Raw genomic sequence first — 124,770 nt, forward strand, 5'->3', positions numbered from 1 at the left:
TGAGCCCAGGAGTTTGAGGTTGCTGAGAGCTAGGCTGACACCATGGCACTCTAGCCCGGGCAACAGAGCGAGACTCTGTCTCCAAAAAGAAAAATTTTGGTGCTCAAAAAGTGTTAGGGCCAATTTATGTCATATGTATTTTTCCCCGATATCTGAATAGAAGCTTGCTATGTATAGAGGTTTGTGGGGCGCGGTGACAACGCCATTACAAGATGGCGCCGATTTCCGGTGGCCCGCCTGTAGTAAACAAGTTCAGCGCATGCGCAGAGTAAGTCCTGGCCCGTTCTATAAGTATGCATATGAAGGATCTTAGCTTGGCCTATCAGTAATAACCCTCGAGCGCTTTTAACCTATCCCCATCACTTCCCCCCTTCCTTAGAGTATATAAGTGTGTGAGAGCTTGTGCTCAGGGTCTTCCGCATCATGTAAGTTTAAAGGGAACCCCATTAAAGCACGATCAGAAGAACTCCAGTTGCCGCGTCTTCCTTGCTGGCGAGGCGGGCGCGACAGAGGTTTCTGGTATTAGAAGGAAAAAGAAAAAATAATGATCTCAACTATCAGTGTGTTGTATTGAAAGATTTGGTTTCATAAATCTGAAATTATATATATATATGTATATATATATTTAGGCAAGCATGAAAATGAGGTTTATTGAGGAGAGAAAGATAGGATTATAGGGCAAGAGCAAAATATAGGTTTACAGAGCATGGTACATACGCTACAGAGGACGACTGGACCTATTTGGCAAAGGGAGAGCCAAAGGAAGGGCAAAGAAAGGAAATTATGCTTTATAACAGGATTTTTTTTTTTTACTAGTCAGTCACATGAAAGATAAGCTCTGCAGTGGCTGCCAAAGTGAATACTAGTAAACATAATTCTGCAAAACCTTCTCCCCCAAAAGAGCCTGGGGTCAAATAGAAGTAGGATACCCCAAGTAGTCTATATTATTCCTAGAGCTTCACAGTACACTTAGCCTAGCAAAGCCTCTGGACAGTGTTAAAGCATGGAAACTTACTTCGTTTTGTTTGGCACATTGTTTCCAAATGGATTTTCTTTTTTTCCTGTCATAACCACAAGTGATGATCCTGCTCAATCAGACTCTGAAAATTTGAGAAACGCTAATCCAGAGAGTGATCAGGAATTCTGAGGATGTCTGAGAAGTGAAAGAACTAGGACTGGGGGAAGAATGTGGAGTGTGGACAGTATTAGATCTGTTTTCTAATACCAGCTCAGCCCCTTGGAGCTAAATTTCATGATCTTTATTGCCTTTAAAATGGGTATGAAAACATTGATCTCATAATGATTTTGTAAAGATTAGCAACAGTATGCACAAACCATCCAGCCTACTGTCTGGTTCATAGTGGGTCCATAAAATATTATGAACATCTCTTTATTATTATTATTAATTACTTCACCAGGATAAAAGAAAGATGGAAGAAAGAAGGAGAATATTTGCAGGGTCTTTTATATAGAAGAGGGAACAGACTACCATAAAGCCTACCCAAATGGCAGAAAAGAGAATCAATGGGGTTCAGGACACACTAATCCCAAAATACAGCATCTTGACATATGAGAAAATAGCAGAAGCAGGAAGGTCTTTATGATCTTCTTCTTGTCTTCTTCCCTGAAGCAAATCGTAAAATCTTCATTCCGGAGGTACCCTCCCTATATCCATAGGAAAAAACATCCTTATTCTCAAAGACTCAAAGATGTTGAGAAGAATCTGAACAAATAGGCCTTGCTAAATTCCTCTTAGTTTATTACTGTTAGATCATACTCTCTTTGTCTAATCATACTCCTACATGACTGTCCCTATTTATCTATTAATAAAACAAACCTAAGCATTAAAATACAGATTTTTCTGTTTCTTTGGGTCTTCATTTCTGAAGGCCCCCACATCACATAAAACTTTTTTTTTTTAGTAACGTTTTAGTTATTTATTTATTTTTATTTATTTTACAAGGGCGGTAAGGGTGGGAGAAGCTATTTTTTGTTTTTAAGAAACAGAATCTTGCTCTGTCGCCTAGGCTGGAGTGCAGTGGCTCTGTCATTGCTCACTATGGCCTTAAATTCCTGGGCTCAAGCGATCCTCCTACCTCAGCCTTCCACACAGCTGGGACTACAGGTCTGCACCACCATGCCTGGCTAATTTTTTTTTTTTTTTTCTTAGAGAAGGAACTCTCTATGTTGCCCAGGTGGGTCTCAAACTCCCGGCCTCAAGTGATCCTCCTGCCTTGGCCTCCCAAAGTGCTGGGATTACAGGTGTGAGCCACCACACCTGGCCCACATAAAACTTTCGTTAAACAAATTATATGTTTTCCTGTTACTGATCTGTCTTTTGTTATATGTGCCTCAGGTATGAACCTGGACAGTGGGTTAGGAAAACTATTATAATACTTTTTCTCTTCTACAGAACCCATGGGCAGAAGCTGTAAAAATTGAAGAAATACTGAATACTAAACTTTTACCCAGAAAGCCCCTGCTGACCTCCTAAGCTGGGGAAGAGAGGGACATCTACTGCTCATGCTTAGTAGCTATAAAGATTTGTTTCTCATACTCAAAAACATTTGGAAGTGCACCTCAAGCCATTTGCCTTCTCTGCTCCTCCTGTTCCATTCTTTCCTTCCACTCACCTTAAGCCTATGTGCTCAGGACCACTCATTCCAGATGTCCCACTTGTACCTCTGAACCTTCATCTTCCCCTAACTTTGCTACCTACTCACAAATACTTCTTTTGACAGCTCTTTTTCTCTACTACTTTTGATTAAAATCACCAAGAAGATAGAGTTTCATATTAAAATAGGATAAATATGTTGGCACTCTGCTGAAAAATATATAGCCTGGAAAAGGATATGGGCTATAACATTCATGATCTTGAAGGTTTCAACAGAGCCAACAAGTATTTGTCAAATTCTCCATTTCTTCTATCCTTTTTGGGGGGCGTGGAAGGACAGAGTCTCACTCTGTTGCCCTGAGTAGAGTGCTGTGGCATCAGCCTAGCTTACTGCAACCTCAAGCTCCTGGGCTCAAGTGATCCTCTTGCCTCAGCCTCCTGAGTATATGGGACTATAGGCCCATGCCACCATGCCTGGATAATTTTTTCTATATTTAGTAGAGATGGGGTCTTGCTCTTGCTTAGGTTGGTCTCGAACTCCTGAGCTCAAGTGATCCTCCCACCTTGGCCTCCCAGAGTGCTAGGATTACAGACATGAGCCACCATTCCTGACCCTTGCTTTCCTATAATTGCTTACTACTCAGGAGTCACATAGCTGATGGTCGTAAAGATTCTTAGCTTTCTTCTTTGCTCCCATAGATAGTATCACCCTTGTTAAACCTAAGGCTGGTCTTTGAGATGTCTTCTAGACCCTATATTCTGGTGGATCGACTAACCCAACCAGACCAGCGGCCCAAGGAACCAACTCAACTCATCTTGGGACCTGGGAACTGACTCAACACAAGAAGACAATTTCTGTTTCCTGATCCTATGAGTTCATCTCCAGCCAATCAGCAGACCCAATTGCCTAGCCCTTTGCCTGCCAAACTATCTTTAAAAACTTTTTCTCCCAAATTCTCAGGGAGACAGATTTGAGAACTTACTCCAGTCTCCTCACATGGTGCCTGCAATATTAAGCTCTTTCTCTGCTGTAACCCTGTCATGTCAATGTATTGGCTTCCTCTTGAAAAGTGGGCAACGAACCAATGAACCAATGAATTTAAACAAACAAAAAAACGATAAAAAAGCATCTCAGAGAATTTTGAATTAGGTAACTTTTAATAATCATTATATGTTTATTACATTTTGAAAAATACATGAAAATAAGCAAACCCAATATTGTTGGGTGAATTGATGCAATGTTGGAACATAGACTTAAAGTCCTAAAACTATTCATACCCTTTGGCCTACTAATTTCACTTGAGGATTATAGCTCAAGGAAATGGCCAGAAAGAAAAGAAGTACTTTGTACAAAGATGGTCATAGAAATGCTATTTATAATACTGGAAAATTGGAGACATCTCAAAAGTTCGACAATAGAAGTAAGGCTCAGTAAAGGGGTATATTATCAAGATAGAAAACTGTGGAACACTTACTAGTGTGAGGCCCAGGTGGACACATGAAAGTGGTAACTGAGATCCAGTAAAAACACAACAAAATCTGCTTGTAGGTGATACGGCTCAGAAAGTGATACCCCAAAGACTGATGCTTTGCAATACTGAGAGGCCTTAACAGCTGTCTCAGAATCAAGGTCCCTCTATAACCTTGTGTTGTCTCCTCACCCCAGTGCAGGGAGGGACTCTCTGGAATTTCCTTGTCTGACCAAGACAGCTTCTTTGCAAAAGAAATACAATTGCCATCCTCCCCTTCCTGAAATCTCATTATCTAACTCAAAAAAGAAGACTGAGGAATTCAACCACACCTGGAGGGAATTTTTCACAAGATAATGGCTGCCTCTTGGGCTTATTCAAATTCCAAAGATAATTATTTACAAGTTAATTTCTCTCTTTTCATTTTTTTAGGGAATGGGGTCTGGCCATGTTGGGCAAGCTAGTCTCAAACTCTTGGTCTCAAGTGACCTTCCCATCTCAGCCTCCCAAATCACTGGGATTACTGTCATGGGCCACTGTGTCCCCTTCCCCCAAGCACACAGAGGTTAATTTCTGTCCTTTTTTTCTCATAATAATCATTTGCTGCCACTGAAAACAATTGCCATCTACCTCCTCCTCTATTAAAAAGGGTATATAAACCTCTGTACTCTATTGGATTATTGGGTAATTATTATTCTCCTGCAACTCTGTGCTATGCACATTAAAATAAAATGTTGTATACCTTTTCTCCTATTCATCTGACTTTTGTCAAATGATTTTCTGCAAATCTTTAGAGGGTGAAGGGGAAGTTTACCCTTAGCTCCTACATGGGGATGGCAGCTATGCAAAACAGAGATATGTGAATTAACAAAGATCATAGAACAGTATGTAGAAATACAATTATAAGCCTAATATGCTTTCTCCATGGAGTTTTTAAAAATCTGGAATATTTTTAATCATGGAAAAAATCTAAGACTTGCCTGTAGCAGAATCAACTACCAAGCTGATTCTTTCACCATCCTGTGCCTAAGTACTCCATATAAGGGTTTTCGGCAGAGGCGAAAAGACAGAGAGAAAGAGTGGGGGCCAAACCACGTGGCTTTATTATACATTCCTGGACAAGGTTCTGGGGGCCTAAGAAGGGCCCCAGAAGTTGTCCCCGTTTGAAGGAGAGATGGCCTTTTATACTGTTTGGGCTGAGCTAGGGACTTTTAGTGGGAAGAGCTGAGGCAGCCTTTGGTGGTCATTGAGAAATAGTGGGGGGGCTGGCGGCATTTGCAGAATCCAGGAACCAAAACTTTCTTATCCAGGTGGACATCTGGGTGTGGCTCCTCTCAGCAGAGCCTGGCAGTTTTGTCTTTGGCCGGTCTGGTCTCATGAGCCTTTTTTTTTTTTTGAGACAGAGTCTGGCTTTGTTGCCCAGGCTAGAGTGAGTGCTGTGGCGTCAGCCTAGCTCACAGCAACCTCAAACTCCTGGGCTCCAGTGATCCTCCTGCCTCAGCCTCCCGAGTAGCTGGGACTACAGGCATGCGCCACCATGCCCGGCTAATTTTTTATATATATATCAGTTGGCCAATTAATTTCTTTCTATTTATAGTAGAGATGGGGTCTCGCTCTTGCTCAGGCTGGTTTCAAACTCCTGACCTTGAGCAATCCTCCTGCCTCAGCCTCCCAGAGTGCTAGGATTACAGGCGTGAGCCACTGTGCCCGCCAAGCCTTTTCTTTTTTGATCTAGGGAAAGGAGGGGCCTGCCACCAGCCTTACACTCCAGTGTTCTCCCACTGCAGCAATTCAGTTTCTCACACACACAAATAACTGAGAGCATAAGCATTGCGGGAGTAGCTTTTAATCAATGACATCAAGTCACTGTTTTGAAAAAATGAGTGCAGCAAAGGGTGTACCGGAACACCGGTGACAGAGCAAAGATCCTGTCTTTCAAAAAAGAAGAAAGAATAAAAGAAAAGAAAAAGAAAGAAAAAAATTTGTAGAACTACTCTCATGAACATCAAAAAGAAGACTAACACTCACGCCTATAATCCTAACACTCTGGGAGGCTGAGGCAGGTGGATAGTTGAGCTCAGGAGTTTAAGACCAGCCTGACCAAGAGCGAGACTTCGTCCCTACTGAAAAAATAGAAAAAGTTAGCCGGGCATGGTGGCACATGCCTGTAGTCCCAGCTACTTGAGAGGCTGAGGCAGGAGGATCGCCTGGGCCCAGGAGTTTGAGGTTGCTGTGAGCTAGGCTGATGCCACCGCACTCTAACCCCAGGCAACAGAGTGAGACTCTGTTTCAAAAAAAAAAAAGAGAGAGAGAGAGAAGACTAACAAACACCAGAACGGTTTCTAATCAACATTGTAACATTGTATTGGAAGCCTTGGCTATAAGCCCTGTGTTAGGCAGAATAATGCCCCCTACCAAAGATGTGCACATACTACCCCTTGAAACTTGAGTATGTGAAGCTACCTAGCAAAAGGCAAAAGGGAGAATGAAGGTTACAGATGACACTGAAGTTGCTAATCAGCTGACTTTAAAATAGCCCCAATGTAATCACAAGGGTCCTTAAAAATGAAAGAGGAAGGCAGAAGTCAAGAGTCAGAGATGTGATAACAGAAGCAGGAACTGTCCTTGTGAGAAACTGGTGCTAAGAAAAGAATTTGACCCACTCTCGCTGGCTTAGAAGATGCAGGAAAGGAGGCCACAAGCCTGGGAATGTGGGCAGCATCTAGGAGCTAGAAGGGCATGGAAATGCATTTTGCTCCGGAGCCTCCAGAGGAATGCAGCCCAGCAGACATTGTGGTTTTTATATGGCTGGTGACGGGGCCCTCTCCCTTCCCTAGATCAAAAAAGAAAAGGCTCACGAGACCAGACCCACCAAGGACAAAACTGCCAGGCCCCTCTGAGAGGAACCACACCCAGATGTCCACCCAGATAAGAAAGTTTTGGCTTGGGGGTTCCACAGATACCTCCAGCCCCTCCTATTTCTCAATGACCACCCAAGGTCACAATGGAAAATCCCCAGCTCTTCCCGCCAGAAGTCCCTAGCCAGGCCCAAAGCATATAAAAGGCCTCATACCTTCAAACGGTGCTGACTTCTGGGCCTCCTCCTCTCTTGGGTCCCTAGAACCTTACCCAAGAGTGCATAATAAAGCCACGTGTTTTTATTATTATTATTATTATTTTTTTTTTATTTTCCTATTTTTTCTCTAAAAGCCATGTGTTTTGTCCCCCACTGTTTCTCTCTCTCTCTGTCTGTTTCTTTCACCACCTTCGAAAAACCCTACAGTTTTAGCCCAGTGAAGCTCACTTCAGACTTCTGACCTCTAGAACTTCAATACATTTGTGTTTCAAGTCACCAAATTTGTGATAATTTATTACAGTAGGCATAGAGAGCTAATACAAAACCATATATATAATATAAGGGATATAATGATCAGAAAGTAAGGAAAAATGGGTACTTGGGAAGTATATATTAGTCTCTCCCTCAAAGATATTTTCTGGAAAGGCAGTTATTGTTCAGAATATAATTTATTCCAGACTATAATTTATTAAGTGTAGGAAAGCCAAGGGGAAACCTTCCCTTCACCTTCTGAAGGTTTGCTGAAAAATCAACTCACAAATAGCAGAGTTGGAGAAAAGGCATACAAATGTATCTAATGTGTATAAATAAGGAGAGGCACAGAGTAACTGCCCCCTCCCTCCCCAGGGGGGTTCAGAAGTTCATATACCATCCTAGAAAAACAGGCTATGGGACTGGGGAGGGGAGAAGAAGAATTCTGTTGACAGGATTACTAGGGAGGGTGAATGGAGAATGAATGGATCAGGGAACAGTACATTACCTTGTGAAAGGGGCTGCTCCAGTGTGGTTACATTCATGGTCTTATAGGGAGGGGAAGAAAAAAACAATTATTCCTTTTGGTGGATCTGGATCTTAGGCAGATAAAGAAATTCAATTTCATCCCATGCTTTGGTGGCTGGGGGCAGGAGGAAGATCAGAGAGACCTTGAGGTAGCCTCTTCAACACTCCATGTTTTGGTGTTTTGGTTTCTGAGCCCTGACATAAGTTAAACTCATATTCAGATTTTTTTGCATCAGGTAAGGTGAGTAGAGGAATGGGTACTACTAAATGAGGAAGAACCCCAACTCCATTTAGTATTTAGCTTGAAAAAATCCTTTCAAACAAAATAATGAAGCTATGCCCTGAAAATCTGCTTAGGAGGTTCTGGAACTCTATTTCTAATTTCTGAAAAATTATTCCTGTTAATCCACCCAAACTGAAGTCAGTTAATGAATAGTGAACCAGTGAATGAATAATACCAAGTTTTGTTTTTTTTTTGAAACAGAGTCTCGCTTTGTTGCCTAGGCTAGAGTGAGTGCCGTGGCGTCAGCCTAGCTCACAGCAACCTCAAACTCCAGGGCTCAAGCAATCCTTCTGCCTCAGCCTCCTGAGTAGCTGGGACTAAAGGCATGTGCCACCATGCCCGGCTACTTTTTTCTATATATATTAGTTGGCCAATTAATTTCTTTCTATTTATAGTAAAGATGGGGTCTCGCTCTTGCTCAGGCTGGTTTCGAACTCCTGACCTCGAGCACTCCGCCCGCCTCGGCCTCCCAGAGAGCTAGGATTACAGGCGTGAGCCATCGCGCCCGGCCATGCCAAGTTTTTTTGAAGCACAGATGGTGTTTGTGGCAGCCAAGAGAATGTGCCTCTCAAATCTCCAAGCATAATGGACTGAGGGCCCTGCTGCTGCCTTCTGAACCCACTACACTTTCCCAGTCTACTCCCAGCTGATGATGGAGCATGGCAGAAAGACTGAGGCAGGCCTGTCTGTGAGGCATGAAACTCCTCAGACAGGTAACTTTGGATTGAGGACGCTCACGCTGGGCTAGGTGTTGCTGAACGCAGGTTCTGCTGCCTGCCACCCAAGAGCCAAACACGAGAGGCAAGTGTTGGTAAAGGAAAAGTGGTTTCATTCAAGTGCCAGCCGCCTGAGGAGATGGTGGCCTGTTGTCTCAAAGACCATCTCATCTTTCTTTGCTCACTGAGCATCTTATGCAGGGAAGGGGTAAAGGAGGTGGATGGCAGAAAGCAAGCTTTATGCAAGTCATCATGACTGGCTCGACGGGTATCAGCAAACTATAGGTTGTCTGATGGATCCTATCATCAGCAGTCTGGGGTCGGCCGGTTCCAGACTGTTGATTTGTTTTTCCTCAAGGTCATTTTCTAATCTTGTGCCTGGCAGCTGTGTAAACATAAAGCAGATTAATTCTAAACTTTTGAGACAGAACAAACTGAAAGCATACTGGAAGCAAAATGGCTTCCCTTTAGCTAGCCTAGTGTTATAGTCTGAATGGCCCCCGAGATGCGCTAACATAGGGAAAACTTCCTGCATTGCACTCTAAAATGCTTTCTGCTGAAACTTCCTTCCTTCCCCGACTGTCACATGGGTCAGACCTGCGTCACAATCTACCAGCTCTCCCCTTGCTCTGGCTTCTTTCTCACTTGCCCTCGTAGGCATTTTCCCCCAAAAATCTCTTGTGTGTATAATCCTATCTTGGCATCTGCTTCTGGAAGCATCTTAACTAACAAGTGGTTAAGTTTATGGGTTTCAAAGGATTCCCAAGATAGGACATTAAGAGACAGATAAGGATGTACTCAAAGATTTAGCTACCAGGATGCAGTGATGACAACTTAAACGCTCTCCTGAAGGAATTGATAAAATAAATTATTGTGTAACTATACAATGGAATTTTTAATAATATTATTAAAGACGAATATTTACTAATGTGTTCAAGACACATTAAGCAAAACAATAGTTTACAGAATATATTTACAGTGTGATCTCATTTTTTGTAAATGAGCATAGAAAAAGGTCTAAAAGATGTAAGGTTTTTTGGCGGTGGCAAAAAGAAAAGACAGACGGAGACAGAGAAAGAGTGGGGCCAAACCACGTGGCTTTATTATATACTGGACGAGGTTCTGGGGCCCCAAGAGAGGGGGGCCCCAGAAGCCGCTGCCGTTTGAAGGGGTTGAGGCCTTGCTTTGGGCCTGGCTAGGGACTTTTGGCGGGAAGAGCTGGGGATTTTCCATTGTGACCTTGGGTGGTCATTGAGAAATAGGAGTGGCTGGAGGTATCTGTGGAACCCAGGAGCAGAAACTTTCTTATCCGGGTGGACGTCTTGTGAAGCCTCAGGCTAATTGCTTTCTTTTAGTTTATGTATATTGCTTGTTTTGGAAGTTGGGTTGAGCCGGCCAATCGCAGTAAATTTGGGGGATGAAACAAAAGGGCAAGTGCATAAGGGGCCAACCAATCAATGTAAAGGTCAAGCGCGTGGACAGGTTATGCACCTAGGGTATAAAGGGCTCTGTCCCACAGTGCGCCGGGTCTTTGTCCCAATAGAGGCCACTGTATCAGTGCTCTGGGACTTAGACCCTAGCTTGAGCTAGTCAATAAAACTCCTTTTGATGATTTCAGCCTCAGTGACCCTATCTCTTTGTTCTGTGGTCCTATGGTTTCCCGCTCTAACAATCTGGATGTGGTTCCTCTCAGCGGGGCTTGGCAGTTTTGTCCTTGGTGGGTCTGGTCTCGTGAGCCTTTTCTTTTTGGATCTAGGGAAGGGAGGGGGCCTGCCACCAGCCTTACTAAAGATATATACCAAGTGGTTATCTCTAGATAGTACTTAAAAGTTTCTTCTTTTGGTTTATTTAGAGTTTTAAATTTGCCTGCAGCGAGAATAAGGTCAGCTCAGTAGTCTGTTCTTGGTTCTTGTTGTGTTCTTGGCCAAAGAATGAATATACACACTAAAAGCAAGGTAAGCATGAAATGAAGTGTATTGAGGAAGAGCAACATAGGTTTATAGAGCAAGAACAAGACGAATAGGCTTCCTGTCATTGACAAGGGAAACCTCCATCTATTACATGGCGCATCTGGCACTGGAGACCCCCACCTCTCACAGAAGACCCACATCAGCATAATACTAACCAGTTATCTGGCCCATCAACTAGTCTATTGCCTGGCACCAGCATAACACTAAATCTATTGCCTGGCGCATCAACATAATACCTGACGCATCAACTAATCTACACCTGATACTCCACCCCTGGAACCACCCCAACTTAATAAAAGTGGGAAAAATTGGGTAGATGGTGCTCAGAATTTGGTGGTGAGGCCCCACTGAGCCTGCTGGGGAATAAACTTTGATCCGCCGACTCCGTGTGCCGCTTGGTTTGTCCTTGGGGCCACTCCCTGTAACACTTGCTGTAACATCATAACAAGAGGTCCTGGTTATGGTCTGGGGTCTTGTTTTACATTGTCTGGGGTGGGCTCTCTTTGTGGTTCAAACATTACCATTGAACCAAGAGAGTGATGCCTTGTCCTTCCTCCCCAGGTGTGGCAATTGCTCCAGACAGCACCACTTTTGTCCCTAGCAGAGCTGGAGATCCCTCACTATTTGTCTCACAATAACACTTAAGAAGAATTTTTTTCAGCTTTAAAGAAATAGTTAAGTCTTTAATTAAGCATGACACTCTTAGGCATTGTTTAGTTTTTGTTTTTCTGAGAAAGCATCTCACTCTGTTGCCTGGGCTAGAGTGTGGCGGCACCATCATAGCTCCCTGCAACTTCAAACTCCTAGGATCAGGTGATCTTCCTGTCTCAGCCTCTGGAGTAGCTGGGACTACAGTCATGTGCCATCATGCCCAGCTAATTTTTTAAATTTTTGTAAAGATGGCATCTCCCTGTTGCCTAGGCTGGTCTTGAACTCTTGGCATCAAAACAATCAAGATTTTTTGTTTTCTTTTCCCTGTGTTAGGCAGTGTTAAACTTTAAAATATGATTTTTTTAAAAAAAAGCAATCATATTTCAATAATCAATTATTTATTTATTTATTAGAGACAGGGTCTTTCTCTGTTGTCTGGGTGGGAGTGCAATTGCATGAGGCACAATCTAACTCATTACAAACTTGAATTCGTGGACTCAAGCAATCCTCCCATCACCTCAGCAGGCACACACCACCATGCCCAGCTAATTTTTAAATTTTTATTTCCTTTTTTTTGTAGAGATGGTGGGTCTCACTATGTTGCCCAGGCTGGCTTTGAACTCCTAGCCTCATGCGATCCTCCCATCTGGGCCTCCCAAAGTGCTGGGATTTTAGGTATGCGCCACCTTGCCTAGCCAAAAATAAGGATAATTGATCATAATTGATATAATATAAAATACCAAAAAGTTTAGTCATGGCAGGCATGGATATGTACCACTCAGATCCCGGATAAAGAAAATACTTGCTGCACAGCTGCAAGGAGTGAGCTAAGGGACAGACCCCAGCCTTTAGCACCTTCAGGACTCCCCTTAGCTTTTGAGCTGAAGCCGCATGCTCCTTGAGAGGGGCCCAGCCTTTTCTTTTTTTTTTTTTACCTTTAAAATGCTGAAGGTAGGCCAGGCGCTGTGGCTCATGCCTGTAATCCCAGCACTCTGGCCGAGGTGGGCTGGATTGTTTGAGCTTGGGAGTTTGAGACCAGCCTGAACAAGAGTGAGGCACTGTTTCTACCAAAAAAAATAGAAAGAAATTAGCTGGACAACTAAAAATATATACAGAAAAATTTAGCTAGGCATGGTGGCACATGCCTGTAGTCCCAGCTACTAGGGAGGCTGAGGCAGGAGGATTACCTTGAGCCCAGGAGTTTGAGGTTGCTGTGAGCTAGGCTGACACCAGGGCACTCACCTGGGGCAAAAAATAGCAATACGGATCAAAGGCCGTAACTGAGGTCAAGTGGTAGCACTTTACCATTAGAATCCAAAGGGTCACAATGTCCACAACTATGGGATGGTTAATAGAACACAGCACCCCTAGGGCAAATAGCTGGGCAGCCAACAGGCACTACTTAATATACATAAGCAAAATAGAGCAAGAGTGGATGAGCAAGAGGTTGAGGGCAGTTACCTGTAAAAGGTGTCTTGCCCAGTCTCTGGACTAAGCCAGTTTTCAGTTTTCAGACCTAGTGTCCATTGACTAAAGAGATGGCTGGATCCTAGTCCGAAGAACCCTGCAATACATAATGATTTCCCCAGTGCTTTCCCAAGGGGATCTGCAGCCATGTGCTGCGTGACTGTTCACTGGGATGAGGGGACTACTCAGACATCCCAAGGACTACTGGAGACAGGGTCCAAGTTGACACTGATGCCTAAGTACCCAAAACTTCATCATGGGCTCCATATGAGGGGGGGAATACAGGTGATATATAAAGTCCTGGCCAAAATATGAGCCCACGAGTCCAATGACTCTGTGAAATCACCTAGTGGACATTTCCCTAGTCCCCAAATATATAATTAGGATTGACACATGTGGCAATTAGAGTAATCCATATATCATACCTGTTGGTGAGGGGTATCATAGTAGAAAAAACCAAGTAGAAGTCTCCACAATTGCCCCTTCCCACTAAGACAGTGAATCAAAAACAGTATAACTCTGGAGAGGCCGGGTGTGGTGGCCCATGCCTGTAGTCCCAGCTACTCGGGAGGCTGAGGCAGTAGGATCGCTTGAGCCCAGGAGTTTGAGGTTGCTGTGAGCTAGGCTGATGCCATGGCACTTTAGCCTGGGCAACAGAGTGAGACTCTGTCTCAAATAATAAAAAATGGAAAAACAAAAACAAAAACAAAAAAAACCAGTATAACCCTGTAAAGGTATGGCAGAAATTAGGGCCACTCTTCAAGATGCAGGCCTGGTGGTTCCTGTCATATCTCTGTTTACTTTGCTAGTCTTGTCCTTGCAGAAACTAGATGGATCCTGGAGACAAATGCTAGTGCAACCAAGAAACAGCCCTGATCACAGCCAGAAGCGATGTCTTTGCTAGAACAGGTAATATAGTCTCTGGTCTGTAGTATGCAGCCATTGATTTGGCAAATGTGTTCTTTTCTATTTCAGTCTAGAAAGATGATCAGAAACAGTTTGCTCCAGGGTTGTGTTAACTTTTCAACCATTTGTCATAATACAGCCTGAAGACATCTGGGCCATCTGGACATATCGCAGAACATCATGTTGATTCATTACATTGATAACGCCATGCTGATCAGGCAGGATGAGTAAGAGGGTGCTAATATGCTAGAGACCTAGGTAAGGCACATGCACTCTAGAGGGAGGTAAACCCTACAAAAATTCAGGTGTTTGCCACCTCAGTAAAGTTTCTGGGCATCCTGTGGTCAGGTGCATGCCAGGACATTCCCTTAAAAGTAAAGGATCCCCGCCCGAGCCCAGGAGTTCAAGGCTACAGTGAGCTATGATCATGCCACTGCACTCCAGCCTGGGCAACAGAGCTTTGAGACCCTGTCTCTTAAAAAAAAAATTTTAAAGCAGACAGACTGGGTGAGGTGGCGTATGCTTGTGATCCTAGCACTTTGGGTCACCAAGGGGGGGGAGGATTGCTTGAGTCAAAGAGTTCAAGACCAGCCTGGGTGGCATAGTAAAACCCTGTCTCTACAAAAAATAATAATAATAAATAAATAAATTGGACATGGTGGTGCAAGCCTATAGTCCCAGAGACTGGGGAGACTGAGGCAGGAGGATCATTTGAACCCAGGGGTTCCAGGTTGCAGTAAGCTATGATCTGTGCCACTGTACTCCAGCCTGGGCAACAGAGTGAGATCTGTCTCTAAATAAATAAATAAATAAAATAGTGAAGGACAGATTGCTGCATCATGCATCTGCTACTATAATGAAGGAAGCACAATGACTACAATGACTATTAAGCCTCCTCAGGCTATGGAGGCAACACATTCCACACCTAGGAAAACTACTCCAGCCTATATCCCAGGTGATATGGCAGGTCGCCAGTTCTGAGTGGGGCCTAGAGTAGAATGGCTGTGCAGCGGGTCCCAGCTGCAAGCATGCAGCCCCGAAGAACACTCTATGTTATTCGAGATGTCAGTAGCAGGAAAAGATATGGTATGAAGTTTACGGCAAGCCCTAGTTGAAGAGTCCCAGTCCAGGCTTCTGGGGTTATGGAGCAAGGTCACACCATGTGCCGCAAAGGATTACAGTTTTGGTAAAACAGAATACTCCTGGGCCCTGATAGAGTTGGAATGCTCATCCTGGGGTACCAAGTGACTACAAGTCTAGGACTGCCCATCAAGAGTCAGGAATAAGTGGTAAAGTTAGGTGGGCTCAGTAGCAATCCATTATGAGATGGAAATAGTACATCTGGGACTAAACATGAGCAGAAAGAGATGACACAAGCATGTGGTGTGAACAGTGGGTCCAGACCCCATGATGTATCCGTGTCCCATTATAGCATCCACTATATAGCAGTATCCCTCTTCTGCTCACACCAGTAGCCATATGGGACTCCCATTTAGTCACTTGAAAGAGGAGGAAAAACCTCTAACTTGGTTTATGAGTGGATTGATTTCATATATGGGCAAAAACCAAAAAGTGCATGCAGTCTGCATGATAGCTGTATTCAGGAGTGACTGTGAAAGACAGTGAAGAGACACTGGGCGAAAGACACTTCTCAATGGGCAGAGATTCAGGAGGTGCCCCTGATCATCCACTTTGTGTCAAAGGAGAAATGGCCTGAAGTCAAAGTGCATATAGACTCATGGACAGTAGTGAATGGTCAGGGGTCTGAAAGCAGAAAAAATTAGAATATCAGAGACGAGGAGGTCTAGGGAAGAGACGTGTGGATGGGCATATGAGAGTGGGCACAGATGTAAAGATTTTTGTATCCTATGTTAATGCCCACCAGAAAGCACTCGCATGGTGTGGGCACCAAACAACCAGGTAGACAAAATAATTTGACCAGTTGATGTTCACTGGCATACTAGGCAAATAGATGACATGGCCACAGTGGCAGAGATGGAGGCTTTGCATGGGTTGAAAATCATCGACTCCACTTGCCAAAGCTGATCTGGTAGTGACTACCTGCTTTGAATGTTCAACCTGTCAGCAACAGACACCATTGCTGAGCCCTGTGTATGACAATATTCCTTGAAGAGAACAACAGTCACTTTGTAACAAATGAACTACACAGGGTCCTTTTCATCCTGGCAGAGTCAGTGCTTCTTCTCACAGGAATGGATACTTAATCTAGATATGGGTTTGCCTTTCTTGCCTGCAGGTCCCAGCCAGCACTACAATCATGCCACTTACAGAATGCTTTATCTACACACATGAAAAATAGCACAGTGTCCAGCCAAAGAACACATTTCACAGATTCACTAGTTATATCAGGTACTGCCACATCTAGAAGCTACTGGCTAAATAGAGTGTTGGCTTAGTGTGCTTAAGGTACAGCTGAGGCACCAGCTCAGAGGCCATACCCTGCAAGGGTGGAGATAACATCCTCCAGAACATGGTATAGACATTGAATTATAGACCTTTACATGGCACTGCGTGCCCAATAGGAGGAATGCACGGGGCCAGGAACCAAGAGGAGGAAGCAGGAGTGGCCTCACTTACCATAACTCTCAGGGTCCCCCAGGGGGTCCCCACAGCTCTGGATTCTGCAGGGTTAGAGGTCCAGATCCCCAACATGAGTGCATTCTAGCCAGGGGACATAGAAAAGATCCCATGGAACCACAAACTATAGCTTCTGTTTGGACACCTTGGGCTTTCTGTGGCCAGGGAACAGCAGGCAAGAAGGGAAGTCACCATCTTGTGAGGGGCAAGTGACTGTGATCGGCAGGAGGAAATAGGATTGCTGTTACATGATGAGAGCAGGAAGGAACATATATGGAATTCAAACAACCCCCATGGGTGCCTCTTAGGATGCTCTTAACTAATTGTGACAAATATAGGAATGTTGTGGCAGAGGCTATCCATGGATAAAGTTAACCAGGGTTCAGACACCACAGGAATGAAGGTTTGGCACACACCATGAGGGAAACCACTGAGGCCAGCAGTGGGTCAGGGGACTTTGGGATGGATAGTAGATGAGAGAGATGAGAGTACCAGTTGTGGCCATGAGATCAACTATAACCATGGAGGCTGTAGTTCTTTCCACTAACCTCTCACTTCTGCTTCCCCTCAGGAAGAGACGCCTACCAGAGCCCTAGAGGAGCTGCTCCCCAAATGTTTTTATGAAGTAGATCCACACGGCACACAAGGTAAACTGTGGCAGGTATGGAGACGTGTCAATCAGATCCTCTTTCAAGAAAAGAGTCACTCAGCTGCAAGGAGTGTGGTCAGCTGACAGTTCTCAGCTGTTAGTGTCCTCAGAGTCAGCTTCAGGTTTTCATCCTCTGCTTTTCTCTGGGTGGTCCCCAGCCAATGACTGAGCAAGGCCTAACCATATCCATCCACTGGGGAACTTCTTTAAGGGACCATCTGTGCCCTGGAACTCCCTGTTGGACTAGCCTGCCCAATCCTGCTTCTGCCCCTTCTCTTTCATAGGTGTTACCCACCATGAACTTTTATATTCCTAACTGTTCAGTGTCTGCTTCTGGGAAAATCTAACCTGGACACCAGTAGATTTGGAACCAGGCCCCTGAACCGAAGTTGTTTCCTGCTTCCAACCCTTGGATGTGTGACCTAACTAATCAGAACTGTTGTTTAGTCCTGTATAAAATTAAAGATATTTAGTTTTTTAAAAATATTTAAAATGAACATGTGCAGGAAAATGCTTTATAATTTGCAAATCTCTATGTAAACTATTATAGTTTTTGTTAACAGGCCTAGAGAGTTAGAGCATTTCCCAGATTACCTAACAATGCTCAATAGTTCTAAAAACTTCAAACAGATAATAGTTTCCAAGCCCTTTCAAAAGGCTGGTATGGTGTATGTGGTTTTTCTGTAGCTTTACTTATTCCCAGGGAGTAATTTATACACTTAGAGATCTTGCTTGACAATCAGATACAGACCTAAATAAAGAATTGTAGAGTACAACAGTAAACTGTCCTGGGAATTTTGGTTTGTTTCTTTTCATTTCTAGGCTAACAACTACTAAGAGGAAACAAAAAACAGTGAAGCATCTTTTTTGACAAAACATAGTAGCCAGAGTATAGGGGGGAAGTACTTAACACCTATATAACCACAAACCAATTGTGTATAGCACTATTGATAAGATGTAATTTTAAATGTGTATAAATATAATTTTTTATTTTATTAAAATTTAAATAAAAATTTTTTTCTTTTTTTTACATTACAGGAAACAGCTTTCAATTAAATGTGTATAAATATAATTTTAATATATATGCACACAAAATATTTCTTATAAACATATTCTTTTAGCACTCATTCTCCGTATGCATTGCTATATACAATGTGATCATGTCAGTAATGTTTGTTAGAAAACCTTTTAGCAGTTAATTTTTAGCAGAAAAGAAGGGAAATTTTTCTATATTGTGCTATCCTTTGCTTAGCTGGTTATTTCTCATTTGAAATCGGTTTTTTTAAAAAAGGAGAAAATCCTGTGGACACACGAACACATTTGGTCAAAAATAAATAAATAAAGATGAAATCGGTTTTATCTTTTTCTTTCTGCCTTTCAAAAGGTGTCTTTGATTTGCATTTTTGAGTTGACACAAAGTTCACAGTTAAAAGCTTGGAAAATTTGTGTTTGAATATAAAGGAGTGTAAAAAGGTTAAAAACCAAAGTCCTTTTTCCATTTTGCCCATCCTGGCCAAAGAGCCTTTTGTGAGAGGGGAGATGTGGGGTGTCAAAGCAGACCTATAATGTCTAGCTAGCTAAGTGACAGGGTTAAAATTTTTGGCTGTTAATTCAGAAGTCAGGACCATACTGAACTAAGTTTAGCTGACAATGCAAGGTTAATCCCAATGGTTTCGCATATATTTTAGAAATGTGAATAAAAGAACAAATAATTCCCATTGTATTTTTCCCATGGCGCACAATACCTGCACTGTGACTTGGACACTAATGGGAAAGAGAATGCTGATAACATAAACTAGATTGTAAAATCTACTAGGCAATTTTAAGAACGAGTTTCATCATAGTTTAGTAGGAATAGAAGAGTTCTTCACACTGACATGATTTTTTTTTTGTATGTGCATTCTGGGAACACTGATAATTGAATACAACTTCAAAAGGGCTAAAGCCCAGCGACCTCAAAACGAGGTTCACAGAACAGTACACAATGATGAAACTTGAAGCAATAAAATACCAATGAACTGAAATGTGAACATTCATACTCTCAGGACGTGACCGAATTTTTATTTCATTTTATTTTGTTTTGGAGTGTTAACTGGGTTGTCTCCGGACACCTTTCATATCTTAAGTTTTGTCTCAAGGGTGTTAGGGGAGAATCCAAGAGTTTGGGAAACCCAAAAAAGTTTAGCGCATAGTTGCCCCTCTGTTTCAGGGTACTTCTTTCTAAACTCAGAGCTTGTGCGTCCTGATTCCTCCAGAGCGCAAGGAAAGCAAATTTACATTTGAAAAGCTCTTTGAATGCCTAGAGTTCCAAAAGTCTCAGTTCCTCCGCCTTTGTTCCTCTTTCTCTGGGCTCGAAGGCCACCTGACCATCCTCGCACACCTGCCACTCTCACGGCGCTGGGAGCCGGGAGACGCAGCGGGCGGGCCGCGGCCTCCGGCCCGGGGAGAACGAGGCTGCGCGGCAGGAAGGCGACGGGAGCGCGGCCGCTCGCTGGCAGCCTTGGGGGACGCGGAGGGGCGGTGCCGGCGCGCGCCGAGGAGGCGGGTGCGCGCGCCGCCGCCGGAGCCGCGTCACCAGCGTGCGGCACGTGCCCGTGTTTACGTCCCTCGTGGAGCCGCCGACGTCAGCAGTCGAATGGCAACATTGTGGCGATGCTGAGGCTTAGAGTTTAGGAGACGAGTCCGTCCGTCAGGCCGGTCCCGGGCATTCGGCAGCAGGAAGGGTAGAGGCGGGGGAGATCGGCTGGGGCGAGCTGCGGGGACGCACACTTCGCCGGCCGGACCCCGCGGGACCGCGCGTCTCCGCCAGAGCGCCGCATACGCAGCCCCACGGCCTCGCGCGGGGGGCGGCGGGCGGCCGCGAGGCGCTGCGGCAGCGCGGGGCTTGTAAACAGATCCGGCCGCACGTGACCATGTGAACTACCTGCTCCCGGGACGCGTATTGTCCTTCCCGCGAGCAGCGCCACAAAGGAGCTCGGCGGTGCGAGTGCGGGGGACCGGCGAGCGAGCGGGGAGAGCCGGCCGGCGCGCTAAGATGGCTGAAGGCGCCCGGCGAGGGTGAGCGGGGGGCGCGGCGCAGCCAGCCGGGGCGTCCTCGGGCGGGCAGGGCCGGCGGCCCACCTCCGCGGCCCCAAGCCGGCGCCACCATGTCGTTCGCGCTGGAGGAGACGCTCGAGTCGGACTGGGTGGCTGTGCGGCCCCATGTGTTCGACGAGCGCGAGAAGCACAAGTTCGTGTTTATTGTGGCCTGGAACGAGATCGAGGGCAAGTTTGCCATAACCTGCCACAACCGGACGGCCCAGAGGCAGAGGAGCGGCTCCCGGGAGCAGGCGGGGGCGCGAGGGGGCGCCGAGGCCGGCGGACCTGCGTCGGACGCGAGCCGCGGGCCGGGCAGCCCGGCGGGCAAGGGCCGGCCCGAGGCCACCGCCTCTGCGACTCCGGTCAGGAGCCCCGGGCCCCGGCGGAACGCGGCCTGGGCAGAGGGCGGCTCTCCGCGGAGTACGCGAAGCCCTCGGGGAGACCCGCTGCTGCGGACTCCGGGCGGCAAAGGAGCGGAGAGTTCTCTCAGAAGCCCGGTGCGGGCCAAGCCTAGCCCGGTCCGGAGGGCATCCGAAGCCAGGGATGCAGCGGGGGCTGCCGCTGCGGCAGCCCGGCCGGCACCCAGAGAGGCTCCGGTGTCCTCCGTGCGGGTAGTGAGCGCCTCCGGGACCGTCTCCGAGGAGATCGAGGTGCTGGAAATGGTGAGGGAGGACGAGGCGCCCCTGGCGGGCGCGGAGCAGCCGCCGGCCGGCGCCGAGCTGGAGTCTCCCGCCGAAGAGTGCAGCTGGGCCGGACTCTTCTCCTTCCAGGACCTGCGCGCCGTGCACCAGCAGCTATGCTCCGTCAACTCGCAGCTGGAGCCGTGCCTGCCGGTGTTCCCAGAGGAACCCTCGGGCATGTGGACTGTGCTGTTCGGGGGCGCCCCCGAGATGACCGAGCAGGAGATCGACACCTTGTGTTACCAGCTCCAGGTCTACCTGGGCCACGGCCTGGACACCTGCGGCTGGAAGATCCTCTCCCAGGTGCTCTTTACTGAGACCGACGATCCCGAGGAGTATTATGAAAGCCTCAGCGAGCTGAGGCAGAAGGGCTACGAAGAAGTGCTTCAGCGGGCTAGGAAGCGCATCCAGGAGGTAAGATCCGAGTGTGAGCTCCAGTCGCTTTCTGTTACTACCAGAGGCTGGAGCTTTGGTCTGGCGTGTGCACAGGTGGGGCTCTTGTTTTTCTAGACAAGGGGAAACGAAAAAAGAAAAAAAAAAAGAGGTTCTTGCTATATCTCTCCCTTTATTCCTTCCTGTGGCTTTTTAAAATTTACTCTCTGGGCCGGGCGCGGTGGCTCACGCCTGTAATCCTAGCACTCTGGGAGGCCGAGGCGGGCGGATTGCTCAAGGTCAGGAGTTCAAAACCAGCCTGAGCGAGACCCCGTCTCTACCATAAAAATAGAAAGAAATTAATTGGCCAACTAATATATATAATATAAAAATCAGCCGGGCATGGTGGCTCGTGCCTGTAGTCCCAGCTACTCGGGAGGCTGAGGCAGGAGGATCGCTTGAGCCCAGGAGTTTGAGGTTGCTGTGAGCTAGGATGACGCCACGGCACTCACTCTAGCCTGGGCAAGAAAGCGAGACTGTCTCAAAAAAAAAAAAAAATTTACTCTCTGAAGGACTTTCATCATTAGATTTCTTTCCTCATTAATCAAATAGGTTCTGTGTATTAAGTGCGCTCTCTGTGCCACTCAGTACTGGTAATGCGCGATTAAAGTCACTCAGAAAAAGGTATCCAGTAAAACATAGGCTGAATGAGCGTTTTTATGCCCCTAAAGCTCTTTGTAGCAATAACTGCCCAGATATCAGCTCTTTCCCTGGTGTCACGTTTATTTATTCAGAATAGGGTGCCTTATGGAGCAAAGTTGATGTTCTGTTTTTATTCCCAGTACGCAGTCTGGCAGTGTACACAAATGTTAAATTGTTTTTAAGTGAGTGACCTGTCCAAGTGAAAAAGCGCCAACTGACAATTGGATGCAAATGTATTTTTAGAAGGTTTTATACACACTTGAGGAATATCTCAAGGAATATCTCTTCACAGGTGGCTCAGGTTTCACCCCTGTTTTAGGGAGAATAAAGGTCCTGGACAGGAATGTTCACTGTCCTTTTGTTTTTACTGTAGGAGTAAAAGGGGTGCAGAAGCTTTTCAAACTGTCTACTCCTTAAGCAAAGATAACGGAAAAAACCATCTACATGAGTATACATATGGAGCTCTACAGTATGTAAGAAGCATACAATTTTTTTTTTTTTTTTTGAGACAGAGTCTCACTTTGTTGCCCAGGCTAGAGTGAGTGCCGTGGCGTCAGCCTGGCTCACAGCAACCTCAATCTCCGGGGCTCAGCGATCCTACTGCCTCAGCCTCCCGAGTAGCTGGGACTACAGGCATGCGCCACCATGCCCGGCTAATTTTTTGTATATATATTTTTAGTTGGTCAATTAATTTATTTCTATTTTTTGGTAGAGACGGGGTCTCGCTCAGGCTGGTTTCGAACTCCTGACCTTGAGCAATCCGCCCGCCTCGGCCTCCCAAAGTGCTAGGATTACAGGCGTGAGCCACCACGCCCGGCCAAGAAGCATACAATTTAAAGTCATGCCTACTTAACTGCTTCTGCTTAAGAAACTTTACTAAAATTTTTTGAAATACATGTCGTTTTCTTTGATGGATACTACAGGTAGTTTCTCAAAGCAATTTATTTTTAGTATTAGTACAAATTGAGGTTGGAGTTTGGGTGGGGAAATGTCCCTTTTTGTGGTGTTGATATATTCCTGAGATTGCATTGTCACTGACTATTTATTAATACATGAATCCTGCCATTAGGCTAGGAAGCTGTAGCCTATTTTTTTTTTCTGTAGGATATTTGGTATTTTTCTTTGCTAGACTTGAGTATTTAAGAATTACTAATTCTTTTTCACCTATATCACAGTACTCTCATAACTTCCTGAATCCAGATTTTCACTCCTTCCTTTTTTACCTTATGCTAAATGGCACCCACTGTAATGTGATCTTAGAGTTCCAGGGATCTGTTTTTATTTCTCTTTTTTTGAGACAGAGTGTTGCTTTGTTGCCCAGACTAGAGTGAGTGCCATGGCGTCAGCCTAGCTCACAGCAACCTCAAGCTCCTGGGCTCAAGCGATCCTACTGCCTCAGCCTCCCAAGTAGCTGGGACTACAGGCATGCGCCACCGTGCCCGGCTAATTTTTTCTATGTATATTAGTTGGCCAATTAATTTCTTTCTATTTATAGTAGAGACGGGTCTCTCTCTTGCTCAGGGGTCTCTCTCTTGCTCAGCCTGATCTCGAACTCCTGACCTCAAGCAATCCTCCCGCCCTGGCCTCCCAGAGTGCTAGGATTATAGGCGTGAGCCACCTCGCCCAGCCTGTTTTTATTTCTCTTTATATCACCTCACTTCTGGATTCTTCTGTTCTGCCTTAATTTTTTTTTTTTGGAAGGAAGTGACAAATCTTTTTTTTTTTTTTTTTTTTTAGAGACAGGGTCTCACTCTTGCTCTGGCTGGTTTTGAACTCCTGACCTCGAGCAATCCGCCCGCCTCGGCCTCCCAGGGAGCTAGGATTACAGGCGTGAGCCACTGCTCCAGGCCTGGAAGTGACAAATCTTAAATGATCACATATATTCTCTTTAGTGTTTTGTTAATATTGACCTGCTTTTCTCTTAAATTGCAAGAACAAAGTTAATGCTTCTTTCCCCTATTAAATTTACAGATATAGATATTATACTGTTTTTTCAAACTTTTTTCTTTTTAAATCTTAGATGAGTAGGCCTTTATGATTATTTTAACTTTAGGGATACGCAGAAAGAAAAAGTGACTGTCTCTAGCTTTTAAATTCATATGGGTGAAAAATGAGCTCTCAAAATATAGTTTTCTAGAATTCGTTAAAAGGGGAGGTAGCATTTTTAACAAGAATATCTTTTCTGGCTCACGCCTGTAATCCTAGCACTCTGGGAGGCTGAGGCTGGAGGATTGCTTGAGCTCAGGAGTTTGAGACCAGCCTGAGCAAGTGCAAGACCCCATCTCTACTAAAAAAAAAAAAAAAAAGAAAGAAATTAGCTGGACAATTAAAAAATATATATATATATATTAGCCAGGCATGGTGGCGCGTGCCTGTAGTCCCAGCTACTTGGAGGCTGAGGCAGGAGAATCGCTTGAGCCTAGGAGTTTGAGTTTGCTGTGAGCCCAGGCAACGCAGTGAGACTCTGTGTCAAAAAAAAAAAAAATCTTTTCCTAATTAAGGTTCTGTTGACCATAATGCTTTGTTTTCTTTAACAGAAAATCAAAGTTTTAAAGATTATTTTGTGTTTTGGGAAGCCATTCAAAATAAACGAAGTTTGTTATAAATTTACCGAACAATAAATACGTAAAATTTTGGCTTTTCATTTAGTTAACCTGAACAGTATTTCAAAAATAGCTATCAAGGACAACAAATATGTTGACTAAAAAGGCCTGCCTGATATCTTCTTGAAGATTATGCTGAGAGATATTATGTAGTGTTCAGTAGGGGGAAAGGGTAGTGTGATTGATTAGTGATGTCTGTCATAGGCATGATAATGGAAGTGTATAGGACATTAGACATGTTTTTGTCTTCTTGAGCTGCCTTTTTTTTTTTTTGAGACTGAGTCTCACTTTGTTGCCCAGGCTAGAGTGAGTGCTGTGGTGTCAGCTTAGCTCACAGCAACCTCAAACTCCTGGGCTCAAGCAATCCTGCTGCCTCAGCCTCCCGAGTAGCTGGGACTACAGGCATGTGCCACCATGCCCGGCTAATTTTTTCTATATATATTAGTTGGCCAATTAATTTCTTTCTATTTATAGTAGAGATGGGGTCTTGCTCTTGCTCAGGCTGGTTTTGAACTCCTGACCTCGAGCAATCTGCCCGCCTCGGCCTCCTAGAGTGCTAGGATTACAGGCGTGAGACACCGCGCCCAGCCAAGCTGCCTTTTTTTAAAACATTTTTTTGAGACAGAGTCTTACTCTGTTGTCCAGGCTAGTGTGTTGTGGCGTCAGCCTAGCTCCCAGCAACCTCAAACTCCTGGGCTCAAGGGATCCTCCTGCCTCAGCCTCCCCAGTAGCTGGGACTACTGGCATGCACCACCACGCCCGGCTAATTTTTTCTATTTTAGTAGAGAAAAGATCTTCCTCTTGCTAAGGCTGGTCTTAAAACTCCTGAACTCAAGTGATCCACCTGCCTCTGCCTCCTAGTGTGCTAGGATTACAGGCATGACCTACCACACCTGGCCCTTGAGCTGCTTAAATTTAACAGTGTTATCTCTTTAAAAAATTTTTTTTAAAGATGGTCTCACTGTGCCACCCAGGCTGGAGAACAGTGGCAACATCATAGCTTACTGCAGTCTGAACTCCGGGGCTCAAGCAATCTTCTTGCTACCATGCCTGGCTTTTTTTTTTTTTTTTTTTGAGACAGTCTCGCTTTGTTGCCTAGGCTAGAGTGAGTGCCCTGGCGTCAGCCTAGCTCACAGCAACCTCAAACTCCTGGGCTCAAGCAATCCTGCCTCAGCCTCCAGAGTAGCTGGGACTACCTTGAGCAATCCGCCCGCCTCGGCCTCCCAGAGAGCTAGGATTACAGGCGTGAGCCACCGCGCCCGGCCATTTTTTTTTTTTAATTAAATTTTTTTTTTTGTAGAAATAGGGGTCTCTCTCTGTTGCCTAGGCTGGTCTTGAATTCCTAAGCTGAAGGGATCCATCTGCCCTGGCCTCCCAAGGCAGGGATTACAGGTGTGATTCACCACACCTAGCCTAATATTGTTATTTTAGTAGTTTGTAGTAAACCCCCTCCCCTTTTTTTTTAAGGTAAAATCTTTAGAGAAGTTGTTGTGTCTGTATTTTATTGACTTTAGTAAGTCCACCTAGTAAGTAGTTCAGTGTTGTCTTTCATGCCTAGTTCTCAGATTGACTTAGTTTGGGGAATTGGTGATAGCTTTTCAAGTTAAGTATGTCTGGTAAATCAAACACATTCTTGAGGATGTCATACTTAGAAAATTTAGTCCTTAGGTCATGTTTTTCTTTCTTTATTTCTATGGATCTATTTTTTGTTCTTTTTTCCTACCGTATTCCGTTTCCATTCCATTTAAAGGTTTCAGCTGAAAGACCACACCTGTTTTTGTTTAAAATGATTATTAAATTGTTGAAAGGAGTTGTGGTTTTCTTTTTCCTTTTTTTTTTTTTTTTTTTTTGAGACAGTCTCCATCTGGCCTGGGCTAGAGTGCAGTGGAGTGTAACCTCACACTCCTGAGCTCAAGTGATTCTCCTTCAAGTTAGCTTCCCAAGTAGCTGGGATTACAGGCACGTGCCACCTTGCCTAGCTAATTTTTTCTAATTTTTTTTTGTAGAGATGGGGTCTAGCTGGTCTTGAACTCCTGGCCTGGTTCAATCCTCCCCCCTCAGCCTCCCAGGCTGCTAGGATTACAGGGCCTGAGCCACTGGGCCGGCCTTTTCTTTATTTTAAAATAAGACTGATTGTGCAACTAACTTGTAAACTTCTCAAGGTCACTGGACTTGACAATATCTTGGAATTCTCTTTGTCTAGTTCTCTAGGCCACACATATGAGCACTTTTAATATTATTGGACAAAGTACACCAGAGTGTTTTGTTACTATTGCAAGAATTGAAAGGACTTGGAAGAAGTGTCCTTTTAATATGAAGTTGTGGGTAATTCAATTTTTATAAATTGATAAATATAAATTTCTCAAGGGACCCTGTTTTAAAAACTAGGAGAAAAAAATTGTTAAAATTGTAAATAGCTTCCTCAATAAGAAGTATTTAATTAGGTTGCTGAATTCCCTATAAAAGGGGCTATGGATGGGGTTTAATGGGTGTACCTTAAGTAGCATACAAAGTTTTAAATATGTGGGCATGTGTGCATTTTTTGAGAAAAGCTTTTATCAAACTTTGAAACGTGTTTCTCGGAGTTTGTTTTGCAATACCCTTATGATTTAGTATGGGGTCATAAGAAGTATTCCCATATCTTTGTGAAATATTGGAGAATTAATTGCATTGGGTTTTCTGCTAAAAGTTTTTGTTAATGATTTATAACTTTGATCAACTGACAGGAAATTGTTATACTTTGTGAGGACTTAAAATTCATACCTTACTATTGAGAAATTTTTAGGTGATAGTTGTAAGATTATACAGGCATACCTCAGATACTGCCGGTTTGATTCCAGACCACAATAAAGCAAATACAGCAGTAAAGCGAGTCAGCAGTTTTTTTTGGATTTCCAGTGCATATGAAAGTTATGCTTATCCTATAATGTATAGTATACTACTTAGGAGGTGAATTGAAATGAAATGTGAAATTTGTTACTGGTAGGTTAAGGGTTTATTGTAGGAATACTATTTATACAGCAGGCACTGAATTCCTAAATGAATGCAGATGCCACCAAGACCTCTTTGAACAGTTTCAGCAATAGCCTTGGTTGTTGGTCAGAGCTGAGATTTGTATTATGGTATGTGTACATTGGTGGCTTATACTGCAGCTTACCTTTGATGACATGGATTTTGTAAATAATGGTTTGTAAATAATGTATAAGGACAGCTACTATTGAGATTAATTGTGGTGTTTTAGATAGTAAACTTTTTTTTTTTTTTTTTGAGACAGTCTCACTTTGTCGCCCAGGCTAGAGTGAGTGCCGCGGCATCAGCCTAGCTCACAGCAACCTCAAAACCTCTGGGCTCAAGCGATCCTACTGCCTCAGCCTCCTGAGTAGCTGGAACTACAGGCATGTGCCACCATGCCCGGCTAATTTTTTCTATATATGTTTAGTTGGCCAATTAATTTCTTTCTATTTTATAGTAGAAATGGGGTCTCGCTCTTGCTCAGGCTGGTTTTGAACTCCTGACCTCGAGCAATCCGCCCACCTCAGCCTCCCAGAGTGCTAGGATTACAGGCGTGAGCCACCACGCTCAGCCTAGATAGTAAACTTTAATTATGATGGTAGGCTCGATTTAAAATCTAAAGATCAGTGTTCACTTTGGAATTTATGTTTATAAAAATGTGCTCAATTCTGACTTATTTTCAGTTGAAATCACTGTTTGAGAATAGCATGTGTTTTCAAAAGTAGCCATGTTAAGTTATGTAGTAGACAGCCTGCCTAATGTTTTGGAGTCAGAAATAGGACTCACCACTTAATGATGACCTGCTTAGTTGTTTAACCTCTTTTAAAAAAGGAAATGGGGGAGAGGGGGAGCATGGGCAATGTGCATAACCTTAACATTTGTATCCAGATAATATGCTGAAATAAAATAAATAAATAAATAAAAATAAAATAAAGGAAATGGGGGAAATGTTACTACTTAAAGGATATCTTAAGATTTAAGTAAGACGGTATGAAAAAGGGTCTAACAAAGTGCCTGTCACTTACAAAGGCATCCAGAAGTGTTATTTTCCTTTCTTTCTCCAGAGTTTTCCACTCAACGCTCTGTTTTTGCAGGGATTGTATCTAATACTTATTGGCACTACTTAGGCACTGCACCTTATGCCTATCTCCTTTTATCCTCTCCACTATCTTTTGAGGTAGGTGGGTGTTTTATGCCAATTTTACTGAAGCAGAAGTTGAGACTTAAAGAGGTTATGTGGGTTTGACCAAGGTTAAACAGCTACAGAGTAACCAAACTCAGATTCAAATCTAGACTTTCTTAATCCATACTTGTGCCTTTTCTGCCATGCCTTGTGGCCTGTTAGGTTGGTTTCTTGATCCAAGGGCCTACATCCTTTCCCTGAAGATGTTAGAAGGGATGCCATTTTCCACTTGAGAATGGGAGAATGGTGATATTTTAAAATTCTAGTCAGTTCAGTAATGACTTTTAAATTGATATATCTTATTTTATTTTATGTATGGAGACAGAGTCTTGCTCTGTCTGTCACCCGGGCTACAGTGCCATGGCATCAGCCTAGCTCACAGCAACCTCAGATTCCTGGCTTAAGCAATCCTCCTGCCTCAGCCTCTTAAGTACCTGGGACTATAGGCGTGTGCAACCACGCCCGACTAATTTATCCATTTTTAGTAGAGTCGGGGTCTTGCTCTTGCTCTTGCTCAGGCTGGTCTGGAACTCCTCCTGAGCTCAAGCAATCCTCCCACCTCAGCCTCCCAGAGTGCTGGGATTACAGGCATGAGCCACCATGCCCAGCCAAGATAACTCATTTTATTTCAAATTAATCACGACAGGTGCAAGGTAGGGCAGTCTGTGTTTTAGAAGAAAGAGATTACCTAGTTGTGCAAAGATTGGTTTATGATAGGGAAGAATGCCCAGTCATGGTTTTCTTTTGTATCTTAAAATGTGTGAACTAGAACAGCTCCTGACTTCTGAAGTTAACAGAAGTTTTTGCTTTCCAGCTGTCCACCCAATTGTGATTTCTCTAATTTCTTGAAAAACTAGGATTAGTTATAAAACTCTGGAGCCCTGCTGAAACCCCAACTATATATGTTAGAGAAATGACAGAATTGTAAGAATCCTAGGATGCTGTCTTTCATTCGGCCAGCAAGCCATGACCCAGGACATTAGAAGCAAGCTCAGGGAAGGATATAATATGATTACAATGGAAAGAACTATTCTGTCTGGCAATTCTTGATGGTATTGACTGTGGAGGTATTGAAAGATGATATATTGCATGTCAAGAACATAGGGGAGGCCGGAGGCCGGGTGCGGTGGCTCATGCCTGTAATCCTAGCACTCTTGGAGGCTGAGGCGGGAGGATTGCTCGAGGTCAGGAGTTAGAAACCAGCCTGAGCAAGAGCGAAACCCCATCTCTAGTATAAATAGAAAAAATTAATTGGCCAACTAATATATATAGAAAAAATTAGCCGGGCATCGGGAGGCTGAGGCAGTAGGATTGCTTGAGCCCAGGAGTTTGAGGTTGCTGTGAGCTAGGTTGACAGCACGGGACTCACTCTAGCCTGGGCAATAAAGCGACTCTGTCTCAAAAAAAAAAAAAAAAAAAAAAAAAAAGAGAACATAGGGGAGCTGCAGCCTTTTAGGACCTAAGGGGATATGTCAACATTGTAACTCAATGCTTAGTCTAATCATATTACAATCCCATGAAAATATTACAGACTGCTCTCTTCCTGTAAAACACAGTTAAAGAAAAATGAAGCTAAGTTAATTTGTGGGATTCTTAAAGTTCTGATGAAAGACTTGAAATCTGGAAGCCATTCAAAATAAAGATTTTGATGCTGATCATTTTCTTCAGTCCTATACCCAAAGAAAATTGGCCATTTTTCTTTTTTTTGATTGTTGACTTATTTATTGAATTAAAATTATACTATGTATAAAATAATCTATATGCAGAGGGATTTAAAGTGTCACAATATATACAATTATCTTTACAAAGTCAGGATGCAAGTTGCAATGTTTCTGACTACAAAATTTATATTAAAACATTTTCTATAAGTGATTTATTTTGCTGTTTTTGTTTGAAGTCGTTGTTTGAGAATCTTGTGATCACTCTCCTTCAGTTTTAGGTCCATTATTGGCCATTTTTCATATCACTGGAAAAAGAGATAAGTAAGTATAGGAAATAACATGAAAGTATGCTTATAGGTTAGTGCTTCTGTAAAGTGAAAACATGGTGGCTGGTGGCAGGATGTCAGCCTTCTTGATAATCAATTTGTGTAGTGGTTTTTCTGTTTGCCATTTGATGTCACAAGACGCCCAGTTCACAGATATTTCACAGACATGAAATCTGGACATGTTTCCTCCTTGCTAAAATAAAGCCAACTGGGACAATTTAGTAATGTAATTTACAAGTGTGTATGTGTGTGTGTGTGTGTGTGTGTGTGTATGTGTATGTGTGTGTGTGTGAGAGAGAGAGAGAGAGAGAGAGGGGGAAAAATGGGTGGATTGGTTTGTCAAACATAGCAGCTGTTATATTTGAAATTAGCCATATTCATTTCCCAAATCCCACATGTAACTTTAATTAATCAGTCTGTTACTTCTATTGCTGCTTTGTTTGACCTTTGGCAGTGGGACTTAAAAGCGCAAAGTGAGCTATCAGTTGATGGTAAAAGGTATGTGTGCTTATATTTTGATAATTGGAAGGTTCTTGCGGCTCTTGACACTCTCTGAAAGGCCAGGATCTGTTCCTCTGTCTCTGGCCAATTCTCTTACTTGTTGATAAGAGAAAAAATATTAAATTCCCAGGGTAAAAGACGTAGGCACTGAAGACTACCTAACAGTTCTTGGTGCTGATTGGCTTTTGGTACCGATGGTGCTCATTTGGATTTTTAGGCTTATAGGAAATGATAATACCAAGTAGCCTTAACACGGAGTATGTAAATTATTAAAACTGCATAGGGGCAGAGAAGGATTTGTTTAGCAAAAAGCCAAAAAATGTCCTGAGTTTTCTTAAATGTGGGGAATTGTCCTTTTATGCTTATCTTTGAATTTTAAGTTATATAAGGTTTTATTGAAATTTAAGTTATATAAGGTAGTAATTATATAGTAGACTTTTCAGATCATAGAGGAAGTTCTATAAAATAGGCTACAAAATAAAATCAGGCCTGATAGGTTAGACATTTTACAGAGGAGAATGGTTTTAAGGATAAATATAAGAAGTAACTTTAATGATTTGGGGTTTTATTTGTAATTTTAAGGTTTGAGGCTGGTGGCTGGGGTCGTAGTTTATTTAGCAAATATAATACATTCAAGTAATATAGGCACTGGAAGAATACATTAGTGAATGCTGTATTTCTTCGGAAGAAAATTTTTTTTTTTTTTTTTTTGAGTCAGAGTCTCACTCTGTTGTCCAGGCTAGAGTGCTGTGGCCTCATCCTAGCTCACAGCAACTTTAAACTCCAGGGCTCAAGCAATCCTTCTGCCTCAGCCTCTCGAGTAGCTGGGACTACAGGCATGTGCTACCATGCCCGGCTAATTTTTTCTATATATTTTTAGTTGGCCAATTAATTTCTTTCTGTTTTTAGTATAGACTGGGGTCTTGCTCCTGCTCAGACCTTGAGCAATCTTCCCGCCTCAGCCTCCCAGAGTGCTAGGATTACAGCCACCAGTGAGCCACCTCACTGTGCTGTGCCTTTCTTATACAGACTCATTTATAAAAATATGATTTTTCTATAAGCACAGGGAGAATGAATTTTATACTAATGTTTAAATATTCTATTATAAATTCTGTTCTATATTAAGCTGGTCAAGAGTGAGTTGGTATAGATGTTGTGATAGATGATGTTTTCTTTAAAAGTTGACAGATTTTTTAAGTGAAAGGAAATTTTTTGTCTCTTAACATTTCCTAGTACTTTTTTGTCCCCCACAGTAAGTAGAACTAGGAAATTTGGTATATTCTAAACTGAAGCCTGAAATCTACCCTCTCCCTTCTGCTATCACTTTTATTGTCATTTTAAATAATTAGTCCATAACATTGGATTTAATCTTGTACTTCTCTCATAACTATATTAAATAATTATCTTCCTTATTGGCAAAATTTTTCTAGCTAGGCCAGAAAAGGGGTGAGGGAGGGGGATGGACAACAGTATTTAAACATCCTTAACTTCTTGTTTTATTTCGTCCTTCCCCTCTTTTTAATATTAGGTGGTATGGATTTTGATATTGGGGTTGCTAAATGAAAATGAAAAGGTTATAACAAGTAGAATTAAAGAATTCAAGGATTAGGAGGAAAAAGAGGGGCCAGGAACAGTAGCTCATACTTGTAATCCCAGCACTCTGGGAAGCCAAGGCAGGAGGATCGCTTGAGGTCAGGATTTTGAGGTTGCTGTAAGCTAGGCTAATGCCTGGGCAACAGAGTGAGACTCTGTCTCCAAAAAAAGAAAAACAGGGTATGAATTAACTTTAGAGTAGCAGTATTTAAGCTTGAAATTTTCATGGGAATGAATGACATCCATTATTTTGCTAAAACAAAATGATATTTCACCTGCCTAGATGCTTGCTTTTGTAAACAGTCACTGGCTGCTCCCTGGAGGAACTTGGAATTAGCTCTTGAGCAGATTTTACTCTATATATTGAACTTTCTAAGACTTCAAACTTGAAGTAAGGATATTTTATTTATCTTGGTGGAAATTATTTTAAATGAGTCAGATAGAAGAATAAATATTTCTTATCTGAAGTATCAACATGTTTGTGGGTTTAGAAATTAAGAAGGAGGCCAGGTGCCGTGGCTCACACCTGTAATCCTAGCACTCTGGCTGATGTGCGTGGATTGTTTGAGCTCAGGAGTTCGAAACCAGCCTGAGCAAGAGTGAGACGCTGTCTCTACTAAAAAAAATAGAAAGAAATTAGCTGAACAACTAAAAATATATATAGAAAAAATTAGCCAGGCTTGGCGGCACATGCCTGTAGTCCCAGCTACTTGGGAGGCTGAGGCAGGAGGATTGCTTGAGCCCAGGAGTTTGAGTTTGCTATGAGTGAGGCTGACACCATGGCACTCTAGCACTCTAGGTCAGGCAACATAGCGAGACTCTGTCTCAAAAAAAATAACAAAAAAAAAACCCAAAAAAAACCAACTTGAAGGAATTCTAAAACTGAATTTTTTTTATTCTCTTTATTTTATCTACCTGTACTGTTCCCCAGTTACTGAATCAGTTTCTCTTTTTCCATGAAATTTCATATTTTCCATCTCCCTAGACTCAAAAGGTTGTTATCTTTCCCTTTGGGAGGCCAAGATGGGAGGATCGCTTGAGGCCAGGAGTTCAAGACCAGCCTTGGCCACATTTCTTCGAGACCCCTGTCTCTATAAAAAAGAAATATTAGCTGTGTTTGGTGGTACATGCTTTTAGTCCCAGGTTCTTGGGAGGCTGAGGCAGGATTGCTTTTGAGCCAAGAGTTGGAAGTTGCATGAGCTATAATTGTGCCACTATGCTCTAGCCTGAGCAATGATGGAAAACTTTCTCTCAAATTAATTAAAAAGAAAGAAAGAAAACAAACAGCCCTTTAAGCTTTATTACCAATTTCACTCATCTACGTATTCTTTCTAATTATACCTACTTACTTTCTTTTTTTTTTTTTTTTTTTTTTTGAGACAGAGTCTCGCTTGTTGCCCAGGCTAGAGTGAGTTGCCCAGGCTAGAGTGAGTGCCGTGGCGTCAGCCTAGCTCACAGCAACCTCAAACTCCTGGGCTCAAGCAATCCTGCTGCCTCAGCCTCCCGAGTAGCTGGGACTACAGGCATGCGCCACCATGCCTGGCTAATTTTCTATATATATTAGTTGGCCAATTAATTTCTTTCTATTTTATAGTAGAAATGGGGTCTCACTCTTGCTCAGGCTGGTTTTGAACTCCTGACCTCAAGCAATCCGCCCGCCTCAGCCTCCCAGAGTGCTAGGATTACAGGCGTGAGCCACCGCGCCCGGCTTCTACTTTCTTTCTTTAAGTGCTGGCATTTCTAATCAGTATTTTAATACTTTTACAAAATGTATTTATTTATTTTTTGAGACAGAGTCTAACTTTGTTGCCCAGGCTAGAGTGAGTGCTGTGGCATCAGCCTAGCTCACAGCAACCTCAAACTCCTGGGCTCAAGCCATCCTGCTGCCTCAGCCTCCCGTGTGGCTGGGACTACAGGCATGCACCACCATGCCTGGCTAATTTTTTTCTATGTATAAGTTGGCCAATTAATTCTTTCTATTTATAGTAGAGATGGGGTCTTGCTCTTGCTCAGGCTGGTTTTGAACTCCTGACCTTGAGCAATCTGCCTGCCTCGGCCTCCCAGAGTGCTAGGATTACAGGCGTGAGCCACCGCGCCCGGCCTACAAAATGTATTTTAATATTTTTCATTGCATTTGTATATATTTATCACTATTTGGAGTAGTTTAGGGTTGTGTTGTTGAACATCCAGATACCACTTATAATATTGTTTATGAGGAAAAACAAGTGTGCCTTTAGGATACAGTATATTTGATAATTGAGAACTGTCTATAATTGACTTCTCTACCTTTATTTCATTAATATGGATCCTTTTTCAAAGGATCCAGACTGGTATTTCTCATGAAGAATATTTAGGCATTTACATAGTATACTGATCTTTTTTTACAAGTCAGCTTATTTGAAAATGTCCATTCCTTTTTGGTTGGGAAAAAGTGAAAAGTTAATGTAGTTTGACAATTGGGCATATTTTCAGTTTCTTTATTATAAATATGTTTTACATATTGGATTTTGTAAGTGTTCATATTATAGGGAAGGTCAAGGACTTAGGGGTACAGCGTTACTAGATGGTTAATACAGATTTTGCTTCACCTCACCCCTGAGTTATATATATGTAAATATAAGTAAGCTGGCTAACTGAACCAATTTATGGTCACTCTGAAATGTGAAGCCATTATAGAAGAATATGTGCTAAGCTTAAGAGCCTCATTACCTTAGTCTTTAAAACCATCTTGGAAAGTATATGTACTGTATATAGATTCTCAGTTTTTAATAAGTTGATTTTATCAGTTTTCTATGTAACAGATTATTTTAAAAACTGATGTTTGATACCCATATATTTGTATTTGTGCCCCTAGAGTCTTAAGATATTTATTAAGTGAAATTTCATTCTCCTTCTGTTCTGTGGTCATCCTCCATCCCAGAGCACTTGTCCTGCATTTCCAACTTCCCTTTGCACCTGGATGTCCTGCCTTTCCTCCTAATCAGTCCATTTACCCAGAGCACATCTTTTACCTGCCATCCCTGGCTTGGTCTGTGTCTCTATCTGGAGTATCTGTCTTTAGTCTGAGTTTGCTATTTCCCTGGAATTGCCCCAGCCTGTCCATTCCCAGAATTATTTGGTTCTTCCAAATCTGGTGTTTGTTGATTCCAAGAAGCCATTGATTATGATGCATGATTGATTTTTCACTGCGAGGGGAAGAAACACTGTTATGGCCACATTGATAAGTGCATGGTGATTCAGAAATTTTAAATAGGAATTTCAGAATTGAACTGTGGAATCATTCATGCTTTTCTCTGTTCCTGTGTTACTGTTAATACTTCCCATGTTGCTTCTGCACCCAGCTTAGTCCAAAACCGTGACTGGTTTTCTCTCTCCTCCAGCATCTTCCTCACAAGTGTAGCTTTTCTATGTCTTGCTCCCAAACTATTTTAAAGCACTGGCTTGCACGTCTTGGTACCCACATCTCCAGCCCTAATACATACACACAACAGACTGGATCCTTCCATAACTTATCGTTGTCCTGTAGACAGCATCCGGATTCCTGGCATTCAGGATCATCCACATCTTGGTTAGCCTGCTAGTCTGAATCTTGCTGTCTTCTTTACATGGACCTTTTTATTCTAGCCAAGCTTTTTAATCCATTATTTGCTGAACTTACCATATACACTTCTGTTTTTACTCCATTGTGCAGAACACCATCCCCTTATGCCTGCCTTTTTTGGTTGTCTAAGTTCCACACTTCTAGGGCTAAATCAAGTGCCACTCCTTTAGAAAGTCATTTCTGACCACTGTTGGAAATTCAGAAATCAGAGAGGCCTTTACGTTGCAGCTGATATCATCCATAACTGCTGCCTTGGTTTTTCTCTTTACGCCCGTGCCCTCCCTTAGAATGCATTGTAAGCCCCTAAGAGACAAGACAGATTTTGTTGCCTTCTAACACCTCAAATCTGCTAGTGTATGCAGTTAGGTGCTCAGTAGATGTTCTTTGATATGTTTTCTTTTTTCTTTTCCTGTGCCCTTCTCCATGTTCAAAGTTTGCTTTATTTTTTATTATTTTTTTTTAAGAGACAGGGTCTTGCTCTTGCTCATGCTGATCTTGAACTCCAGAGCTCAAGCAGTCCTCCCGCCTCTGCCTCCCACAGTGCTAGGATTACAGGCGTGAGCCACTGTACCCAGCCTTAAGTTTGCATTTTAAAGTTGGTTTCTGTATATGACATGTATGTACAGAACATGTATGTACATTTTAATGAGAGGCATGTATTTCTCCAGGAGTAAAACGCAGTAAGATTTACCACTTATCTTTAAGAATCTGAAAATTACTTTTATTTTTATTTTTATTTTTTTTTTGAGACAGAGTCTCACTTTGTTGCCCAGGCTAGAGTGAGTGCTGTGGCGTCAGCCTAGCTCACAGCAACCTCAAACTCCTGGCTCAAGCAATCCTCCTGCCTCAGCCTCCCAAGTAGCTGGGACTACAGGCATTCGCCACCATGCCCGGCTAATTTTTTCTATATATATTAGTTGGCCAATTAATTTCTTTCTATTTATAGTAGAGACGGGGTCTCGCTCTTGCTCAGGCTGGTTTTGAACTCCTGACCTCGAGCAATCCGCCCGCCTCGGCCTCCCAGAGAGCTAGGATTACAGGCGTGAGCCACCGCGCCTGGCCTGAAAATTACTTTTAAATATCAGTTTGGGTCATTACTGTCAATAGCCTATATTTATACTTTCTACAGTTAGATTTCAATAGTAACAGTATTAAATAATTAACATGGATATAATATAAAAATGATTCAATGGTTTTACAGTCTAGGTGCAGTGGCCCACGCCTGTAATTCTAACACTCTGGGAGGCCGAGGTAGAAGGATTGCTTGAGCTCAGGAGTTCGAGACCAGTCTGAGCAAGAGTGAGACCCTGTCTCTACTAAAAATAGAAAAATTAGCTGGGCATGGTGGGAATGTTCTTGTGATCCCAGCTAGTCAGGAGGCTGAGGCAGGAATATTGCTTGAGCCCAGGATTTTTAGGTTGCTGTGAGCTATGCTTACACCATGGCACTCTAGCCCAGGTGACAGAGTGAGCCCTTTTTTTTTTTTTTTTTCTTGAGACAGAGTCTTGCTTTGTTGCCCAGGCTAGAGTGAATGCCGTGGCATCAGTCTAGCTCACAGCAACCTCACACTCCTGGGCTCAAGCGATCCTATTGCCTCAGCCTCCCCAGTAGCGGGGCTATAGGCATGTGGCACCATGCCTGGCTAAATTTTCTATATATATTAGTTGGCCAATTAATTTCTTTCTATTTATAGTAGAGACAGGGTCTTTCTTTTGCTCAGGCTGGTTTCAAACTCCTGACCTCGAGCAATCTGCCCGCCTCGGCCTCCTAGAGTGCTAGGATTACAGGCGTGAGCCACCACTCCCGGCCCAGAGTGAGACTCTGTCTCAAAAAAACAAGAAAAGTTTTACAAAACAAGACCAGATGGGCAGTGTGCTTTGTGAATGTGGAAAATATGTGGCATTGGTTCTTATTTGTCACCAGAGGAAATACACAATAGACCTAAAGGGAATTCCCACGGCTGCAGATTCAGTTTTATTGCTGAGCTAGGCCCCTTCCATTTGACTATCCTAAGTCACCCCTTTTCCTCAGCAGATAATTATTTGCATGTTTTAACAATTTATGGTGAAGATATTTGTAGATTTTATATTGTTCCTTAAACATCTTTTTAGTTAAGAAAAAGAAGATGAGCTTATTCTTGGGTTTGACACATCCAGTTAGGGAAAAGAGTTATACAACTATGTACAGGAGATTCTAGTTTTAATTTAGTATGTAGGACTTTAAAAGTCATCTCAAGATCTTCAAAGATGGTAAACTCTTACCCCAAAGTTAAAGAGATGACCCTAGCACTAACTCCGACTGCCAAAGTACAGGATGGGGACTCCATAATTAAGCACAGGAGGTATCTTCTCTCTTCCTGCATTTGTTATTGGCTACTGGGTTAGAAGACAAGTTGAATAGGATTGGGGAAAGGAGTAAGTGGCACAGCGTCATTTGATAGTTTTTTCTATTGCACAGATTTTTAGGGAGTCTGAAAAATGGTTTTAAGCTGTTATCATTGATTGCTATAGAACCTGATAAAAGTTGAGGGTCCTTGCCCTAATTTTTGCTTTAAGCAAAGTTTTGTTTCAAATATCAGGTAGTTGGCCAGGCGTGGTGGCTCATGCCTAGCACTCGGGGAGGCTGAGGCGGGTGGATTGCTCGAGGTCAGGAGTTCAAAACCAGCCAGAGCAAGTGCAAGATCCCATGTCTACTAAAAGTAGAAAGAAATTAGCTGGACAACTAAAAATATATAGAAAAAATTAGCCGGGCATGGTGGCGCATGCCTGTAGTCCCAAATGCTTGGGAGGCTGAGGCAGTAGGATTGCTTGAGCCCAGGAGATTGAGGTTGCTGTGAGCTAGGGTGATGCCATTGCACTCTAGTCCAGGCAACAGAGTGAGACTCTGACTCAAAAACACACACAAAAAAACAAATACCAGGTAGTTGCTACCTATGTTAAGAGTTTATTGTTGGCTGGCATGGTGGCTCATGCCTATAATCCTAGCACTATGGGAGGCCAAGGTTGGAGGATTGTTTGAGCTCAGGAGTTCGAGACCAGCCTGAGCAAGAGTGAGACCTGGTCTCTACTAAAAATAGAAAGAAATTAGCTGGACAACTAAAAATATATATATATAAAAAAATTAGCCGGGCATGGTGGTGCATGCATGTAGTCCCAGCAACTCGGGAGGCTGAGGCAGGAGGATTGCTTGAACCCAGGAGTTTGAGGTTGCTATGAGCTTGGCGGACGCCATGGCATTCTAGCCTGGGCAACAGAGTGAGACTCTGTCTCCAAAAAAAAAAAAGTTCATTGTTATGATTGTGGGGAGAGGGGAGCTAGAAAGAAGGGAAAGGAAGATGTTTTTTACTTATTAGGCTAATATATCTAATTAATGTTTTATAGCTGGGTGTAGTGGCATGTGCCTGTAGACCCAGGCAGGAGGATCATTTGAGCTCAAGAGTTTGAGACCAGCCTGGGCAACATAGCCAGACCCCTGTTTCTATAAAAAAATAAATTAAATTTTTTTTAATTAGCTGGGCGTGGTAGAAAGAGGATCATTTGATTCCAGGAGTCCACTGTATCATAGCTGCAGTGAGCTGTGATGATGCCACTGTTCTTTTTTTTTTTGAGACAGAGTCTCGCTTTGTTGCCCAGGCTAGAGTGAGTGCCATGGCGTCAGCCTAGCTCACAGCAACCTCAAACTCCTGGGCTCAAGGGATCCTCCTGCCTCAGCCTCCCAAGTAGCTGGGACTACAGGCATGCGCCACCATGCCCGGCTAATTTTTTCTATATATATTAGTTGGCCAATTAATTTCTTTCTATTTATAGTAGAGACGGGGTCTCGCTCTTGCTCAGGCTGGTTTTGAACTCCTGACCTCGAGCAATCCACCGGCCTCGGCCTCCCAGAGTGCTAGGATTACAGGCGTGAGCCACCGGGCCGGCCTCACTGTTTTTTGTTTGTTTGTTTGTTTTTTAGAGTAGTCAAGTGTAGCAGTGAGAAGGGGGGAAAGTAGTAGAACAAAGAGGTCAATCTGTAACTGACTGAGCAACCAAGTGAGATAACTCACTACCTTCAGATCAGCCAGATGACGCCACTGTACCACAGCCTAGGTTGACAGAGCTAGACCCTGTCTCTTAAAAGAAAAAAAATGCTTTATAAAATTCTGCTTCATGTCTTTTAAGTGAATCAAGAGAACAAAATTATTTTCTAAAAATTGCACAACAGGCCAGGTGTGGTGGCTCACCTGTAATCCCAGCACTTGGGAAGCCAGGGTGGGAGGATAGCTTGAGGCCAGAAGTTGTAGACCAGTTTGGGCAACATAGCCATCTCTAGAAAAATAAAAAATAGCTGGGCATAGGGGCACACTACTGTATGTCCTAGCTACTTGGGAGGTCGAGATAGAAGGATCACTTGAGTCAGGACTTCATGGTTACAGTGAGCACAGTGAGCTATGATTGAGCCACTGCACTCCAACCTGGGTGACAGAGTGAGACCCTGTCCGGTAGAAAAAAATTAATAAATTTAAAAAAATTGCACAGGAGATGTGTCAGACTTTTTTTAAAATATGAAGTCTCTGTGTTGCCCAGGCTGTTCCTTAACTCTTGGCCTCCCAGAACACTGAGATTATAGGTGTGAGCCACCATGCCTTACAAAAGATTTGTCAGATTTTGAAGCAGAATTAATTCAAAGCTTTACTTCCCATGTCGCTGTTCTTTGTCTTTCCTATCTGTTGAGTCCTGCTGTGACTGGTGTGTGTTTTTTAATTTTTAATTTTAATTTTTTTTTAATAAAGAAACCGTGATCTTGTTCTGTTTCCCAGGCTGGAGTGCAGTGTCGTGATCATAGCTCACTGCAACTCCTGGGCTTAAAGTGATCCTCCTGCCTCAGCCTATTGAGTAGTTGGGACTGCAGGTGTGAGCCACCACACCTGGCTTGTAACTATTCTTATGTTGTATTGATTGAGCTTCAGTGCTGCTTCTTAAATCCTTTGCAGGCACGTTAAATTTTTTTTTTTTTTTGGAGACAGAGTCTCGCTTTGTTGCCCAGGCTAGAGTGAGTGCTGTGGTGTCAGCCTAGCTCACAGAAACCTCAAACTCCTGGGCTCAAACAATCCTGCTGCCTCAGCCTCCCGAGTAGCTGGGACTCCAGGCGTGTGCCACCATGCCCGGCTAATTTTTTCTACATATTTTTAGTTGGCCAATTAATTTCTTTCTATTTATAGTAGAGACGGGGTCTCGCTCTTGCTCAGGCTGGTTTCGAACTCCTGACCTCAGAGCGATCCGACCGCCTTAGCCTCCCAGAGTGCTAGGATTACAGGTGTGAGCCACCGCGCCCAGCCTAAATTTTTATTTAGATTCATCTGCATTCTTATTTAGTATGTTTCTCAGTGAATCCTCTCAAATTTAGCAAGCATGCATTTTTCACATCTTCCACATTTTAAATTCAGGCCTCTTTCCCTCTCTATCCCAAACATGCTTAATTCTAAGTAATCCAACTTTCTTTACAGTTTCTTTCTACTCCTTTTTGTGTGTGTTATTTATAGTACCATGAGCATTTTGTAGTTTATAAGCTGCACATGCCTACAGTTCAGTTTATTCCCTGGATTTTGTCAGTTTTGTCAGTTAGCAAAGTAGAAAATTAAATTATGTAATTATAACAGGCTATTGATTGGTATTTTACTTGTTTTTTTTTTGGAGACAGAGTCTCACATTGTTGCCAGGCTAGAGTGAGTGCCCTGGTGTCAGCCTAGCTCACAGCAATCTCAATCTCCTGGGCTCAAGCAATCCTACTGCCTCAGCCTCCCGAGTAGCTGGGACTACAGGCATGCGCCACCATGCCCGGCTAATTTTTTCTATATATATATTAGTTGGCCAATTAATTTCTTTCTATTTTTAGTAGAGACAGGGTCTTGCTCAGGCTTGTTCTTTATCATGAGTTATAGGAAATGGTTTTGACTAAAGTATAATGTTTAGTAAGTTGCATCTTTTGAAATGAAGTGATAAAATGCATTTCCTTTAAAATTATTTGCAGGTATTTAGGTTCAAATAGATTGACCAATTGAAGTTATAAATGCTTTTAAGGTAATCTAGTATTGGAAAAACATGAAACTTTATAGCAGAGAAAGCAGATTAATAAATTAGCAGTGTTAGGTGAGATGCTCTGGGCTTTCTGCAAGAGTATCAAGTTCAGTTGCTGTGTAACAACTTTGTAAAGTACTATTCTGTTTGAGGAGAAGAGGCCTGTCGGAAATTATAAATACGTTAATATTTTAATAGAATAAGTGATTTTCTGCCCTCAGTTGTTGCACATGTTTGTGTAGAGTGGTATTGTGATTTAATTAATAAGCATTCAATAACTTGATGTTTTTGTGTTGGCAGACAGTAGTATCTAAACTGTATTACATTTACTTTAGTGTCTCTGTAAAAGCTTAGTGTCTGAAGGTTCTCTTGCTGTTGAATTGTGGCATTTGATCACTTTGTAAATAACTTGAGGGGAACTTCACTATTGAGAGATGTTGCTGCCATTTTTTCCCCTTATTCTTTTTCAGCTATTTCTGACACCTGGCAGAAAATCATTTTCTAAAAATGTTCCATTTTCAAGTTAAGATAGAGGGCTTCTGTGAATGTACGTTTTCTTGCAAGAGAGAATTTTTACCTTTAAAACTGTAAAAGAATAGTTTATAATTCATTATAAAGACTCATTTTTGTTATTACACTTCATTTAGTTTTCAGTTTTATTGTCCTATCATTTCTTAATGTGTTTATTCTGTTTCTAATATGCTACAGACTTGAGGTGGTGAACCTAGTGGAAGTGAGCGCCTTTGCCACCAGTTACACCTGATTTCTAGCACCTGAGAGAGCTCACGATTAGAAATTGATTATTCCATGACAGCTGCTTTTACTTTCATAATCCTATTTTTCAGTTGTAGCTTAAAATAGATAATTCCACAGGTGATTTAGCCACTTCTGAAAAATAGGAGGGCACAGTAAGAGAAGCATGTATTATTTTCAGACTTCTCATACTGCATCTTTTGGAATAGTTGTTTGTAGTTTTAGATATTATGGCAAAGGGGATACTTTAATATTTCCTTTTTGATGTATAAACCAGAATACCTTAGGGGTGGGGAAGTGGAAAATAATGGAATATAAAACTTAACTAAAAAGAAAATGTATTGACTAGATGAGTGATGATTCAAAAAGTATACATGAATATATAAAAAATATAAGTCTTCATCCCTCTCCTCCCATTCCCCTCTCTGCTGGTTCCCCTTCTCAGTGGCAGCTACCCATAAGAGTTTGTTATGTATCTTTCAGATAGTGTCACAAAAATGTATAGATATCAACTTTAAAATTTGTTTTATTTTATTTATTTATTTTTTGAGACAGTCTCACTCTGTTGCCTGGGTGAGTGCCATGGCATCAGCCTAGCTCACAGCAACCTCAAACTCCTGAGCTCAAGCTATCCTTCTGCCTCGGCCTCCCAGAGTGCTAGGATTACAGGCGTGAGCCACTGTGCCTGGCCTAAAATTTATTTTATTTTGACACGTAATAATTGTACATTTTATGGGGTACATAGTGATGTTCCTTTGCATATTAATCAGATCGGGATAATCAGCATATCCATTTCAAACATTTATTGTTTTGTGTTGGGAACATTCAGTATCCTCTGAGCTATTTGAAACTATATAATTTATTACTGTTAACTGTAGTCATCCTAAAATGGTATAGAACACTGGAATTTATTTCTTCTATCTAGACGTAATTTTTTATCATTTAACAAAAATAGAGCTTGTAAAAAACTCAAATGGTAGCATACTATTTATTTTATCTTTTATTTCTCTTAAGGGGCTATATATCTTTTAGTGGCTACATAATACTTCAGTTTAATTGCTATTAAAATAGCATATCTTTGCCTGTATGTGCAAGTATATCTTAGGATACCTTTCTGTAAGGAATTGCTGAGTCAAAGGAAAGTGCATTTTATTTAAGTTGCTTTCTGTAGAGGATATGCCAGTTTACACTCTCAGACAAAGGAAGTTGCATTTTGTTTCTGTATTCTCTTCAACAGTCATATATTTTCAAAAGCTTTTTGATCTTACCGGTGAAATTTTAGTTTGCAGTTTTGCATTTCTCTAATGAGTGAATATTCATTTCCTTAGAAACTGTTTCTATGATCCTTTTCCATTTTTTACCCATCTTTTTCACCCTTTAAAAAAATTTTTATTTTATTTTTTTTGAGGTTGAATTTTATTCTGTGACCCAGGCTGGAGTGCAGTGGTGTGATCATAGCTCACTGCAGCCTCAGATTCCTGGGCTCAAGAGAGAGCCTCCTGCTTTAGCCTTCCCCAGGGGTTGGGGACCCTAGTGATAGCTTACATTGTTTTTCAAACATAGACCAAACCTTGTATACCTGAAACAAAGCACATTTAGTTGTGGTACTATAATTCTTCTTACACATTGTTAGATTTAATTTGCTAATATTTTGAGGATTTTTGTGTCTGTGTTCATTTGAGCTGTTGGTCTATAGCTTTTCTTTATTGATTTTTTTGTAACAAGCATTTGTTGAGTGTCCATATGCCAGGTACTATTCTAGTTGCTGAGGGATACAGCAGTGAACAAAGCAAAGCTTGTACCCTAATGGAGCTTATATTTCAGTGTTGGTAAGAACATATATGCAATAAAGAAACAAGTAAATATATAGTATGTTAGATGGTGAGGAGTGCTACAGAGAAAAGTAGATGGAGGAAGAAGGAGAGGAGTAATGGTGGTGGTGAGAAGCTAGCTATTTTATATAGGATTGTCCAGGAGGTTCCCCAATGAGAAGATAGCATCTGAGCAGGGACCTAAAGGAAGTGGGGTAGTTATATCTGTGGATATCTAAGCAAACAGTGTCCACGCAGAGGAAAAAGCAAGTGTGAATGAAATCCCCAAGGAAGGAGCGTGCAAAGGAGATCTTGTGCCTGGGACTGAGTAATACGAAGGAGCTGTAGATTTTCTTTCTTGTCTTTGTCTGTTTTTGGTATTAGGCTAATGATGGCCTCGTAGAATGAGTTAGAAAGTTTTACCTCTGCTTCTGTTTTCTGGGAGAGACTGTAGAGTATTTGGTATTTCTTTCTTAAATATTTGGTAGAACTCACTGGTTAACCTGTCCGGGCCTGATGCTATTGGAAGGTTTTTAGTTATTGATTCAGTTTCTTGAATAGATACAGGCCAGTTCAGATTATCTTTGTTTTTACTGAATTTTTTCAGTTCTATCAATTGCTGAGAGAGATGTGTTAAAATCTCTAACTCAGATTGTCAATTTGCTTTTTTTCTTTTTTCTTTTAATTTTAAAGAGATTTATTCTGAGCCAAATTTGAGGACCATGACCTGGAGCCATGTCCAAGAAGCCTTGAGCAATTGGACTCTTTGCTTCCTTTTTTTTTTGCTTTTGCAACCCAGGAGCACATTCAAGTTGCTCTGAATGTGTACTCTGTCTTTGTTTCCTTTTTAAAATTCTTTCCATTTTTGCTTCATGTACTTTGAAGCTCTATTGATAGGTACATATGCATATGTTATATGTTCCCAGTGAATTGACTCTTGTCTTTATGGAATGTTCCACATTATCTCTAGTAATACTCTGTATTTTGCACTCTGTTTGATGTTAATACAGTTACTCCAGCCTTGTTAGGCTTCCCTGTTTGATTTCAACCTATTTGTGTCTTTGTACTACACTTAATCTTAGCCAAAAGGCTGAGAAGTGATTGTGTCTTTATGTTTAAAATTCATCTCTTATAGGCAGCACATACTTGGGGCTTGCTTTTTTATCTATTCTGATAATCTCTGCTTTTCAATTAGATAGTTAAATTCACTTACATTTGATGAAATTCTTGACAAGTTTGGATTTAGGACTATTTTCTGTTTGTATCCTCTGTTTTTTTTTTTTGTTTTTTTTTTTCAGGTATGTACATGAAAATAGCCTCAGGTTTTTATTTCTCTTCTCTTCCCTGCCTTTTGAGTTAATTTAATTTTTATTTTTTTTCCCTGAGACAGAGTCTCACTCTGTTGCCCAGGCTAGAGTGCTGTGGTGTCAGCCTAGCTCACAGCAACCTCAAACTCCTGGGCTCAAGCAATTCTCCTGCCTTAGCCTCCCAAGTAGCTGGGACTACAGGCATGTGCCACCATGCCCAGCTAATATTTTCTATATATTTTTACTTGGCCAATTAATTTCTTTCTATTTTTTATAGAAATGGGGTCTTGCTCTTGCTTAGGTTGATTTCTAACTCCTGATCTTGAGCGATTCTCCCACCTTGGCCTCCCAGAGTGCTAGGATTACAGGCGGGAGCCACCGCGCCCAGCCAATATTTTTAGAATATAACTTTAATCCATTGGGTTGATGGCTATAAATTTCCTGAAATATTTGTTCTTTTAGTATTTGTCATAGGCATTATACCATAAAGTTAATATTGCACTACTTCATTGTAAGTATAAGAACATGTATGTATCAGGGTAGATGCATCTCCATCCCTGTCCTTTGTGCTGTAGATGTCAATAATATAATACATAATATGTATTATAGTCATATACATTATAAACCTCACAATATAGTATTATAATTTTTGCCTTAAACACTCATGTATAGAAATTGAGAGGAAAAATAGTCTACTTGTTTATTTACTGTTTCCAATAGTCTTTTTTTTAATTATTTTATTTTATTTTTTTAGAGATGTGGTCTTGCTCTTGCTCAGGCTGGTATGGAACTCCTGAGCTCAAACGATCTGTCCACCTCGGCCTCCCAGAGTGCTAGGATTACAGGCTCCAATAGTCTTTATTCTTTTCTGAAGATCTAAGTTGCCATCTGTATCATTTCCCTTCAACCCTCATAACTTTTTTAAAAAAGGAAAACATTTCTTATAGTGTCTGTCTACTGGTGATGAGTTCTTTGTTTTCATTTATCTGGGAATATGTTTATTTTAATCACTGTTCTTGAAGTGTATTTTCTTGAATGGAATTCTGGGTTGACAGGTGTGTTCTGTTTTTTTTCCCTTCTGTTCTGTATTGATTTTTATTTGAAGTCAGCATTCATTGGTATGATTGTTCCTCTCATGTGGTGTTTTTGTCTCGCTGTTTTCAGAATATTTTCTTTTTGATTTCTAGTAGTTTGACTATGATAAGCTTAGTTGTGGGGAACTTTTTGCATTTATTGTCTCGGGGTTCTCAGCTTTTCATGAATATTTAAATTAGTGTTTCACCAAATCTCAAATCTGGCATTTTTTCTCCCTCCCCCCCCCCCCCACAGAGTCTTGCTGTGTTGCCTAGGCTAGAGTGAGTGCCCTGGCATCAGCCTAGCTCACGGCAACCTCAAACTCCCTGGGCTCAAGCGATCTTCCTGCCTCAGCCTCCCAAGTAGCTGGGACTACAGGCATGCGCCACCGTGCCCAGCTAATTTTTTCTATATATATTAATTGGCCAATTACTTTCTTTCTATTTATAGTAGAGACGGTCTCGCTCTTGCTCAGGCTGGTTTCGAACTCCTTACCTCGAGCAATCCGCCCACCTCGGCCTCCCAGAGTGCTAGGATTACAGGCGTGAGCCACCACACCCGGCCAATTTTTTTTCTTGAAATAATTTTTCTGATCCATTTTTTTCTTCTGGAACTCCAACTAAATGTATATTAATACCTATTAATACTGTCCCATGGGTCCCTGAGGCTTTATTTTTTCTGTTTCAGACTGGACACATTTTCTGAATTTATCTTCAAGGTCACTACCTGTCCAGTGAATTTTTTATTTTCAGTATTGTGTTTTTCATTGTAAGATGTCCTTTTATTTTTTTAGTTTCAGCTTCTACTTTGAGATTTTCAGTTTGTTTATTCTTTATGAGCATATTTCTTTTATGTCCATTGACATCATTGTAAATAACTGAAATGTTTGTCTGCTGTATCCAAATATGTTTAATCTTGAGATTGGTGTCCATTGATTGCTTTTTGAGTATTGTGTTTGTTTTCCTATAGGTCTGTTAATTTTGGATTATGTCCCAGACATTCTGAATGAGATGCATTATTAGAGTCTCTGGATTCTGTTATGTTTCCCCAAAGGTTATTGATTTTTATAGTTTTGTTTTTAGCAGGCAGTCAAGTTGATTGGATTCAAACTGCAAACTCCGCCTCTTTTATAGAAGACAGCAGCTGAAATATTAAGTTTTTATTCTTAAATTTTATCTAGATTGCTTAGAACTGTCCTGTGTGTGGATCCAGTGATCAGCCAGAGATTTGAGTAGAGTTTATATACAAATTTGGGGTTTCCACTTCTTAGACTGTCTCCTTCTCAGCCTTGCTTCCTCATTTTCTAGTTCCTGTGGTTGTCCTGCAATCTGTTGTCAAGCCAGCAAGACTGTGGGTTTCTATCTGAGTTTTAGCCATACCTCTTCCCTCTTTTAGGACCCACTGGGACATATCCTCAGGCTGAAAACCATGAATAAAAAATTACCCAGATCCTTCCTGCTTCCAAGGGATTGTTGATGACCCTTCTAGTTTCTGCCTACTTTAGTCACTCTGTAGCACCTCCAGGTAGTTGCTTTATAATATTTTGCCCCAGGGTTTGTGGTTATTCTTGGTGGGAAAGTTGATCTGATAGAACTACTCGGCCAATACCAGAAGGGGAAATACCAGAAGTGGAAATTCTGTATATTATCTTTGAAAGTTGGGATGACAGGGGCCTTATAAAAACAGAATGATAGCAAATATTTGTATAGCAATTGTTATGAAAGCACTTTAAATGTAGATTATGTGATTTATGATGATTGTTTTTGCCTACTGTATCATTAACAAAGGGTGTAGGCGCTGCTGCACATTGTGCCAAAAACTTGGACAGGAAATGAATCTGAAGTCTAAATTCAGCATAATTGTACATATAAAATGATGTGATAGCTAAAAGTAAGAAAGTAGGGAGGAAGATAATAATGGAAACTATAGGTATGAGAAAAAAATAGAAAAATTTTGTGCTTTTGGAAAGATAATATGTCACTTGGGAAAGCGGAGACAAAGTATGAATATGTGAAAGTATTGTCTTGCTACATAGTTCTTTCAGTTCTTTAAATAAAGCTTCTTTGGGTAGCCTTTTTCTTTATTTCTCTACCTACTCAAAGCTGGGCCATAGTTTACCAGTATCTCCCCACCTCTTCATAGGACCCTTGGTTTTATGGTATTGGTTTTGTTCTTTTTAAATGTTTATACTCATAATATTTCACAGTTTGAAATTTTTACAAAACATGTTTGGTTTCTCTTTATTCACTATAAGTTCTATGAGGACTAGGATCATGTTTTTGGATGCCCAGCTCCTAAGCCAATGCTTCACATGTATTATTAGATGCTCAGTCAACAGTTGAGGTTTAAATGAGTGAATGTACACACATGTACCCACACACATGCATACCATACATGGTTACCAAGGAATGCAAAGAGAGTTATAAACATACATCTATTATAGCCTGTCTTAAACTGTTCAGTAGAGGTGAGGGTGTTTTTTGTTGTTGACTTTGATTTTGAAGGAGGTGTTAGGCAGGAATCGAATAAAGTTGTTGAGGAAGTGTTGCAAATTGGGATGAGGAAAGAAGTGGCAGGAAGATTTGGGGTGAAATTAAGATAATATTAGCAAGAGCTGATAAACTACTTTGTAAATTAGCAATGAAGAGGCTTTCTAAAAAGTTACTTTTTTTGGAGACAGTCTCACTCTGTTGCCCAGGCTAGAGTGCCATGGCGTCAGCCTACCTCACAGCAACGTTAAACTCCTGGGCTTAAGCAATCTTTCTACCTCAGCCTCCCGAGTTGCTTGGACTACAGGCATGCACCACCATGCCCAGCTAATTTTTTCTATATATTTTTAGTTGTCCAGCTAATTTCTTTCTATTTTTAGTAGAGATGGGGGTCTCGCTCTAGTTCAGGCTGGTTTTGAACACCTGACCTTGAGCTATCCTCCCGCCTAAGCCTCTTAGAGTTCTAGGATTTTAGGTGTGAGCCGCTGTGCCTCGCCTAAAAAGTTATTTTTAAAAATTTTCTAATGAATTTGGAGACTACTAGATGGTGGAAAAAATTTTGAAGGGTTAAGCCTAGGCTGGTAGTATTGAGCCCCAAAAAAATGATTCAGGCAGTGGTCTCAAATGTGAGACACCTGAAGCATGGAGACTGCGATAAAAATCAAGTAGTGCCGTTAGTTCCCGCTTGCTTCTGTGTTTTAGGGTTTCAAGTTCCCGAAATGATAGTGAGTTCAAAGCAAGTATTTATAGGTTATTATAATTCGTTTTCTTACTAGCAAAATTTTCTTGTTTCACAGCTCTTGGATAAGCACAAGAATACAGAGAGCATGGTGGAGCTTCTGGACTTGTATCAGATGGAAGATGAAGCCTACAGCAGCCTCGCGGAAGCTACAACTGAGCTGTATCAGTATTTACTACAGCCATTCCGAGACATGAGGGAACTTGCCATGCTACGAAGACAGCAGATCAAGGTATTTTTCTTTCCTTTCCTTTCTTTTCCTTTTCCTTTTTCTTTTCTTTTTTTTTTTTTTTTTTTTTTTATTGAGACTAAATAGTAGGCTGCCTATTTGAAAGTTCTCTGCCTGGCTGGCCATGCATATTAATTACTAGAAGAGCTTTAAAAAAATGGAGATATCTGGTCGTTTTCCCTCAAAGATTCTAGGTTCGTAGATTTGGGTTATAGCCAGAGCATCTCATTTTTAGAGCATCTCAGGAGCTGATTCTGCTGAGTAGCCAGGATTGGGAATAGCCTAGAAATAATGTGGTCTAGTTAGCATAAAGTTGTAAATAGATTGGGAGATCCCCATCTTCCCCCTTTTCCTATGTTTCCCCTCCTTTTCTACTCCTGTCTGCCTTTTAATGTTTTGTGTACTGTGTAGTTTTAGACTTCTTTGCCAGAAGTTTTGGAGACATTTATTTTTGAGAAGAACTTGTTAGAGGCAAGCATTTAAAGGTTTTGATTTTTAGCCGATCTCAAGTCATGTTACTATGTATAATTCACATAAAAATGTTGTTGAATTAGGACATTAAAACTTTTTGCCCCTCTCTCCCTCTGTATCCCCTTTAGAAAAAAGAAATTCTTTTTGCATGATGGGTTAAATTGGAACATTATGTAAGATTGTGTGTTTGATGAAAACAAAAGACTAGTCATATTTTTATCCTCCTGTAACTGTGAAGCTATCTTTATGCAATGACACTTCTACAGGGCTACAGGGCCAAATGTACGGTTGCTGTGATATTGTATGTTGTACTTCTAATTAGTGAAACCAAGTGGCCAGCCTGAGCAAGAGCAAAGACACTGTCTCTTCCAAAAATAGAAAAATTAGCTGGCCATGGTGGCATGTGCCTGTAGTCCCAGCTACTGGGGAGCCTGAGGCAGGAAGATCTTTTGAACCCACTAGTTTCAGGTTACTGTGAGCTAGGCTGACACCATGGCACTCTAGCCAGGGCAACAGAGCGAGACTCTTGTCTCAAAAAAAAGACCATGAAGCAAATTATGAAGATAATTTCAGCCAAATAACTTAAATAATTGGAGCCTTTGTTTCTGTGATTAGAATGTATTTTTGTTACTAAGTGAGACTAAGTATATTACTAAAAATGTTTTCCTGGCTCAAACTATCAGATTAGTCTTCTGAATCTTTTTTCTGAATTATTTTTATTTATTTTGTTTTTCTTTCTTTCTTCTTATGACTTTTTTTTTTTTTTTTTTTGAGACAGTCTCACTCTGTTGCCTGGGCTAGAGTGCCGTGGCATCAGCCTAGCTCACAGCGTCCTCAAACTCAAGTGATCCTCCTGCCTCAGCCTCCTGAGTAGCTGGGACTACAGGCATGTGCTACCATGCCCAGCTAATTTTTTCTAAATATTTTTAGTTGGCCAATTAATTTCTTTCTATTTTTAGTAGAGACAGGGTCTCGCTTTTGCTCAGGCTGGTCTTGAACTCCTGACCTTGAGGGATCCTCTCACCTCGGCCTTCCAGAGTGCTAGAATTACAGGCATGAGCCACTGCGCCTGGCCATAAATCTTAATTTAGTAAGATCTGTAGTAGTTTTTGTATTAACAAGATACAGAATCAGTGGCTAAAATAGAGTAAGAAATAATGTTTCACCCTAACAGTAGTGCCATTGGTGCGATATGTGCTTTGCACATGGAGCTAATCAATCATCAATTTAAAAACCTTGGACCAGGCGTGGTGGCTAGCGCCTATAATTCTAGCACTCTGGGAGGCCAAGGTGGGTAGATCGTTTGAACTCAGGAGTTAGAGACCAGCCTGAGCACCAGCGAGACTCTGTCTCTACTAAAAATAGAAAGAAATTAGCTGGACAACTAAAAATATATAGAAAAAATTAGCTGGGCATGGTAGTGCATGCCTGTAGTCCCAGCTATTCGGGAGGCTGAGGCAGAAGGATTGCTTCAGCCCAGAAATTGGAGGTTGCTGTGAGGTAGGCTGATGCCACACCACTCTAGCCTGGGCAACAGAGTGAGACTCTGTCTCGGAAAAAAATAAAAAACCTTAAGGTAGGCCGGGCGCGGTGGCTCACGCCTGTAATCCTAGCTCTTGGGAGGCCGAGGCGGGCGGATTGCTCAAGGTCAGGAGTTCAAAACCAGCCTGAGCAAGAGCGAGACCCCGTCTCTACTATAAATAGAAAGAAATTAATTGGCCAACTGATATATATATAAAAAAAAATTAGCCGGGCATGGTGGCGCATGCCTGTAGTCCCAGCTACTCGGGAGGCTGAGGCAGAAGGATAGCTGGAGCCCAGGAGTTTGAGGTTGCTGTGAGCTAGGCTGACGCCATGGCACTCACTCTAGCCTGGACAACAAAGCGAGACTCTGTCTCAAAAAAAAAAAAAAAACAAAAAAAACAAAAAAAAAACCTTAAGGTAAGAGGGAAAGGAAGGTAGTTGAATGTATATATATATCAATTTCGGTATTATTAATATTTGAATTTATTATTGTGGAATCTTATTTTCTTCAGACAGTGAAGAAATATATGTGTTGAATTGATGGTGTTATAAATTTATTTTGCAAGTACATTAACTTACAGTTACATTGATTAGTCCAAATTGTTACTGCTCCCATGTCTCAGAAATGATTGCACTATTTCTGGATCTAATAATGTGTGGTAGGACTCTTTGACAATTCTGGGTGGAGTTACTTGGATCTAGGGCTTTCTTTTCATGTTTTTGGTAAGTGAACAATCTCAGGCCCATAAAATCTCAATTTGAAACCTTGGCAAGATATCAAGGGGTGAAGCTAAAGTTGTGGTTATAGAGAAATTTATTGCTTTAAATTTTCATGTTAGGAGCAGAAGAAAGATCTGAAATCAATTCTCTAAGCTTCTACCCTAAGAAAAATGAGCAGCTTAAAACAAAGTTAAATAAAATTGGAAAAAAATTGAGTAGAAATCAGTGAGAAACGAGACAGCAGATAAAAATCAGTGAAACCGGCCGGGCGCTGTGGCTCACGCCTGTAATCCTAGCTCTTGGGAGGCCGAGGCGGGCGGATTGCTCAAGGTCAGGAGTTCAAAACCAGCCTGAGCAAGAGCGAGACCCCGTCTCTACTATAAATAGAAAGAAATTAATTGGCCAACTGATATATATATAAAAAATTAGCCGGGCATGGTGGCGCATGCCTGTAGTCCCAGCTACCCGGGAGGCTGAGGCAGAAGGATCACTCGAGCCCAGGAGTTTGAGGTTGCTGTGAGCTAGGCTGACGCCACGGCACTCACTCTAGCCCGGGCAACAAAGTGAGACTCTGTCTCAAAAAAAAAAAAAAATCAGTGAAACCAAAACCTGGTTATTTGAAAAACATGTATGTCTCAATGTATTTTAGAAACCAAGTTAATTTTTTAAAAAACTATTTTTAAATCCCCACAGATACTACAGGTATTAAACAGTATGGGAATGTAAATAAGTTTGTGCCAGTAAATTTTAAAACTTACATGAAATGGACGTGGTTTCTTAATTGATATCTTTGAAAACTCTAGGTGCAGATGACATCATTGGAATATTCTCTGAACATTTAAGGAAGAAATAGCAATCCTACACAAATTCTTACAAAAATAAAGTATGAGAGTATTTCCCATCTCATTTTATGAGGCTAGCATTTATCCTGATAACACAATCAAACTACAGAAAAAGAAAACTATGTAAACATCTCTTCGTGAATGTATTAAGTTAATCCTTAATACAAGCAAAAAAGATGCAGTAATCTATAAAATGATGTACTATGATCAAGTGGGGTTTATGCCAGAAATATAAGGCTAGGTTAATATTTAAAAACAAATAAAGGTAGTTTACCATACTATCAGAATAAAATGGGGAGACCCCAGTGTATTCTACAAATGCAGAAAAGCATTTGATAAAGTTCCATATTCATTTTTGATTAAAACACTCAACAAATTAGGAAGAGGGGGAAACTTCTTCAACCTGCTAAAGGACATGTATGAAAAATGTATCTAACATTAACTTAGTGGTAAATAACTGAAATCTTTCCCGTAGGATTTAGATCAAGGTAAGATTATATACTCTGACCACTTATATTCAGTATTATTCTGGAGCTCCTAGGTTCTAGTCAATAAGGCCAAAAAAAAAAAGGTACTTAAACTGGTAAAGCTGTCTTTATTTGTAGATCACACTGTCATTTATGCAGAAAATCCTAAGGAGTCTGAAAAAGCTACTAGAAATAATATGGAAGTTTATACAGTTATGGGGTACAAAGTCAATAAAGTTTCAGTTGTATTTTTTGTTTTCTAAATATGAACAACTGTAAATTAAATTTAAAAAAATATTTTCCCTATTGCTGAATATGAAACTCTTAGGGGAGATAAGTTTTATGAAATACATAAAAGTCTTGAACACTACAAATTACAAAATTTTGCTGAATTTACAGCATATCTAAATACAAGTCAAGATACACAATATTAATAGATTGTAAGATTCAGTAATATTTATATGTTCTCATTTAATTGTTCTATAGATGAAAATTTTCAGCAGTGATTTTTTTATATTTAAATTGACAAAATTATATTTATGTACAACATGCTTCAAAATATACATCCCGTGGCATGGCTAAATAACATATGAATTACCTCACCTCATTTTTTTGTGGTGAGAACACTTCAAATCCACTCCGTGATTTTTTTTTTTTTTTTGAGACAGACTCACTTTGTTGCCCAGGCTAGAGTGAGTGCCGTGGCGTCAGCCTGGCTCACAGCAACCTCAAACTCCTAGACTCAAGCGATCTTCTTGTCTCATCCTCCGGAGTAGCTGTGACTACAGGCATGTGCTACCATGCCTGGCTAATTTTTTCTATATATATTAGTTGGCCAATTAATTTCTTTCTATTTATAGTAGAGACGGGGTCTCGCTCTTGCTCAGGCTGGTTTAGAACTCCTGACCTCGAGCAATCCGCCTGCCTCGGCCTCCCAGAGTGCTAGGATTACAGGCGTGAGCCACTGCGCCTGGCCTACTCCGTTATTTTTAAAGAATAAAATACATTGTTATTAGCTATAGTCACCAAATTTGGCAGTAGATCTCTTTTTTCAGTATCAGTAGAACATCAAGTAGTGTACAGATTTCTTGAACTTACTCCTCCTATCTAATTGAAATTTTGTATCCTTTGACCAATTATCTCCCTAACCCACCCACTCTCCCCAGCCCTGGTAACCACCATTCTACTCTACTTCTGTGAGTTCAACTTTTTATTTTATTTTATTTTATTTTATTTTATTATTTTATTATTTTATTTTATTTTATTTTATTTTATTTTATTTTATTTTATTTTATTTTATTTTATTTTATTTATTTGTTTGTTTGTTTGTAACATTCAGCCAAAAAACAAGAGTTCAAGTGAGGTAATGCAGTATTTGCCTTTCTGTACTTGGCTTATTTCACTTAATGTAATGTTCTTCAGGTTCATTGATGTTACTGCAAATGACGGGATTTCCATCTTCTTCTTTTTTTAGAAAAGAGAGACAGGGTCTTGCTCTGTCATGTAGGCTGGTGTTCAGTGTCACAGTCATAGCTCACTGCAGCTTCAAACTCCTGGGCTCAAGCAATCCTACTGAATAGCTGGGAGTATAGGCGGAGGCCACTATGCCAAGCTAACTTAAAAAAAAAAAAATTAAGAGACTAGGTCTCCAACTCCTGGCCTCGTGCTATCATTCTACCTCAGCCTCCTGAGTAGCTGGGATTACAGGCACAAGCCACCATGCATGGCTTAGATTTCCGTCTTTTTAAAGGCCGAGTAGTATTTCATTGTGTTTATATGGCACATTTTCTTTATCCATTCATTTTCTGATGGACACTTAGGTTGGTTTCATAGCATAGCTATTGTGAAAAATGCTGCCTTGAACACAAGAGTATGGGTATCTTTTTGACATACTGATTCATTTCCTTTGGATATATGCCCAGAAGTGGGATTACTGGGTCATATGGCAGTTCGGTAGTTTTAATTTTTTGAGGAACTTTTCCTTTTCAATAATGAAAGTACTAATTAATTTATATTCCCATCAACAGTGAATTAGGGCTTCCTTTTCTTTACATCCTCATCAACACTTACCTCTTTTTGACAATAGCCATCCTAACAGGTGTGTGGTGGTAGATCATTGTGGTTTTAATTTGCATTTTCCTGATGATTAGTAATATTGAACATTTTTTTTTACATACCTGTTGGCCATTTGTGTCAAAATGTCTATTCAGGTTCTTTGTCTATTTTTTAATCAGGTTGTTTGTTTTCTTGCTATTGAGTTGTTTGTGTTTGGATATTAACCCTTTGTGTTGAGTTTCTTATATATACATGTTTGAATATTAACCCTTTGTTTCCTCTGTGTTGATTATTTCCTTTGCTGTGCAGAAGCTCTATGATATAATCCCATTTGTCTATTTGTTGCTAATGCTTTTGGTTTCATATGGAAAAAATTACTGCCTAGACCAATGTCATGAAGCTTTTCTCCTGTGTTTTCTTCTAGTAGTTTTGCAGTTTTGTGTCTAAGTCTTCCATCTACTTTGAGTTGATTTTTACATATGATTGAAGATAAGCATCTAATTTCATTCTTCTGCATGTGACTACCTATTTTTCTCAAAAACATTTATTGAAGAGACTGTCCTTTACACACTTTGTTCTTGGCACCTTTGTCAAAAACGAGTTGACTATAAATGTGTGAATTTATTTCTAGGCTCTCCGTTCCATGATTCCTGTATCTGTTGCTCCCATGCTGGTTTTTTTTTTTTTTCTAACCTTCTTGAATCAAACCATGCTTTTTAAATTACTACAGCTTTGTAGTGTATTTTGAAGTCAGGTAGTATGATGTCTTCAGCTTTGTTCTGTTTGCTCAGAATTGTTTTGGTTATTCAGGGTTTTGTGTGGTTCCATATGAATTTTAGGATTTTATTTTCTATTCTTTGTGAAAAATGTCATTGGAATTTTGATAGGGATTGCATTGAATCCCTAAGTAGCTTGGGGTAATATGGACATTTTAATAATAATAATTCTTCCAGTCCATGAACACAGGATAACTTTCCATTTATTTTCGGTGGAGCTTAAAAAAAAAATTGACAGGTTAATTATAAAATTAATACGGAAATGCAAAAGACTTAAAAAAGCCTTGACAGTTTTGAAGAAGATGAAATTGGATTTATATTACCTGGTTTTATTTTTGTTTATTTATTTATTTATTTTGAGACAGAGTCTCGCTTTGTTGCCCAGGCTAGAGTGGCATCAGCCTGGCTCACAGCAGCCTCAAACTCCTGGGCTCAAGCAATCCTTCTGCCTCAGCCTCCCGAGTAGCTGGGACTACAGGCATGCGCCACCACACCCGGCTAATTTTTTCTATATATATATATATTAGTTGGCCAATTAATTTCTTTCTATTTATAGTAGAGACAGGGTTCTCAGAGCTCTTGCTCAGGCTGGTTTAGAACTCCTGACCTCGAGCAATCCGCCCGCCTTGGCCTCCCAATGTGCTAGGATTACAGGCATGAGCCATTGCACCCGGCCTACCTGATTTTAAAACTTACTGAAAAACTAGAGAAATCCAGACAGTGTGGTGTTAACATAGGATAGATATGTAATGTAAATCAGTGGAACAGAATCGCATTCAGAAATAGATTCATGGTTATATGATCAGTTAATTTTCCTAATGGTGACAAGGAAATTCAATGAGGGGGAAAAAATAGTCATTTCAACAAAAGGTACTAGAACAACTGGATATCCACATAGAAAAAAAATGAACCTCAGTCTGTACCTTAAACCATATATAAAAATTAGCTCAATCTATAGACTTAAGCATAAAGGCTGAAAGTATAAAACTGTATAGGAAAACTGGAGAAAGTTTTCATAATCTTTGGGAAGGAAAGACAAAGTTATTAAAGATAGGATATAGAAAACTTGAGCCATAAAGACTTCCTGAAAAGTAAGCACTTGCTCTTTAAAAGATCGTTAAAAACATGGAGGGCCAGCTGCAGACTGAGAAAAAAATACTTGTGATATTATACATCTAAAGAAGGAACTTCACAGATCATAGAGACAAAAAACATTTTAAAAACCAGACTAAATAGTTACGGACACGTAAAAGACATAGCTAGTAAGCATATGGAAAGATGTGCAACACCAGTAGTCATCAGAAAACTGGGCTTAGGGTTGTAGCACAGTTTGCAGTAGTGAGATAAAGGTGGGTGCAGAGGTGGTTGATTGTTGGGATGGTCCCCGGGAGCAGTGAGGCTTGTGGGAAGCTGGGAGGCAGCAGCAGAACCTGGATGTGCAGCCTCAGTCTAGGGCAAGTGGGCTTCCAAAATACTCTTACTGGTTGTGTCTGTGTCTCTTTAGCCTTTCCAATGTGGTGGTGTTTCTTTGTGTATCTTTTACCATGACTGCTTTGCTGATAACTAAATTAAGAAGTTGGCTTCTAGACTGAGTTCTGAAAATGACTACAGGCTTCTTGAATAAAGCAGACAGGATTGTGCAGCAGCAGAATTTCAAAGCTCTAAGGGACTTTCATTTTACACTTTCTGCTACTCATTTGGAGAGCTCTATTTAATGAGTAGGATCTCACCCATTCATTCCTAAGTTCTTAAAACGAGTAGACCCTTTGATTCATGTTTAAAGACTTACAAATATCTGATGGCTTTCCAGGGGCTGGATATAAAAGTATTTGTACTTACAGGTTTAGTGTATTCATTAAGAAATATAGGCCAGGCACGGTGGCTCATGCCAGTAATCTAGCACTTTGGGAGAGGTGGGAGGATTGCTTGAGCTCAGGAGTTCGAGACCAGTCTGAGCAAGGTCGAGACCCCATCTCTACTATAAATAGAAAGAAATTAGCCGAACAACTAAAAATAGAAAAAATTAGCGTGGCAGTGGTGTTGTGTACCTGTAGTCCCAGCTACTCAGGAGGCTGAGGCAGGAGGATCGCTTGAGCCCAGGAGTTTGAGGTTGCTGTGAGCTAGGCTGACGCCATGGCACTCTAGCCTAGGCAACAGAGTGAGACTCTGTCTCAAAAAAAAAAAAAAAAATATATATATATATAGTAATGTCTTTCCTTTAACATTTTAAGGATTGATCAGGGTTAAGTATGCTGCAAATAATATGGTAAATAATAAAGCGAGGTATTTATAAATTCAAAAGTAAATTATTAATACTCAAAAAGGGAAGGATTTTGAGAGAAGGAACAAAGTATTCTTATATTGCATAAAGGATATAACATAAAAGATACACAGAAAATGTAGGCCCACAATGTATTTATTGGCTCCAAGTACCAGTTTGATTTTTAGATTAAAAATATATTATTAAAAGATGTCGTGGTTGTCAGGTTGATACAATCTTAGAAAAAGTAGATTATATCTAATATTAGAAAACTAGCATGCATGTCCTTTTACTTGATGTCCCTACCATTCTTCCTTTTAAACTCTTGAGCCCCCTAAAATGTCTGAAACTTCACTAAAGTCACCATGTGATATTTACTCATTCAGTAGATATTTGAGCCATCACTATTGGCCAAGCATTACTTCAGACACAGCAGTGAACAAAACAGACAAAAATTCTTGCCTTCATAGAGCTTATTTGTTATTCTTTAATTTTTTTTTTTTTTTTTTTTTGAGACAGAGTCTCACTTTGTTGCCCAGGCTAGAGTGAGTGCCGTGGTGTCAGCCTAGCTCACAGCAACCTCAAACTCCTGGGCTCAGCGATCCTCCTGCCTCAGCCTCCCGAGTAGCTGGGACTACAGGCATGCGCCACCATGCCCGGCTAATTTTTTGTATATATATTTTTAGTTGGTCAATTAATTTATTTCTATTTTTGGTAGAGACGGGGTCTCGCTCAGGCTGGTTTCGAACTCCTGACCTTGAGCAATCCGCCCGCCTCAGCCTCCCAAAGTGCTAGGATTACAGGCGTGAGCCACCGCGCCCGGCCTATTCTTTAATTTTAAATATGTCATTTAATAAGAACTTACATTCTAGGGATGGTCAACTAGCATTTAATCAGAAGGGCCACACGCCCAAAGCAACTACTATAAGCACTTTGGAAGCTATTCCTATTAGCCTTAAAGGCTTTATATGAGGAATGTTAGAAATGGGCTCTTGTCCTTGAAATTAGTGGTATTCAATATATGTGAACTATCTTAAATATTTTGGGAATATTCCCCTCATAACAGGGCATAAGATCTGGTAAACTCTATATCCTCTTTCTGGAATGGCTCTTATGGTTATGGTTAGGGTTAGTCAAGTCTGGAATTGATTTTGGAGCATTTTAATTGCCTAACTTTGTAAGGTTAACAGTTGGGTGGGTGTGGTGGTTTATGCTTGTAATCCTAGCATTCTGGGAGGCCAAGGCCAGAGGATTGCTTGAGGTCAGGAGTTCAAGATCAGTCTGAGTGAGACTCCATCTCTATTAAAAAATAGAAAAATCAGAATCTCTTGAGGTCAGGGGTTCAAAGACCAGCCTGAGTAAGAGCAAGGCCCTGTCTCTACACAAAATAGAAAAATTAGCCAGAGCTAGTGGCATGTACCTATCCTCCCAGCTACTCAGGAGGCTGGGGCAGGAGGAGCCCTTGAGCCCAGGAGCCTGAGGTTGCACTGAGCTATGATGACCTCATTGTATTGTAGTCTAGATGGCAGAGCAAGACCCTCCAAAAAAAAAAAAAAAGTTAACAATTATGCATCTACCTAAAGAGAGCCTTTTGTGGAAACGTGGTTGAAGCATCTATAGAAACATAGAACTGGGATTTCACTAAATACCAAATAGATTGTATGACCTGTTTTCACCCTGCTAATAATTTTGTCTACTAAGTGTCTACTTACCAAAAAAATGAAAATTAAGATAATGAAATCCTATCATATACCCTAAAATGAAATTCTCGAACTACCAAGGGCTGGTGAGGATGTCGAGTGAGTGGAATTTTCATATTTTGTTAGCAGGATTTTAAGGTGATGCAACCACTTTGGAAAACAGGCAGTTTCTTCAAAAAGTTATTTTTATTAATTTTTTCTATAGAGATGGAGTCTCACTATGTTGCCCACGCTGGAATGTAGTAGCACGATCATAGCTCACTGTAGCCTCCTACTCCTGGGCTCAAGTGATCCTCCTGCCTCAGCCTCCTGAGTAGCTTAGACTACAGGTGTGCATCACCACGTCCAGCAATTTTTTTTTTTTTTTTTATAGAAAAGGGGTCTGGCTATGTTACCCAGGCTGGCAAAAAGTTAAAATATATATGTTACCTTACAACTCAGCTGTTAGACTCCTAGTTATTTATACCATAGAAATGAAAACCTCTGTTCACAAAAAGGGTTTGTACACTAATGCTCATGCCAGCTTTATTCATAGTAAACCCAAAGTGGAAGCAACTCAAGTAACCATCAACAGGTGAGTGGATAAACAAAGTGTGGAATTTCCCTGTACAGCTATGCATTACTTAACAGGGAGATATTCTGAGAAAGCATCACTAGGCAATTGCATTGTGTGAACATCTTAAGAGTGTTCTTTCACAAACCTGGAAGGTATAGCTTACTACGTACCTAGGCTATATGGTATACCTGCTCCTGGACTACAAACCTGTATAGCATGTTACTGTGCAGAATACTGTGGGCAACTCTAACACAATGGTAAATATTGGTGCATCTAAACATATGTAAACACAGAAAATGTACAGTAAAAATATAAAAGATAAAAAAAGAATTATATAGCTGTATAGGGCACCAGGCAGATCTGGGTGAGTCAATGAGTGAGTGGTTAGTGAATGTCAAGGCCTAGAACATTGCTGAAGACTTGTAGACTCTATAAACATTGTACACTTAGGCTATACTAAATTTATAAAAAATTAATTTTCTTCAATAATAACTGTATTTCACTGTAACTTTTTAACTTTTGTTTTCCACACCCTACTTTTAATTTTTTAACTTGTAATAACACTTACGTTAAGACACAAACCCTTCAACTATGTAAAAATATTTTCTTTATATCCTCATTCTCTAAGCTTTTTCTAATTTAAAAATTTGTTTTCTTCGTTTTTAAACTTTGTTGTTAAAAGCTATGATACGCACATTAGCCTGGAGCCTACACAGAGTCAGGATCATCAAGATATCAAGATGTTACTAGGCTGTAAGGATTTTTCAGCTCCGTTATAATCTTGCCGAACTTCCGTCTGGGGTTCATTGTTGACTGAAATGTCATTATGTGGCACATGATTGTAATAGAATATTTCTCAGCAGTACAAAGGAATGAACTGATAGATACAAAGAGGGCAATCTCAAAGTTATGCTAAGTCAAAGAAGTCAAATACAAAAAAGTGTAGAATGCATGAAAAGGGACAGATTGCAAAAGGGTGCAGGAAATCTCTTGGAGGTGATGGAAGGTGATGGAAATGTTCAGTATCTCGATTATGGTGGTGCTTTCAGGATGTATACAGTGGTCAAAACTCACTGAATTGAACACTCTAAATAGATTCAGTTGGTTATATGTAAATTGAGCCTAAATAAATTGCTTACAAAAATTATGCTGATGAAAAGAACACACACTGTATAATATATTTATATGAAATTCTAGAAATGGTTAATGTGATCTGTCCTGACAGAAAGTTGTTGCATGGGCAGGGCGCAGTGGCTCACGCCTGTAATCCTAGCACTCTAGGAGGTGGAGGCGGGAGGATGGCTCAAGGTCAGGAGTTCGAGACTAGCCTAAGCAAGAGCGAGACCCTGTCTCTACTAAAAATAGAAAGAAATTAATTGGCCAAATAAAAATATATAGAAAAAATTAGCTGGGCATGGTGGCACATGTCTGTAGTCCCAGCTACTCAGGACTAGGGTGATGCCATGCCACTCGAGCCCAGGCAACAGAGTGAGACTTTGTCTCTTAAAAAAAAAAAGAAAGTTGTTGCATGGTGTGGGTCAGGGGAAATTGAGGGGGGGGGGGCACAGATAATAGCATCCTCTGGGGAAGTATTCTCTCTTTTTTTTTTTTTGAAATGGGAGTCTTGCTTTTTGCCCAGGCTAGAGTGAGTGCCGTGGCGTCAGCCTAGCTCACAGCAACCTCAAACTCCTGGGCTCCAGCAATCCTGCTTCCTCAGCCTCCTGAGTAGCTGGGACTACAGGCATGCGCCACCATGCCCGGCTAATTTTTTCTATATAAGTTGGCCAGTTAATTTCTTTCTATTTATAGTAGAGACGGGGTCTCACTCTGGCTCAGGCTGGCTTCGAACTCCAGCCTGAGCAATCCGCCCTCCACCTCCCAGAGTGCTGAGATTACAGGCGTGAGCCACCGCGCCCAGCCAGGGGAAGTATTCTCTAAGTCTTGATTTTAGTGGTTTAATAGGTTTAAAAATTTATCACAATTAATCAAGATTTATGGTAATGAACGGTGCCTTTTGTGTGTAACTTACACCTCAATAGAGTTGATTTTTTTAAAAGACAAAAAAATGTTAATTGAGAATAATATAAGTGATTATGTAAGCAGCACACAAAATGAGGTGATCAACAGTGCCTAAAGTTATATGGGAAAAGAGCAACTATCCAGGGTCTCAACATGGAAGAATGAGTAAGAATTCAGTAGGACGTGGACACATGAGTCTGTACTGGAGACTGGAATGGAGAGCATTACAGACAGAGATATGTGAAAACAGAAGTGGTATAGTAAACAAAAGGTGCTTGTGCTTTTATTCCACCAATGTGTTATTGGCACCAGCTGAGTCACCACCCCACTGGTAGATGCTAACAAGTAGCATGGTTGGGATTCAATCACACGTGTGTCTGATAGTAAAAAGCCTTCTGGTTCAGCTACACCTTGGGGTGTGAGATGTTTGGTATGCCTTGGGCCTAAGGTCTAAGGATTTATAGATTATGAGAGGAAAAGAGATTAGAGGCTAGACTGCTTTAACATTCTATGGAGGTTGACCATTACTCTTTATTCTCTTTATAAAGAACTTGATTTCCAGTGGTTTCATTAACCTAGGTATTAAAAGTATGATAGGGGCGGGGCTGGGCGTGGTGGCTCACACCTATAATCCTAGCACTCTGGGAGGCCCGAGGCGGGCGGGCGGATTGCTCGAGGTCAGGAGTTGGAAACCAGCCTGAGCAAGAGCGAGACCCCTTCCCTACTATAAATAGAAACAAATTAATTGACCAACTAAAAATAAATGTACAAAAAATTCGCCGGGCATGGTGGTGCATGCCTTTAGTCCCAGCTACTTGGGAGGCTGAGGCAGGAGGATCGCTTGAGCCCAGGAGTTTGGGGTTGCTGTGAGCTAGGCTGACGCCACGGTACTCACTCTAGCCAGGGCAACAAAGTGAGACTCTGTCTCAAAATAAATAAATAAATACATACATACATACATACATACATACATACATAAAAGTATGATAGAGAAGAAGTTAACTTGACTTGCCAAATGTATTATGTATTTCTATTTTACATTTAATATTCATGACAACACTAATATACTTAATGCATAATATTTTCTATTACATATATTCTAATATGGTGTTGGTTATTAAAGTTATATAAATGGAAATTAGGAAAGATCTTTTACGAACCCCCTGTCTCATCCAGTAAGCATTAAGTAGCTCCTGCTTACGCAGTGCTATTTTAGGCCAGGAAGACATTCTGAGATCAATATTCCTTTAGGGAGCTAAGTACTACATTGGTTCTCAAAAATGTGATCACCTGACTAGTAGCATCAGTATTACCTTGAACCCTGTTAGAAATAATGATTTTTTTTTTTTTTTTTTTTAATGCTTTCTCAGCAGGTGTAAGAAATAATGATTTTTTGATTTCACCTCAGATCTCTACTGAAATTCTAGGAATGGAGCTCAGCAACTTTTGTTTTAACAAGGTTTCTAGGTGATTGTGATACACACACTAAAGTTTAAGAACTACTAGCCTAGTAAAATAGGGCTTGAAGCAGCTTAGGGATTTAGTACACTGAACTGAAAGCTACAATTTTTCTAGGCCTCACTTTTCTTATCTATTAAATGAGGTTTAAACTAGATGATCCTCTAGATTTTTAAACCCAGTATCTTTAATGGGTCAGGGTCAGTTAGTGCATTGGTATACTGATCATCTTCCTGATCAACTATAAGCAGACTGTCCAAATTATTTTTAATACTTCCTAAAAGAATAAGCTGCAAACTGGAAGGCATCCACAGTTCTTCCTATTGTAGCCAGTCACCTGATTTTGCCAGTTGTGTCCTAGTTAAATCTTGAATATGTATTTCATTCTTCACCCACCCTCTCACCCCTACATCATTTGTTTCACTGAAGGGTATAAGTTGAGTTTCCCCCTCCTGTCCCAAAGGAATAACACAGTAAGTTTCTCATATAAAAGCAGTATCTAAGCAAGTGATATACTTTGTAATAAATAAGTCCATGCTAGCAAGTTTGTATATATAAACTAGTTTCACTATCCTAGCTACCTAAACTAACACAGTTTTTTTTTCATGTTAAAGACAGGCACTGCTTTCTTTCTAGCGCTGAAATTAAAACAGAGGTGTCATTGTTTTTAGCACATGATCCAGCTGACCATTGCTATACATCTTCAAATTTGCCAAGTTAGGAAAAGAACTTAGTATCCTTGCTTAATGTCTTAGGCACAATAAAATGAGTTTCTTTTTTTTTTTTTTTGAGACAGAGTCTTGCAGTGTTGCCCAGGGTAGAGTGAGTGCCGTGGCGTTGGCCTGCCTCACAGCAACCTCAAACTCCTGGGCTCAAGCAGTCCTCCTGCCTCAGTCTCCTGAGTAGCTGGGACTACAGGCATGCGCCACCATGCCCGGCTAATTTTTTCTATATATATTAGTTGGCCAATTAATTTCTTTCTATTTTTTTATAGTAGAAATGGGTTCTCAGTCTTGCTCAGTCTGGTTTCGAACTCCTGACCTTGAGCAATCCGTCCACCTCGGCCTCCCAGAGTGCTAAGATTACAGGCGTGAGCCACCACACCTGACCTAAAAGAAGTTTCTTAACAATTGGCTGCAGTACTATAGCTACTAAGTTTGAAAAGTTAAACAGCATTCAAAAAGCATAAAGCATGTCTATGGTCTGTATATTTGTGACTGTACATGGATAGTGAAGATAAAGATACGTCTCCAACAGAAAAGGACAACTTATTTTCAAGTAATTGCCACAGGATTTAAAAAAAATTTTTTTTTCCTCTGCAAAAAAGCATAATGCAAGTTGTCAACTTATTTTTTTCTTTCTTTTCTGTTGATAAACAGTATGGTGTTTAACCATGGAAGTGAAAGTGCTTTCTGTCTTAATGTTCTAAGATTTTTTGAATTTCAAATGCTATTTGCTTATTAAATTTTTTGGGTTTTTTTCTTTTCTTTTTCAGTAGACATTGCAGGCCTATGTTTATTAAACTTCTTTTCCATGGTTGTATCTGTTGGGATCTGATTAGAAAATCAAACTAGTTATTCCAACAGAAACAATTTAGTAAAGAATTGTTAATTAGGTATAAAGTTGTTGACTAGGTAATTAAGAAGGTAAGAAAATAATTGTAAGATACCTCAGAGGAAGCAATTGTAAAAACAGCTACCACTCCTGTGGTTGGGGCAACCAAGAGAAAGGGTTGGAATGATTAAAGCTCAAGCAATAAAAGAGGGGCTTCGTGGACCTGACCTCTGAAGAAGGAGGCATTGCTTGCCTGTTCTCTCAATGGAAAGAACCAAATCTGTGTGTGTTGGGGTGGGTAGGAAGAAGTGGAGGGGTTGGTTGTTGTGGAGGGTATGGCTGTAGTATGAGGTTAGTGTTGAAAAAACTTCAAGCTGGATTCTGTTACCATGACAGGATGGAACTGCTGATGTTGGGATAGAAGTGAGTCTGGGGTGATTATAGGAACAGCAAACAGAGATGCAGACATGAAGAAATAGGTCTCTTCTTCTTCTAACCCCTCCTGTTGGCAAAGCCTAAATGTGATTTGCAGATGGAGAACTGTAGCATACCAAGGAAGAAGGATCTTCCTTGGAGGTTGGAGGTGATCAACAAGAATTTATATACATCTTCAAAAGTTAGGGGAAAAACATAGTAACTTCTCTTAAGGTTTTAGGTATAATAAACTATGTACTGATCTTAAACAGTTGGATGGACATTATAGTTACTGAGTTTTAGAAGTCAGTTAAAGGCCGGGCATTGTGGTGTGAGCCAGTATGTAGTCCCAGCTACTTGCAGGGCCCATTCGGGATTATTGTTATGATCATGCCTGTAAGTAGTCACTACACTCCAGCCTGGGCAATATAGCAAGATCCCATCTCTTAAATTCTTTTTAAAAGTCAGTTAAGCCGGGCGCGGTGGCTGACGCCTGTAATCCTAGCACTCCTGGAGGCTGAGGCGGGCCGATTGCTCGAGGTCAGGAGTTCTAAACCAGCCTGAGCAAGAGCTCTGAGAACCCTGTCTCTACTATAAATAGAAAGAAATTAATTGGCCAACTAATATATATATACATATGTATATATATATATATAGCCGGGCATGGTGGTGCATGCCTGTAGTCCCAGCTACTCGGGAGGCTGAGGCAGGAGGATTGCTTGAGCCCAGGAGTTTGAGGTTGCTGTGAGCTAGGCTGACGCCATGGCACTCACTCTAGCCTGGGCAACAAGCGAGACTCTGTCTCAAAATAAAAGTCAGTTAAAAACAACTTAAAAGCATACCAAGCATTTCATTTTCTGTATATTTGAATATATGAAGGTACCAATTTAGGCTTTCTTTTCAAAATGCTGTAAGTTCTCTAATTTCCATTTATATTTTCTTTGCATTGTTAAATAAAGTGTATGAAGTTTAATCATGTCATTGATGTCTACGGCCATACCATCCTGAACGCACCCGATATCGTTCTGTCATTGGAAAGAACCTCTGTCAGTGTCCCGTTTAAGGCATTAAAAGTTTTGACTTATAGTATTAAATTTCTTTTTCTTTTTCTTTTCTTTTTTTTTTTTTTTTGAGACAGAGTCTCGCTTTATTGCCCAGGCTAGAGTGAGTGCCGTGGCATCACCCTAGCTCACAGCAACCTCAAACTCCTGGGCTCAAGCAATCCTTCTGCCTCAGCCTCCCAAGTAGCTGGGACTACTGCCATGCGCCACCATGCCCGGCTAATTTTTTCTATATATATTAGTTAGCCAATTAATTTCTTTCAATTTATAGTAGAGGCAGGATCTGGCTCTTGCTCAGGCTGTTTTCGAACTCCTGACCTTGAGCAATCCGCCTCCCTTGGCCTCCCAGAGAGCTAGGATTACAGGCGTGAGCCACCGCGCCTGGCCTTAAATTTCTATCCCATACTTGCAAATATTAATCTTATGCTTTTAAAGCTGTTTTTAAAATCAGAGATAATTGCAACAAAAGAAAGCACTAATTAGACTGATTTTGTTATAGCAATCAAGTTCTCTAGAATCCTTAAATCTAAGTTGAAGTCTAAATATGCCACTTACTGCTTAAAATCCCACAGTGGTTTCCTGTTAAATTAAGTACACATTCCTTGGCCTGACATTTAAAGACCATCTCATGTTACCACAACCTACTTTTTTAGTCTTATCTCTTAATTACTTTTGTTTGTTTCTCTTGAAAGAAGGTAGGCTGGTCTACTCTCTCTCCCTTAGCACGCACAGAACATGGCTGCCTCTACACTTTTGCTCAGATTGGTCTTTGATTACAGCATGCCTTTTCAGTGATTCTCTCTCTCTCTCTCTCCATATATTTCATACATTCTTTTCAAAATACCACTTAAGCTATGTGAAGTCTGTCCTGCTCTAAACAACTAAATGTTATTTCCCCACAAATAACCTTTTATTTTTCTCAAAGACTTCAAAATACTCTTGTAATTTTTACCCAGAGATACACTTTACCATCTTAAATACCTGGCTAAAATTCTACTTGTTCAAGAATCCATTTATTCACTATTCCCTTTTAGAAAGTCTGCCCAGACTTTGCGTCCCAACCTCTATAGTTGGTGTTCCCTTGGTATCTTAGGCACACTGTGTCCTGATGTTTTCTTTTTGATACTCTAATTCTTTGAGTGTGGTTGTCCTCCATTAGGCTATATATCTTGCTGTCCCTGGTGCTTAGCATGATACTGGCACTGAGCAAATGTGTGATTAATACATGATCATTTTAAATGGATAATTGAATGTTAAATGATTTGGTCAAAAGTCTATACCATAGACATTTTTCCTTCCCTCTTACCATTAGATTGTAAGTGTCTAGGGAGGATGTGTCTTAATCATATTTATTTATATTCCCTGAAATACCTAGTACAGAGGTTTCTTTATTCAAATATGTAATTGAAATCATTTCTAGATATTAGCTCAGGAAAAGTCTAAAAGAGAAAAAAAGTTAACTCTGTGCAGTGTGTTTTTAAGTTTGATTCCTGCCACATGAGATTGGAGATACAGTAACCATCTTCTGAGATTTAAAAATAATCCAGTCTAAATGAATAAGGAATCAGATATCAAAACTGCCACCACTGGCTTAATTTTCTTTGCTTGGCACTGTTTTGTTCTTGCAAGTATCTAGTAGGACACTGCTAGATGCAATTTATCAACACTCAACCTGCTGTACAATCTCCCATTGTGTTATGACAAAAAAGCAAAAGCAGGCCGGGCGTGGTGGCTCACGCCTGTAATCCTAGCTCTCTGGGAGGCTGAGGCGGGCAGATTGCTCGAGGTCAGGAGTTCGAAACCAGCCTGAGCAAGAGCAAGACCCCGTCTCTACTATAAATGGAAAGAAATTAATTGGCCAACTAAAAATATATACAAAAAAATTAGCCGGGCATGGTGGCGCATGCCTGTAGTCCCAGCTACTTGGGAGGCTGAGGCAGGAGGATCGCTTGAGCCCAGGAGTTTGAGGTTGCTGTGAGCTAGGCTGACGCCATGGCACTCACTCTAGCCTGGGCAACAAAGTGAGACTCTGTCTCAAAAAAAAAAAAAAAAAAAAAGCAAAAGACCCACTGGTAAGCTCAATATCCCCTTTTAGGTCCACCACTTTTCCACTCTGTTCTCTCATAATCAGTTCTCAGAAGAATGCATATTTATAACATGTCTACATTTTTCTCATCTCCTTACAAAATTGTATGGAATTGAATTTTTTTGTTCGTCTCAATCATTCAGGAGAGACTGTAGATTTGCCTGGTTTATGCCAAGCAGTGTGCTACTGGAAAAAAAAACCCATGGAACCTGTTCTCTAAGAAGGGGAAACAGTCAATAATTTCAAGTTCACAGGATACTATAAAGTATGATTGTGATATGTACTGTGAAGGAAATGTTCTAGGTGTTGCACTGAAGACTATATAAAGAATAAGTCAGGGAAGGACTCCATCAAGCTGAGATCTGAAGATGTGATGGGAGTTAACAGGGAAAGGGAGTTTGCCTGTTACTCTAGAACTGCTATTGCTTAGTTCAGTAACCTTCATGTTGTTAGATCCATGGAAGCTGTTCATCATTCTGCTCCACCTCTAAACAGTGTGTAACAAGGTTAATTTCTCCTCCTTTCAATCTTGCTGTCTCTTTGATTCTCCTCTATCTCTGGCTTGGTTTCTTTGATCTTCTGTTCACCCAACTTCAGGGTGTTAGAATTCCTCAGGGCTCAGTTATGGGCCTTTTTCTCATGACTTCCTTAGGTGGCCTAATTTGCTCTTATGGCTTTAAATGTCTTTTGTGTGTCAGTGGTGCCCAAATTTGTATCTTTGGCTGCTACAGTTGCAAAGTTAAACTTTAACACATGCCAAATTAAATCCTTGGTCTTCTCCCCTTTGAAATCTAATGCTCTACCATTGTTTAGTATTTGAGAAAACTCTTTATTTTTTTAAATGACAGTGTATTGTTGCTTCAAAACTAAAACCTACTTTTAAGTTTCCTCTGGCTTAAGGGTGTTAAATTCCAGGCGATTAAAATTTTATTTTAGACTATCTTTTAATTCTGTTTACTGCATTGCTTAGAGAATATAGCTTGTATTTTTGCTTTAAAATTTCATTACAGATTTTTAGTGGCTCAATTATACTTGATCAGTGTTTTAAGTATGCAATGGATGGGTTATAACTTTGCCTGTTTTTTTTAATTGTCATAATAATGGTGTTATTAACTTCTCATTTAATTTTTGGCAGCCTTCTCTCTCTCTGTATATGGTAAATGAGGATTGTGTATGTACAAATGGTGTATTGCTGTTTTTACTGAATTGTACTTTTTGTTAATATACCTGTGTAGTGTTTTGAAATAATACTTTTATATTAATATTGTCTCCTGTGAATTTTGTTTTAGCATTCACCTCATTATTCCTGTCCATTATTTGATTTTTTTTCTTTTTTCTTTTTTTTTTGAGACAGAGTCTCGCTTTGTTGCCCAGGCTAGAGTGAGAGCCATGGTGTCAGCCTAGCTCACGCCAACCTCAAACTCCTGGACTCAAGCAATCCTGCTGCCTCAGCCTCCCGAGTAGCTGGGACTACAGGCATGCGCCACCATGCCCGGCTAATTTTTTCTATATATATATATATATGTTAGTTGGCCAATTAATTTCTTTCTATTTATAGTAGAGACGGGGGTCTCGCTCTTGCTCAGGCTGGTTTCGAACTCCTGACCTCGAGCAATCCGCCCGCTTCAGCCTCCCAGAGAGCTAGGATTACAGGCGTGAGCCACCACGCCCGGCCTATTATTTGATTTTTAAGCTTTCGTTTTCCTTTGGTTTTAGTTGTTACTCTTATAAGTAATGCAAACCTAGTTTTCTCTCTCTCTCTTTTTTTTAAATTTTATTTATGTTTGAGTTGGGATCTCTCTCTCAAAAAGAGTTAGAGTACAGTGGTGGTGTGCTTATGGCTCACTGTATCCTCTAACTTCTGAGCTCAAGTGAATCTCCTGCCTCAGCCTCCTGAGTAACTGGGACTACAGGTGTGTGCCACCATGCCTGGATAATTTTTCTGTTTTTTGTAGAAATGGAGTTCTCGCTATGTTGCCCAGGCTGGGCTGGTCTTGAACTCTTGGCCTCAAGTGATCCTCCTGCCTCCAGCTTCCCAAAGTACTGGGATTATAGGCATGAGCCACCATGCCTGGCCTTGTCAAATATTTACAGTATCATTTTTAATTCACTTGTTTTGTAAACTAATAGCTTTTTATCCTTTCATTTTTTTTTTTTTTTTGAGACAGAGTCTCACTTTGTTACCCAGGCTAGAGTGAGTGCCGCGGTATCAGCATAGCTCACAGCAACCTCAATCTCCTGGGCTCAAGCGATCCTCCTGCCTCAGTCTTCCAAGTAGCTGGGACTACAGGCATGCGCCACCATGCCTGGCTAATTTTTTCTCTATATATATATTTTAGTTGGTCAGTTAATTTCTTTCTATTTTTGGTAGAGACGGGGTCTCCCTCAGGCTGGTTTCGAACTCCTGACCTTGAGCAATCCGCCGGCCTCAGCCTCCCGGAGTGCTAGGATTACAGGCATGAGCCATCACTCCAGGCCTTAGCTCTTTCTCTAGGGTGGAGAAAAACAAGCGTTCTTCCTTTTGGCAGCAAGCAAGCTTGGTGTGTAAATGTTCAGTAATTGTTTGAGGAGTGAATAAAAGAAAGAAACGAACTTCTTAATTTTCCTCTTCCTTTCTGAAGATTTCCATGGAGAATGATTATCTGGGACCCCGAAGAATTGAGAGTCTACTAAAAGAAGATGCTGATTGGCAGCGGAAAGCTCACATGGCTGTACTGTCCATTCAAGATCTTACTGTCAAATATTTTGAAATAACAGCTAAAGCTCAAAAAGGTAAGTTTCTCGGTAAAATTATCCTTGTTCGGGTATTTTTGAAAATGAGTGGTTAAGTATTTTGTTTGGAGTAGTTATAAGGAAAAGTAAGCATATAAAGATCACTCAATCCCAGCAGTTGGAGATCGCTATTAGGATTTTAAGGAAATATTTGCAAATCACATATCTTGACAAAAGGACTCATATCCAGAATGGATAAAGAATTTTCAAATCAATAATAAGAAAGCAATCCATTTAAAAGACGATAAAAGGATTTGGACACTTCATCAGAGGATGATATAGTAAATAAGCATAGGAAAAAAAGTTTGGGATCATTTGTCATAGAAATGAAAAGTAAAACCACAGTAAGGTATCACTGCACACCTATGAGAATGCCTAAAATAAAAATTACTAACAATACCAAGTGCTTATGAGCATGCAGAGTAATTAGAACTCTTCCTGGATTGCCAAGGGAATACAAAATTATATAGTCATGCTGGGAAATTATTTTGCAGTTTCTTAAAAGATAGAGTTACCATGTGACCCAGAAATCACAGCCATGGGTATTTAGCTTAGAGCTGTATGAAAATTTTTAAAATAAAAATTTAAATTAAAGAAGTACTATATTATATTAAGAGTAGTCTTTTAAACTACTTTAAAGATGCCTTTTCCTACTATAAACTTTTTATGACAGTAGCTATGTATGTAACCTGCATTTAGAGTCTGCTTTTTAGATACACTTGTCTTTAAGTTTAAAAAAACGATTCTTTTAGAAGAGGAGTAAAATATCCCTTTTATTTTCTTATACAGAGCCACTTTTGACCTAATTTTGATGTATTACTGCTTAACTGTAAAAAACAAACAAAACCCTTGAGTGGGCCTGTTTCCTTTAAAAATAGATTTAACTTGTTAAATTTTTTTTGGAGACAAGAGTCTTGATCTGTTGCCTGGGCTAGAGTGTCAGCCTAGCTCACAGCAACCTTAAACTCCTGGGCTCAGCAATCCTCCTGCCTCAGACTCCCGAGTAGCCGGGACTACAAGTAGGCCCCAGCACACCTGGGTAATGTTTTCTATTTTTAATAGAGACGAGGTCCCTCTCTTATTCAGGCTGGTCTCAAACTCCTGAGCTCGAGCAATCTTGCCGCCTCAGGCTCCCGAGAAATACTCAGGGTATTCCGAACATTCCACATTCACAAATAATTTTGATTACTTCATATTCTTGAGCTGTTTGACAGTGATTCCAAGTGAAGTAAATAGCAGTTAAATATTAGAATAGGTTTCATCCAAAGATGTTGGAAGACAAAGTATCAAGTAGGTATTGTGGTAGGGAACTTGGGACTGAATTCAGGCCAAAGTGGGGAGCAAGAGAAACGGCTTTAGGTTATTGTGATTTTGCAGACTGTTTGACTATATATTGTGATTACAAGCTTGAGTAAAAGTGGTAGCAGTAGTAGACTCAGAATTTAAACAACTGGGGACACTATTATAGGCACGTAGCATTGCTTTAAGTTGGTAAAACTTCTCAGTTTCTCATGTCTATATGGAAGATATTGATAATTGATAATGCATACTTTGCCAATTCTCTAGGATTGCAGGACAAATAGAAGTAAAATATGGGAAAAGTGCTTTGAAAATAACATCAAATATTAGTGATGGTGATGTGTACATAAGAGAAAAAATTGAAGCAAAATATACCATCTATTGGATTAATACTGCCATATGAAATGGGAGAGACATTTTTGAATAGCTATCATTCTTTTTTTTTTAAACCACAGCAGACCTTCTGGTTAGACTTTATATTTCTTTTTTTTTTTTTTTTTGAGACAGAGTCTCACTTTATTGCCCAGGCTAGAGTGAGTGCCGTGGCGTCAGTCTAGCTCACAGCAACCTCAAACTCCTGGCTCAAGCAATCCTCCTGCCTCAGCCTCCCAAGTAGCTGGGACTACAGGCATTCACCACCATGCCCGGCTAATTTTTTGTATATATATATTAGTTGGCCAATTAATTTCTTTCTATTTATAGTAGAGACGGGGACTCGCTCTTGCTCAGGCTGATTTCTAACTCCTGACCTCGAGCAATCCGCCCGCCTCTGCCTCCCAGAGAGCTAGGATTACAGGCGTGAGCCACCACGCCCAGCCTATATTTCTTTATTCTTTATTTTCTTTTATTTTTTTGAGACAGAGTCTCGCTTTGTTGCCCAGGCTAGAGTGAGTGCTGTGGCATCGGCCTAGATCACAGCAACCTCAAACTCCTGGGCTCAAGCCATCCTACTGCCTCAGCCTCCCGAGTAGCTGGGACTACAGGCACGCACCACCATGCCCGGCTAATTTTTTCTATATGTATTAGTTGGGCAATTAATTTCCTTCCATTTATAGTAGAGACGGGTCTCGTTCTTGCTCAGGCTGGTTTCGAACTCCTGACCTTGAGCAATTAACCCGCCTCTGCCTTCTAGAGTGCTAGGATTACAGGCGTGAGCCACCGCACCGGCCTATATTTCTTTATTATTTTTACGCAAGGGAAATAAGGCCAAGAACAGTTACACTGAAAGTCACACACCAAGTTATGGGTTGCAATGGGATTTTAACTCAAAGCTATCTACCCCCAAGTCTCTTGTGTTTCTCTGCCCCACTGTAGTACAATACTGTATTAATCTGTGGGTGCATTAATATTACAGTTTTAAAAGGTGGTCAGAAAGCCGGGCGCGGTGGCTCACGCCTGTAATCCTAGCACTCTAGGAGGCTGAGGCGGGCGGATTGCTCGAGGTCAGGAGTTCGAAACCAGCCTAAGCAAGACCAAGACCCCGTCTCTACTATAAATAGAAATTAATTGGCCAACTAATATATATAGAAAATTAGCCGGGCATGGTGGCGCATGCCTGTAGTCCCAGCTACTCGGGAGGCTGAGGCAGAAGGATTGCTTGAGCCCAGGAGTTTGAGGTTGCTGTGAGCTAGGCTGACGCCACTGCACTCAGTCTAGCCTGGTCAACAAGCGAGACTCTGTCTCAAAAAAAAAAAAGGTGGTCAGAAATTAAAAATGGCAGAATCATTTGGTGCTAATAAACATGAGCATATTTTGTTAGAAACCATAAAATTGAGGCTCAAGGAGATTATGAATTAAAAACATTACTTCCTGTTGTTAGCGTTTAAAGGCTTCAAAATCTCACCCCAAACAAAAAACCCCAGAGAAACCAAAGGAAGTGATGTAACTATATTAAGAGTCGAGATTCTAAGTAAGCAAATTCCTCATCCTATAATAAGAATAGATGATATTAAAGGCTGTAAACCCAAAATACCAATATTCCTATATGGGGGTAACCATCAGAAGTTATTAAAAGTTAGTTACATTTGGAAATTGGCACTAGGTTTTGAGGAGAGCTGAGTATAGGGAATGTGACTGTGGTTTTAATTTTTTTTTTTTTAATTAAATAACAGAGTCTTGCTCTATCAGCCAGGCTAGAGTATACTGCAGGTTCAAACGCCTGGGCTCAAGGAATCCTCCAGCCTCAGCCTCCTAAGTGGCTAGCACTACACGTGTTGGCTAATTTTTAAATTTTTTGTAAAGATGAAGTCTCCCTGTATTGCCCACACTGCAGTTGAACTCCTGGCCTCATGTAATCCTTCCAATTTGGCCTCCCCAAACACTGGGATTACAGGCATGAGCCAGTGGGCCTGGCCCAATTTTGTTTGTTTGTTTTGAGACAAGGTCTTGCTTTGCTATCCTGTGTATAGAGTGCAGTGGCTTCATTATAGCTTACTGCAACCTCAAACTCCCAGGCCTTGAGCAGTCCTCCTGAGCTGCTGGGACTACCAGCATGTGCCACAACAACACCCAGCTAGTTTTTCTATGTGGAGCTGGGGTCTTGCTTATGCTGAGGCTGGTCTGAAACTCTTGGCCTCAAGTGATACTTCAGTCTCAGCCTCCGAAAGTGCTAGGATTATAGGTGTGAGCCTATGCACCCTGCCCAGTTTAATTTTAGGTATGTATATGTATTATAAAAAAGATTTCATGACCTTTTGAGGTGAAGGTCACTGGACTATACTTATTTGCAAAAGATGGTTAGGACATAGTAGCAGTACAAAAGTTACTTTATCATTTACTTTTTTATTTTTTACTCAGCTTAGTCAAGCATATCATTTACTTCTGAACATATGAAAGAAATTATCACTGAATATGTTCTTTTTTTTTTTTTTTTTTTTTTTTTTGAGACAGAGTCTCGCTTTGTTGCCCAGGCTAGAGTGAGTGCCATGGCTGTCAGCCTAGCTCACAGCAACCTCAAACTCCTGGCTCAAGCAATCCTCCTGCCTCAGCCTCCCAAGTAGCTGGGACTACAGGCATTCGGCACCATGCCTAGCTAATTTTTTGTATATATATTAGTTGGCCAATTAATTTCTTTCTGTTTATAGTAGAGACGGGTCTTGCTCTTGCTCTTGCTCAGGCTGGTTTCGAACTCCTGACCTCGAGCAATCTGCCCGCCTCGGCCTCCAGAGAGCTAGGATTACAGGCGTGAGCCACCGTGCCCGGCCATTGAATATGTTCTGACTTAAAGATTTCATTTGGAATTAATCAAATTGCCTACTTGAGCTCCATGCTAGCATTTAGGATTTATTTCCCCTTAGATCAGGTTATTACAGTATTTTTGGAAGATACAGAATGATAAAATATAGAAAATAGATTTAAGTAATTTTGAATAATCATTGCTCTGATTTCAACTAACATACCAAGGAAAAAGCATTAATGGAATTAAAAGTTTTCATAGATGCTGTGAAAGTTAATAACACTGGACACATGAAAGTATTTTTTAAAGTTTTAAAAGATTAACCTGACACCTCAGTTTCATCTACAAAACATTATTTCTGTGGATGAATTAAAGACAGAATCTAAAATATTGTTGAATATATTTTATGGATGTCATAGGTAATTTATCATGAGGATGTTTGTGTTTATCTTTGGTCAGTGAAATCTAGATTTCCAATTCTTTAGTGTCAAGTTGTTTTATGTTTCATTAAATTATTAATAGCTGTGTACGATCGAATGCGAGCAGATCAGAAGAAATTTGGTAAAGCATCATGGGCAGCAGCTGCTGAACGTATGGAAAAACTCCAGTATGCAGTTTCTAAGGAGACTTTACAGATGATGAGAGCTAAAGAGATCTGCTTGGAACAGAGGAAACATGCACTGAAGGAAGAGGTAACAGAAACCATCAGAAAAATATATACAACCAGCAATTTTTAAGATTTGCTATCTTTATCTTTGCGTAAAACTGACTTTTTTTGAGTCTGCAGGCAGTACTTAACTTTTGCACTATTTCTATGAGATGAGAACACTTATAATAGGGTCTATGACTTGAGTTGCCACTAAGAGACACAGCATATTTCACAGAATCCCAGCTTGACAGTAGGCAGCACTGCACTTTTGAAACAAAATGAGGCTAACATCAGAACTTCATAGTTGCTTTAAAGTTTTTAATACTATAAAAGATTAAAGCTTTCTAGAAATTATTACAGAAGTTTTGCTGCCCAGAGAAATTTAAAAGCCCACTAGCATTTCGTTAGAATTGATTATATCATGCTCATACCATTACATTTTGAAACTTCCTATTTCTTCTGGAACAAAGCCAGGTTAATAGAGGTCCAATTTTATTTTCTTTAAATTTTTTTAGAGATGTGGTCTTGTTTTGTTGCCCAGGCTGGTCTTGAACTCCTGGCCCTAAGCACTCCTCCTATTAGAATTACAGGCGTGAGGCACTGCACTCAGCCTGTATTAGTTATTTTAAAAGAGCAATTATACATCAAATATTAGGTAAAAATAGTTATTTCATTCATCATTAGATTGTTTTTTGTTTTTTTTGTTTTTTTGAGACAGAGTCTCGCTTTGTTGTCCAGGCTAGAGTGAGTGCTGTGGCATCAGCCCAGCTCACAGCAACCTCAAACTCCTGGGCTCGAGCAATCCTAGTGCCTCAGCCTCCTGAGTAGCTGGGACTACAGGCATGCGCCACCATGCCCGGCTAATTTTTTCTACATATATTAGTTGGCCAATTAATTTCTTTCTATTTATAGTAAGATGGGGTCTCGCTCTTGCTCAGGCTGGTTTCAATCCTCCTGCCTTGGCCTCCCGAGTAGCTGGGACTACAGGCACGTGCCACCATGCCTTGCTAATTTTTTTTTATATATATGTATTAGTTGGCCAATTAATTTCTTTCTATTTTTAGTAGAGACAGGGTCTTGCTCTTGCTCAGGGGGGTCTCGAACTCCTGACCTCGCTCAGCCTCCCAGAGTGCTATGATTACAGGTGTGAGCCACCATGCCCGGCCCATTTTAAAAGTGCTTCTGCTTATCTACTCTTGTTTAAAAAATAGTACTTTTTTTTTTCTTTTGTTGAGACAGAGTCTCGCTTTGTTGCCCAGGCTAGAGTGAGTGCCGTGGCGTCAGCCTAGCTCACAGCAACCTCAAACTCCTGGGCTCAAGCGATCCTCCTGTCTCAGCCTCCCAAATAGCTGGGACTACAGGCCTTCGCCACCATGCCCGGCTAATTTTTTCTATATATATTAGTTGGCCAATTAGTTTCTTTCTATTTATAGTAGAGACGGGGTCTCGCTCTTGCTCAGGCTGGTTTCGAACTCCTGACCTTGAGCAATCCGCCCGCCTCGGCCTCCAGAGAGCTAGGATTACAGGCGTGAGCCACCGCGCCCGGCCGAAAAATAGTATATTTTTGTTAAAGGATTTTAAATCCCAATTTCATTTTCCCTTTACATTTTATTACTATTAGAAGGTGAAATTTGGACCTTGGTTTACTGGAAATCAAGGATTTCAGCCCCCATCTCATGTTCCCCAGCGGCATTGCAACTGCAGTCTTCTTTTAAAAATAGCTTGCTCCCTCATATTACTAGTTGTCTGTAATTTCCTTAAATTCTACAACTTTTAAATTTAAAATCCCAGCCTCTTACTCCACTGTGAAGTATAGTACCACCTTTATCTTCATTATACTGGTAGCTTTGTTGTTCTAACCTGGCTGACGTTGAGTTGTTGTGACAATATAGGGTGCCTGGAATAGCTGAGGGGTGCCTGGAAGAGCTGAGGAGGGTAAGATTTCTGACAACTTGGTATTGCAAGCGCTTAGCTCTTACTGGCATTTCCCTAGGGTAGTAGAGGGAGGAGCTGGCTGAAATGAGCCCCGAGAGTCCGAGATGATTATTGGTTAGGGGTCAAGGTCATCCCCCACCCCACATTCTGTTATCATAGCAGTTTGTTTTTAATGTTCTGGATTCTGTTTGAATTCTTCAAAGGCTTTTTTAAAACTGCCAGTTAGTCATTTTTGCCAGGTTTATGCTTATTTATATAACATAGGTATTGTGGTTTATATATACATATCCGTGATGTTGTACTGCACCAATTTTATTAGTGTTGATTTAATGTGCCAACATTATACATAAGAAACAGAGCAAATGTGAATATTTAGCCCACTCCAAATAAATACTTTGCCTGTAAAGGCTTTCCAATGTAGTACTACCCTGTGATTTAAATTATGGGGAGACGTTAGGTCTTAAAAAAATGTTTTCTCCCCTTAGGTTATTTTACAAATAAGAAAATTCTTCCTCCTAACAGGCCACGGAGCAAAAAAGAAAAAAAAAAAAAAAAAAAAAAAAGAAAATTCTTCCCAATTTGACAAAATAAAAACTCCCCTAAATTTAAAATATTTTAATTAAAATCTAATTTGGAAATTATATTTAAAATAGTTTAGAATATTTGCCATGAGTATAATGGTGGACTTGAAATAAGTGTCCTAAATTAATTCTGAAATATTAAAAATGCCCTTGAAGCAAAATTCTATTTGACTTAAATTTTTTTTCTTTTGAAACAGAGTCTCGCTTTATTGCCCACGCTAGAGTGAGTGCCGTGGCGTCAACCTAGTTCACAGCAACCTCAAACTCCTGGGCTCAAGCAATCCTTCCCGAGTAGCTGGGACCACAGGCTTGCGCCACCATGCCCGGCTGATTTTTTTTCTATATATTTTTAGTTGGCCAATTAATTTCTTTCTATTTATAGTAGAGATGGGGTCTCACTCTTGCTCAGGCTGGTTTCAAACTCCTGACCTTGAGCAATCTGCCCGCCTCGGCCTCCCAGAGTGCTAGAATTACAGGCGTGAGCCACCGCACCTGGCCAATGCAGTGTAGTTTTAAAAAACAAGAGGTTGCTATGAGCTATGCTGACGTCACGGCACTCACTGTAGCCTGGGCAACAAAGCGAGATCTGTCTCAGAAAAAAAAAAAATAAGGATTAATGTTGAAGTAAGGTGATTTTCTGTATAGTTATTAATTGAAATAGAAGACACTAAAATTAAGATCCCACCATGAAATAAATCACAGAAAACACAAGTGCATCTCCATTAAATGTTAGGCTTCTATCTTCTGGTTAACTGGGAACTAACCAGAAAACCCTTTGAGGTTGAAATATATCAGAATGCTTTGAAGACTTTGAAATATATCACAATGCTTCCCCACCCCAACCCTACCCCACCATGGTACAGGATTTTAACCCTTCCCCATCCATTTGTCATTCCTCAATCATTTCTTTTTTTTTTTTCTTTTTTTTTTTTCTTTTTAATATGTCTATAATACCAGTATTCAATCATTTCTGTGAACATAACATAAACTGCTATAATATTGAACTAACTATATATACCAATCTTTTTTTTTTTTTGAGACAGAGTCTCGCTTTGTTGCCTAGGCTAGAGTGACTGCCATGGCGTCAGCCTAGCTCACAGCAACCTCAAACTCCTGGGCTCAAGCGATCCTTCTGTCTCAGCCTCCCAAGTAGCTGGGACTACAGGCATGAGCCACCATGCCCAGCTAATTTTTTCTATATATATTAGTTGGCCAATTAATTTCTTTCTAGATATAGTAGAGATGGGGTCTCACTCTTGCTCAGGCTCGTTTTGAACTCCCGACCTCGAGCAATCCACCCGCCTTGGCCTCCCAGAGAGCTAGGATTACAGGCGTGAGCCACCGTGCCCGGCCTGTATACCAATCTTGAGGTTAGCTACTTAAATTTCACAATTTTGTCTTTCTCATAAAAGCATGTATCTGAATTATGATCAGTTAAGGTTGCATTCTCCTATTTCAGTTTTTTTTATCGTTTTCTTTTCTTTCTTTCTTTTTAAACAAAGTCACTGCCATTGAATCAGTTTTATTTTAATGCATCTAGTATCTATGGGTATTGATTGTATACTCTGGTATACAGTCATACAAATGGATATACATATGGATATACATGTGGATATGTGCCTAGGATCCAGACAGTACTATCCAGCAGAATGTTCTGCAACAATGAAAATGTTCTGTATTTGCAGTCTCCAATAGGGTAATTTCCAACCATAAGTGGGTAGTGAGCTTTTGAAATGAGGCTTATGCAACAGAGGAACCAGCATTTCTAATTAGATTTAAATAGCACCATATGGGTAGTGACTGGCATTGAACAGAGCAATTCTGTAGATACCAATTCTGCATATGTAACTTTTTATGAAGTCTTGAGTGAAGACTTCATAAAAGACTTAACCTCTTTATGAAATTTAAATAATATGTACCTCTACTGGTTATTATGATTTTATGGGTTTATATGTATATATAAAGTATTTAGCATAGTATTTGACATAGAGGAAGAACTCCATAAATATTAGCTATTACTACACTCATTCTATGTTAGCTGTTGTACAAGTATCACTGAAAGGTATACAAAGAAGAGAAAGAAACAGTTCCCATGCTTGGGATGTTTACTTGCCTTAACCAACATTTCAGGGTTCACCGAAGGATGCTGTTGAAAAGATGATGTGGCATGTTGTATGAGCCTTGCCAGAAAGTTCTAACAACAAGGAGGTTTGATGTGTACATAGCCTGAGGAGAGGCAGAGAAGTTGAGGTGCTTATCCAGGCAGTGAGACTGGTTTATTGTTTTCAATTTATTTGTCAATAAGCAGATTGTTCCTTATTGGCATACTCAATATTTTAAATTTTCTAAGTACAGGTAGTTACTGGGTTTGGACAACCCAACTTATGGCATTCCATATTTATGTATGGGCTCCCTATAAGGATAATTTATAATTAAGCAAATTAATCATTTGGGAACTAGTTTCTTCCATGAATGAACCCTCATGACCTAAGAGGTTGATTGGCACAGCATCTTTATACTGGTGGCTAGCCTCATTGTTTATAATGGTCATTTATGCACTGCATCACTTTGTCTTTTTAATTGGATTTTGAGAGTCTGCATTTATCCTCATGACCATGTCTTCAAAGTGAAATCCACTGCAAGTCCAGGTGAGCCTGCAGTGGAAGAGAAAGAGAACTACAATAAAAACTAAATTAGAAATAATTAGGCATTTAGAGAAAGGCCAGATGCCATCATTCACTGGGAAAGCATTAGGCTTCAGGCACTTGACTAACAGTTATAAAGGATAAGGTGAGAATAATGGAACATGGGAAAATCAGCACTCCATTGAAAGTATCAGTTAATACTAAGCAGTGTAGTGGATTAATTACTGAAATGGAAAGGTTATTGATTTGATTAATCAAAGTAAGGTTAACATCCTGTTAGCATAGCATTGATATAACATTAGATAGTGTTAATCTTAATATTTTGAAATTTCTCTCACCTAAACTCTTTGTATGAGTTTGTTTTTATGTTCTGTTTGTTTCAATTAAAAGAAAGTGCAGAATAATTTCTACACTATTACTACAGTGCAGGAATATTATTATTGAAGTATTACACCTTATTAATACCATATATGAGCCATTATAGTATTATTGTTATTACTGTACATGCACTGTTCATCAGGGATCCATACAAATGTGACACAAAGATGTTCTTAGGAATGAATCTCATCCATAACCAAGGATCACCTATACTGAAAGCTAAGCTCCACTCTGAAGGCTTTAATTTATATTAATTACTTAAATTGTTTTTGCCATCTAAATTATATTTTAGCAGCAGTTACAAAAAAGGAAGTAGAAAAGTTTTAAATGTTTTAGGCCCTGTCCTTAGTGCTTTATGTATATTTTATCATTACATTCTCAAATATAACCCTTTATGCTACAAGCCCTAAGCCATTATCTTGAAATCCCCTGAGGCCAGGGATTTCAGAATTCCACATTTTTAGATTTTAGAAAGTTAATGTAGAGCATATAACTTCAGACAAGTGTTGTCCCATGTAATAAAAGAGAGTCACATTAAATGGAATAACTAAGGACTAACAATGGTTTCACAGGATTTTAGATCATGTTTTCCTACAAATGGATTGAGAGGTTAGGGTTGACATTAAAAGAGATTATGGAAAATTTTAGTTTTCCAAGATTTGTGAAATGTGGAATCCCAGATAATTCTGTCAATTTGTATTATCTTTATTTTTTCAGCTTAGTGGGGAAACCTGTATTTATAATCAGGTTTGTCTGGTTCTAAGTCTCTTGTTCTATCTTAACACCTTTTCCATGTAAGAGGGCTAGTCTTGATTGATAGATAACTTGCCCTTAATGTTATTTCCCTTATTCTGTGTGTTGTTTTTATGACTTCTTTTTGAACCTTCACTTCATGTCTTGTTTACTGTATTCTCTATAATTCAAACACATTCTCTGTGACTCAAACAATGGTATGTGCTAGGTGAGTATTTGTTGAAGGAATGAGTCAACCCATAGCCCTGCTTTTTCAGTAGCTCCTCTAATGTCAATAGGAATTTTCTACCACAGTGGGAAAAGACAGAAGAGGGGTATCATTAGTTTGTATATGTTGCTTTTTTTTTTTTTCTTTCTTTCTTTTTCTGAGACAGAGTCTTGCTTTGTTGCCCAGGTTAGAGTGAGTGCTGTGGCATCAGCCTAGCTCACAGCAACCTCAGTCTCCTGGGCTCAAGCAATCCTACTGCCTCAGCCTCCCGAGTAGCTGGGACTACAGGCATGTGCCACCATGCCCGGCTAATTTTTTCTGTATATATTAGTTGGCCAATTAATTTCTATTTTATAGTAGAGATGGGGTCTCACTCTTGCTCAGGCTGGTTTCGAACTCCTAACCTCAAGCAATCCGCCCACCTGGGCCTCCCAGAGTGCTAGGATTACAGGCGTGAGCCACCACGCCCGGACTGTATATGTTGCTTTCTATCTGGTTTCATGATATAATAGAGTCAGTCAATATAGCTGTGCATTAAAATTTCTATATCATTATTACACACATTGAGAATGATTGTGGAGTCAGCAGTGTATATGGTACTTCAGTCAATGTGTGGACATAAACTGGTACTTGATTTCCTTGCCAGATTTACTGTAATAATACTTTGTTACCTTTTCCTTAATTTTTTGGATGGCACTCTCTAATTTTATCTAGTGGAAACAGCACTCTTGTAGGAATTGAGAGAATTCCAGCTTTGCTAGTCACATTGGGAAGGAAGTTAATTTGGTTTAGGGTCTTGATCTCTTGATGTTTAAAGTATGCTTGTTAGACCTGGTGTGTTGGCTCACACCTGTCATCCTAGCACTCCAAGAGGCCGATGTGGGAGGATTGCTTGAGCTCAGGAGTTTGAGGTTGCAGTGAGCTACAATGATGCCGCTGTCCTCTACCCACAGAGACAGAGTGAGACTCTCACTCTCCCCCTCAAATGTGTTTGTTCAGGGTGGTGAAAGTAAAGATGAGTAAAATTTGAAGGTAGGTAAGATTTTCTTTTGAATACTTAATCTACCTTTTGGGCTTCCTTCTTGCCTAGGGAAATAGTGCCCCCAGGTATAACACAGGTACCCCCATTGTGGCACCCACCTTCTCTGCACTCCTCAATTATCTGAAATTCTCTTTCTACCCTGGATTTCCTTTCCCTTTATGCCTGTGGCTGTCAGCCTAGGACAGGAAAAGTCAGTCTGGAAATTCCAGATTTTATAGGAAGGAGATTTAGAGCATGTGTCATACGTCTTCATGCCATACGCTAAGTATTTCTTCCATGTTGATGTTTAGATAAACCTTGGAGTACCATCTTGCCATCCCAGATTTCTCTGACTCTTATCATCACTTTCTGTTTAGCTTACTCCATAAAAGCCTGTGTACTCTGATCCTACGAAAACTTTTCCCCAAAGCCCACCATTGCCCTTTTGTTTGCTCTTTCAGGGGCTGTGATTGTTTAACAGACACCTTGTCTGCCCATCTGCCTCTGATGAGGTTTTGTTCTTTGGAACCCAGCCCTTGGCAAATAAATCCATCTCTGGAGTCTTGCTCTAGATAGTGCTCACTGAACCAGAAAATTGGGGGTGAGGTCACTGCTTGTAAGAGAATACCCACTTCCTTTCTCGGTTTGATACTTGATATTGACTGTATCCTGGTAGCACTATGCTTCTCAAGTGTTTTAAGGTACATTGGCCCCGGGTAGTACTCAGAGCACTGCCCTACTTGTAGTTGAGGCAGCTGACAGTACTGGAAAGGATAGACAAACCTAGAGAGTACTAGGGAAAGAACTTAGCATGATGAACATAGTAGATAAGTGATCACTTAGCTAGAGAGAACCAGAGTAGTAAAAGTGGAACTAACAGCCTCGACCTGAACAATGTCACTGGAAAGTGATCCTAAATTTACACTAAAGTTAACTGAGTCTCCACTTCAGAATAAAGACTTTAACATCAGGTATTTTATCTGTTTGTATGCTGTGGTTACAGAAAGTGTGGGTATAGGTAATAAGAAGATACAAACTTGGGTCTGTGGTCTCCAGAATTGGACAAGAGCCCCAAGATTGTATGAAAAGAGATGTTTATAATCTAAAGTGAGCCTGGGAGTCTTAGTGTAGAAATTATTCCTAGGTTCTTATTTAATGACCCAGTACAAAAACAGCAGGATTTCATATTGTCAGCATTCCCCTCTCTAGCTATTAAAAAACCCACTTTTGAGGTGGTTATATATATTGTTACTCATAAAATATTTCCTAATGCAACAGAATCAAATCACTCACTAGCTTACAACTTAGATAATTTAAGTATTTGTTTAATTTATAAAATTTATTTATCACTATAGTAACAGTATCACTTGTTAATTTTAAATGTATACCACTGCACATTTAGAAAGAGCCTAACCATTGCTTTTCAGTTCAAAATTCATGTTACAGGGATTTTAAATTATGTATTAAGGAAAAAAAATTCCATCATTGGGTGGTAACTATGTGGATATCTAGACTGTAAAGCTAAAGCTGGAATCTTGTTTAAAACATATTCTTTGTTCTGTCATGTTTTCACCAATTTCCCCACACAGATCAGTTAGCAGCAATAAAAATTCACTATTTTTGCCACTGTGAGCTGTCTAGTACTGCCAGTCAGGTATTTCTCTGGAATTCAGGGGTCCCAAGTGAAATCTCACATGAACTCACAAATAATACTCAGATTTTCCTTTTTGTTCCTCCCCCTTTAGTGGTCACTCTTTGGGAAGGCACTTGGGGCCAAGGCCTCCCCACCATTGCTGCTAGGGCTCCCTGGGCACACTGATGTGCATGCCAGGGCTCTCCTGGAGCTTCTAAGCATGAACTTTTAACCTGCCAAAGCCCTTGTGCTGTGTTCCTGGAAGAAATGTTCTTGAGGAATGCTTACTCATTCTCACTAGGAAATTATGCTTGTACTTCACTTCTCACGGACTCCTGAAAAGCCATTCTTTCAGCCTCTTACGGCTGCTTTTCTCCAGAGAGCCAAATTGGAAGCCATGGAAATAGTAGAAATAATCTTGATTCAGATATCTGAAGCATACATTCAATATCTGAAGCATACTTTGCCCCTAGTGGTTTCCTTAAGATTCCCAGCAAAAAATGTTTCCTCTCTTGCGGGCCAAAAACCAACCAACTAGACAAACCTCATGTAAGACCATTCACAACTTTGTGAGCCATCCTCAGAAATTTCTGAATCCCACTTTGGGTTCAATCTAGAACCCTGATTGCAATTACTTAAAGAGAGTAGTGACCATTACCTGTAGATTGCAAGGATTTCCATCTTAAAGCAATCCTGTTTTGCTCACATACACTTGCCTCACTCTTCAGTCAAAACCCGGAAGCTACCAGACTGTGACCATGAAACAAAGCAAAGCCCCAGATGTGTGGGATGAATCAGCTTTTACCACTCTATTGTAAATATCTGAGAATGGCCCAATCATTCTCCATGTAACTCATGAAAAGAGTAACTGCATGTCTTACCATCCACTTTTGAGAGTAAAAGGAGACTATATATGTATATTTATATATATATATATTATATATATATATATTTTTTTTTTTTAAAAAGAAAAGGGGTCTTGTTCTGTCATCCAGGCTGGAGTGCAGTGGTGTGATCATAGCTCACTGCACCCTCAAACTCCTAGGCTCAATTGACCCTCCTGCCTCAGTTTACCAAAGTGCTGGGGTTATAGATGTGAGCCACTGCACCTGGCCATCATTTATGTCAGGACAAGAAATATGAATGAGATATAAAATAAACATTAAGAACCTTATTTTTTATCATGTTGGCCTCCTTACTTCCACAACCATATGACTTGATTACTACTATTTTTATATGTTTTAAAAGTCTAGATTTCTTTACAGGTTTATTTGAGAGCAGTTGCTTTATGGATTTATCCTATCTGATTAATGCTATTTTCTAAGCATAACTTGATTTTTTTCTTGTCCCCCACTGACGAGAAATATTTTTATTTTCAATGCAGATGCAGAGTTTGCAGGGTGGTACAGAAGCTATAGCCCGATTGGATCAGTTAGAAGCTGATTATTATGATCTGCAACTTCAGTTGTATGAAGTACAGTTTGAAATCTTGAAGTGTGAAGAGCTACTATTGACAGCACAACTAGAAAGCATCAAAAGACTCATATCGGGTATGATGTGGGTTTTAAGCATGTAATTCCACAAAAGAGTGACTATATGGGGGAAATGCTCATGGACAGCAGCTATGTTTCTTCTCTTAAGAAGTTAAAATTTGGGAGGGTGGGAGGGAGGTGTGGCATTAGTTTAGTGCTTACTGCAGTGACAGACACTGCTAAACACTTGCCCATGCTCTTAACCACTACCCCTCATTGCTGTTCTGCGACAGAAAAGAGAGATGAAGTGGTGTACTATGACACGTACGAAAGTATGGAGGCAATGCTGGAGAAGGAAGAGATGGCAGCGTCTGTGTACTTACAGAGAGAAGAGCTGCAGAAACTTCAGCAGAAAGCACGCCAGCTGGAAGCAAGACGAGGACGGGTTTCAGCTAAAAAAGCATACCTCAGAAATAAAAAGGTATTTAAGTCTTACTTTTATTACTTAGTCTTTTTTTCCCCATTACTTAGTTTTTGATCCATGTCCACTAATTCTAATCTGTTTCTGTCAGTAGAATTTGGTTATGTTTTAAAACTAAGAGTTAACCTCTTGTCAGAGCTTAGTCCATTTTATTAAACGCACATAGTTCTCTTGTGAATTGCCGTTTTAAGCATATTGGAACAGCCAGTGGTGTTGTGCTCTTTACCATCAGAAACCCTAAAGGCAACTCTGCTAAAAGCCATGACTACTAGATCCCATATTAATGCAATTCCTGGCTCCTGTCTTATTTAAGGAGGCCACTAATGCTATACAAGTCTTCTGACCTCAGTCTTGAAGGAATTGTATAGATTGTTACTTATTTGTTTTTAATTTTGAGCACATTGCAAAATATTTGAAACACAACAAAAATATATTTTTATAAATTAGCCAGGCTTAGTTGCGTGCGTCTGTAGTCTCAGCTATTCGGGAGCTGAGACAGGAGGATCGCTTGAGCCCAGGAGTTCAAGGCTGCAGTGAGCTATGATCACACACTTATGACTGCCTGGTACTGATTTATGTTAGGCTCAGATATTCAGGCAAAAGTGCTCTCTGAGAAAGCGCCTTCTTGCTGTTCACCACATACCAGGGCTTTTACTTCCCCATACCATAGAAAATCAAAGGCCTTTGTTTTTTGAAATAGATAACTCTTGCACTTTAAAGAAATTCAGGCAGGCATCGCTCAGCAGTAAGTCAGAACTCAAGACCTTTCAATCACTTTGCCCATTAACAGAACAGTTACCTTGGCATCCAAAGCCATGGCTTTCACATAATTCTGTGCCTTTCCTATTTCCACAAGACAATGGTAATTGAAACTCCCTATTTTTTCAAGCCTGGGCCTGATGGTTGTGAGTGTGATATTTCAGCCCGTGCCAACCAGGTAAACATTGCAGTGATTCCAGCAGATCCTGGCACTGTCTATAGAAAAAAGTTTGAGGGGAGAATGAAATATAAGTATACTTTAAAAGAGCAGGCCATTTAGGTATATTAGAAACATTATTTTATATATTGCTTTTAGGTGTATAATACATTATAGTACCTTAGAAACTAGTTGGAGTTTTGCCAACATGAAAGTTTTTAAAAGCATTTTTTGAAAATGCAATACAATTCAAACTTAGAAATCTGAATCATTTTAATTCAACAGTGTATTAGGCAAATTGTAAGGCTTGGGATACAAAGATGAGCAAGGCACAGTCCCTGTTCCTTTCAGCCTTACAGAGAAGGCAAACCAGGTGAACACTTGAATGTTCTGCCTGCCAGTAACAGGGGAAGAGAAGGGGGTAAGGAAAAGCTTAGAAGACATGACGCTGGACTGGGTGTTAACAGCCCGACAGAACAAAAGAGTGCCCTGACAAAGACACTTGAAGCAGAAAATAGCTTTAGGGCACTATACACGGTAACACATGCTGCAAGGACTGGGTTATGGAAACTTTTATATATGCCACTAACAAGCCTGGGCTTTGTTCTGAAGATAGTGCAAATTAATGAAAAATGTTAAGCAAAGGGATAGTATGAACAGATTTAAATTTTAGGAAGATGAGGCAAGATGAAAAATAGGTTAGAGAGAAGAGACTCCGAGGTTCTGTTTGGAAGGTGTCACATTATTCTCCACCTCAATCAAGTTGAGATGTTAAGACTGTGAACTAAGTTAGTGACCATATAGATCGTAAGGAATATACAAATCTGATAAGTATACAGATCTGAAACTTTGCAGAATTAGAAAGTCAATAGGATTTAGTGATTAAGTAGTAAAGGAGAGAGATGAGGTGCTATTCTCCACCAGCCTTACATGTTCTGGATTAGGCATTGAAGTGGGTGATGATGCCACCAACCAAGATGGAAAACCCAGAGGAAGAGCACATGTGGGTGATAGGTGAGGAGCTAAGTTTTAGACTTGCATATAAGAGGTCTAGGGGTATCCAGGTAGAGATGACCATGAGACAGGCATATGGGTCTGGTAATGCAAGAGTGGATGAAATGGTCCTAGAAGAACTTATTGAGTAGGTGATTCTTAGGAGTGGTAGGGGTAGAGGTTTGGAGCTGATAGGAAAGAACAAGGGGAAGGTGGTGGGTGGAACAGGATAGATACATAATTTGGTTGAGAAAAAAAGTCTTCCTTATACTTAAATATTAATTTAGTAAGCAAAGCTCAGCAAAACATCCTTGGCTAGGGCATAAGAAGGCATCATACAAGGCATAGGTTGAGCTGCTCTGATGTAGTGTGAGGGAAAGAACACTGCCAGGCATTTGAGTATGTGCAGAAGAAAGGGATCAAAGACAAAGAGAGTTGTTTAAGTTAAAAGAAGTAGGAGAGCTTGAAGTCACAGAAGTGAAGAAGAAAGATGATTCTAACACATAGTGTGGTCAGCAGTGTCAGGTATTCTAGAGAGGTCAAGTGGGAAAGAAATTAGGGGGCTCCATGACATTCAGTATTGAGACTATTGAGGCCTAATAAGTTGAGAATTTTGTGGAGAGAGTTGGGGGCAAGAGCTAGGTCACAATAGTCTCAGAGGGGGCGTGGCACAGGTCTAGAGTGGAGACTAAAGGAACAGCAGAGGAAGCTGGCTACACACAGGTCAGAGGTGAAGAAGGAGTAACCTCCTTGGTGACCAGGGCACACATAACTCTGTGCTCTTTTAGTGGCATCAAGAGCCTGACTCAGGCCCAGCTCTTCCCTTAACTCTTCCTTTGTTGGCATATATTATTAGCTCACATCAATTTAATCAGTATCCCTTTAGTCTTCATTCTTATCTTAATCTAGACCTGAGGGAAGCCACCCCTGGAGAATCTACCCATTTACACTTGTGTCCCCGTCCTCCAAGCCACCAACTGAAGTAACGTAACTTCAGAGGGAAGAAGGAGTGACGTATGATGAGTGAAAAGACAGGAAATGAGAAATACCTAGTCCTAAAAAAGAAACTGAGATGAGCAAATATGCAAGAAAAAAGATAAAAATAAACATCATCCAAGATACCCTAGTTTACATATTGACATTGCCAAGATTACTGGCTCCTTGATTTCTCTGTCACCACAATAGGATTGCATACCCAGGGCTAGTTCTGATTAAAAGCAAATCATGTCCTACCTCACCTTTAAAAGAGTGGAGATAGGCGGTCTCTGTCTATCCCGTCAGGACTTGAGGTCAGTGCTTTGTGATTAAATGCTTCAAGAAAAGTAATAGAAATAACATCATTCTTTATGTATTTTTTATCTTCTTTAATTCTCCTAGTAGTCAAATACGGTAATCCTTGCGTGAAATCTAGAAAGCTCAGAAAATCGGAAGCATTTGCATACTTAATTTGGTGGCAAAACCAGGCCTGAACTGACAAGAAGTTGTTTTTTAATCTTGATCTCACTTACTCTGACTATTCATAACATTTCACTGGAAAAATATTATTCCTTACGATGGGGTATGGATTCATATCCTACTCATGTTATGAGGTTATGCAACATACAACACCATTCTCTAAAATATGAAAAGTTTGAATTTCTCAACACATTTTACCTCTTTTCTGGATGAAGGATTGTGGACCTATATCCTCATTTTATAACAAAGTTTACCAAGGCTTCTTGTAGTGAAATAAATCACCCAAGGAGAAGCAGTTTGTATAAGGCAGGGGTACAGATTCTATACTAGGCTGTGTGACTCAGGAGCAGAGTCACTGTATCACTATACTATCACAACACCAAGTAATGCTACCTTTGTTTTCCCAACTGCATGGGACAGATTCTTGTTGGGCAATAGAGTGAACCAGTGTGAGTGAAGAACTGTGATGTATACATTTTGCTTTAAAATACAGTTTACTGACTTTAAAGGTTATTGTGTGGCTTTCTCGGATAGAAAGAGTGAAGTGCTGTAGCTGGGGTATGTTGGGAGACTGATGTCAGCCTTTTTATCTGGAGAACCTTTTTATCTCAAGAACCAAAGGATAGTTAAATTAGGAAGGACACAAGTTAAATGAAGATTTAGCTTGGTGCTGCTAAGTATTTTTCAGTAAGATTATAGTACATTACTTTATAAAGAAGCACATCTCTTCTAATTATTATAAGACTCTCCTATTTTATCTTGTGACTAAAAAAGACATTTATAGCTTAAATTATTTTTTATAATACTGACATTCTAGTCTTTAAGGTCTCTTTTAGCTCTGATGTCTATGACCAGAAGATTCAGATCTTATGATACTATTTAAACTAGTCTGGGTAAAATCATGTTTTTAACTCATCAGAGAGAGCTTAAAAATACAGGTTTTAAAACAAGAGTTGTATAGTCTTTATTTTTGCCCAGATGTGTTTAAAGAGTATAATGAGACTTGGAATCTTCTGGCCATAGACTTCAGACTTGAAGAGATCTTTTAGATTATATAAGGACACCTTTATTCCACGTTGTATCATCCCTACCCTTCCAGAAAAGGAGAAATCAGGAGGGTCTAGCACATTGACTACCACACTAGAAAAAAAATTTTTTTGTGGGCCACGGTGTTTTATTGCGAAAATAGAATCAAAACTTCAAAAACAAAATGCTCCTTTCTAAATTAATGAAAACTTGGGTTCTTTTTTATTGTTTTCTGTGTGTGAGTTATATGCAACTTGAAAAGTAGTTCACGCAGATCGCGAGGTAAAGAGACGTGTGAGTTATGTGTGCTTACCAGGCCTTGGGCTCAAAACTAGTGTGAGTTAAATACAGCTCACATGGCAGTTAATGTGCTAGAAAAGTTAATAGTTTAATAGTCTGATTTGTAAGATTCTGATTTTATTTGGCTTACAGAGCTTCACTAGTCCAGGTAAGACACAAGGAGTAGTTTACATGTAGTAGTTACATGGTACCTTGCTATGTAGGTGGTGTATGTTATTAAACGTTATCAAATAAACCTTGGTGTGGTGTTTAGAGTCTTTCAAGTTTCACTTGTATCAAAACATATTTTATGTATTTATAGGAAATTTGTATTGCAAAACATAATGAAAAATTCCAGCAGCGTACTCGGAGTGAAGATGAATATAGAACTCACCACACAGTACAACAAGTAAGTTTGGACTCGTGGAGAACTGGGAAGAAAACTTCATTTTTTACATGTCTTAAAGTGGATAAACTCTATAGAGAAGAATAATCTTATAACTTGATGTTACTATTAGTTCACTTTATTTAATGAGCACTTTTTAGGTAAAATTGAGTGGCGAGTACAGAGTCCCTATACTCTCAACTCACACATAGCCCACCACCATCAACATCTCATATACCCCATCCCTACACTTGCATAGCCCCCACCCCCACCCCACTGCCCACTCCCACCACCCCCACTATCAGCCTCCCGTGCTAGAGTGGTACATTGGCACATCATCACCACCCAAAATCTGTTGTTTGCATTAGGGCTTTTTCTCGGTGTTTTGTGTTCTGTTTATTTTGACAAATACACAAAAACATGATTCTGCTATTATAGTGTCATACAGAATAATTTCACTGCCCTAAATAGCCCTTTGTCCTGTTCATCCCTCCTTCTCCCCCAACCCTTGATCTCTGTGTAGTCTCCAGGCTTTTGCCTTATCCAGAATGTATCATTGGAATTGTATGGTACATAGCCTATTCAGTTGGCTTCTTTAACTTAATGTCATGGGTTTAAGGTTCCACCATGTCTTCCTGGCTTGATAGCTCATTTCAGTTTAGGGGCAAATAATATTTCATTGTGTGCATGTCACACCGTTTATTTATTCAGGCACCTATTAAAGGATGTCTTGGTTGCTTCCAAGCTCTGGCAATTAGGAATGAAGTGCTATATAAACATCTATGCAGGACTTTTTGTGCACATAAATTTCAGCTCATTTGGGTAGATCCCACAGACATGATTGCAGTTAGTGTGGTAAGAGTATATTTAGTTTTGTGAGAAAATGCCAAACTGTCGTCCAAAGCAACTGTACCATTTGGCATTCCCACCTGCAGTGAATGAGAGGTCAGGTGGTTCCACATTTCCCCCAGCATTTGCTCTTGTCAAAGTTTTGAAGTTTAGTCATTCTAATAGGTATATAGTGATATCTCATTGTTGCTTTATTTTGCATATTCCTGATGACAAATGATATGGTACATCTTTTTATATGATTGTTTGCTACTTGTATATTTTCTTTGGTGAAGATGTTGGTCAGAGTCTAATTTACCAGTTTTTCTTTCATGGATTATATCTTTGATATTGTATCTAAAAAGTCATTGCCCAACCCAAAGTCATGTTGATTCTCTTTTTTCCTTTACCCAGCATGCATCTGGAAAAGATTCTTTGCTGTTATCATTTAGGAGTTTTATAGCTCTGCATTTTATATTTAGGTCTATGGTCCATTTTGGGTTATTTTTTATGAAGGGCATGAGGTCTATGTCAGACTTAAAAATTTTTTTTGTATGTGGATGTCCTGTTGTTCCGGCACCATTTGTTTAAAAGATTACCCTTTCTCAGTTAAATTGCCTTTGCTCCTTTGTCAAAGATGAGTCTGCCTTTTTTGGTTTATTTTGGGGTGTTCTATTTTGTTTCGTTGATCTAGGTCTTTTTGGCCTCTTGTTCGTAGTTACAAAATATTTGCTGGGATTTTGGTTGAGGTAGCATTGAATTTATAAATCATGTTAGGAAAACCTAACATCTTAACAGTATTGAGCCTTCCTATCTACAAACAAGGAATGTATTTCCATTTAATTCAATTCTTTGGGTTCTTTCATTAGAGTTTTATGATTTTCCTCATGTAGATTTTGTACATATTTTGTTAAATTTATATTTAAGTATTTCTTCTTTTCGGGGGTGCTAATGTAGATAGTATTTTGTTTTTAAGTTGAAACTCCAATTATTCATTGCTAACATATTAGAAAGCAGTTGACTTTTGTATATAAACCTTGGTATAATCACATATTCCGGGATTTTTTAATGTTAATTGTTTTTTTGTTTTGTTTTGTTTTAAATTTTCTGCATCTGTCATCTGCAAACAGAAACAGTTTTATTTCTTCTTTCTCAATCTGTATACCTTTTCATCTCCTTTTCTTATTGTATTAGCTAGGACTTCTAAAATGATGTTGAAAAGGAGTGGTAAGAGGAGACAGCTTTGTCTTGTTCCTGATCTTAGCAGGAATAAGTTTCTCACCATTAATTATGATGTTATCTGTAGGTTTTTTGGTAGATGTTCTTTATCAAATAGAGGAAGTTCCATATCTTTCTGGTTTACTGAAAATGTTAGTTTACTTTATATGAAATTATATTAGAAACCTTTCTACACTGCCAGTATTCCTGTGCTTATCACTCCTACAGAATATTGTGCTGTCGCTACCAAAAATAAATTAAATGGCCATGGTGGTGCACCTGTAGGCCCAGCTATTTGGGAGGCTGAAGCGGGAGGATCACTTGAACGTAGGAACTTGCAGGAGGTTGCAGTGAGTCATGGTGATGCCACTGCACTCTAGCCTGAGTGAAAGAGCAAGACTCTGTCTCAAAAAAAACTCAAAATAAAACATGACTATATCTGTGTATTTGCTTATTTTAAAAATTTTCTTTCTTTAGTGTTACACTAAAGGCTAAAGGGCTAAAGTTTGTCTACATTACCCCTTAAATTCATTTTAGCACATTTTTAGCTAAAGGTACCTCTTACTCTTGATTTGAAGCAAATAAAATTAGCCAGATTACCCATAAACTATAAGATTACCTTTTTCCTAGAAGTTGGAAATAAGCAGATTAATTAATGTACTTTTATTTTTCATTACTATTTCCATAGGTCAGAAACTGCTTTACAAGATTAGTAAAGGGGCCAGCATGAGTGACGTGAATAAGGATACTCCCATCACCATCTATACCTCCATAATTAGCTTAGTTATTAAGATTCCACACTTTTGCATGAAGATTTTGACTCTTGACAAAATGCTAATGCTTTGGTGGAGGAAGTAACTAATTAAATTTTAGAACCAATATCAGATCCTTTAAAAAATTTTTTTTTGTGGGCAAAGAGGGATAAAAATGAGGAAATTGATACTTGAGGGAATCTCAAAAAATAAACGTCATGTACCTTAGAATTTTGCCAATGACAGCCTGGACAGGAATATCTAATTATCAGAGAATGAATCCATTAACTAAATAGTCATCTTTAACATGCATAGCTAAAGTAAAATGAAAGTTGGCTTAGATCAAAAGAGATTATTGTATTTCAAATCTAGTTTTAAACTACCTTTATTAGAATCTCAAGTGGTGGGTTGTTTAAAAATATAATTCTTAGAGGCCAAGATACAGTGGCTCATGCCTGTAGTCCCAGTACTTTGGGAGGTGGAGGGAGGAAGATCTCTTGAGCTCAGGAGTTCAGAGCTGCAATGAGCTGTGATTGGGCCACTGCATTCTAGCCTGGGTGACAGAGACTCTGTCTCTAATTAAAGAAAAGAAAAAGTAATCCCTAGATGTTAACCTTATTGTTTCAATGATTTTCCCTGGAAATCCTTGCAAATTAAATATGTAAGACCAAGGCTAAGGAGGCTGAGGCAGGAGGATCCCTTGAGCTCAGGAGTTCGAGGTTACAGTGAGCAATGATTGTGCCACTGCACTCCAGCCTGGGCAACAGATTGCAAGATCCCATCTTTTAAAAATTTATTTATTTATTTTTTTTTTCTTTTTCTTTTTTTTCTTTTTTTTGTTTCACTGATCAACACCTAAAAAATTTATTTTTTATTTCTTACTCTTTTTGAGACAGTCTTGCTCCGTCGCCTGGATTAGAATGCCGTGGCATCAGTGTAGCTCACAGCAACCTCAAACTCCTGGTCTCAAGTGATCCTCCTGCTTCAACCTCCCGAGTAGCTGGGACTATAGCAGCACACCACCACGCCCACCTGTTTTTTCTATTTTTAGTAGAGATGGGGGTCTCACTCTTGCTTAGGCTGGTCTCCAACTGCTGATCTCAAATGATCCTCCCACATTGGTCTCCCACAGTGCTAGGATTATAAACGTGAGCCACCCCACCGGGACTCCATCTCTAAAATTAATAAATAAGTAAAACCAAGGAAGCTTATTTTAATATTTGATAGTAAACTCCAAAAACAGGAAGATTACTCATTTATTAGTATTACTTTTTAATTGTTATTAGCTTGGAGACAAATTGTATAGGAGAAGACAATTGTCAGATAACAAGTAGATTTTCCCCATTAAAAATGCCATCTTTTTTTATTTATTTATTTTGGTAATGACATAACTCATGGCCTTCACCTCAAGAAAGCATACATACTTATAAGATGTAATATATGGCCGGGCGTGGTGGCTCACGCCTGTAATCCTAGCACTCTGGGAGGCCGAGGCGGGCGGATTGCTCAAGGTCAGGAGTTTGAAACCAGCCTGAGCAAGACCCTGTCTCTACTAAAAATAGAAAGAAATTAATTGACCAACTAAAAAATATATATACAAAAAATTAGCCGGGCATGGTGGTGCATGCCTGTATTCCCAGCTACTTGGGAGGCTGAGGCAGGAGGATCACTTGAGCCAGGAGATTGAGGTTGCTGTGAGCTAGGCTGACGCCATGGCACTCACTCTAGCCTGGGCAACAAAGTGAGACTCTGTCTCAAAAAAAAAAAAAGATGTAATATATGGAATCTTTGAGAACTTTTTAGGTTGCTCACAGTTGGTTCTTTTAGTACTGCCTGCTTCCTCCATGCTCTGATAGGTATTCCCATCCCCCAGTCACCCTTCCAGCTCCTCCTTAGGTAAGTTAACTTCATTTTACGGAGTCATTAAGTGGCTTTCCCATGGTTGTAATGAAGGGGGGACCTGGTATTCGACCCAGGCCTGCATATTACTGGCTATAAACTTAAGCATAATACTATAATACTATGTTCTGTAAACATTCTACTTCCCCACACAGTCTCATCAGCTCATGTCTCAGAAATTTGTACCTTTCCCCTTTCTCTCTTCCTCTGGGATCTTTTAGATTGTAAATAAGACCTAATGTTGTATTTACCACTTACCTGATGGACCAGCAGTATGATTAGTCAGTTAATTTATCTCTGAAGTCCATATCCAACTTTTTGTACGTGCATGTTAACTAATGTTTTTTTCCTCAACAACTGAGCACTACCATCCATTGAATAAAATCCTTTTAAATTAGAAAAATTGATTTACCTCTGGAGTCAGTGCTGCTCTAAAGGCCTTAGAAAATCTCTCTGTCCCCTTGCACATTCATGCCATGTGTCTGGATGTGGGAAGCCACAAGCTTATTCCCAGTTCAAGGTAGCTATGGGAGGCACACATGAGGCTTTAAAAAGTTCCTTCCTTTTGCTGACTCAGCTAGGTAGGAGATTTGGAGATTCCAGCTTTGTGAACAGATATGAGCGTGGAGTAGGTTAAGGAGGTGGAGTGTATTTTTGTCTCAATATGACCATGGGCCATTCTGGGCTTTGGTTTCTAAAGTGAGAATTCATATGGAAATGATGCATCTGCTTTCAATGCAGAGCTTAGGTCATAACTTCTTTCAGTTTTCCCATCTGGAAAACTTTATGATTATTTAGCAAGTCTTTGGTCATCTGTAACTATTAATATTATTGAAGAGATGCCTGACTTTCTATCTAGTAATAAGTGGTCTTTGAGAATTCTTACCACCCACTTTTAGAACTCTCTAAAAACAAAAGATCTTTCTGGGCTTTTGTAAAAGGAAGAGCTACAAGAACATTCTTCTTTGCTTACTTAAAACTCCTTGTTGCCTCCCTAGGCATAAATCAAAGGAGCTGATCTATGTCCAAATGATCTGACCAAGAGTTAAAGTGGAACTGATCTCTGTTGTGAGTGATAATCATATCCCTTTAGGGAACAGGTGGACTATCCTGGCACTCTTCAAGGCATTCCCTGATCAGTAACTACAGATCATTCACACATATGGTTAATAAAACACTACTACCACTCTTTATCCTCTTGCCAGGAATTTCACTTTAGTCCTTGACACTGGGTTGGTTCCCCCCCCCCCCATCCTAACTTCCTATAGTGGCTGCACAATTTCTCAAGAAACATTTATATATGGATTAAGCCTGATGTTCTGAAGATAGAGTCTACTATTACTGAAACAGTCCCTTCTTGCCACAATTCCAAGTTAAGTATGTGAATTAATACCTTATGAGATTCTTATCCCCATTCCCAAATCACTTTCCTCTTGAACTCCCACTCTGGATTACTGGTACCACCATTCACCTAGTGTTGGCCAAGTTAGGAAACTTGAACTCTGTCTCCCCTTTTCCCCCAGGGTGCTTGACAGCACTAAACTCCATGCCCATTAAACATGCCTACTTCCCCCCTTCTCCACTTAGACAATCTGCTTTTTTTCCTTGTGCGTAATATAGTGCCTGGTTGGAGTGCTAATCAATAAGTGTTTGATGAAAGAATGGACTGTCTTTATCTTAAGCAGACATTTTCCCTGCCATTTTACTGTTTTAGATGATATTTTAATATACTTTTTGACTTTTTCTACTTTAGGATCTTAAAAAGTTTTCTTGATTTTACTTAATGTTTCTAAGTTATTCCTATTATCTAAGCAAGGTCATTTCCCTTGAATAATTTAGTATCTTGATGTCTATGTATAAAGTTTGATTACACATTAGATGTTAGGAATATATCCTAAACATTTACCAGCAAATTTTAAAGTCCTTCTTTTATGAGCAGTTTAAATTAGTGGCTTGCAAAATAGTTTCTTAACCATTTGTATATTTTAAAAGACCCTCTACTTTGTTTATCAAAAGATGCATTATCGTTATAAAAGATTAAAACTATATAGGAAAAAGTTACAAAAAAAATAAATCAATGCCGAAATCCGTTTTACTTTTAACAGGCATACTTGAATCTGAAAGAACTATTGGAATTTACTAATTTCTTGACAAGAACATTTGGGAAAACATTGAGTATTAGGATAATAATTTTTAAGATTGTTTCAACCTTATAATTGTACTATGAAAGAGGATGAAATTATTCCCTTTATGCTTTCTCCCAGTTCCTTTTTCCCTCCACCTCCCAATATGCTATGAATCTTCACAATGTAAAAATAATTGGAAGTTATTTAGATTGTAATAAGACCCAATGTTGGCTGGGCGCAGTGGCTCACGCCTGTAATCCTAGCACTCTGGGAGGCCGAGGCGGGCGGATTGCTCAAGGTCAGGAGTTCAAAACCAGCCTGAGCAAGAGTGAAACCCCGTCTCTACTATAAATAGAAATAAATTAATTGGCCAACTAATATATACATATATAAAAAAATATATATATATACTTTATATATAAATATATATATATATATAAAAATTAGCCGGGCATGGTGGCGCATGCCTGTAGTCCCAGCTACTCGGGAGGCTGAGGCAACAGGATCACTTGAGCCCAGGAGTATGAGGTTGCTGTCAGCTAGGCTGACGCCACGGCATTTACTCTAGCCTGGGCAACAAAGTGAGACCCTGTCTCAAAAAAAAAAAAAAAAAAAGACCCAATGTTGTACTGATGGACCAGCAGTATGATTAGTCAGTTAATTTATCTCTGAATTCCATATCCAACTTTTTATACATGCATGTTAACTAATGTTTAAGTTAGTTTCCTGAATCTGTGAGGGTCTCCAACGATACCTACATCAGATTTTTATTCTGACGTTTTCTTCAAAGCTAATTAAGCTCTGTCTTTTTGTTTTTTTCCATTTTATTTTTTGTGATGTCTTTAAGCCCATCTACAGGACCTGCTTTCAGGCATATCTTGTTTCTATTGTGTTTTCATTTAATAGCTGCCACCCTCCCACCACCAGATTCGAATATGTAGACCTCCTCCACCCAATACCATTTCCTTTTTAATTGTTTCTTATCTTGGATTGGTGCAGGGAGAAGCTACCTCTATGCCCCATAGCTATTCACGAGGCCCATGTGGTTCCCTGTGTGATGTGTGGGAAGCCCTATGTCATAGGCTATCTCAAAGATTGTTACATAGCCTTTCCCTACCTTACCCTTTCCCTACCTTGAAAGTAAAGATATTATTTTTTGTTTTGTTCCTTCCCCTTCAGCTACATCCATTGCACTATTTGTGATAAGGAATCAGATATTTACAGGAATATTCTTAGCTTCTCCTGTGTCTTATGTTCCCCAGTTTTATTGCTGATTGATAGTGGGGATGGATTTTTCAAGACAATGACGTTTATTTTTTAGAGAACTCTCTTACATCAAGGTCTGAAGATGACTCTTAATACTCTTCCTCATTTTAGTCAATTTTCTTACATATGGCATGTATATATCATAATGTATGGCTTTAGGTTGATATCATCTCCTTGTATTCTTTGAATATAGATAGCGTTTTCTTCTCTAATTTGCTTTGTTTCAGTTGGAGTCAGAGAAGGAAAGAAGAGTCAAGACTGCCTTTATACAACTCTCTTTTAATTAAAAGGTCCCCCTACCCATACTTTATGTGTATTCAATTTAATAATTCTTCTAATGATGACGTAAATGACCCAAAGAATGATAGTATCAGTGTCTTGGAAACATTTTCCATTTTTATTAATGTACAGGTTGAGTATCCCTCATCTGAAATGCTTGGTACCAGAAATATTTCAGATTTCAGATTTTTTTTCCTATAGATTTTGCAATATTTGCACATATAGATGGGACCCAAGACTAAACATGAAATTTATTTATGTTTCATATATACTTTATAGCCATAGCCAATGTCAAGGGTGGAATTTTCCTCTTGTGCAGTTATGTCTGTTCACATAGTTTTGGATTTTGGAGAATTTCAGATTAGGGAGGTTCATCTTGCTTTTTAAACCTTATGTCTTTTACTTTGGGTACATGCTAATTTATTTTGGCTCTAAGAACTATTTTGAAATGTGATCATATATGGTGTGCTTTTTTTTCCTTATGTGTAGATAAGTATGTTATAAAATTACATTTTATTCAAAATCATTTATATATCACATACCTTTATTTTTCAATTTCCTTGTATCCAAAGCTCACCCTTATCTCCCCCCTCACGTTTTTAAGGAATCAAAGGAAAGTAGGATATCTCTTTATCTTCTTACATTTTGATATAATCATTCACGGCAAATGTAGCAAAAATTCTCATTAGAAATTATATATTCCAGGGGAAAGCTGGTGGGAGAGAGGTGATAGAAAATAATGGAGGATTAAATTTGACAAGGACAGAACAATAGAAGAGTGGTTATTTTCCATGTGAAATAAGCTGGTGTTATGGAAGGTATCTAAAGTTTTTAAAAACAAAGCAGGAAAATAAAGTAATAACTCATTCACCTGTATAGAAAGCCTTTTCATTTATTTTGCCAAATGAGAGTTTATACAGCTTTTAGATGATTCAACAAAATGGGAAAATTTAAAATTTCTATATAGATAACTGCCCAACTATTAACATAAGGTGTGATAGGTATTAAACCAGATGACTCATGGATAATGTACCAAATATATTCTAACTACAAAGTCAACTATATTTGACTTATCAGAATATAGCACTTAGAAGTATTTAATGCTAAAATTGTTTAAGCCAGAACCCCAGAGATAAAACATTTTTATTCAGAGATTTCATTTTACCTAATGCAGTACATGTACTCAGAGTACTTTAATTGAGAATACATGTAGGAAAATGAATATTATTTCTGTCACCATATTAGTGTGAATGTTAAAACAATTATTTACATTAAAAACTCTGCTGTGTTTCATGCACTAAAACATTTTGTTCAAGGAATCATTCTCTTAAGTCATCCATTTTATGTATTGGTAGAACTTCTCATCTTCTTTTCCTATTAATGATAGAAATGAATGAGATACATCATAATGGAATTATTAAATTTTTTTTACCAGAAAAGAGAAAAATTACATGATGAAGAAGAAAGAAAAAGTGCCTGGGTTAGCCAAGAGAGACAGAGAACGCTGGATAGACTTAGAACGTTTAAACAGGTAATAAAAGTATGTTCCCTTTATTATTTTTCATTTAAGACATAACCTTTAATACATGCCTGTGGGATTTCTTTTTATGATTAAAAACTTGGTTTTTCCTTTTTTATTTAGAAGATCTTACAACCATGGCAAGTCATTTTAAAAATTGTTTTGATTGTATGGTTCTTTTTCCTCTCTTTGTTTCCAGAATTAGTATTCTTGTGACCCTTGGCTCATAGCTTTAGTATGAGAGGAATGATCAGGGCTTCTGAAAGCCTGGATTCCTCTTAAGTTTACAAAACATAGTTAATTCACAACTGACTATCTACTTCAAGCATCAACTTGTTATTTATTCCACATTCATCAACCTATGGTGGTAATAGAGGGAAGTGACCATTGGCAGAATTAGAGGGTAGGTCTACATATATGCAAAATGCTTGAGCAGTTCTCTTGCATTAACGTTTTAATTTTATCACCTGTCAGCATCTGACAATATATAGGAAAATAATACTTTCTTAGCTTTTTGCATACCAGTAGCATGTATGTGTTTGGCATTATGTTTTTGTATTTTACATGCTATTTATTTCTTATGTTGAAATCAGTAATAATTCGTTGAAGATCTTTTTTAATCATGTGATAATTTTGAACAGTTGACTTCTTCAGTAGAGAAGAGCAGGATAAATTCTTAATGGTTTTGATAGGCAAGTAATAAAAGGGTTCATGATAATTGTTTGAAAGGTACTAGGCATCTTAAGTTTTTCTGTATAACATTATTTAAGAGGGAAAATCACCATAGAGAAACAAAACCGTCTTTCACTTGAAGGAAAAATAAATAGGCATTTGCTTACAAATTGTTATAATATCTTCTGGTATTTTAGAGGTATCCTGGGCAAGTTATACTTAAATCAACCAGATTACGACTGGCTCACGCAAGAAGAAAAAGTGTAGTAAGTCCTGTTCCCCGCGAGGATCAGTGTGATTCTCTACCAGGAGTGTTACAAGTAGAAGAGAAAACTGACGAGGTGGGAGAAGGAAGAAGCAAGCTTGGGCCACCACAGACAGCAAAACCCCAGAGCCTTGCACAACTTGAAGACTCTTCATTAGCACAACTTGAAGCCACTTCATTACCTCTCAGTGGTGTTACCTCTGAACTGCCTCCCACTGTATCTCTTCCACTTGTGAATAACGACCTTGAACCATGTTCTGTTACCGTAGATCCACTCCCCCCACCTCGTCCCCCAACACCACCTCCTCCCCCCCCACCTCCTCCTCCACCACCGCCCCCACCTCTGCCTGTTGCTAAGGACAATGCCCCCGAGACACTGGAGAAGGATCTGCCTAGAAAGGAGGGGACCGAGAAGAGGATCCCCAAGTCTGCCAGTGCCCCTTCAGCACACCTCTTTGACAGCAGCCAGCTGGTCAGTGCCCGGAAGAAGCTCAGAAAGACAGCTGAAGGTTTGCAAAGGAGGAGGGGTAAGTTAAAAAGATATTTTCATGTCCCATCTGTTGTAGGAAATTAGGAATAATGGAAAAACTTTATAGTTCGTGTGACCATATAAAGCTTAAAGCATTATTTTATTTTTGAACATTATTTGATAGTAAACAGGGTTTTAAGGTCTCAACCAAGGAGAATTGTTACCAACCCCCATCAGCAAATCTGTATAGGTATAGAGAAATGTATACCTTCTTGAGCTGTTAGGCATGTTTTGAAAATCTACCTTCAAAGGTATATTTATCTCTTCGCTAATGCATAGTGAGTGGCTCCTTTTGTATTAGGATTAAAATCTGATTTTTTTCCCTAAGAGAAAAGAAAAATACTTACCTAAGAAAGGGGCAAGGTATCTGGTTAGGACCACGGCACAGGGAAGACATTGACAGGATCGTGTGACATTTGGTCACATATTTGTTGAGGACTTTTGTCCAAATATATTCTTTGTATAAAAAAACAAGAATAGGGAATAATTGGTGCAATTTAGTGCATGTCAGATATGCCTCAATAAAGTTATTTCTAAAAAGAACAGGGAATAATTCTTGCCTTTTAGGAGCTTTCAGTTTGCACGGGGAGCACATATTATAAGGCAATTTGCGTATTACATTTTAATCTGAGATGCCTTTCTGTCAAATAATTCTTACCACAATCTGAGTAAAATTGTGCATGTAAAACAACTGACAAGTGCACAGCCTCTATGATGAACTAAAATTTAATCTTTAAAAATGAAATATATAACCCAGTCACTGTCTGAATTTGGATTGGGCACGTAAAATATGGAAACCCTTTAGGACTCTCGATTATGGTATTCCTAAGACGAGCTCCCAGTCTGCTCACTTATCTCCCATGGGAAATGCTGGGCATTACCAACAATACCGCCCATGGAATTGAGTCTTGGGTTTTTTTTCTTTTATTTAGCAAGGTTATTCAGAATTCCTTCTGCTCTGGCAACTTGCCCACACTTCACAATCCATTTTGTAGGCGGTGTTTTGGTGTCCTGTGCTTTCCTAGTCAAAACACTATAGGTTATACAGTTTGACTATAAGTGCAGTCTAACTCTAATTGTTTTGTTTTGTTTTCCAAAGTGAGCTCACCCATGGATGAGGTGCTAGCTTCCTTGAAGCGTGGTAGTTTTCACCTGAAAAAGGTTGAACAACGAACTCTGCCTCCTTTTCCTGATGAAGATGATAGTAATAATATCTTGGCACAGATAAGAAAAGGGGTAAAATTGAAGAAGGTACAGAAAGAGGTGTTGAGAGAATCATTCACACTTCTGCCCGATACAGACCCTCTCACACGCAGCATCCATGAAGCTCTTAGAAGAATTAAAGAAGCATCCCCTGAGTCAGAGGATGAAGAGGAGGCTTTGCCTTGCACAGACTGGGAGAACTAACAAGTAAATGGCCTTATTGTCTTTTTAGTAACCTTCAGTAAATACAGCTTTTATATTGGATGATGGGGTCTGGCATTTTTATTGAGTCTGAGGCTTATTATGCAGCTCAATTTTATTTTATTTTGTAGATGGCCAGAGGAAATGTGAATATACAGCTTAATTTTAGCATGAATCATAAATTTGCAAACTTCATGGCTAGGCATGGTGGTTCACACCTGTAATCCTAGCACTCTGGGAAAGCCGAGGCAGGAGAGTGAAACCCCATCTCTACTAAAAATAGATAAATTAGCCAGGCGTGGTGGCGCATGCCTGTAGTCCCAGTTACTCGGGAGGCTGAGGCAGGATGATTACTTGAGCCCAGGAATTTGAGGTTGCAGTAAGCTACGATGACGCCACTGCACTCTCCCAGGGTGATCAGGGTGATAGAGTGGGACTCTGTCTCCCCCCCAAAAAACTTCAGGTAGAAATTTAAGATAACATTTTATGGAAACTTGATGATAACTTGAAAAAGGACTATTGCTGTGTAAAAGCGATGTTTTTAATATCCTTTTCATTAAAAATTTCTGCCATACAGCTATATCCCAAGTAAAGTGACAGTCTTATTCTTGCCTTAGGAAATGAGTAAGGCTTGCCAGGAGTTCAAGTCCAGCTTGGGCAACATAGTGAGACCTGTGTCTCTAAAGTGCATACATACATACATACATACATACATACATTTTTTAAAAGACTAATTTAGATAAGAAAAAAAAATCAGTCTTTTCTAAGTAAATATTTCAGTTATAAACTTATGCATATTAAATTTTGATGTCTTCTGTCCTCCTTTCCCAGGCTCCCAAAGTGCTGGGATAACAAATATGAACCACTGTGCCCACCTTTGACATCTTATTATTTGCCCACAGAAGAGTTTTTCTATGATCAGTCTGGAAAAATTGTGTTGTTTGAATATTTAACTTTCTAAACTTTTAAAACTACTTAGACCTATCACAGAAATATATAAAGATTATATATACATCTTAAGCACCCTATGCATATTAATTATTCTCTTTGGTTCCTCATGTGGCATTCTCCTAAGGTAATAGACAGTTGTTATCCAGTGCATTTTATTTATTTTATTTTATTCATTTATTTATTTTTTAATTTTTTTTTTAGAGACAGAGTCTCGCTCTGTTGCCCAGGCTAGAGTGAGTGGCGTGGCGTCAGCCTAGCTCACAGCAGCCTCAAACTCCTGGGCTCAAGCAATCCTGCTACCTCAGTCTCCCAAGTAGCTGGGACTACAGGCATGCACCACCATGCCCGCCTAAGTTTTTCTATATATATTAGTTGGCCAATTTCTTTCTATTTATAGTAGAGATGGGGTCTGGCTCTTGCTCAGGCTGGTTTCGAACTCCTGACCTCAAGCAATCTGCCTGCCTCAGCCTAGGATTACAGGCGTGAGCCACCGTGCCCGGCCTCCAGTGCATTTTAAGAAGCTAATTATAGAGTAATGTGGCACAGATTACACTAATGTAGAACCAGTAAAGATAACACTGCTGAAAATTAGATAATATGTAATGATTGTAACTGAAATGTTGTCATTTATCCAAAATATATAGAGTATCCAGATATGTCCCATTAATTATTTTCCTCCCTTGGAATATGTTTCTGTGGGCTTCAAACATTCACCAAAGGAGGGAAGACTTTAGTCCTAGAGGGACTCAGTAAAGGAATAATTTGTTAGCACAGTGATTCTTATACATGATGGTTGATAATAAGAATTAGCCAGGGGAGCTTATTAAAAATGCAGATTCCTGGTCTTAACGGAAGGAATCTGAGGAGATCTGATGTATGTGCAGGCACACATTTCGATTTTGAAGACTTAGTTAAAAAAAAATTTCAATCTGTTGGTTTTTAAATACTGAAAGATACTATTTTGGTTATATCAGATAACATATTACTAACAGCAGTTTCAGCTGTTCCTTTGAGCATGGGATCATCAGGAAAATGTTCCTCTAGCACCTAAAACGTTCCTCTCCACCCCGCCTCTCCCCATCAGCATCTGCACCAATCAGTAGCTTAAACAAAAAGGATGAAAAATTGCATTTTTCTTGATATGTGGCAGTTATGTTTAATTCAGCTAACATTCAACAGTACCATTGTCCTGCCTTTTCCCTGTTATCTTTTTTGTTTGTTTGTTTCCCTAGTCTTTGTTTGGTCACAGCGATTTTTCCTGTTATCTGTAGAGGTCCTAATTGTAGTCTATTTGTATAACTTATTTGGATCCCCAAATAATTTCAAGCCATTTTTTTGCTTGTACACATGTCCAGTTTGCCGCGTAAAGGAATGTAAATATGTCAGTGTGTCTGTTCAATTATGACTGTCTGGAGACTCAGATATGTTTGACTGGGAACATTTTCCACTGTAGATATTTGTAGATTTTATCCCACTTTACAGTTCTTGCTACCCTTGTGTTGTCTCCTGCTGTAGCTTGTAGCCTGTGCCTAAAACTGCGATTTTTCCACTGATTGGCTAATTCCACAGCTGGGCCCTCACATAAATGAGTGTTTAGCTCTTTCATTACAGCTGGTCTGCATTGGCCCAGTCACAGCACACCAGCAGCTGCTCAAGCCAGCCGTCTTTGTCTGTCTCCTCCCATCTCCTCCCATCGTGTTAGATCCTGCCTAACAGCAGACACTGCAGTCAGCGTTTTGTATACTCAAGTGGCTAGGATGTTTTTATAGCTTCTGGCTGCTAATGAAGCCTTAGTATCAGATGCTAAGAATATGGTGCATGGTGTGTACCACTCTGAAAATCGCTTAAAACTTTTTTTTGGATGTAGCGGACTGATTGTTGATGGCTGTTGTATGTGGCACAATGTTGAGAGAGAAATGACAAAACACTCCCAGATAATGGATGTATGAGCTCAGGTCATCTGCAAAGTCAACCTTAAAGGACTGGATGAATCCTACACCAGAAGCAAACCATAGACTAGTGCCACTGATCAGGCGGTGAGAAAGGAGCTGCATATCATGGCTTTGTGATTTTGGAGAATAATTTTCAAAGACTCTGAAACTTTCAGGAAACCTCTCTGTAAATGACCAAAAAATTTGTACTGTAACTTGTATTAGCTGGTAATTTAGTGGGTTTCTTTTTATTTTTTTTTCTAATTTTTATTAATATTTTATCTTTTTATTTTTCCTAGGAAAGGTTGTATCAGAGGGTTTCTTTCTTGTAGATTTTAAATCATTAGTGCAACTACAAAATTTTTTTTAAGAGCTAATTTCTCAAACTTAAATAAAAAGTGGAGGTCCCCTGTTTGTGCCTTAATTCTTTTCTGAAACTCAGAGAGATACCTATAGTTAATAGTGTCCTTCAAGATTTCTAAACATGAAATGGTGTGTGATTATATACATTGAAACTTTCTAACTTGTTTCCTGTGGGGTCCTTCTTAATAAACTTACTAACTATAGCATCATTGTGGTTCAATAGAATATAATGTGAGCCGCACATCCAGTATAAAACACTTTAATAGTCACATTAAAAGCAAAAAGGAACACATAAAATTTATTTTAGTAATACTTTAATTGACACAGTGTAGCCAAACGTGTACCTTTCAACATGTAATCAACATGAAAAAATTTGACAGGTTTCTTTTTTCAGGTACTAAGTCTTCAAAATCCAGAGTGTATTTTATACTTAGTAGTAGCACATCTCAGTTCAAATGCTAAGGATTCAATGGTTAAAGAGAAGTGTGCTACCAAAACAGTAAAAGTGTATGTAACTGAAAAATATTTTATATTGTTCCAGATTTTTAATTTCAATCAAACTAAAACATTCAGTTTCTTAGTCACAGTAGCCACATTTCAAGTACTCATTACATGTAGGTAGCCACAGTATTAGAAAATGTAGAACTATAATAAAATAAGTTGATACTTTTATTCACATGTCTGTCAGCCTTTATCTGATAAGTATGTCTTTGATATATATGCTCCTGTGCCATGGGTAAGGCCATAGACCTCAAGCACAACACTTTTGAATAAAAAGTCCTAGTAAAATATCTACTTAAAGATCAGTATTAATCCTGTTCTCTAAATGTCAATATATAACAAAAAAATTCTCTGTTGAATTTTAAAGAGACCACTAGTTTTTACTTCACTGTCAGTTTATGGGGGCAAATATTTTAGATTTCAATTTACCTTTCTAGTACACAGTTTTGACATAAAGTATTAGATTCATTTTCATTTTGTTCCTTTTACTCTAACAGCCTTTTAACTGATCAAAATCTTTATTCAAATCATTTTTCATTTTTATTGCTTTAGGAATATAAACTTATCCTTTAAAAAAGAATGAATCTCCTATACAGCATATTGTATAAATGTCTATTTATAAGAAAAGAACATCAGTATTCATGCAGGATATTGCAAAGGGTATGAGGGAACATATATACATAGTATCTTTAAAAGGTCATTTATTTATTTAAATGTACTGTTTTTATTCTCTTTGTAAACAGGCAACAGAAGAAAAATACCTAGAGTTGAAGATTGATTCTGATTCTTTGGAACACAACAGCTTAAGCACCTGTTTCCACAGTTGGATTACATGAGATCCAAAGTATATTGGCTCAGTGGTGTGAAAAAGGCACAATTGTTAAGTTGTCACTTTCCAGTCATTCCATTAGGTGGTGGTTAACATGAGTTTTAGATGTGCAATGTTCCTGATTGCAGTGGAAGAAAGGCCTTCTGGAGATTTCTGGGGGTTTTTTTATGCACCTTCTCCTCCCGTCTCTCTGTTTACATCCTTCTAGTGGCCAGTTAAGCTAGGAAGAACATTGGGTTGACAGATTTACTGTGAGCTGTGTTGGGACTGCTTTGAGAGCCATCTTTCACTGCGTGGAAAGTCATGTAAAAATACAGAGCTTCTTCCATATCAGCTATATAAATAGTGTGACACTCTGAAAAAGTTTATCATGATAGCTATATATCAGGAATTAAAATCAGATGGAAATGCACTTAAAATCTCCACATATCTCCAAAGGAATTTTCATAAAGATGATGAACATCTGAAAAGCCACACAACAATGGAGATACATCTATTAATGTGTTCACAACATGATACATTTAATATGGCATATTTTTAGAAGACCACAGTCTCACACTTTGTAAAGTTTTGAAGTAAAAATTTCCATGCTTTTAAATTGCTTTTAATAATTCTGAATTTATAATAGTTTGAGTTTTATGTGCATCCTCATTTATGAGAAGCAATACTTTGTAATTTGATATTTCTAATTATTTTTAGTCTTTTTGTTTGATCTATTGCTCAGTTACTAGGACTCACATGACTTTCCTATTGGGAATCAAATCAAGATTCAATAATAGGGATGCATATCTTAACCCTTTTTGTCAACCACCATTTTAATTTTTTATTTTATGCTCCACAGTGAAAAGCATGTGCTCGATAGAGTAGATAAGCAGAAAAGTCACCTTTGCTTGAAATGCTTTGAGAATTTTGGAGAGAGCCTTTGTTATTGTCACTAATATTTTAAACTTATACATGTAGCTCTAGGTGCTGATATATTTGCTATAATTGAGTCCTTAAAGGATACATTTATATGAATGGGGCCATTAAGGATTTTCAGCAGGGACTGTTGTGAGCTTGAATGAAGGTAGATATGTTGGACCCAGTTTATATACTCTGTAGAGAGTAATTCCGCATAAGAAAGATCTTGCCCTTCATATGGAGGGAGTTAAGAACTGAAATACCAAAAAGAACTTTCTTATAAGGCAGTTCTCTGGCCTACACCCAGAAAATAGTACTGCAGCAAAAGCCCTCCAATGTATATGAATTAAGGAAGTGCTCACAGCCTTGCCATTTTAAAATGTTATTTTCTTTAAAATAATTATGGAGAAAATCTTCTGCCAACAGGTTATAGGAGAGAAAAATTTTTTGTTTAAATGTTGGTAGTATGTTTATTGATGAGACTGGGAGCTTCTGTGTAGTATTTTCATAATATATTGGTTTTAGTCCCAGCACTATTCCAACATCTTGTTTGGAAAGATCAGAAATACAGATCTAACATAGAAACTTCATCCCAAGACAGGGTAGGGATGGTGTTGGCGGTGTCCTATATTAATGTATTAAAGCATGCTTCTTTAACCCAAAGAGTGATTGGTTAGATTGTTAATATAGCTGAAAAATGTTTAAGCAGATTTGCAAACCTTTAAAAAAAAAATCATGTGTCAGTTTTATGCTGTCCAATTTTTATGTGACCATGTGTCGCCATTTCATATATCCAGTTTTTGGGATGTTTATTCCTAGCAAGTTATTTTCATTTATTCAAATTTAGAAAAATACAGGATATAGTGTTAAATTAACAAAAAACACTGGAACCTTTATATGTTGAGAAGGAATTGCCACCCATTTAGTGTTACAGCTGGGATTCCATTATAAAATAGGCTTACTTATACACGGGTCTTGTAGTGTGTCTTCCTGAGCCATGTTGTAATAAGTCTCTAGCAAACAATGGAGGAGATACAGAACTGTTAACCCTTGTAGTGATGCATGCACAACTCTCTCGGCCCATCCCATTACAGCATTCCTCGAGGGTTACCTCACACTCCTGAAGATGAGGTTAAAAAGCAGAGTCTTGGTGGCTGGCAGCCAGCTGTGCTCGTTCTCTGGTTCTCAACACACCCATTTCCCTTCGTCAAGGTCCCATTTCCTACTTACGCAAAATTACAGAAGACTGTAGGTCACAAACCATTAGAGTTATTCAGATATTAAAATTTCAAATAATTAAGGTCTACTTGTTCATCAAAATAACCGTTGGAACCTCCACTTTAATTATGTATGCATGGTTAAATTTCCCTTTTTCCTTTTCCCCAGTAAAATGAGTATCTTTGGCCTTAATATTAAATTTGTATATGTTTAGTTATCATGGTACTTACAGATGCCCACATTTCCATTTCCAAAACTTGCCTGTGGAACTCAGGCCTGTACTTTCTTTATGATTCAAAATACTTGACAGTTACATTTCTGTTAATATATCATTTCTTCATCCACAAATAGCTGCTTGGTCATGCTGAATCAATTTAGAAGTTAATTTACCAATCTAGTCTCAACTGCAATATATTGAAAATAGGGGAAATAAGTAGGTGACAAGTTTGGGATATTTTGAGATTAACTTTACTGCACACTTGAATGTTAAATTCAAATGTTTCTCTTACTAATGCAACCAAAATTAGATGTATATAACCAATGTGGCCCACATAGAAAAGGTATTCTTAATGATTAACATCCTAGATGTCTGTAGTGTAGCAGTATGAAGAAAAGCCTGGGTAATGAGTATTTTTAAAAGATTAACAATTGTTTTGCTTACGTTTAATAGGCTTACTTAGTTTGTTCGTAGCATCAAAACAATCATTCCTTAGTTCTTCATTGGGGAACTAAAATATTTCTATAAGATGCATTTTTAATGAAACTCCAGCTATAATAGTGGGAATCAAGGGAATGTGGAGCTTTTTTCATAACATAGAAACAGGAACTTTTCAGCACTTTCACCCTATATAGTGGGGGTGGGTGGGGGAAATCCTTGTTTCTACAAAGTTGAACTATGTAGCAATATTTGCTAGCACATGGCGTGGCTACTTTATGTTGTAAAATGTGTAAAACTGTAAATCATACTTAATGGACATAGACACTAAGAAATAAAACTCTTGAATCAGTGGAACAAAAACTAATGGGCAGCATCCTATTTGGAATGGGACCAGTGTACAATTACACAATTTAATTTTATACATTCCCTAACACTCCATTTTTAAATTAAATTCACTGAGTGTGTTCGTATAAACTTAAGCTAATGCTTTCAGTCTAAGGAAAGCCTTTTCTTTCCCTAAATACAATAGTTTTGTTTTTTTTTAAGCTTTATTATTGAAGTATTATGAACTTAACATCAGATACCAACGTGTAAAATATTATTGGGTCCTTAAAGGCCCTATCAGGGAGTTGAAATTTCATACTTTACCAGGTTACTTGTAAAAAAATAAAAAATAAAAGGACAGCTGTAAAACATTTCATAATTATTGCAGATATGTTTAAGATGCAACCATTTGGTAATGAAAGCAAAAACCTTCAATGTTTTGCCTAATTTTTGCACTGAATATAAATTATAATATAAAATTAAATGTGCATTTACATTTTAAACAGATTTTATTGCCCATTTATTGCGTAGCATAGAAAAAGAACTATGCTTAGTGTTAGAGGATTGACCAGCAAGATTTATTTCAGATGGAAGAGGGGTAAGATGATGAAAGCACCTTACTGTTGGAGCATGTTGCATTTATTTAATGCTACTGAACAACTCAGTAGTTATTTCAGAACTTTGCTGCAAAGTATGCTTTAGTTGAAGCACATTAAGAAGATTCTCTGCTTTTATTGCTTTGTAAAATGAAGCAATGGTATTTTTTATCCTATAAATATAGTGTAATTTAAAAGTTTTTCCTACAAAATGAGTTTATATTGCTGCCTAAACTATCATGTTATGTATGTAAACAGGTTTTTTAAAGGTGGGAGGGAGTCTATAGATCCAGTGTGTGTGTGTATGTATTAAATGTTTGCCCATTGAGCTATTTTGAAGATCTGTTTATTCTAAAATTCTGTTTTGCCCACAGTAATCTACAACTTGACATTTGTAGAATTTAATTGATTGAATTCCATATTTATAATGTTTCCCCCTTCTACACACACATTTATTATGCCACCTTAAAGGGCATGTACAGAAAATACCTCTGAGTTTGACTTGTTAAATATATTGTGAATGTTACTTCACACTAAATCTCAAAGCAGTCATTTGTTTTAAGGGTTAGGGGAAAGCTTTTTTTTCTTTTAATTCAGGTACTACTAAGAGTGGCTCAATGTGGGGAGTTGTTACTGTGTCCAGAAGACCTTGAAAAATGATGATTAGATGAAAACAAGAGTTTGGATGTTCGTTGTAGAGTTCAGTTTTAACAAGGGAAATTTTGGGCTTTTTTTGTTTTCACTTGCATGTTCTATTGTTAACTATCAAAGGGTGTAACAAGTTATTCCACTTTTTCCCAAATACTAATTATGTTGGTTTTAAGAAGTCTCCATAATCACAAGATGGCATTTGCCTTCATTTGTGAACCAAGAGGGGCAGATGATGCAGCCCATATGCAGTGACTTCTGACTTCAACTTTGACAGAACCTCCACTGTCTTTGAATTTCTCTATAGCTTATGTCTGGCCAAGTGTGAAACCATATTATGTAGTTTATGGAAAATGGAAGGCTACCGATCATTTCGCATGAATAATGCCCTTTAGGGCTAAGGAGACTGACACGTTTTTTAGCCTTTCTGGTAAAATGAAAATTTTAATGGCAAACTGACTCACCATTTTACTAGCTTTGTGCAATATTATAAAGGTAGAAGCAAAACACTAGCACATTGTGCTTGGCTTGTAAGGATGGCTTTAACACCATTACATTAGATGGACAGTGTGTGCACAGTGTATTGTAAATGCCAACTCTTGCAAATTTACAATACTTCAATATGCTCAATTAACATTCTAAAGTATTAAAAGTACAAAGAAAAAACTAAGCAAGCATTTATAGCAATACTATGAAATCTCCAATAATTGTTTTGACTGTTGCCTTTTGCTCTTTAGTGCAACTTTTCTGCATTGTAATTATTGTATTGCTTTGTATTTCGTGTTTTTTACACTCATGACTTCAGAGTTAAGTACTTGTACACCAAGTATTGCAATCACCTTTCTCTTATTGTACATGCAATGTAACAATATACAGTTTTGGTGCTTAACAATATTCTTTTTTTCTTTAATAAAGGATATTTATTTGAATTAACTTGATTTTGCTTGTTTCAAATAGAAGGAGCACAGCAAGTTGTGCATTCGTTATAACTTGATAATCTGGAGTATAGGATCCAGACACTATCTACCTTGTACTTCTGCGTCTGCCTGAGCACTATTTGTTGTGAAGTATTTTGATGGCATCTTTACTTGTTCTAGTAGTGGACTTGTTCGTGCTGTTTGTATAAATATCCATAGTTTGGAAGTGTTGACTTCTAAAATTGGAATGTCTTTAAATGCTTTCATTTTAGTAGTCATTTGTGATCATCTAAATTGGGGGAGATTGTTGGCTTTATGCCTTAACATTGAATTAGCTTAAATAAAGCCCAGCTGACACCCTTTCCTGAAGTTAACTTGACATGGTCCCCTTATCATACAAGAGGCACATGTCTAAGGGGAGGGCTCCTTTAAGAGACTTGGGTTCCAGTTACTGCATAGGTACTTTGGAATAGTAAAGGAAGAACAGTAAGGGCTCCAGTTCCCATCTCTACCCTGGGTAGCTCTAGCCATTTTTTGTCCCCTTAGTTAATGAAGTTTTTCTTGGCTTATTTTTAAAAATCATTATTAAGGCTATCTAGTCACTACATGACCAACTTCCTTTTTAAAAACATTAGCCAAGCCCCTTAAACAGCTTGTACCACGCACCAAGGTAATATGTGCCTGGATGGTTATAGTCATTTATAAAATGAGGGGTTGAACAGAGTGGGCTTTGAAAGTTAATTCTAGTACCTGGATTAGGTTTTTTTTGTTTTGTTTTGGTTTTTTTGTTTGCTTTGGTTTTTTTTTTTTTTTTTTTTTTGAGACAAAGTCTCACTTGTTGCCTGGGCTAGAGTGCCATGGCATTAGCCCAGCTCACAGCAACCTCAAACTCCTGGGCTCAAGTGATCCTACTGCCTCAGCCTCCCGAGTAGCTGGGACTACAGGCATGTGCCACCATGCCCAGCTAATTTTTTCTAAATATTTTTAGTTGGCCAATTAATTTCCTTCTATTTTTAGTAGAGACGGGGTCTCGCTCTTGGTCAGGCTGATTTCGAACTCCTGACCTTGAGCGATCCGCCCACCTCGGCCTCCCAGAGTGCTAGGATTACAGGCGTGAGCCACCACGCTGGCCCTGGATTAGGTATTCAGACTGCAGTGTCCTCGACTCCCGGGGTGTGGCCTGGTACGGTCCGAGGCCTGTTAGTAAATGGGCTGCACATCACTCCCTGACCTCTGCCACTGTCCTTGGGAAACTGCCGTGAAACCAGTCCCTGGTGCCAAAAGGTTGGGGACTGCTGTATTAACACATGAGAACTTTCTCCAATGGAGGTTATACAGAACTCTGTTGACCCTTGTAGAGATGCACACTCTCTGATAGTATGCAGCTGCCCAGTGAGCTCTTCCTTTGGATGCTCACACATAATCTGAAACGCAACATTTCATAATGGTTCCCTAGCACCATCGAAACCTGACCTCCCCAGTTTTACCCATATTTGCAATTCTTCCAGTTCTGTAATTCGAAATCTATGTTTTGAATGTTATCCTCGATGCCTTTCTCAATTCCACCTTCCAGATCCAATTCTCCACCACAGTCACATGTAACTCTAAGTGACATCTGGCGCACATCTACTTCCTTCTCCATCCCCATCCCCCACACCCTCTGCTCCAAACCCCTTTGTCCACTGGCCGCCTACCTGGTCTTCCCACTGCTGCTCGTCTGCCTCCAACTCACCTCTGCCCACACCATGGTGAGATCATGTCTCTTCCCTGCATACAACCCTCCAATCACGACTGCACTTAGAATCAAACCCCCAATCTTCCTATGGACTGCAAGTGCGATGTGATTTGGCCCCTGCTATCAAGCTCTAGTCCCATTTATAATGTTTTCCTTACCCTAGGACCTTCATGCAAACTGTCCCCTTCCTAGAATTATTCACCTCTCTCCTTTTTTTGAGTATAACCAACTTTGTGTTTCCCAAAATTCATGTTAAAATCCTAATGTGACTCATCCTAGTAGTCAGAATGTGTCCTGATTTGGAGACAGAGTCTTTACAGAGGCAAAGTAAAGTTGGGGTCATTCTGGTAGGCTGTGACTGGTGTCTTTGTAAAAAGGGAAATTTGGACACAGACATGTATACAGGGAAGACGGGTGCGAAGAGACAAAAGCAGCAAGGCCATCTACAAACCAAGGAGAGGAGCCGGGAACAGATCCTTCCCCTGCAACCCTTAGAAGGAACCAATCCTGCTGACAATTTGATCTTGGGCTTTACCTTCCAGAGCTACGAGACAGTACATTTTTGTTGTTTAAGCCACTCACTCTGCTGTATTTAGTTCCACCAGCCTTAGCAAACTAATACATCATCCTTCAGGTTTTCACTGAGGTGTCCCTCATGGAGGACTTCCTCCCCTCCCTCAACTAGTTTCCCCGTTATCCTCAATCCCATTCCATCAGCCCCCACCCCACCCCACCGTCTGCTAGCACGACCGCTGTCAGAACCATATAACTCATTCTGCCCAATGAAATAGTAATCTGCATCACTTTTAGCTCAAGACTGGAAAAATCCACAAAAGTCATAGCAGCAATCTTTTGTGGCAAATTTCACACAATTTTCCCATTCACCTGTTGCTGGCATTTGAGTTATTTTTAGCTGGCTATTGTGAATCATGCTGTTACGAACATTCTAGCATATGTCCCCTGGTTCAAGTGTATACATTATTTCAGCTGTGTAAGGAATCACTGGGTCACAGCGTGAGCATATGTCCGACTTTTGTAGATAATGCCTACCAGTTTTCCAAAATAGTTGTTCCAATTTCCGACTTACAAAAGAGCACTTTAGGTAGGACTGGAAAGGGGCTATACCAACAAACTCTGTGGAGGCAGTTAGATTGTATTTTTGTGAGTATTTCACAAGTTTTTTTTTAAAACCCTAACATAGGGCTGGGCGCGGTGGCTCACGCCTATAATCCTAGCACTCTGGGAGGCCAAGACGGGTGGATTGCTTGAGGTCCGGAGTTCGAAACAGCCTGAGTGAGACCACGTCTCTAAAAATAGAAATTAATTGACCAACTAAAAATATATATACAAAAAAATCAGCCGGGCATGGTGGTGCATGCCTGTAGTCCCAGCTACTCAGGAGGCTGAGGCAGGAGGATCGCTTGAGCCCAGAGGATTGAGGTTGCTGTAAGCCAGGCTGACGCCACGGCACTCACTCTAGCCTGGGCAACAAAGTGAGACTCTGTCTCAAAAAAACAAAAACAAAAAAGCCCTAACATAGGACGTTGGGGGCGTAGACTCACAACTGAAGGACACAGCGTTGTGGAGGGGAGGGGCACCGCAACCCTTGCTAGGGAGAGGCAAAGATACAAAATGTAACCAAAGTGCTTGTACTCTCATAATTTCCTGAAATTCAAAACAAAACCCTAACATAGGGCTTTTTTATTTTAATAGAATTCTAGAAATTGCTTCTAGAATTCAATTGCCCCCAGTTTTTATTAGTTGGCAGGAAACTCAAAGCCAAATTCCGTGCCCTAATGGAAAAGCCCGTCCATCTCACACTTTTGCTTCACGTGGTTCTCTGCTCCTTTCACTTGGCTCTGCGTGTGCGTGCACAGGTATCTGTGTTTCAAACTCCCTTGTTCTAGGTGTTTGAATATTTAAAGTTTCCTTTAGAAGTGGTCTGCTTGTGAAATTTTTAAATATTTAACTTTAAAAAAGCTGCTGCAATATAGTAAGATGTAGGGGTTAAGAGCAAGGACTCCGGCGCTGCCTACCAGGTGTGTGAACGTGGGCAAATACTTCTGTGCCTCAGTTTGTTCATCTGTAAAATCAGACAATAATTATATCTACTTCATGGTTGGTGTATGTGTCAAATGGATATGTATGTATGTGTGGATTTGAAGTGCACAAAAGAATGCCTGGCACATCATATAAGTGTTACCTGTTATTCTTCAGATGTGATGCCAAAATTATTCACAAAGAACCGCAAAGACTCGAGCAGTTTAGAAGCAAAACATCTGAGGCTATAATAGATGCTCCTGGACAAATCTGAAAAAAACAGAAATAATCATATACATTTCCTCATTAGCAGAAACTAGGGATTCATGATTCATTTGGATGTCACAAAATGTTATTCAATAGGTAACATTTTAAATTAACAACAAAAAAAGCCTTTACCTCATGTTTACTCTTTGTCAAAAGAATTGGGTGCAGCTGGAAAGTGCAGAATTTCTATTTTCTAACCGACTTTCTATGGAAATGGAATCCTGAAGGAACTATTCCAAAAATATAATGAACTCCAGTGACCTTTGAGTTACATATTGTGTAACTCTTCCTAAAGCCCTAACATGGCAGTAAAGCAATAATGAAAAAAGGAGAAAATTACAGATGAGAAGTGTCAACAAATGTTTGAAAGATGTAAAGGGGTGAGTGACAGCTGAGTGGAGGCAACCACCCTGGAAGTCTGCTGTGTGATCCAGAGGAGCAAGGCGATTCTGAAGAGGCGGAGCAGTGGAGGCACCATGTTCTTTGAAAGGTGGGGATGAGGGACAAGGTTGAAAGATGAGTGGCCAGGCGCAGTGGCTCACGCCTGCAGTCCTAGCACTCTGGGGGGCTAAGATAGGAGGATCATTTTAGGGTAGGAGTTCAAGACCAGCCTGAGCAAGAGCAAGACCCCATCTGTACCAAAAATAGAAAAATTAGCCTCGCATGGTGGCACATGCCTGTAGTCCCAGCTACTCGGGAGGCTGAGGCAGCAGGATTGCTTGAGCCCAGGAATTTGAGATTGCTGTGAGCTGTGATGACGCCACTGCACTCTAGCCGGGGTGACCGAGCAAGATTATGCCCCCCCAAAAAATGGTGTAAAGTGTGGTGCAGCGGCAGTTAGAATGCCACCCCACTCCCATTCCCTCCTTTCTCACTGCTAGTTCATTCTCTGGATAAAATGAGTCAGCCAAGATCTGGACTCAACTACCAGGAACAAGAGGTCATAGGTAACACTGGAAGATTAAGTTAAAATCTGCCATCAGAACCATGAGACTCCTGGCTGTCTTCTGCCTGGTTCTGAGAGGACCTTAAGCCAGACACGTAGCACCCATGAGTCTGGAGGATCCCTCAGGAGAAACCAAATGGCCCCAGAGAAAAGACCTCCATCTGTTGACATTTGTGTGTGTGTGTGTGTGTGTTGTGGTGGGGGCAGGAGGAGTGTTGCCAAATGATACAACCGGCTTCCCACCCAATTCTAGCCCCAACACTACCAGTCAGCCAGCTCCCCACCCCTAGATCTCTGCTCTCTCACCACAGAATAGAAGTGGGGTACTTAGAGTCACAAAGATATTTGCAGACGATTCTCCACACAATGAATGGACACAAAAACACACAAACTGAAGAAAGCTACTCTAAGAAAATAGACAATTCAGAGACTAGGAAAAAAAAAAGCTTAATTGAAATTACTTTTATCAGAAAAATATAGTGTCATACTGCATCCATGAGACAAGAATGTGTTGCAATAAAAAGGAATATTCCGAGAACAGGGATCAACACTTAGAAACTAAGACTATGAGATGTGAAATTACAAATTCAACACAAGGATTAAAAGATAGAGCAAGGAACTCCTAAAACGAGTGGCCAAAGAGATGTATGATAGAAAAGATAGGATTAATTCAGCTAACCCATATCTGGTCCATGCCCGAAAGGAGAGAAATGGAGGGGAGAAAATTATTAAATAATACAAAAAACTTACTGTTTTGTTTGCAGCAATGTGAGGTGGGCTTGCTTTCATGTGCAATAAATTCTCAAAGTAAGGTGAGGACTCAGAAGTGCTCCCTGGAGTGGGCAACGTGGAGGTCACTGGTTACCTTGGCAAGAGCAATTTCGGCGGAGTAGTGGGGCAGAATCCAGAGCATAGTCAGAGGAGTGGATGGAAACTTAGAAGTGGAGGTAGTTTGTGAGCACATGGTCCTTTCAGAAGTTTTACACTGAAGAACAAAGAGAAATCAACTGACAGCCATAAAGATTAGGGAGGATATCTTTATTATAAAAGCTAAGAGACACTAGAGTGTGTGTGATGATTAAAAAAATAATAAAAAGTAAAAGTAACTTGAAATAGCAATTGCATTCCTGTTTCTTAAGTAAACAAAAGACTACATTTATAATCAATAATTTTTTAAAAATTAAGAAAATTATCCAATTCAGGTATCTAAACAACTTTGACTTCAATGATGAAGATTAAAATTCAAGGGAGTAGAGGAGGTAGGGAGTAGGGGAGGATAGGAATTTTTTTTGCTAGTACCTGTCTCAATTCTCCATGGTTATATAACATACATGAAAATAACCATAGATCTATTCTTGTCATTAATGGATTTTCTAGAAAAAGTTTTCATTCTTCTCCCACTTTACATTCAGTAGTTTCTTTGTTTCAATTTTTTTTTTTTTGAGACAGAGTATCACTCTGTTGCCCGGGCTACAGTGCTGTGGCATCAGCCTAGCTCACAGCAACCTCAAACTCCTGGGCTCAAGTGATCCTCCTGCCTCAGCCTCCCGAGTAGCTGGGACTACAGGCATGCACCACCGTGCCTGGCTAATTTTTTTTATACATTTCTAGTTGTCCAGCTAATTTCTTTCTATTTTTATTTTTTCTTATTTTTTTGAGACAGAGTCTCGCTTTGTTGCCCAGGTTAGAGTGAGTGCCGTGGCGTCAGCCTAGCTCACAGCAACCTCAAACTCTTGGGCTCAAGCAATCCTACTTGCCTCAGCCTCCTGAGTGGCTGGGACTACAGGCATGCGCCACCATGCCCGGCTAATTTTTTCTCTATGTATTAGTTGGTCAATTAATTTCTATTTTTTTATAGTAGACAGGGTCTCGCTCAGGCTGGTTTTGAACTCCTGACCTTGAGCAATCCGCTCGCCTTGGCCTCCCAGAGTGCTAGGATTACAGGCCGCGCCCAGGCTGTATTCAGCAGTTTCCTGCACCAGGGCACTGATCTGAATAGTCCACGAGTAAAGTCAGTACTTGAGGAAGAGAGTGTGGCCTCACCTGCATAGACACCTCTGGAAAGTGTTGTCCCCAGGAACTCAGGATACCTGACGTCTTCTGCCACACTCTGTAACTGTTTTTGGGGGAAATCTGTGTGAAGAGCAAACCATGTTACCAGCACAGCAGGTAATCCACACGGCTGGAACACTGCTAACTCACAACCCTCCAGTCTGTCTCC

The 124,770-nt window shown here is 39.8% G+C and overlaps 1 protein-coding gene and 1 long non-coding RNA gene across 3 annotated transcripts; one reads left to right on the forward strand and one right to left on the reverse strand.

The window, feature by feature from the left end:
• Positions 1 to 19,445: 19,445 nt before the first annotated feature.
• On the forward strand, positions 19,446 to 117,577 carry JMY (junction mediating and regulatory protein, p53 cofactor). Of its 2 annotated transcripts, none has more exons than XM_076008141.1 (11): positions 19,446 to 21,351; positions 50,779 to 50,952; positions 73,534 to 73,684; positions 78,681 to 78,850; positions 89,346 to 89,511; positions 89,727 to 89,914; positions 94,906 to 94,992; positions 104,772 to 104,876; positions 105,725 to 106,319; positions 107,421 to 107,731; positions 112,215 to 117,577. In XM_076008141.1, exons 1-10 carry the CDS (start codon positions 20,326 to 20,328, stop codon positions 107,726 to 107,728), a joined length of 2,970 nt encoding a protein of 989 aa, XP_075864256.1. In that variant the 5' UTR covers positions 19,446 to 20,325; the 3' UTR covers positions 107,729 to 107,731; positions 112,215 to 117,577. The 2 variants fall into 2 exon arrangements, with proteins under 2 accessions (XP_075864256.1, XP_012622229.1); XM_012766775.3 differs by having other exon boundaries at positions 104,772 to 104,867.
• Positions 52,960 to 53,434, reverse strand: LOC142873742 (uncharacterized). Its single transcript, XR_012921700.1, has 2 exons — positions 53,356 to 53,434; positions 52,960 to 52,990 (listed from the first exon to the last, which is right to left on the reverse strand). It is a non-coding gene; the product is annotated as an uncharacterized LOC142873742 (long non-coding RNA).
• Positions 117,578 to 124,770: the final 7,193 nt, after the last annotated feature.

The sequence above is a fragment of the Microcebus murinus genome, chromosome 11 (genome assembly GCF_040939455.1).
Source record: "Microcebus murinus isolate Inina chromosome 11, M.murinus_Inina_mat1.0, whole genome shotgun sequence".
NCBI lineage: Eukaryota > Metazoa > Chordata > Mammalia > Primates > Cheirogaleidae > Microcebus > Microcebus murinus.

Coding starts and splice junctions, on each gene's coding strand:
- JMY (XM_076008141.1), top strand. CDS start 20,326: ATGTCGTTCGCGCTGGAGGAGACGCTCGAGTCGGACTGGGTGGCTGTG. Junction 89,915..94,905: donor CATACCTCAGAAATAAAAAG/GTATTTAAGTCT, acceptor ATGTATTTATAG/GAAATTTGTATTGCAAAACA. Junction 104,877..105,724: donor CGTTTAAACAGGTAATAAAA/GTATGTTCCCTT, acceptor CTGGTATTTTAG/AGGTATCCTGGGCAAGTTAT.